This window comes from Xenopus laevis, chromosome 6L (assembly GCF_017654675.1).
Source record: "Xenopus laevis strain J_2021 chromosome 6L, Xenopus_laevis_v10.1, whole genome shotgun sequence".
Classification (NCBI taxonomy): Eukaryota; Metazoa; Chordata; class Amphibia; order Anura; family Pipidae; genus Xenopus; species Xenopus laevis.
The window spans coordinates 125,300,231-125,444,409 of NC_054381.1; the positions used below are offsets into that span (position 1 = coordinate 125,300,231).

The 144,179-nt window shown below is 39.4% G+C and overlaps 1 protein-coding gene across 4 annotated transcripts; it reads left to right on the forward strand.

The window, feature by feature from the left end:
- The first annotated feature begins 62,904 nt into the window (after window positions 1-62,904).
- clvs1.L (clavesin 1 L homeolog) lies at window positions 62,905-113,367 on the forward strand. Of its 4 annotated transcripts, none has more exons than XM_018266651.2 (6): window positions 62,905-63,101; window positions 76,404-76,962; window positions 84,231-84,405; window positions 90,181-90,291; window positions 94,327-94,562; window positions 113,009-113,367. In XM_018266651.2, exons 2-6 carry the CDS (start codon window positions 76,574-76,576, stop codon window positions 113,094-113,096), a joined length of 999 nt encoding a protein of 332 aa, XP_018122140.1. In that variant the 5' UTR covers window positions 62,905-63,101; window positions 76,404-76,573; the 3' UTR covers window positions 113,097-113,367.
- The last annotated feature ends 30,812 nt before the right edge of the window (window positions 113,368-144,179 follow it).

Here is a 144,179-nt window from a genome sequence, read left to right on the forward strand (position 1 = left end):
TTTATCAGTTGCTCTGCTACAGTCCTAAGTATTTAGAACAACAACTAGTTGCCTACACAAAATCTCCACCCAATTGGCCTTTGATGAACGTTTACTACTTTGATTCCCCCTATTGTGGTAAGCCCCATAGTTTGAGAATAGATGTCTATTATTTCTCTGGCAAGCAGTGATTAGGTGTTTCCTGAGATAACTACAGTGCAGTGCTACAGTGGATATTTCCCGGTGCATACAGGATTGGCCAGGTTTGGGTCATTTTCTTGGCTCACCTTTATTACAGTATAAGGAGTGAGTGCTGAAAACCTTATATCTCAACTGCCGTTGAGTTGAGTGGCCTAGCCAGAAATGCTGTGGTAGCATAAGCAGCAGACACTTCAATAGTACATTTTGGTACATTGGGCTTGTTGGGCTTTTCCTCTATTCCACAATTCTTTCTAAGGTCTAAAAAAACACAATTACATTCAGAGCCAGCAAATAGAAACGAGAGGTAGTAAATATTCAAGAACAGAACCATGAATGGACACCTCTGGAACTGCAACTCTGAGCCTCCATGATCTTAGAAACCTTTAATTGCAATGGAGGAAACTTTTTATGTATGGAGGAGTCTCTAATAATGAGTGCAGGTACCATAATATTAAGGAGGGGTACCAGAAGTTTTCTTAGAATCATATCACTGAACAGGTAATATAATGTGTACAGTTTGGTAAAGGTCTAGTCACTTTGAGAAGCCAATCAACTGGTAGCATTTGATGGACAGACATAATTTGGAAGTTAAGAACATATGCCTTATGTTCAAACTCTTGGTATCCATGAGTCTAGGACTGGGTTCACTGTATTTCTCCTATAAAGTCTAAACACATGAAAGGGCAATATTGTAATGGACGTGCAAAGGCAATTTGGTGATTATTAGAAGGCAACATCTGACTGACATTTCAGAACAGAGCGCCCAAAACATTGTTTGCGTCAGTTGTTAATACACACAGGCAAATCCCTTTGCAGTGCTGCCCTTTTTGCTTTATCTTTATTTGAGCATTCATGGGTCATATGTTTAAAAGTAAACATTTTAATGGTTGTTGTGGGTAAATACACAGGTAAACTTTGGGTCTTTTATTAGATTCCGCCAAAGCATCTTAGTGAACACTTAGCATTAGGGCATCCACATCAGCCGAATGTAATGTACCATACAATTTTTTATACCAGGGCTCTTTAAACTACTTGCTTGTGCCAAGTATTCACCACTGCAAACTGAGTTTCATGCTACACTATTCAAGCTACACCCCTATCTACTGCTTTGGGCCCTCCCAAGGGATGGCATTTTAAATATCAGAGGGATAAATGCAGCAGCAATTTGTCACATTTCTTTTACAACAACCTGTATTGCCCAACAATAATAGATGTTATGTACACACGTGTGTGCAAAATTTGCTACTGGTCTGGTATTCAATAGCAACCAATAAGCAGGTTGCATTTATTGGACATGTATCTGATTGGTTGCTGTGGGTTACTAGACCTGGCAAACCTTGCTCCTTTCATTACATTATTCATTTGTTGGGCTCAGAGTGTGGAATGCTTGTTGCCACTGAATACCAGTCAGGAGGATAACATGGTCCTCTGTATTGTTCATTGTTGTGAAATGAGTTATAGATAATTCCTGTTGACCTGCTTGTAATATATTTATTAACAGACACAAATTCCTCAGACTTTGGCAAGTTAACTATGCATGCAGATATCATAAACTGGTAATTATCAGTTTACATTGTTAAAGGTAGAATAAAGTATGTTCCGAGGGTTTTAATAAAATGGGCATCTTAATTGTGGTAATTCCTCAGAAATGTTTCCCCAGCTATTGCAGTCATCTATGCCATCTAGTGGCCGGATTTGCTGAACAAAACATCACTGAAAATTAGCATCTCGAGTTCTATCATAGTAGTCTTTCCTTGGCATATTTGTACCCAAATATTCAAGTGCTACAGGTAAGCCAAAAACAAATATATAGACAGAAGAAAGAAGAATAAAATAAATCAATTATTCCAATAATGTAGGAATCCATCAATTGCAGCTACAAAAACCTCGCTCAGGTGTCTCAACCTCTCGTGTTTGACATAAGTAGAGTGGTACACTGCCTCTAATCACTTTGACTTGAGTTCCAGGTTTGGGATGACCAGGCCAATGTACCATAGTGTTGAAAAGACAATTTGTCTGTTACAAATCATTTTGGGGGTTTGGGAAATACAGTTCTAGGCAAGAGACACCCCATAGGACCACGGCAGCCATCAGGGGGGACAGGGGGGAGAGTTGTAGTGGGCCCCGAGGGTAAGGGGGGCCCTGGCCATGCCACACTTACTTAATTAGCCGGGGCCCCCATCTTTCTGAGAGCTGCTGACTTCAGGAAGGCATAGACGTTTAAGGGGCCCTGGCCACCAATTTTCTTATAATGTGGGGGGGGGGCCTGGCCACCAATTTTTTTTTCTCATGTGGGGTCCTAGCCACCAATAATTTTTAATGGGGGGGCCCTGGCCACAAATGTTTTTTTTACGGGGGGCCCTGACCACCATTATCTTTTTATTTTTTATTAACATGTGGGAACCCTAGCCTCCAATATTTTTTTTGTTTTTTTACTGTGTGGTGGGGGGCGGACCTGTAGGTAGGGCTTGCGGTGGGCGCAGCCCAGGGGGCAATTGTTGTCGTATGGGGCCCTGTGATTTCTGATGGCGGTCCTGCATAGGACACATAAAATGCATGGGAAAGTTTCTTCTGTTCATCTCCTACAGAAGAAGTGATTGGTGGCACTAGATATGTGCCCAAGAATTATCTGGATGCTGTTTATTGGGAAGATTAAATAATAATCTACATATATACATATGTATGTACATAATATACAGTATAGCAAGATCTGCTTTTGGGAGTTTACTTGAATTAAATTTCCATTTTCTGCTGTGTCTAGAAAGTGCTTTAAAAACCTCAAAATAGGTTTTCATTTGGGAAAAATCAGGAAAAGGTTCAGTTTCAAATCAATGGCAAAACTGAAATGTCAAGCAAAAAGTGTCACTATTCGTTAATTCAGTTATTTCAAAGAGTATTGTGTGTCGTTCATTTCAGCTAAGAGTCTTGCTGTGTGTGAGCACCCATTGTAATAGTGTTTTTGCTCTGAGGCTGAATATAGTCAAATCTGCAGTGGCTGCACCTAGAACCAACTTTTTGTATTAGATCACATTTCCTAATCCTCCTTGACCTAATCTGCATTTTATGATTAACCAGGCTCTCCTGATGCAAGTTCTGCATTCGCTAGGTATCCGTAACCAGGCTGCATCTTGGCTCTCTTCTTACCTTTCTAACTTATCATTCACTGTCTCTTATGCTAACAAAGCCTCATCTTCAGTTCCACTTAACGTAGGGGTGTCCCAAGGCTCTGTACTTTGTCCGTCGTTGTTCTCCCTGTACACTCTGTCTTTGGGAGATCTCATCCTCTCATTTGGCTTTAATTATCAACTCTCTGCTGATGATACCCAAATACAGTATATTTATCAATTTTGTATTTTACAATTTTCATTAACAGCTGAAACTGAGACTGAAACTTCTAACTGCCTCCTGGCAATCTCCAACTGGGTGACCCACCACAACCTCAAACTCAACCTAACAAAACCTGAACTAATAATTTTTCCAGTTTTTACCAAAGCCTTGTCCATTTACTAGTTGTATTGATGGCATGCTCATTAACCCTTTCAACTCAGCATGCTGCAGGGCTTAATATTTGACTCCTCTCTCTCCTTCTCTGACCATATAAAGACCACTGTCAAAACATGTCGCTTTTCTTTATGCAATATTGCCAAAATCTGTCCATTTTTTTTCACTTGCTACATCTCAGATGCTCATGCATCCAGCAGGAGGGCAAGCACTGGCCGGATATTAATTATATTATTGGGCCAGTTCCTTCACTGTTGCTTGGTTACTTAATCTGATGCACCTATAAAGATGTTTTATATACACAATAAACCAGGATATAGCATTACCCATGCCACCATCTTCTGTCTTGTTCCAGGGATCCCTTTTGGCTGCTCGAGACCATTCATATATGCACTAGAGTTAAATTGGAACTTTTAGAGTAAAATCCAAACTTTTACTTTGCTGACCATTAGTAAAGCCAAGGACAATTACCAAGGCATCCTGGGAACAAGATGGCAACTCAACACTCAGTAGAACAATATGCCAGGCTGGTGTGTTTTTCAGTGAAAAGGAGCACCGGCCCAATTTAACTGGAAAATGTATAGAGTAAACAAGCCATGTACATTTTGTGAGTACTCAGTAGCACAACTGAAACCTCATAGGGGCAAGATGCTAAAAGCATGTGTGCCTGTCCAGAAATAATTAACGTGGCCTATTCACTGATGAAATCAATCCTGTAAATACCGTTCACTCAGTAAGGTCTCAAGGACCTGTATGATAAATATTCCCAGGCTAACTCTTAAAAAATATTGAAAGTTTTCATTTTATCTCTTACAAGGGAAAAGTCTGATAAATCAGTTGTTAATCTTTGTGCATCTTGCTGAAATACTTGTCAACAAAGGAAACCAGCCGAACATCGCTTTATTAATGCACCCTCATGAGACAACTGCAAAGAATGGCGCCCTCACATTCTTCAAGCTGTAATAAATGGTTACCACTCACATGATACGATAAGTTAGTTCTTCAATATTTGGTGCCGCTCATGGCCTAGATTTCAGTAAAGGTCAAAACGCATGTTACACTCAAGCTCTTAAATCACCAGCTCTAAGATGGATCGAGTCAACTCTCTCAAACCTGAATTTCAATGATATTTGTTCATTCAAGTTTCATAATCTTCTTATTACAGTTGTCCAAGATTACTGCTTTGGTGCAACTACAACAGGAAACATGGGTGGCATCAACCACAATAACAGCCTTAGGCAGTATATGAACTGTCCCTGTCCAATTTTGTAGTCCATTAGTGAACAAAAATGTGTTTGTGTGAAATCCATTAAAGGGGCAGTTTACCTTTTAGTCACTTCTTAATATGTTATAGAATGGCCCAATTCTTAGCAATTTTTCAGTTGGTGTTTATATTTATTTTGTATAGTTTTGGAATTATTTGCCTCCTTCTGATAACTCTTGCCAGAGGATCAATGACCTTGGCTGCCAAAAAATGATTGTTATTGTTTTTATTACTTATTTATCGATTCTTATTCAAACCACTGACTAGGTTCTAGAATAATTTAGACCCTAGCTGAACTTCCAAACTGGAGAGTTGAACAGGAAGTTAAATCATTCAAATACCACAACTAATAAGAACAATTGCAAATTTTCTCAGCATATCACTCTCTATATCAGCAATCCTGGACCAGTGGCTTGGGTGCAACATATTGCTCCCCAACCGCTTGGATGTTGCTCCCAGTGGCCTCAAAGCAGGTGCTTATTTTTTGAATTCCAGGCTTGAACGCACGTTTTGGTTGCATAAAAACTAGGTGTACTGCCAAACAGAGCCTCCTGTAGGCTGCCAGTTCTCAATCACAGCCATTATTTGGTACCCCCAGGAACATTTTCCATGCACGTAATGCTCCTTAACTCTGTTTACATTTGAACGTGGCTCATGGGTAAAAAAAAGTTTGGGGACACCTGGTCTACATCTTACTAAAAGTTAATTTTAAAGTGAACAACCGTTTTAATGACAGCTATGTCAGTGTTAGCACAATCTAGTTCATGACAGATGTACTGTAACTAATTGGTTGGGTCAATCAATACAAGTGTTTCTTAAAGGGATACTGTCATGGGAAAAAAACATTTTTTCAAAATGAATCAGTTAATAGTGCTGCTCCAGCAGAATTCTGCACTGAAATCCATTTCTCAAAATAGCAAACAGATTTTTTTATATTCAATTTTGAAATCTGACATGGGGCTAGACATTTTGTCAATTTCCCAGCTGCCCCTGGTCATGTGACTTGTGCCTGCACTTTAGGAGTGCTTTTTGGCAGGCTGCTGTTTTTCCTTCTCAATGTAACTGAATGTGTCTCAGTGGGACACGGGTTTTTACTATTAAGTGTTGTTCTTAGATCTACCAGACAGCTGTTATCTTGTGTTAGGGAGCTGTTATCTGGTTACCTCCCCATTGTTCTTTTGTTTGGCTGCTGGGGGAAAAAGGGAGGGGGGTGATATCACTCCAACTTGCAGTACAGCAGTAAAGAGAGACTGAAGTTTATCAGAGCACAAGTCACATGACTTGGGGCAGCTGGGAAATTGACAATATGTCTAGCCCTGTGTCAGATTTCAAAATTGAATATAAAAAATTCTGTTTGCTTTTTTGAGAAATGGATTTCAGTGCAGAATTCTGCTGGATCAGCACTATTAACTGATTCATTTTGAAAAAAATGTTTTTTCCCATGACAGTATCCCTTTAAGTAAGAGCTACTTCTCAAGAACAAGAACCAGTTTGTGTTACAGGTTCCACCTCCCCACCACATGCATTTTAGCTTGTAAAGAAAGGTAGGAGTGCAGAGCATAAAGCCCTGAATGCACCTCAACATGCCTTCCCTATGCTGAAGACAAAAACATAGAAAAGGGTAGTTACTGAGCAAAGACATGTCACGGCCACTGGTCTTAGTCATAATAGTCATCCGCCCTGGTACTCAAGCCACTGATTATGTCTTAAACTTTTATTGCCGCTAAGAATTGAAATAGATCACTTTGATGAAATCTTCAAAATGTAACAGTTTATACGATAACAAAATCTGAGAAAATATTCCTCAAGCAAAACATGCCATGGTAACCACAAATCCTCCATTTCTTCTCCGACTCTTGACAACCCCCAAGGACTAGACTGTGCTTTGAAATGTTTGCACACTTTCCTCCCTGCTTCACAGCCAAGAGATGCGAAGAGCTGCACTTATATTAACAAGACAGAGGAGCCCATATGTGCTGCGAGAAGACAATTTGCAGATTTCGACATAAAACATATTTTCTGTGTTACAGTCAAGTGAAATCTGCTAGATTTGCCCTCCGCTCTCCCCCTTTTTGTATTCAACACATGTTCTCTTTTAACACATGCTATAGACTGTGCTTCTGCTCACTGGCTATAACAATATGTCTAGATATGTTTGTGTATGTTTTTTATTGCTTTATTACTCTGTAACCCACACTTCGTTGACATGTTGATTGTTCTTTGAAATATGGTCACGCTTGTTTTACTTATAAAGCAATAGGCAGAGAAATTGCCTCCCGGAACAGAATAAACACACGAAAAATCATCTTGGCTCCCGATCTTTTTATGCTTGTGACGTGCTCTAAATAGTGAGCTTCTTTCTACATTCAGAAGTGTGTACTGAATCTGTCAGGTAATGTTTCTTCCTGTCACAAAGTCTTTATCCCTTTTATCAGGCAGAATTTTACTCTTTTCAATTATGTGAAATTCATTAAAAAGTAATAAATGTATATAAGCTGTTTTTTTATTTCCACACTAGCCCCATGGCAGTTCTGTTTTCCTGGTTGCTTTTCATGGCCACACGGGGGGACAAGGGTATTGGGATTTTCACCGGAAAACAAACTTTTTGTACAGTGTAGACAATGATATTTCTTTGTCATTTTTGAGTTGTTTCATTTTTTCATTCAAGTTAAAATTTAAACTGGTATCTGGGTTCTAAGGCTTCCACTGACCCCTGCATCTGGGAATAAGAGATTGTATAGTTTTATCAGATGCCATGAATAAAAAGGTAATCAAAGTAATAAAAAATAATCAATATGACATATCTTGGAGCCACCGACCCCGGCAACCAGAATTTTAAATTTCAGTTGAGAAAGGCAGAATAGAAAGGCAAATGATTGATAGAAGCACAACAAAGCAGTGCATATGGGGAAAAGTACAGGGGTTAAAGTAGGTCCAAGAGTTCAAAAAGGCTCATCCTAAGAAACATTTTTTATTCAAGTAAAAAGTCTGAAAAATACCTCTATAAAGGCTTCACCAGATGCAAGGTACATGCTCATTATCATAAAGTTTACTTCTCTTCTTATTACAGTAACATTGCAATACAAATATTATATCTTCTAAATATGTCATTGTATATATCCTATGAGCACATGCTAGTACTATACCATACCTCCCAACTGTCCCCTTTTTTGCGGGACAGTCGCGATTTTGACAGCTCAACCCACTGTCCTGGATTGTTACTGAAATGCCCTGACTTTCCCTTTGATCTGCTGCACTGAACAACCAGAAAAAGATACAAAGTTTCAAAAACTTAATTGGCTTTTGGCAGAGAGCCCAGAATATGTGGCAGGTGCACTTAGATACTTTTGTAACAATTTAAGATAAGCAGGTCTCTTGGGGAAACAGTGCAGCTTAAAGGACAATTCACCTTCATTAGCAAAACTGTAATAACACATAAAAACCACAGAAATGTGCTCAAGCTTTTATAACCTGACAAATTTTGAACATGGTAATTAGGGGGTGTGGCCACAAAAATGGCGTGGCCAAAAATGGTCCCTCTTTCTATTTCCAAAATGTTGGGAGGTATGCAATACCATTCTTCAATAGGTAATTTCTTTTGTAGGCAACTAACAGGCTAACATTTGTACTTTTATGATGAATTACTCTTTAAATTGAATAATTATAACAGTATTAAAGTGTGATGAAACAATCAATAGAAGAAGAGTAAAATTGAGTCTTTGAGAATGTTGGTTGGGGAAAGGAAAGTCAGTGAAGCTGCTGGTACTTTGGTGAAGACAATCTATCCAGGCTCAAATAGTTTACAGTCCAAAAAATGGAAAATGATCTGAAAAGTAAAATAAAGGCTGCTAAAAAAAAAGTCCGAAAGGCAGCTTTTGTGAAAGGCCACAAAAAGAAGGCAACGGCAGAGATAAACATACAAATAAGCCTAGTGAAATTCCACAGTCAACACAAAGGAAGAGTCTCCTGGAGACCATTTCTCTGATATGTTTGTGGGTGCTGCATGGACACTAACATTGATGGAGAAGTAACAGCAATGGAGGCTGGAACAGAAAAATCCCATCCTGGCAACATCTCTTTCTTGGATAGGCTAAATATGCACTTGCCAAAGAGATATGATGCCCCGTAATAAAAGGGAAATAAATGAAATTCCATTAATTTATTATAGCCCATTATTAAATCGTAGAAAAAAACCAAAGGTAACAAGGAGCAGTGACTCAAGCAGGGGAATGTAATTAAAGTCGCAAGGAGCAAAACATTTCGCACCAATAAGACTAAAAATCCACATCTCTATATTAAATTCGCACAAAGCAAAATTTGTTCGCGCAAAGGCATAACTTTTCGCATTGCAAATAGTTTTTCCATTAGCAACTTTTATTACATTCCCCCGAAGGTGTTTTAAACTGAAAGGGAAACCCCTTATGTAATTATAAAGAGAATAAATACACAAAGGAAATCGGTAAAACACAAAAAGCACTCGGGAGACTTTTAAAGGGAAATAAGAAACTTTCTGCCGTGTAATTATAATCAATTACAAATTCTGTACCATTTTGGTAATAGAGGTTTAATTTAACAGGTGTAGACTCTTAGGGGATATGGAATGCAATGGCTTTTTTCTTCCATTTGACACTTGACACTTTTTCTTTATTCTCAGCCACTGAAATTTCTGTCTTCCTTAACACATATCCTCCTTGGTCAGTCCATGTGTTCAAAGGGATATTGTTCCTGGTTCATGATCTAGGAGTAAAGCATTTCATAATGTCATCCATGAATTACTGGAACCATGTTTTATTCTATTTATGTATTCCCTACAACCATGTGCTACTTGACCAATGATCCCCAGACAGGCGTATGTTTTAATGAAGGCAACATTACAGCACAGAGGCTGACAGCAATCAGCATTTTGTCCTTAAGGCATCTGCACTAAAATAGAGCTGTCAAAGCGCATGGACATGAGCCATCAGCATGTCTCAAGTTTTGTCTTAAGTATCCTCAAGTTTTGTATCCATATATACTTTTCACTTATCTTCCTTTGCAGAAGTGCTGAGTAGATCATATTTCTGCAAAAATATTCCTTCCCCAATCAAATGCACACACATCAAAGCATGAAAAGAGAATAGGACTGTACAAGGACCAATAATGCACAAAGACAACTTTTAAGTTTAAAAATCTGAAACTTAAGGATCATGTGCAACCTTAAGGACACTGTTCAAAGTTCAATACAGGATTCAGTTTGCAACGTTTTTGACCCACAGGGCAGCATTTTTCCTGTAATTCAAACATAATTGGAGCAGGGAGGGGAAGTTGTGTTTGACACAATTGCATCCAATGTGTTAAAACTCATGCAAAGACAACATAATTGAATGGACACTTTTTCAAGATGGAACAGAGTCTGCTGCATGTGTCAAAATTACATCTGTAAAGGAGAACTAAACCCCCTTGCTAATAAAAACCCCTACCCCTATCCTCCATCGCCCCCCCTCCCTGCTCCCCCCCACACACAGGTGTGCACACAAGTAAATGCCCCTAAACTAGTAATTACCCCTCATTGCAATGTCAGCGCAGTGTAGCTCACAGGCGCCATCTTTAGCACTTCGGGAATGTTCAGTAAGTAAGCGGTGTATCAGCGCATGCGCAACAATACTCCTGTCCCAAGCAACTGCGCATGCACCGCAAGCCAAGGAAATTGCTAAAGGGATCCGAAGATTACCAAAGCGCCGAAAATGGTGTCTGTGAGCTCCACAATGAGGGGTAATTACCAGCTAAGGGGCATTTACTTGTGTGAACACCTGTGTGGGGTGGGGGGGGTGGGAGCAGGGAGGGTAGGGGGTAATAGTTTTTATTAGCAAGGGGGTTTAGTTCTCCCTTAAGCCCAAACTATTGATGCCGCCTGCTATGAGAACATGGCGGTAGCTCCATGGTTCCCCAGCATCAATAGGTACACTTGTGAGAACACTTTAAATGGACGGAGTAAATCTGTGCCATGGCTAGTTTACTGCAACCAAAATTACAGTTGTGGACATACAAGGTCCCTCTCATGTGCAAAGAACCTTTACTAGCAGAAACGATTCTTAATCGAATTACCAGGGTAACAAAGGTCACAACTCATATGTCACTGGGGTTCATTTATGAACACTGGGCAAATCTGGCTTGATAAAGGGCTGGAATAGTCCTAAACGTTGCCGTTGTTTGTTGCACGAATAAAAAGTTTTTTCAAACATCGGAGTGCTGCTGCAATTGTTTAATCCATTTATAGGGTTTAGTTCTCCTTTAAAGAAACCTAGAGTTAACCAGGATTGGGACAAAGAATCATATTATATGCTAGTGGCAAAACTAAACGTTTGTAAGTACCCATTACCTTACACAGGAGGTGGCCACATATATTATTAAAAAGTCACGGATAAAGGGCACTTGAATCCCTTGGTGGAAGACGTCAAACCACACTATATAGTAATTGCACGAAGGGGTGCAAATTTTAATCGAAAATACTACACTATATTTTATTTTTGTTTCTTTTGGTGTCTATCCCTAAGCTTTTAGCGCTGGTATATCTTCGTATGAAGGAAAGGTTTTTTACACTGGGTAAATCTGTGCCTGGGCAGTAACCAGTCATTGGTAAGATTTTTTAACCAGCTGAAAGTAGAACAGTGAAAGCAAAAATGTGTTGTTTGCCATCGGGTACAAAATTTCCCAGTGTTCATACATGAGCGATGCTATGTTTAAGGTAATTATAGTCTGGAAGTTGATTCACGTACCTATTCACCTATAATGTCAGTCTAATGACCAGCTATAGAAGTCTACCTTGTGATAATGAATTATCATCACATGAAACATGCAGGTAATGGGGTGATAGGGGAAATACTGGAAAAAAATGGAAACTAGTGATCCCTTTTTCTCTCAGTAATGAACAGAATAAAGCTGTATAGATGCAAGGAGTACAGTCAGGAATAAAACATACTGAGAGTGCCTGTTAAACAATGTAATCATTGTGGGGTCTTGCAGTGTTGTCACTGTCAGTTTCCATATAGAGTACTCATTAGGGTTGTTCAGTAAATATACAGTTGGGTATTATTGGTCTGCAGCCTACTAGCTTTGGCACATTAATCCTTTATTACACAGTATTAGATTGCAGCACTTGAGCACCAAGTCTGCCAGCAATGTGCCTAACAGTGGGGATCTTAACTAAATATGTATTTAAAATATACTGCAATGTTGTACAGGTATGAGACCTGTTATTCAGAATGCTCTGGACCTGGGGTGTTCTGGATAAGGGATCTTTCCGTAGTTTCAAGTCTACTTGAAAATAATTTGAACAATCGTTACATCCAGTAGCACAGTTTTGTCTCCAATAAGTATTAATTATATCTTAGTTGATACAAGGTATTTTTTTTTTATCATTAAAGAGAAAAAAGGAAATCAATTTTTAAAAAAAGGGATTATTATATTAAAATGAAGTCTATGGGAGATGGCCTTCCCGTAATTTGGAGATTTTGGGATAATGGGTTTCTGGTAGTGACGTGTGGGCTGCCGCATCAAATTTTTGGGTTGCGGGCTGGTTCGGGTTGAGCAGTTTCCTCCATTTATATGTTCGCACCTGCCCCGCCCTGCTTAATTAGTGACGTCACTGGTGGGTCCTAAAAATCTGGACCCGCATATCATTAGTTTCTGGATAATGGATCCCATAGCTATATAATGATACCAAGATAAGATGAATCAGTGCAGACTGTAATGTGTAATGCCCGACAAATAAGAGGAACCTTTGCCTATTATTCAGTCCATTTGGTCTATTATTTGGTCACACACACCGGCACACAATCACTGCACATGGAGTTAGTTTTTCCAAGTATTATTTTAAAAAATGGTTTTGAAATCTCTGTGCTCGTAAGTATCACGAATCTCCTGATATTTTGTGCACAATGTTAGAATATTGGCATATTATGCAGGAAAGCTGATACCATCTGTTTCATTGTTCTCCTTTTACAAGTCACATAGCTGGGCTGACAACAACAATACCATCTCTACAGTAAAAAATATACACAATAAATGGTCTAAAAATGAATGCTTTTTTTATATATATATATTCCAAAGGATTCTAGACTGCGGTAGGCATCTATCTTTATTAATGCCCAAATGATTTAATCAGAAGAACACTGTTTGCATAGGATATTCAGAAAGTCCTGCTTTCATTACTGAATGCCAATCTTCTGCTGGAAATGGCAGTGGACATGAACAAACAAACATCAGCAGGTGGATTTCATTTCAAAATCAATCACATTCTCCCTTTCCATTCTTACTTCTGTATCTTAAACAGCCAGAAAAATAATAGCACTCATTTTCATAGCCCTTTTGCTGTAGGAATACTATTAAAATATCTGGCTGTGTATTTAAAAACTACGTTTAAGTGTTGTGAGTAAAACTTGCAAATTAGATTTTTTTTTCTTGTACTGTATATGGAAAAATGGCCAAAAACCAGGAAAATCATAAGTTACTTAGAACATTGAGGGATTACTGGTCTAACCTGATCCCAGTGGTTCAACCTTATTTAACAATGCCTACTTAAATGATGGGGTATTTGCCAGTGACCCCTTTTTTATACATGGCACAGATACAAATGATTGTTTGTCAACTCTATGAAGCCCATTTTCAAATTCTCGTTTTTGTTGTTTCAGAGGGTTTAGAAACCAAAATTATTCTCTAAAACCACAAATGCCATTTCGTTAAAAGCATGAACGAATAAAAATGTGGAATGAATCCGAATACTAATACAAAAACCTCGGAATCCTCTAATTTTTCATGCAATTACAAACTAAATAAACCTGAAAACCTCTAAGGCAGGACTAGACGAAGCGATTAGAGCGCGCTGCGTTTTCATCCGACAGTCGGATCAATGTAGTTGTTACCTGCGATTTCTCCTTCACTTCCGTTTTCATTAAAACATCCGACGCGTCGCATGTGTTTAGTCGCATTGCGACGTGTCGGCTCCAATCGCTGTGTCTAGTCCTGCCATTAAAGCCTGAATTAAAGAAAGATTTTACAATTGCAAAAGGACAAATCCCACTGACTTACTACTTGGCCTCAACAGCTTTTAGATGGCAAAATCCATTATCCAGAAAGCTCAAATTACAGGAAGGCCTTTTCCCACAGACTCCATTTACCCAAATAATCCACATTTTTAAAATGATTTCCCTTTTCTATGTAATAATAAAACAGTACCTTGTACTTGATCCAAACTAAGATATAATAAATCCTTATTGGAAGCAAAACCAGCCTATTGGGTTTATTTAATGTTTACATGATTTTCTAGTAGACTTAAGATCCAAATTATGAAAAGATCCATTATCCAGAAAATGCCAGGTCCTGAGCATTCTGCATAACAGGTCCCATACCTATAAACACATATTATTGTTTTTCATACTTTTTGTGTTTAATAAATTACAAATTTTATTTGGTTTAAAGTAATTAGTATACTCCACAATTGTTAGTGCTAAAAAAATACAATTCGAGGAAGTGAACAAAATACGACTGTTAGCAAATGGGCCCCTATCAATAAGAACAGTCCGAGAATCCCAGCACCCACTGTGTCCTGACTGTGAAGAACCCCCTACACTGATTCAAATGAAAGTTCTTTTCTTCTAGTCTGAAGGGGTGGCCTCTGGTGCGGTGATTCTCTTTATGGATAAAAAGGTCTAGACCTGATTAAGCCTACTGAACTCTAAGGGACAAATTCGGGAAATGAATAATTTTTCTGCCCTAAAAAGTTGAATAAAATACACTTTTACACAACTTTCTTTTCTAATGTAACACCTTTGTATGTGAAATTTTACCCTTGGCTGCACATTAACATAAATTCATTACACATTTTTTTTTTTTTTTTAATAACTTTGATTATAAATGGCATAATGGGGTGATACAAGTTGAAGAAGAGAAGATAATCTGCCTTCATTCTATCTATTCTCAGTATTGTCCTTTTACAGTTAAATTAATTGTAAATTAACCAACTAAAGGCATACATTTCATAACAGGTTTCTCTGTTTCAGACTGATTCTGTATTATTGACCTGCACATTCCAACCTCAGACTTTGAGGGGAGGGGAAAGGAAAGATTTTCAAAGATTCTCTTATTTTAAGAAGTAAAATAATAAGAGACATCTGCCATGAAGTCTGAAAAGGGAAACAGAGGTGACATTTAAAAGCAGAGTATGAAGGTTTATGGCAGAATGTCAGATGATAATGCATCAGAATACATCTGAAAAAGAAGAGCATGCAGAGACAGAGAAATATGATAGAAAAAAGACCAAGAGGGCCATCTAGTCTGCCAAACTACAGTACAGTTACTATCATTATTGTTCTTATTGGTTATTTGTACACCTTCATCCTTATCCCATCTAATTTCAGCATTTCTGCTCCTTCTCATGGTGAGTTCCAAGCATGCGCTATCCTTTATATGAAGCTGCACCTCCATATATATCTGCTGGTCTTGAGACCTGAAACCCTTGGGACATACACAAAGCAATAACCCACAAAGCCATTTAATGCCAAAATAACCGCTGGAAGTAATAAAGCTAAACTGGCCTGTTGATTTGTTCAGTTCTGTGTAAGCCTATGCTCAGAAAGACAGGGGCCAATGCTCATTCTAAGTTTTGGTCTTTAAATACAGAAATGCAGAGAAATACTAATCCAATTAATAACAAACAAGTCTCTCATTAGTACATACCCTAAGAGGCGCACAGCCATTCAAGCTACTGGAAAAATGGAGAAAAGACACAGGTTACATAGCACATTGATTAAACACCATTGTATTGGACAGGGCTTATTTGTTATGTGCAATATATCCTGGGACTTTTCTCCTTTTTTCTAGCTTCAATGGCTGCCCCCATGGCTACACAGCAGCTTGTTTATATAAACTATAGCAGTATTTCTGAAGCAAACACACCAGTTTTACCAGTGCATGCTAACAGTATATTAGATGTTCATTACTTTAAAACACTTTCAATTTTTGGTGTAACTGTTCCTTTAATATATAATGTATTTTACATGTTGTTTGAAAGAAGTTATGTACACAACACACAAGGCATTTTATCACTGCCAAAGCTCAAAGACATAAAGCCTAGCCTTTGTTAATTCTAAAAGCAAAAGCAATTGAAAAACCTAAAACAACTTATATATTAATTGAACCTAGCATATAGCCTTAGAACATCTGTTACAAATGAACTAAATTATTGTTCTTTGAAACAGAATTGCTTCACTTCTGGGATCTGATTTGAACCTCCTGTCAAAATGCAGCTCAGGGCACCCAGCCTTTAGAAAAGAAACACAACAGATCTGTCTCAGGTCTCACAATGCGGGTGTGGTCCACCAGTTGGACAACACTGCTAGGAGGTATTATATAATCTATCATAGAAAAAACTCTTTAAATAAATTATAATTAACATGCCCTTTGGGTCAGTTACCCACTACTAGTGCCATGCAGGTCCGGACTGAAAATTAAAACAGGCCCTGGCATTTCAGGTACACAGAGGCCCAATCAGCCCACACAGAGGCCCAAACAGCCCCCACCAGCCCACTAAATAGTGAGTGTCTATGGCACCTTATAGCAGCCCCTCTGGCATTTGCCAGAACCCACAGATTGCCAGTCCGGGCCTGGTGCCATGGGCACATGGAGCATTGGCTCCACTGCTCTCAGGATGAGAGAAGTAAATCCGATCTCTTCCGCAGCTCCTGAAAAGTACAGCTTCCACTTGAGTGCAGGTTTATGGAGTGGAGATCAGCTTGAAAAACATGAAAGCAGATATTTGGGCTGATCTCCACTCCGCATACCTGCACTCAAGCAGAAGCTATACTTTTCAGTGCAGATAAATGGAGCTGCGAAAGAGAGGATCTGTTTTTTTCAGCTTACAGAAGAAATGGCTCAGTGTACACTTGGCCTAAGTCCCTTGATATCGGAATAGATATCGGCCCCTGCATGAGCACAAAGTGACCCAATAGTCTGATCAGAATGTAGTTTTTTTTGATGATCAGGTTTACCTGTATGTATGCTGTCCGAGAATGAACAGACTGCAAGGGACCTCCAGTATTCCTTTCATTCAACTGACTGCTGACCAGATCTGTTGGACACTTCTTTCCATTTGTGTCACAAAATTGTCCATGGTTAGTCATGTGGCTACAGGGTCAAAAAGGCAAGCCTGCATGGCCAGAGAAGTGAGAAGTAATCATTAAAAACTGACCAGTTTTTAATGATTACTAGTTTTAAGCAATTTCTTTTTAAGTTGTGTGCTCTGGGATACAGTACTGAGATGAACACATTTGATACATAATAATTACTTGTGTGACTATGGTATTCAAGGACAGAATTATTCACAATGTGGCCTCCAGAGCCTATAAGCAGTAGGGTTCATCTGGCCTCCTGTTAAGGTAAAATTCACTTCTTCTGATGTATTGAAGAGAAAGAGAGACAAGGCTTAAATGATTGCTTTGTTCTCCAATGTCTAATTTTTGCCCTGAAAGTTTTGTTATTGTGGAGAAAGAGAATTGCAGCCTAGCGGTATGTTAAAACAATATGTAAATGCAAACATGTTTTTGTGAATGAGTTCTAACAAAGATGAAACCAGGAATATTTAGTTGACAACTATTTAGAGGTTTCCAACTAATGACATTTCTAATGCTATCTACTGTTCACATATTTCATCGTAACAGTTTTAGACTACAGATGGAATTATATAGCCACAGGGTTCTTTCAATTGCTATGCAACATATGGCAAATTTAAAATACAAGCTGCTTGCAAGGGTGGGGACACGATGCTATTATCCAAATGCTACATAAAACTGGCACAGAATAGCAGCATCTGGATCTCAGCCAAATAAATGCCATTTGACTTTCTTAATAGTACTTGACCACAGCTGTAGTTTTCCTTTTTTTCCAGAGACCCTTACTCAAAAAGATGAGAGCATGGAGGATTGGATTACACAACAAACCCTATGTGATTGACATAACGTGCAGCAGATCTGCCCAAGTAAGTGACCCAAAGCTAAATCTAAATCTAAATCTTCATATTGACTTCTGCAGCCTACAGTATCTTTTCTTTCTTTTGCAAGGAAACCATCTGTGCATTAGAAGACAAAGGAGGAAAAACAGCACATGCAAAGTATAGGGTGAGAAGGAAGGTGGGGTTGCACAGTGTTAACGTGAAACTGACGCTAAAAAACTACTTTTTAAAATATGAATGTACATTAAAAGTTACCTATAGGTCATGTTGATGATTTTTTGCTCAGAGGTCTGTTTTTGTAAATAATTTTTAGTTGAAGTTCCTAAACCTGACTGTTTTGCCAATCTGACTGTCCCATCTCAGCCTGTCAGTTAGAGTTTCTAGTGGTTTAAAATATTTTATTCGAGTTTTCACGATAAACCATAAAGACAATATGACAACAAGTAGAATGCAGAAAAAGAAAATGCGTTAGAGTTTTTAATGCTGACGGACTTCTGCTGCACAAATATGGCAGCCCCCTCATACAGGAGCACGGCGAGTCCGATGGGTAATGTAAAAGCTTTGAGCAAATACTAAATGGCAAAATTACAAGTAGCAGACAAAGCCAATACTATGATAGATGAAAAAAAAATGGTTTCATTACTGGAGTCAGTATCTCTTTAAGATGAGATCATAGAAAAGGGTCTCTGGAAATATGTCCATTGATATTAGTGAGAATGCTAAGATTACAGAAAGGTTCCATACTGTGTATTTTTAATATACTGTGTATTTGATAGTATTTGTGAATCTCAGGTATGGCACCTGTTATCCAGAATGCTTGGGCCTGTGGATTTCCAATAGGGATGCACCGAATCCACTATTTTGGATTCGGCCCAATCCCCGAATCCTTCTCTAAAGATTCGGCCGAATACCGAACCGAATCCGAATCCTAATTTGCATATGTAAATTAGGGGTGAGAAAGGGAAAACATTTTTTACTTCCTTATTTTGTGACAAAAAGTCACGCGATTTTCCTCCACGTCCCTAATTTGCACTTGCAAGTTCGGTTTCGGCTCGGCCGGGCAGAAGGATTCGCCCGAATCCGAATCCTGCTGAAATGGCCGAATCCTGAACCGAATCCTGGATTCGGTGCATCCCTAATTTCCAAATAATGGATCGTTCTGTAATTTTGTTTTCCATGCCTTAAGTCTACTAGAAAATATGTAAACATTAAAAAAAAAAATAGGCTGGTTTTGCCTCCAGTAAGGATTAATTATATTTTAGTAAGTATCAAGTACATGGTACTGTTTTATTATTACAGGGAAAAAATTTGGATTATTTCAATAAAATTTTTATAATTCTGAATAACGGGTTTCCAACTAATGGAACCCATACCTGTACAAAGACAAGCAGTATCACACATCAAAACGTTTACTTGGTGCACAAAACAATAATAAATGCATCCAAAAATTCATACAATAACAAAAGGGACAGAGATGCCTGCCTATAAATTGTATTAATCTGTTGTTCACTCAGGGTCTAGGGTCAGGCAGACAGAAAAGGTACATGCCAAGAACAACCCCCCCACAGAGTTGGACCCTTGGTACATGCCTTTTCTCCCTAGTTCCAGCAATGGGCATTGTTCCCTTTACTGGACAAACAATTGATCAGTGTGTCATATTCCTGAGAGTGTCAGGGCAGTAATATGCATGTAATGGATGCAGTGGATATAAATGTATGTGAGCCATATTATTACTGTGTGTCTAAGAAGCAATATGCAACACTATATAGTAAGTCAACAGGGACCATACTTCACTCTGCAATGTAGCCCTAGAGAGCCAATTAGATTTCTATGTGTGGCGCTGGTTGGCGTTTTTTTGAAGAACAAATGGCGGCATAATGTCACATACAGTGCAAATCTATGCATCCTTGCATGTATTCACTAACGCTTTCTCATCTTCATAAGCAGGTTTCTACAGCACGAACATGGAAAAGTAAAATAAGATTTTAAAAACTCTACACAGAATTAATATGTGCTGTTAAATATAATCTAAAACAGCAGTCTGATAATTTAATACTTTTTTCCAATAACTGAAAAATAGCTGGCTTTTTCCCCATTTCCTTTCGTATGCTAATGTAATTTTACTCAATTTCCTTTGCTGCTAAGTAAAAATGTCTGTCTTTCCCTCAGTAGCAGCTGGAAGAATTACTTTCATTCTTATTTTCGAATAATTGCCCAGTGTCAGCACCCAACACATATTTTCTTCAGTTCACATTTCATCAGAAGAACTTTCCATTGTCCAGAATTACTTTTTTTTTCCAATTAGGAACCTTACACCTGTTCTGTTTGTCATTTCCACTGAATCTGCCTTTGGTTGTTTACCCACAAGCATAATAATCTGAGAGCTTCATTAACAGTACTAGATTATCACTATTTAAACCAGATTTATCAAGCCTACAGTAGTACAACTCCCAGCAACCCATATTATTTCCCTAATACAGACCTAGCACATACCTAAATGATTTGTTTTTTTCTCAATTATGTGTTTATTAAAGGAGAAGGAAAGGTTAAATCTAAGTAAGCCTTATCAGAAAGGTCCACCTAAATACACCAGTAAACCCTCAAAGTAATGCTGCTCTGAGTTCTCTGTCAAAAGAAACACTGCATTTCTTTCCTTCTATTGTGTACTCATGGGCTTCTGTATCAGACCTGCCTTCAGCTTAATCCTCCTTGCCCTGGGCATGAGCATGCTCAGTTCGGCCAGGCACAAGGATTCGGCCGAATCCAAATCCTGCTGAAAAAGGCCGAATCCTGGCCGAATCCTGGATTCGGTGCATCCCTAGAAATAAGGTAAGTAATTCTATTGACGGATCGTGTCGCAGCATTGATGCGAAGTGACACGACTGTCGGATGCACGCTGCGTCTGCATCTGATGGTCATGTAGCGTTGCATCAATAATGCAACACGATCCGATAATAGAATTACTTACCTTATTTCCGTCGCATCCGGCGAGACGCCTGCGTTTTTGAGCAGCTATTTGGATCGCGCTGGAATCGTCTGTGGAGTCCTGCCCGTAGTGTCAGCCGGTAGTTATTGGGAGTTGATAAAATGCTCACACCAAAGTTACTGCAGCCGAAGACACAGAAGGCAATAGTGAGGAGTTGTGTTGTATAGAAGAGATATCCAAACTTCTATCCTCCAGCCAAATCTTCAAATTTTCAAACGCACACCACTTCATATTCTTCAGTGCTGGCAATTTAACACACTTTTTCTCCAGAATTGTTTTTCTACAGAATTGCATTTATGCTGGTGTTACAGGCCCACAGTGAGGCCGCGCCAACAGTGATTCTGTTAAAGAAAATGAGTAGAGACACAGAGCCAAAGTTACTGGTTTGCCGCTTCTTACAATACACTGTTTATTAAAGAGGTAATTCATCTTCCAACACTTTTTTCAGTCCAGTTGGTTTCAGATAGATCACCAGAAATAAAGACTTTTTCCAATGACTTTCTATGGGTGACTGTTTTTTCAATATTGAAGTATAAAGCATCATTTTTCACTAGCTCAGGGAGGGGGGGTCGCCGAACCTGTAAACATTTCTAATTATATACATTTAGTTGATACATTTCTTATATTTGTCCCTGCTGAGCAGAATCTCTGGGTTTCATTACAGGCAGCTGTTAGACTTGATACAATTGTTGCTAATACTCCAGAGATGCTGCTGAGAAATGGATCAACTCAATGTTGCAAAATTGTAACAGTTACGAATCTGCAAAAGACCTGCCAGACTCAAACACCAGAGACAGGGACATTAAACTTTAAACTTAAGGTGGCCTACACGGAGAGATCCGCGACCCGATATACCCACTTTGAGGTGGGCAATATCGGGCTGATCCGATCGTGGGCCCTAGGGCCCAACGATCGGATCCTAACTATGGCTAACGGCTGGTCGGATCATGGGACTGCATCAATGAACAGATGCGGCCGCGATCCGACGGGATTTTTAGTCCCGTCCGATCGACATCTTGCCGACTTTCTGCCAGATATCGATCGGGAAGCCCGTCGGAGGGCCCCATACACAGGCCAATAAGATGCCGACTCTGTCTGTCTGCAGCTTTTATCGGCCCGTGTATGGCCACCTTTAGATTTTGGAAAAATGGCTAAAAAAATTAAAAAAAGTCTTTATTTCTGGAGAACAATCTGAAAACAATCGAACTGAAAAAGTGTTTGCAAGTGTCCAAACTTTTTGCAACGAGGGCCAGATTTGGCGAGGTGAAAATGTGAGGGGGCCGACCAATCAGTTTGACATTCTTTGAACCATTAACATCATTTAACTCATTTAAACAAGGAATCACGTAGCTGTAACAGTAATATGGGTGTTAGTAATAGACACGTATTGGCAGCTTTGTTTGTCAGCTCTCATGACAGACAAACCTTATTTTTTTCTTGATGATGTGACAACCCCTAAGATTAACTTCACAACAGCTGCTCAGAGCCCACTGAGTGTGTGTCACTGAAACAGAATCCAAGATGGGAAACTTTGAAGGCCTTTTTCATTATTACTGTATAGATGCTGAACCTTTAGGCTGGTTCAGTAAGTTCAATATATAACATATGGCATTTCTAGCCATATAAGTTTAGGGTTTAGTTCTCCTTTGATGAATTGGAGCAGTGCACTTTGCATATTCTCCAGCCTTCTTACATAAAATTTTTGCAGAGGATTGCCAAATAAGGCCTATGGTAGGCTATTTGGTAGCCCAGTATGAACTACCAGCCTGCAGAAAGCTCTGTTTGGTAGTAAAATTGTGTCTTTATGCCTCCAAAATTCTAAGCTTAAATAGGGAGTAGAGCCATGCCAGAGGAAGAGAAATGTAAGACATGACTGAATGGTGGACTGTAACTTCAGATAAAAAGGGCCCTGGGAAGTGGTACAGGGCCCTGTGCTCTATTACAGGTATGGGACCAGTTATCCGGAATGCTTTGGACCTGTTTTTTTCTGGATAGCGTGTTTTTCCGTAATTTGGATCTTCATACCTTAAGTCTACTAGAAGATCATGTAAACATTAAATAAACCCAATAAGGATTAATTATATCATAGTTTGGATCAAGTACAAGGTACTGTTTTATTATTACAGACAAAAAGGAAGTTTTTTAAAAAATTTGGATTATTTGGATAAAATGAAATCTATGGGAGACGGCCTTTCCGTAATTCTGAACTTTCTGGGTAATGGGTTTCTGGATAACGGATGCCATACCTGTACTATATCAATAAATCTTTATTAACTTTTATTGCCCTTTAACTGAATATTTTGCAACAGCACAAGTAAAATTATTTTAAAAAATGTATGACCAGTTCCAATATTTTGTCATAGCAATGCAAACATCAGATTCCTTTGGAAGTACACCAAGGGGCAAATTTACTTATGGTCAAATACCGAGGGTTAATTAACCCTCGATATTTGACTGCCAAATTGAAATCCTTCAACTTCAAATATCGAAGTCAAAGGATTTACCACTATTCCTACGATCGAATGACCGAAGGAATAATCGTTCGATCGAATGTTTAAAGCCTTCGAATCGAACGATTCGATGGATTTTAATCCATCGATCTAAGGATTTTCCTTCGATCAGAAAATTGTTAGGAAGCCTATGGGGACCTTTCCCCATAGGCTAACTTTGGCCTTGGTAGGTTTTAGGAGGTGAAGTAGGGGGTCGAAGTTTGTTTTAAAGAGACAGTACTTCGACTATCGAATGGTCGAATAGTCGAACGATTTTTACTTTGAATCATTCGATTCGAAGTCGTAGTCGTAGTCGAAGGTCAAAGTAGCCTATTCGATGGTCGAAGTAGCCATATTCGACCATTTGAAATTCTAAGTATTTTTTCTTCTAATCCTTCACTCGAGTAAATGGGCCCCCAAATGTTCTATTTATACTACCACCTACTCTATTTGGACTTATACACAATGAGAAGAAAGCATTACCACAGTGACTATCGAACATATGGAATTTTGTTTCAATAGTTAAGCCTACTACACACAAATGTGAAACAGCAGATAAAAAGCTCTCGGTCTTTATCATCTACTCACTCATGAGCTGAAATTGCTCATACAACTTATTTCATTATCTATATGGCCTTTTATACATTACAGGAATTCATAAATGAATTTGTTGAATATTCCATTCCAGCTATAACGGGAGTTCGCTTTCAGAGACATAAATTAAATCTGAACTCAGTGTTTTGGGAAATACCTAAATAGCTATAAAAGCATTCATTAAATCTGACAGTACGGTGGAATCAATAACAGTACAGTGAAATGATCTGTACTTTAGTTCTGATACATTAAACGTTACCGGATCATGTGATAAATCAGTAAATACTTTGAACTTCATTCATAAATAACTTGAAGAATCAAAAGTAGTTTTTTTATCAGGCTTAAGCTGCTGATATATGCGCCATTAAAGCTGTAGAAAAAAGCTTGGAAAAGCAAAAAGCTTGGTCTGTCTGGAACAAGCCATCAGCTTATTGGCCTACGTGTGGCTAATATTGTGCATGGACAATATCTGGCTGAAAATTGATAATCCTGCCAGATGAGGACATCATTGGCTTGTTGATGTGGTCATTTCCCGACAGGTTGCTATAGGCTCTCTTTATGATTGTGTCCAAAATATAAAGAGTCCCAATTGTGCTCACAATCTTTATCTGCCTCGCACTTGTATCCCTTCAAGCCCAAATCACAATAAAAAAAAAAAGCGCCAAAGCCACAGGAACAGACAAAGATATATAGGGTAATGTTGCTTTAAGAATAGCACCACTTTTTGTGCTCAAAAAAAGATTGATTAACTCCACCACTTATGTGTTAATCCGTTGTTGTTCTCACCGCCACCATAGGCAATGTAAAGAAAGAAACTTTTTAACTTTTGTCATTAAGTCTTGGCCCCTTCATCCAGGTCTGGACTAGGATTCAATATAGGCCCTGGCATTTCAAGTACACAGAGACCCAAACAGCACCTCCACTAATCCAATAAATAGTGGCATCTTACAGCAGCCCCTCTAGCATTTGCCAGAACCCACAGATTTACAGTCCGGGCCTGCCTTCATCCACTACTTTTGGTTCTCCCTTTTAAAGAATGTTGTGTACAATTTCCTCTTAAAGGGAAACCTTTTAACCTTTAAGTTAACTTTTAGTATGTTATTGAAAGGCTAATTCTAAGTTTTCAACTGGTCTTTTCTTTTTCCTTCTTTTTCTGGTCTCCATGGTGGAGGGCAAGCCAGCACTGACCACTCCCCTTTCTCAAGCATAGGGCAGAGTATTTCACATACTGGGAGCACAGAGCAGGCAGAATATGGCACACACAGGGAGAATAGAGCAGGCAGAGTATGGCACATACAAGGAGCATATGGAAGGCAGGAGATCGGGAAACCTATCAGGGCCACACTAAGATGAACCCAGTGCAACATACAGTCACACAATGCTGGTGTGCCTCCAATAGTCTGCTTGAGGTGTGAACAGTTAATTATCTGGGCAGTTCCAGTCTAGGTCTGAGGTGTGAACAGTACAGGCTTTAGGGATGAGAACAATAGAGGTGTCACAGGTGTGAACAATTATAGTCTGAATTTGAGAAGTAAACAATCCAGGGGCCAGTCAGTACAGATACATTTTAAATCTTACACAAGATAAGCAGTCACAGCAAGCAGACTTGGGGGGCCACACAAGGGGAAGGATCGCCAGTTGGACAGCACTGGCTTAAACCACTCCATCAACCCTATGCTATGACTCAGTTGTCAAATTAAAACAATATTTGCTTTCCTACTCTTCCGAAAGGTATTATTGAAAGTATTTAAAGCCCTGCACAATCATGCTATGTGTGTGACTATTAGGCATACTCCAGGTTGAATGGCTCTATTTCACAATAAACTTCTCAGCCTATATACTAGCAATGTGGGCAATCTACAAGGCTGTTATACAAGAGTTACAAAGGCCTTTGCTCAGCTGTCATATTTGGATAAATGTACTGTAGATGCTCTTCCTCATATTTTGACTATAAACATGAATACCCCGTGTCATTATACACGTTATAGGCACTGTGTCTTGTATAGAATTAGAAGGAACTTTGCATAATATTCTGTCAGTGATGAGACATTAGGCATCAGGCACGACAGTATCTTAAACACATCGTATATGAACAGGCAGCCAGTCTGGTTGTAATCAGTATTTAAACAACCATCTTCACGATTCATTATCATTAAAAAAAAAACCTAAATCATTAGACAGAGAACAGAAGCATTATTATTACTAGTGTATGGACACAAACTGATGTGTATTAGAAGTAATATAAAAACAGAGCCATTATAAATAATGGGAAGTAATTAGAGTAGGATAAATAATGAGCTTCCATATTATGAGCCATGTTGACAATTATCCATACGCAGACACTTTGACCTCAAGTATTGAGTAGCAGGCGTTGTATATGGGGTACATGTTATGACTATCATTTAACTGAGGGTTTGCCCTAATTATCCGTGAATAAAGTGGCACAAGGCATTAGTGTATATATAATCATTATCACAGATAAATATAGCTTTGTGACCATATGTTGCTGAACAAAGGGAATCATTAAGACATTGCACTGTTGCAGCTCATTACATGGCTTCTTTCTCTCTCTTGTCTTGATATTCAGCACTACTAATTATATCCATCACTCTGCACAGGAGCTTTAATAGCAATTATTATTAAATAGGTGGAGTTCCCCTTTAAATTGCCTGTCTGAGGTCCTGAAAAGGGTCTCTGTAAGTCTAATCTTGAGTCCCCATTTATCCTGCATACACGTGCAATTAATTTGGTAAATATTTTCCCTATTGTCTCATGTATCTAATGCATCATTTGCCCTAATTTTTCAGAACCTCCACCTGAGCTCCGATGGCCATCGTGTAGTCACTGAAGCACCATAACCCTATACCAACTTACAGCAGCCCCTCTGGCAGTGCCAGAACTAACAAATTGCCAGTCTGGGTCTGGCGGTGAGGGGTCAATGCTCCTGGTACTGTTGGAAAATTGTAATTTCCGGCACTCGGCTTCTAAATGATATCTGTCCTTGATTCATTAGCTGCAAGCATGCTGTGTTAATTGATGCAGGGTTCCCCAGCATCAATAGACTGGTGAATAAATAGTGCAGATACATGCAATGTTTATGGCATAACTTGTGTGCATAACTGGGATTACACTACACTCCATATTATGCCTTTGTACTAATATTACTCATAGCCAATATTCTGGTCAGACATTCTGCCAAGACCAAAAGGGCTGATTTAATACAGGTAATAATGCAAGTGCAATACCACTAAAGGGCACATAATTGCACACATCACTTTGCACCTTTTGCCAGATTAAAATTTCTGTGCAGGTTGCGGAGTGTAGAGCTATCACTAACAATACAGCGCTGTACCTAATGCCTGCCATAGGCCTTGTTTGTATAAATGATGAAAGTATTAGGATGCGATATAGAGGATGCCCAAGGCAAACAGCAATGAATAATGGGGGGAAGTGCAGGTCTTTGCTCTCGATTCTGAAAAGCAAAGACCTGCACCTAAGGGTCATTCTTCCAATTAACAAACAATGGTACGGCCCTATCTAGAATATGCTGTGCAGACTTGGTCATTAATGCTCGAACGGGAAATAGGTGGCGCAAAAACCCTCCTCCCCTCCCGTGTGTTGCCCACCCTCCCTCCTCCCCCCTGGCCTACCCCTCCCGCTGGGCAAATGCCCCTAACTTGTTACTTACCCTTCTGCGCAGGTCCAGTCCAGCGAGTTCACAGACGACATCTTCTTCCAAGCGATCTTCTTCCTGCTTTGAACGGCGCATGCGCAGTAGGATCATTTCGCCAGTACGATCTACTGCGCATGCGCGTGACTTTTGGCGAAAGGCTCCTACTGCGCATGCGCCAAAACGCCGTTCACAGCAGGAAGAAGATCGCGTGGAAGAAGATGTCGTCTGTGAACTCCCTGGACTGGACCTGCGCAGAAGGGTAAGTGACAAGTTAGGGGCATTTGCCCAGCGGGACGGGTAGGCCAGGGGGAGGAGGGAGGGTGGGCAACAAACGGGAGGGGGGGTGGGGGGTTTGCGCCGACAAGGTTTCCTTCCCCTTTAAGGAGTGATTTGATAACTATGTATAAATATATAAGGGGATCATATAATAATCTCCAGGGACTGGTCTGATTGCCATTTTGGAGTCAGGAAGGATTTTTTCCCCCTCTGAGGAGGAGAGGCTTCGTAGGGATTTTTTGCCTTGCTCTGGATGAACAAGCAGTTAGGCAGGTTATATATAGACATAAAAGGTTGAATGGATGAAGGATGCGTGTCTTTTCAACCTTACTATGTTACTGTGGTTTTGTGACAAGTTTCCTTCTAAGCCATTATCCACAATCACTATTAATGTTATAATTGAAAACTACACCATAGTCAGCTTCTCTGTACAATGACTGATGGAGAACACACATCCAACAAACCAAGGCAAAACCAAAACAAAAATGAAGGAATCATCATAAATGGAAACACGAGGACCTGCCAAGAGAGCTTTCCCCCTGCCCCTGTGAGCGCCACAACTTGTGTCATTGGCTGGGGCCTGGCAATATGTCTGTCTGCTGAGCATTTCTGTGCAGAATAGCAGGTTATTCACAACCTCCAAACACCCAGAGCAGCATTAAGTCATTTCTAACGTGCTCTCCAACACTTCCCTGCACCTGTACATTATCAGGCCATTACAGCTGCTCGGAATATAATGACCTAAATGATTCATCTGGAAATGGCACATCCTTCCCATGACAGCACTATGATGCCTACAAGCGAGAGCAGGAAGATGCTGGCAATCCCTTTCTGTTATACTATTGGCTTAGGACTGAGGCTGCCAGCACTTCCCAAGGTCAGTAAGTGTATTAGAGCCCAAGCTCACTGGGATTTATTCTGCTGTTTGTGTTTTGTGTCGTTTCCAGCCTTCTCAACTGAAAGCCATCCAGGCACAATGTACCAGCTGCTGGGAAGAGTGTGACTTTGCCTTCAGAATGCAGATCGAGAGAACCATTGCAAGACTCGCAGTAACTGGCTGGATATTTATCTCTTTTTATATGCATGTGCTTTAGGCTTCAGTCTGTTTCAGTTTTTAGACGGTGTAGAGGAGATTAAAATATAATTCCGTTAAGGATATGATGTAATATGCCATCTGCTCCTGGCTCTCTTATTTATAGAAGCTGTGAGAAGAGTGTAAGCGGGATATCAGGGCATCTCCAGCTGCACCGCCCTGTAACTGACTCTTCTTCACACAGGAACACAGTGTGAAGCATTTAGTTCCTATGCTTGTATTTCTATATGACTTTGTAGGGATGAAGTTAACATTGCTGCCTTGTAGAGCTCAGGCCCGTGGTTCCATTCCAGACAGGCATTGTGTGGTCTTGATCAGTGGTGTAACTGGACTGAGGTGGATCTCCCCCCAAAAAAATCTTAAGGGGGGCCTAATGTATAGCTACTTCAATCCGCCCCCCGCCCCACCCAATAAGCAGGCCCTCAGAAAAGACAGCAGCTTGGGAAGGGGGATATATTTTACAACTATAGATGAGGCAGAATTATCCCATGGGTTAAAAGTCTTTTGTATGAAGACCATTGGCTTAACTATAGTGGAAAGAGACCCTGCTGTTGTGGGTGGGCAGAGGGGTCTGGAACTCATAGTCTACTTCCTTTATAGTTACATCAGTGATCTTCATACAATGCACTTTTATCCATGGTATAATTCCATGGTAAGAATACAGGTTTTGGATTACGACAGACCACAGACTCAAATAAGACCCTTATCCTCAGCACACAAATGTAAATAGCCGTATAACATAATGTAACCCAAAGAATCTCCTCCCTGCAAGCAGCTTGATAAATCTTAAATTCAAATTTAAACTCGAATCCGGTTTGGATAATTCACAATTTGAATTTGAGAGTTTTGACCATAAAAAAAATGTGAAAATTCAAATTTTCAATTGGACCCTTAATAATTCTGCCCCTTAATGTCCATATAAGTTTCCATTAGTAATTTTGTAACAGGTCTAGTTTTCTAATATTAGAGTCCTTTACAGAATGATAAGATTTGACTTTATTGTACTGCCCCTAAAGGTCTACATTGGATCCTCAAGTCAAAATCTGCAAATAAAGAAGAGCCATTAGCATTTCAAGAAGCAGCTAAGGCTCCAATAAGCTTTCATCCCACTGGATACAGTGAGCCTCATTTTAAAGGAGAAGGAAAGCTACCGAAGCAGTTTATTGCCAATAGATTAGCCACAATAGTGCAAGCTATAACACTATATTTATTCTGCATAATGCTTTACCATACCTGAGTAATCAGCTCTAAAAGCTGTCTGTTTGTTTTGGATAGCAGCGGCCATATTGGCTTGGTGTGACATCACTTCCTGCCTGAGTCTCTCCCTGCTCACTCATAGCTCTGGGCTCAGATTACAGGAGGGAGGGAGGGAGGGAGAGAGGAGCAAACTGAGCATGCTCAAGCCCTAGCCCTGGAGGTTTAAGATGAAAACAGGAAGTCTGATACAGAAACCCATGAGTACACAATAAAAGGAAACAAATGCTGTGTTTCTTTTGACAGAGGACTCAGAGCAGCATTACTTTGAGGGTTTACTGGTGTATTTATATAGACCTTTCTGAAAAAGCTTACTTAATTTTAACCTTTCCTTCCCCTTTAAAAGTGCAGGGCACAGTGCAAAACATGGGTTCAAAGACTGTCCTGTTTTTTTTAACTTTGTGCACTTTGAACACATAAGTGTTGGTATTCTAACACTTGCATCTGGGGCATATGTGATATTTATCCAGATAGCATCACTATTACCACCCCTAGAAGGCAAGAGAGATACTTGTGCCAAATGTGCTCTTCTAACTTCCATTTAGCTTGGCACACTCAGTCGTTCCTGCCTCCCGTTCCAAATCAAGTGCTGCTGTGCCTATTTACGTAGGGGAATACCTATGTATCTTTACTACCCTAATACAATCCAGTTCATTGTGTGGATTTATGACTCCATCTGCATGCAGTAGTATCTGCTCATGAGTGTGGTGTGTGATTTACCAGTGCAGAATCTAATTTGTCTTTACATTATAATTGTTTCAATGTGGCTTAGAATTGTGACAGTTTTAAAGCCCCCACTCAGTGATTTAGTCACTTACTTCTGACTTCTGGCCCAGCCCAGGGGACTTTTTCTCTCATAGTCGTGCCACCATATTTCTCCTGTGTCCCAGGAATCCCCTGTACTTGTGCATAGGCAGTACAATACTCAGAGAAGGATTTTTGTTCTGCTCATGCACTCACCCAGGGCAGGGGATGCTGAGAAACTGAAACAATATGCATGAGTGGTAATAAAATAAATGGCCTTTTAGCTTTGAGTACAAAATGTTTCCATGTCCTTTAATATATAAATATAGAAGCAGCGGATCTATTTTTCTCATTACTTATCTGCATACCTGTGATCCCTGTGGCATAATTACCAGTCCTAATTAGAAAGAAGCTGTAATGAAGTGATATAATTCAGAACAGGAAATAGTAATTTCCTATAAGCCTGCTGCGATTATGACTAGCTGCTACATCAGAAGACGTCCACAATGCAAACGCATTTATATTTAGCCTCTGAACCCCCATTCCCGTTCAATTCAATGCCAGGGTTCCAAAATGGGAATCATAAATGCACGCCTGTGGTAGTGATATTTATTACACTCCCTCCTGTGAACAATTCCATTCTGCGAAGTTCACACAACAAAGCTAATGGTTTGTAAGGGATTCCATCTAGCGCAGACAATTACGGCTGAATGTGTGACTGGTTTTTACATAACACATCCAACAGTTATTAAACAGAATCCTGGGAATGTAGGGAAGTGTTTGTAAGTGAAAAAATCAGCAGGAACCGTGCGTCATCCCACCCAAACTGCATCTGTGTGAAAACACGAGAGACCTTGATCAGTAAGAAAAGCTGCTACGTGCTTTAATGGCAACATATGATTGCCTTCTGTATGTTTATTTGCACATATATTTATTTGCACATGTAACAGAGACCACTAAACAAAACCTTGTTCTGCTGTGTGTGTGTGTTGTATCCAGCCTATCTGCCCTGGGCCACTGGTTTCCCCTACTTAACGGTGACATCATCACATCACAAGTGTCAGCATCAGGCGACAGTTAGGGAACTTGTCTGTGATTTAGAGGATGCTTCGAACTGCACATACTGGCTGGGGAAGAGGATTTTCATGGCACCTTAATAGACTTGAAATGGTATAGCAAAAAAGAAAGAAAGTTGTGCTCACCATTACATTATAAACAATTAAGCGGGGGAGCAATGAGGCTGTGACCACTAAATTCATACAAAGACAAAACACTATCTGTACTCAACTCATTACCAAAATATAAAGGACATGAAGACATTTTGTGCACCAAAAAATGTAAATGTCTGTCTGTGCATTGGAATAGTTGCAACATGCTCAATATCCATACCTCTATAACTAATTCTTTATTTCACACAGGGCCATGAAGCCAAGAAACCTCAGATTTTGGCACTTTGCTGAAGCTGCAAATGGGGATAAGGCAGTAATGACTCTGCGACACCAAACTGTAAATTTCAATACTCATCTGAAGTATTGTAGAGAATTTTTGTGCCCACTGCCATTCTTAAGGTACAAAACTAAATGACCTCCTGAGGAAAATGTTTCCCCAAAAATATCTGCATTTGTACAAATAACCTGCTGTTTTCACATGTGCCAAACAGAACAGTTATACGCTGACATATTAGCAGCTTGCACTGGAGCAGGTCTTGAAAATAGCAGGAAGAACATTTTTGCATGGGTTTTAGTTTTACACTGGATCATCTAGGTATGGAGCAATATTTTGAACTTGGGCATGTCCTCTTTATTTATGCTCAGCTACTATGTGCAGTATGCAAGGTAAATATAAGGTTTTGATTGGATACAACCACTGAGCGTTCTGTTTAAAGCTTGACATTAGTAATGCTCACCACTTCAATGTGCTTCACTGATTTCTGTCACTGCTGGAAATAAATAAATATCAAACTTTCTCTTTGTTGGAGGAGAGTAGTTAAAAGGGTAGTATGCACCTACATAGATCTGAGCAAAATAATGAGAACTTTGTTGAAAATATATTTTGCCTATTCTTATTCATTTGTAAAAAGGAGTATACTGTCTCTTAAGGTGGTGGTTCACCTTTAAGTTAACTTTTAGTATGTAAAGCAGCTTTTTAATTGGTATTAATTATTTATTTTATATAGTTTTTAAATTATTTGCTGTCTTCTGTCTTCTGGAGATACCACCACCTCCAATCCAGGGTTCCCATAGCACTGTGCGTAAAAAAGGCAGCTTATTTGCATCTTAAGAATCCGCTACACACATCACTTTTACATCAAATACCTGAAATTACAACAACCGGACTATGAAAGCATAATTGCATTTGATTTACAGCAAAGTGCAAGAGCAGCTGCATTACTTTTGACTGATACGCCACAATTTGCGTCTGGCAAAATGCAATTACTGCAGGCACAACACCCCCTTGTGAGCATAATAACGCAGGCAGGGCCCCATACGACAAAATTTTCTGGGCCCCCTGGGCTGCAGCCACCGCAAGCCCCACCTACAGGTTCGCCCTCCCCATCCCCACAGGTCCGCCCCCCACCACACAGTAAAAAAACAAAAAAAATATTGGTGGCTAGGGTTCCCACATGTTAATAAAAAATAAAAAGATATTGGTGGTCAGGGCCCCCCATAAAAAAACATTTGTGGCCAGGGCCCCCCATTTAAAAATATTGGTGGCTAGGACCCCAAATGAGAAAAGAAAAATTGGTGGCCAGGCCCCCCCCCCACATTATGAGAAAATTGGTGGCCTGGGCCCCTTAAACATCCATGCCTTCCCGAAGTCAGCGGGGCCCAGCTAATCAAGTAAGTGTGGCGTGGCAGGGCCCCCCTTACCCTCGGGGCCCCCTACAACTCTCCCCCGTGTCCCCCCCTGATGGCGGCCCTGAACACAGGCATTCTGGGAAAAGACACTGCAATATGGGAAAAAATGGAAAGCGCACTAAAACTTTGACTCAAAACCTGCAGCGACATTTGGCCAATCATTGTTAGTTAGGGCTGGGTGTGGGTCAGACTGGGCAAGTACACTCCACTGCTCCCGAAGATTCCATGTCTTTGAACCAGAGGCGCGAACAAGAGTAGCATACAAAGTGAGATGACACGGGTACGGGTAGGGTGTGGGTCCCATAATGGCAACATTTTACAGGTTAGGGTCGGGTGTGAGGTAAGGTTTTTCAGGTTAGGGTAAGGTTTTGCTGTTTTCTTCCTGACCCGCACATCACTAGTGTAAATGAACCCTTCTGTCTTTTGAGTTCAAATTAATTTGTATCTGGACTCGGTTCTGTTCTGTTCTTGTATTGCTGCATTCTGTGTATAAGTATATCAGGAGACTGATTTCTAGCGAGAGAAGCACCCTATAAAACCCTAAATTAGTGGCCTAGTGCAAGGTTTAGATAATAACATTCAGCCATAGAGGGGGGGATCATTCAAAGTCTGTACTGGTGGGGATTCTTTGTTCTCCAAAGTGTCCAAGACCATTCTCAAGTGCAGTCATCTTATATACTGTACCCCAAACAAAGGAGGGGTCACCATACCATTTGGGTAGCCCATGCATCTGTACAAGGGACCCATAGGACCTTGGTAAAGTCACCCATTGTTATTACTCTTATTATTCTTTTATTTTTATAGGGCTGACATATTCCACAGTGCTTTATAGAAATTTTACATCAGTTTCATATCAAACAAAAATATTTTATCAGGAGACAAGCTTCCTGTATGTTTTTGGACTATAGTGGGAAACTGTACCCAGAAGAAACCCATTCAAGCATGACAATTATTTTTAGTAAAGAAGCCTAAGCATTAATTTAGCACAGAGGCCCTATACTTTATATGCCCAATACTGCTTACAAATAATAAACACTTAACTTTTTTTGTTGCCCATTGTTTGAAAATCAGCATACCAGTGTAAGCCCATCTGTCATTTCATCATGTGAAATACTGCATTCAATCAGTCATAATCTTTCTCAAATAAACATAACTGAATTTGCCAAACAGGATAAATAGATTGAGCTAGGCAGAGATTCAACTTCCTAGTGTTGTTCTGTAAAACTTGTTTATCATTGTGTTTAATAGAATTTTGTGTGAGATAAACAAGCTCCATGGTCAGCTCTTAGGAATGGATGAGATGATTGCCGATTAGAGCGAGCAGATCATATGATAAATGCCCATCTATACATCTCCAATACGATGTACTTCAAATTATAATCAGAAATCTGATTTGACTAAAAACCGCAATTAATATAAGTGAAAACTGTAAGCAAGACATAGTACTTCTGCTGCCACCTACTGCTTAAAGAAATAATTCTCAGTTGACCACCACAATTTTTTGGAATTACAAATTTTCCCATTACTTTTGTATTGAGTGCCTCCAACCTGATGCTCACTTCTTGAATGTTATTCCTATTTAATTTCTACTTATAACGTGACTTCATGTGAGTGAATCGGTGCCAAAGTTTACAGAATATAAAGGGTTCAATTCCAAATAAATTGGAAGTTTTAATATGGAAGCTCTAGTTCCTGTTGCACAAAGACCAACATATCACCTATTAAAGCTCTTTAGACCATCGGCACCACTGGATTTGTTCAACCTGGAGGAACAACAAGATGAAGGATTGCAGTACAGCCTGACTGTGACTTAATTACATATGGACTATCTGTGAGACACTCAGTCTAGGTAAAGCCTGCCAAATAGTGGGACTGTTATCAGCCTATTGGGAAAAGCTGGCTGCCTGTATATTAAATTTTTGAGGGAAATTAGCTGTGGTAGGCCATTAAGCACAGGATAAGGAGCATAAAGACAGGGACATTTAGGCAAACTTTACCCAACATAAAGTCACTGGAACACAGTTCATTAACATTTTAACAGCACACATGTCAACAACATGTCAAATGAAACTCCTCTTTTAGGCAATGAGGGAACTTGGTTTGAAGAGCCCAAAATCCAATAAGACTCCTTTTTTCATTTAAATTTTTCCAGTATCTCCCAATGTAATTGTGACACCCTAAGCCCATTCTCAGAAAAATGTCTAGCCAGACTAGACTATCACCATCAGTCCCTGGTACCTTTTTGTTCTTTCTTCCTCCTTGGGTGGTTTGATGGATGAGCTGGAGACTATTGCTGCTCAGTCCTTACCTAGGCAATTCACAATTTCATCACCGCACATTTGGTGCCTTTCTAAGTATGTCCTTTGCGGATATCGCACTCATTACAGACCAGATAGGATATCCAGATAGGACAAATGGATGCAGAGTGTAAACGCATACTGAACGCTACCCAAGAGTCTACCATTACCTGCGGTAACAACAGATCATGACACTTTTCGCAAATATGAACAGCTGAAACCAGGGCTGCCATCAGAAATCACAGGGCCCCGTACGACAAAATTTCCTGGGCCCCCTGGGCTGCACCCACCCGTAGGCCCCACCCACAGGTCCATTCCCTACCACACAGTAAAAAAAAAACATTCATGGCTAGGGTCCCCACATGTTATTAAACTAATATTTGTGGCCAGGGCCCCCCCACATTATAAAAACATTGGTGGCTAGGGCCCCCCTTAAACGTCCATGTAAAAAAATGCCCCCCTAGAAGTTTAAAAAAATATTTGGTGCCCAGGCCCCCCCCACACACAACAGGCACCAAAAAAGGGTTACTTTTAGGGGGGCCCTGCCATGTTACACTTACTTCATTAGTGTTGCGCACCTGCTGTCAGTGAGCTGCCAACTTCAGAAGGGAGGAGGGGAGCACAGGTGGCTGCATCTTCTTCCAGGGACAGCATTTTCTTCCCTCATTGGTCACAGAATTTCAAGTTCCGGTAAAGCTGCAAGGTGGTTGGATGAGCTGGAGGGGAATTTCAAACCCCAGCTATCCAATCCCTGAGCAGCTCACCCTGGACTTAAACTCTGTGACCAATAAGGGAAAGGAATGGACAGAAGACACCTCCCCCTGTGCTCCCGCCCTGCCTTCCTGAAGTTGGCAGCTCTCAGAAAGCAGGGGGGCCCGACTAATCAAGTAAGTGCGTCACGGCCAGGCACCCCTTACCCTCTGGGCCCCCTACAACTCTCCCCCCTGTCCCCCCCTGATGGCGGCCCTGGCTGAAACGGCCCAACCCATACCTTGCGTATGTCCATGTATCTCTACGTCCAGAGCTATTTAAAGAGGACCTAGACTTTGTAAGCAATTGGAATGGTATCCTAAATTGATGCAGTCTGGACCTCATGACACTTATGGTGCAACAGCTGCAGGTTGGGCTCAAGGACATGAGACAAGCAACGGAGGAACCGCTCAAGGCCCAAGAAAGCAGCAAAATTACCGCAGACCTAAAGGAGCTGGACTACAGAATTGAGAAACTTCAACAGGATCTCCTGCAAATGAAGACGTTCCAATGAGATATGAGGGACTACGAGAAAGGCTAGGTATAAATGTGGAAGAAGGCATGCCAACAACTTCACGGGCGCACACAGTCGGCCAACACCACACAGATTTCATCCACACACCACGCAACAGATGCAGAAAACTTTTCTCCGGCTTCCTCACAAGCTTCAGCTGCATTTTTTTTTACAGCTAGGCCAATGCCAAACAAAAAGAAAACAAGATATGGAAACAAATAATCCAGGCCGTTGGACCAGCAAGGGGCAAGGAAACTAAGGTAAATAATGTATTCAATCTATCTTCCTACTCGCCCTCTACCATAGAACTACCATAGAACTATTGGTATTAAACATTGGACTTAACTTTGTACCTGTACAAAGCAATTCATTGTTAAATTTCACTATTGACATGTTTAAATTTATTCGCTCCCTAAAACTAAAAGTTTATATCTCTGATAAAGGGCCCATGCTCACTAAGAATCCGGTAATGGCATCCATAAAGCAGACACTGAATGTAAAAAGCAAGTTCAATCTCCCTGGCAATTTCTCTTCTGTATATGTATCTGTATACCTATATTTTTTCCAACAATGAATATGGAAGTTGTATACAAAATGACATATGTTAATGCAAAGTTATCTCAGTTTTTGGGTTATTTTACCAGTGTGCACCCTACTATTAAATTTACCTTGGAGGCACATAATCAATGTTTACACTTTTTAGATGTTAACATCAACCACACTATGGGGCAAATTCACCAACCTGCGGAGTTGCGCTAGCGCAGGCTTCGCCACGCTTCGCAGCACTTTGCCAGGCAAAGTTTCGCCAGGGCGCTGCTAATTCACTAGATCCGAAGTTGCGCTCAGGGAGGCGAAAGGTAGCGAAGTTGCGCTAGTATTAATTCGTCAAGGAAAGCGCAGTTACGCTAGTGATGCCTAATTTGCATACAGCGCCAAGTTAAAGTACAATGGACGTATATGTAGCAGCAAATACATTACACTACACAAGTCTGCGACTTGTGGGATTTAGAAAAAATTTCAACTTTTTTTGAAGCAATCCCTATCTACTCTATTGCACTTCGCCTGGTCTGAGGTGATGAAGGCACATCTGGCGGCAAGAGGTAACGTTCAGTAAAATGCGCAAGTTAGTGAATTAACGTAGTTACGTCCCTTCGGCATAGTGCAACTTCGTGTGGCATAAGGGTGCGATGTAGCGCTAGAGTAGGTCCACTTCGCTAGCGAATTTACGACCAGCACTCGTTAGTAAATTGGCGAAGTAACGAAATGACGTCACGCTGGCGAATTTGCACTAGCGTTAGGTGCTTCGCACTTTACTGAATTTGCCCCTATGTCAGGTCTCACTACTTCCATTTACAGTAAACCAACTAATAACAACAATTTACTTCAGGCTACTAGTCTGCACCCTGCAGGATTGTTTAGGGGCCTACTCAAAAGCCAATTTATTAGAGCATGATGTATAACATCTAATAATGACTTGTATGATCAAGAGTCCACTAAGATGGCTATATTGGGGCTATATGTAAGGCTATATTGAGAATGAGCTCCTAAAAATGAGAGAGGAGGTTAAGCAGATTCTGTGATAGAAATTGTAAAGAAAAATGTTAGAGCAGTTGTGAGGGCACTATATATTTAATTTATTACATATGATATTATTACATGTGATATTAACTCTAGAACGGTAAAAAGCATAGTATTGCGGCATATTAATGCTGCACCCTAACTTTTCAGTGAGTCTCCATTGTTTTCTTATCGGTGGTTTATTTGTTAAAGGCTGTTAATGTTAAAAATACCGTGGGTGGATGAACTGGCAGGCTAAAAAGTACACACCCATGTCTTGTTGTGGTCATTGTAATGGAATCAACTCAGGTGAAAGCGTGACTCATCCATTTAAAGGTTCCAAACTTTTAATGCGTAGGTGTTTTACTTGTGACAGTTCTGATGTTACATATTGTATTAAGTGTCCGTCTGGATTAGCCTACGTAGCACAGACAAGTAAACCCATAAAGATATGCCTGAATGAACATGAATCTAATATTTCTAATTACCAACTACCCAAAGAGGAAGAAAGAACAAAAAGGTACTAGGGGCCGGATAACATTGATAGAAAAAGAAAAGAAAATACTCTGGGTAAACATTTTTCTGAGAATGGGCATAGGGTGTCACAATTACATTGGCAGATACTGGAAAAAATGAAATGAAAACAGGACAGGATAAGAAAAAACTTTATTACAACATAAATCTTATTGGATTTGGGCTCTTCAAACCAAGGTCCATTGTGGCCTTTTATTTGTAACTGATGTATATGTATCATTTGTTATATTCACTAATTCCACTTCTTTTGTCCACACAATTGAATATTGATTTGAATATACCAGGGACAGGTTCTCCACCTCCCAACTGGCAGGGTAAAACAGATTTTTTTTGCATGTACTTTTTTGTACTAATAATTGTTGCAACATTGTTTCATAAAAACATGGAAGTTTTAGTTTGATACTTTTGTTTCCATTTGAGGTAAACCAACTAATAGGGACTTTGGACTGCTGAAATCAATTTTCTCTACAATTTCTATCAATTTAATCTGCAAATTGACCTCATGATGTCATTGTGACCACCCTTTAGATTTTGCACTGCCTCACTTTTGAGCGCACTAAATAAACACACAGGGTTCATCCTGCTTGCAATGTCTGTTGTTGTCTGTCTCCATATTAATACTATGGCTTGAGTAGACCTGTTCCACTGCCTCAAGAATAAGTAACATCTGTGCTGGGCTGCATGGTACCACTGTTTGGCCAAGATCTGTGCCCATGGTTACAAATATTGGAACTTGACTGCTTTGGAGATGGCCCATAGCAAGAGTGATGAAAAAAATACTTATGTTAAAGGACCAAAGGCCTAGAAAAAATGAAGATATGGACTGATAATTGAGTAACATATTCACTGAATGTAAAACCTACAGTGCACTATATGAAGGGAGTTCAGCAACAGTTAGAAGGAATGGTGGCTGCTCCCTAAAGATCTAGTAGTTGAATGGAACATTTTTTTAATTGTAGAACTGGGTTATATTTTCGAGACTCAAGGCCTAGGCAGTGCTACAAAGGCATATGGCAATATTGATAATGAACACTTAGCACTTGTTCAGCCACATACTCTCTTTGGACAGCAGAGGTCACCACAGAATAAGAATTGGGCTGTTGTTATGTTATTCGGCTGATTTGTAATGTAATTCAATATGATTAACAAACATTTTTATGCACTTACCATAATTATAAACCCTGTATTTTGCAGTACTACGCAGTTGATGGAAAATATATACACAGTGTATACACAAATTTAGTGTGGTAGAAAAGTAAAGTGCTGTGCTTGTGAGAGTGAATGGAAGGGATAGTTCAGTCAGTACAGGTATGGCACTCATATCCAGAATGCTCGGGACCTGGGGTTTTCCAGATTAGGGGTTTTGGGGAGTCCAACCCTGAACCTCATAGGGTTGTTTTGCCTCCTATAATGATCAATTATATCTTAGTTTTGATCAAGCACAAGGTACAAGGTACTGTTTTATCATAACAGAGAAAGCTGAAAACATTTTTAAAAATGTGAATTATTTGATTAAAACGTCTACGGGAGACGGTCTTCCCATACTGCAGAGCTTTCTGGGTAAAATATTTCCAGATAATGGATTCTATAACCATACTAGCTTTCCTTTAATGGGAATTTGTAAACCTGAGCATTGCTTCCCTCTATAATAATATATCACAAAAAACACGAAAGTGTTTTCGTGAAATATATTTGCAAGATACATTTTTCTGATAGCTTCTGCCTTAAGCCCTTATAGTTTGGCGTAGTAGAGTCTGTCTCTCTGGCTTACATGTGCCATCATTCTCACACACAAACCAAGGGCACAATCACTGCAAAGTTTGAAAATCTTGTCGTACTGGCAATTTGGTAAATTGTCAATGAGGTGATGTTCTTTTCTTCTTGACATAGTTGTTCTGAGTTCCAGTGCAACTGCCCTGTGTGCTTAATTGAATAGTGCCCCCTGGAATTACACGTGACATGGTGGTAATTTGCACACTGGGTTTGCAGCAATAACTAACTTGTACCTCGTGAATTTTTTGACTCCATGAACATCGGCGTTCTGGAAGTGACACAATCTCCACTGCAAATGTCAGCAACTAATTTCATCCAAAGGCCTAAAACATGCACTGGCAATAGCGTTCGTTTTGATGCATCACTCGCAATTGTAGAAGCTGCAACTTGGCGCACAGGCACAATTACACTGGATATCTTGGGGAAAAAAACATTGCAATGTGGGAAATACACATGGTGATTTGTGCACACAAGTTGCACTTTACACCCTGTACCACAGTCATATATGAGACTTTGAATATTTCTGGTGCAGTGTACAAAGTGCAATTTGGATGTAAGTCACCATATTTTATAACCAAAGTACAGCATTTTTTTCCCAGAACTGTTGCAGGTCACTGTGAGAATTTACCCTTCTACCTCCACACTAAAAATTAGGTGGAAAACATACCTCCCAACATTCTGGAAGTAAAAAGAGGGACAAAATTTTTTTCCCGCACGTAGCGCAGCAATTTTTGACCACACCCCTTTCTGCGGCCACACCCCCTAATTACCATGTTTGTTTTACAGAATTTGGCAGGTTATGAAAGTTTGAAAATATTTCTCCTCATCTAAACTGTGTTTTTGTGTCTCAAAATTGTTACAAAGTATCTTATTTGCACCTGTTAGCTGTTCTGGGCTCTCTGCTAAAAGCCAATTAAGTGAGAAACTTTGTTTCTTTTTCTGGCTGTTCAGTGCATAGAAAAGAGGAACTTTCCAGTACAAATGAGGGACTGCGGGTTGAGCTGTCAAAAGAGGGACTGTCCCTCTGAAAAAGGGACAGTTGGGAGGAATGGGAAAAGGCAGCAACTTACTTTATCATTAAAACCATATCGTCATCTGCCTGTTGAGTCTGTAGTCGCAGTCCTGCCCCTCCCAAAAAACACCTGCCTTTTCATCTATTCTAAGCTTTTTGGATAAATCCCGGGGAGAACAACCTCACCACCAGAGCTACAACTAATGTGACAGACCAGGAGGGTGGGCTGCTGTATTAATTCCTGCTGTCCACTTCCTCCACCTATTTATCACACCTCCACCTAGTTAGCCTCTCCGGTCCTTATTCAATTCCCCTGTTGCTCCATCTGTCTCTGTCTCGCTCATTAGGATCACTGCAGCCACTGGTAGGTTTCCCCAGCATCAATAGCCGCGCTTGAGAAACCTTTTGGAACAAGAGGCAGGAAGGAAGAATTGACACCAACAAAACAATGTGAGATTGCAAAGCGCATCTTCAGTCTTTAGGTACAATTACCTTTGCCCATTGATTGGATACCATTGATTTGTGCAAAGTCTGATTCCATTCTCGAGGGGCGTAAATGAGTCCTTCTGTTTTCTATGCGCAATGTTTATACACGAGTTCTCATGCATCTGTTGTTTGGAGGATAATAGCCACTAGGTGTCACTCATTCTCCAAGAGCTGATGTTTGTTGAGGCATATACAATAACTACCACTCTGTTGCTATCTTTCCCTGCATGTGTATTTAGGCTCTAAATGAGATGTCCATAGGCCTCAGGCTAATGGCACATGGGTAATTTAATGAAAAATTAAAAGCCAATCTGCCACTTGTTTCTCCCTGTATGTGTGTTTGCACTGGCAGGCATGGGATCAATCACACACAATGGATTTTGTCAAAAATGTACTAAAGTATGCATTATCACTCTAAAATACTATGTATGTGTATGCGATCTGCCATGCCTGTTATCACACACAGATTTAGGGAGAGGCAGGCAGTGGCTATTCGTTCTCCCAAGTGCAAACTATAAAATTCACAATCTTTTTTTTTACTGGCAGAAGGGGTCTCTAAATAGTTTATGGGTTTTCAAGAATTACAGTAAATCTGCTCAAAGGAAAAATTAGCGCAAAGATCTTTTTTTTTCTGAAGACTTTGGTTCCTTTCCCCAATAATATTTTAAATTGATGCACTGAAATGTCCCGACTTTCTCTTTGATCTCCTGTACTGAACAGCCAGAAAAAGATACAATGTTTCTAACTTTAATAAAAGAAAAAAGGTTTTGCGCTGAACTCAAATCCAAATGGAGGCAGCTCTCAGTAGTGTAGAATCCTCGGCTTCATACACACCAACCTATAAATGCTTAAAAAGAAAAAGAGAGCGCACAAGGGAAAACTCCCATAGTGTATCACCAATATTATAGTTGCAAGGTTTTAAAATCCTGATACCACTTAGCAGGGAATGTGAGTAATATGTATCAGGTAGAGTCAATATTGTGCCCATGAGTATATAGGCGGGAGGGGGAACACTGTGATGGACCTTTACCTGATACATATTACTCACATTCCCTGCTAAGTGGTAACAGGATATTGAAACCTTGCAACTATAATATTGGTGATACACTATGGGAGTTTTCCCTTGTGCGCTCTCTTTTTCTTTTTAAATGTTTCTAACTTAATCGGCTTTTGGCAAAGAGCCCAGAATACGTGGCAGGTGCATTTAGATACATTTGTTACAATTTAAGATAAGCAAATATTCAATTGTAACAATTTAAGATAAGCAGGTCTCTTGGGGAAACGGTGACTTGCAGCTTAAAAGGCAATTCACCTTTATTAGCAAAACTGTAAAAACACCTAAAAAACACTGAAATGTGTTCAACCTTTTATAACCTGCCACATTTTGTAAAATGGACATGGTAATTAGGGGGTGTGGCCACAAAAATGGATGTAACAGGAAAAATAAAAAAAACCATAATGAACAAACAGCTGATACGTGGCAGTTGGTCTCTTGTGGGGCAAGTAAACAAGAGAGAGTTGGGGAGAAGCAACAAAAGTTGAGCACAGGGCAGATAGCAAATGGGAAAAAATAATGCTGGAAAAGCTGCTGTAAGTCTGAATTGTAGAGGGGAACTGTTGGTTACTGGTTACTCTCACCGACAACAATTCTAAAGAAATAAAGATATATATATCCATATATTATTGACATTATGGGCATTAAATAGGATAAGTGATCTTTATCAGCACTGCCATTGGAACTAACATAGTTTACTGATAGGCAGCAACATGAATGTGATGAGAGAGAAGCAGCAAGAAGAACTGTGTGTGTCAGGGCTTTGACACCACTTCCATGTTGCTGTTACCTTTGCTACAGTATTGGCGCTAGTGAGGTGCGGGCCAACCCGATCCCCGCAGGACCCGCGGGTGGTGGGCGGGTGTGGGTTGAGCTCTTCTCCTGCTCTCCCCGCCCACCACCTTCAAATGCCGGCATCCGAGTTCCGGTTTTATAGTATCGTGTCTGCTCTCCCCGCCTCTTTTGTGACGTCATTGTGACATCATCGGCGGGGCGGGTCGCGCGGGTCTATAAAAGGACCCCCAGAAGCGGGTGCGGGCGGGCGCGGGTATTAGCAGGGCGGGTTAGGGTCGGGCGCGGGTCAGGGAAACCCTGACCCGCACATCACTAATCGGCGACCTTCCCTGCCAGCTCAAATCTAATAGCCTTAGCAAACACAGTAAGGGGTACAGTTACATGACGATCAAAATCAATGCAATTGGCAAATGTGTTCATTTTATACTGTATGACATGAAACCCTCAACATTCTAAACATTATTTTTTTACAATGCTCCTGAATCCACACGTTGCTTTGCACAGTTATTTGTTCTCACACGGTGTCCCCTTAGAGCTTACAATTTAATGTTGTCCCCTTAGTAGGGAGCAATAAAGTGATTTCCCCAAAGTCATAATGAACTGACGTGGGAAATCAAATGTAGGATCAAAGTCCTGTGTGATTACTTGGTGCTGCAGCAGCTGAGCCACTCTTTTTCTCAGTTCCTGAAATTACTTGGAACAACAAGACTCCAGGGGACACAGCAACAGACACAGACCCCTCAAGAAAGGCCATGGGAGAGTCTTGCTTACCAAACCTATGCAGGTAACACTTCAATGTCCCATAAATCAGCCTGAATGCATTCAGTGTACGTTTTGCAGAACTGCTTTAGATGAAGCTAAACTCATGGAGAATCTGGTGCCAAATGGCCTTACAAGAACATGTCAACTGCAGATATATTTTTGTAGGCTTCCAACATATTTTTATAATTCTGACTGCCCATACCCTCCACACAAAGTTGTTTATACTTATTTACAATTAGGCCCTGGAATATTGTAGGACAACGTGTTAAGCAGTGTGGCCACTGTATAATTTTCACATCTGCTTCTGCGCCATTGGAGCTTACAGTTGCAGGTCCCTACTATGCACACACACACATACTAGTGTCAATTTGTTTTTGGAGTGTGGGGGGGGGGACATGAGTACACAGAGGGGAACCCAACAGAAGGAGAACATACAAACTATTTGTGCAGATTTTAACAGGGGCCTCATTTACTGATCACATGGGGGAAATTCTGGAGCCCAAAGAGGTAAAATATTTGTAACATCCATGGAGCAGCACTTGTGGGATTTGCTGCTCTCTGCACCTTGTGCACAATTATGCAGCTACCAGATTGCTGACTTTGCAAAACGGAGAGCTGCTGAATAAAAGTCAAAATAATTCAAAAATCACAAATGGTAAGAAATGAAAACCAATTACAAATTGTCTCAGAATAGAACTCTCTATATCATACTAAAAGTTCATTCAAAGGTGAAGAATCCCTTTTTAACAGATATTTAACAGCGTTGTACAATAAATAAGTGTATACATTAAACATGCAAGAATACATACAAAAACAACCAATAACCAATACAAGAGGTAAAGAAAACCCTGTCCAAAAGAGCTTACAATCTAAAATGCATTTAGTATGAACTTTCCAACACATTCAGGGAGAGAAAATGTTTCATTAAATGTGCTTGACATTTTGCAATCAACTGACCACTGGCTGACCATCTCACCAACAGCATGGCAGATATTTCCATTATGTGGGACACAATGAGTAATGAGCTCCCTAGTAAATACAGCATCTAGTTTTGTTTATTAGAAGCAGATGGAAGTGCCTCTTGACAGAGCCAGTGACAAAGGGGAGGTATCTCATAAGAAAGGCACAGAGCTGTCTGTCAAATGAATAACTCAACAAATGGGCACAGATGTGTGGCCTCTGCATTTGACAGGTCTACTTTGACATTATTCAGATGTGACAAGTCATTGATTAGGAACCCCCCATTTTAACATATTGGCTTATGTGATTCTGCATGCTGAACAGAAACACAAATGCACAGCAGAAAAACAACAAAGTAACTCACCCCACGTATGTTTGCTTTATATCAGTTATTGCTGAATTTAGTTGGAAATATATGTTTCAGAGCAAGTTTATAGATGTTAACTTAGATAAATGGGGGAATGTAATAAAAGTCGCAAGAGCAAAACAGTTTGCGTAAATAAGAATAAAAATTTGCACCTGGCAATGTAATACTCTTCCTTAAACTGTTATTGCATTGCAAATATTAATTGCGCATTGCGAATTTTAATTGCGCATTGGCAAGTTTTAGGAAGTGCTTGAAGGTGTCATAATCTTTTGGAGCAAACATAACAACTTTCCAGTAAGAAGTTTTATTACATTCACTGCGCACTATAAAATTTCCCTTCTCGGAAGTGGTCGCTAAACATTTTCCGGGTTCGCAAAAGCTATATTAAATTCGCACAAAGGCAAATTTGTTCGCACAAAGGCATAATTTATCAGATTGCCTCTTCTTCAGGCGGCTAATCTCCCCTAAATGCCTTCCCACCGTCTAGAATGTAAATCGCCGGCGGGATCGCTTTGGTTTTCCGAAGTCAGGGTCAGACTGGGGGGCCCAGGGCCCACAGGTTCTTCTGCCTTAGGGCCCCCCTCCTGACCCTGAGGGCAGGCCAGCGTCACCACTGCATGCGTGTGCATCTGCGTCAGCTCGCGCACTCGCTCATTCTCGTCAGCGATCGCACTCCCACTGGACTCGGCAGGAAGAAAACCAGGGTGTGGATCTGGGCCAGAGAGGCCCACTAGAGCCAGGGGCCATCGGGTTTTTTCCCGGTGTCCCGCCCAGTCTGATCCTGTCCGAAGTCGTCCGTAGTTTTTCCTCGTGAGGCAACTTCAGGCGACTTCGGAAAATGAAGCGTTCCTAGTGCCATTCCGCCGACGATTTACATTCTAGCCGGCGGTAAGGCATTTAGGGGAGATTGCCCTTACCGACTTTTATTACATTCTCCCAATAGACTCTACAACACTGACAGAAGTGACTGCCATATGCCCCTCATATATCCATGGAGAAGCATATCCAAGGCTATTGTGATACTAAAATCTACAATTAGTATAGATATCGGTCTATATAGTTATGTGAGTGTATGGAGGGTCGGTGTGAGTGTGTATAGATGCTGGGTTTTATTTGGAGGGGTTGAACTTGATGGACTTTTGGTCTTTTTCAACCCAATTTAACTATGTAACTATGTAGGCTTGTACACTTTTAGGCTAATGGCAATACTCAACTGGTAACTGACAATGGCTCTCGAACTCTGACACAAGTATGGTGATAAATACAACGTCATACACATTACTACACACAATCACAGGCATGGTCACAGTTTTATGTGCACAGTCTTGCAGAGCAGCCATGGACTCACACACTCAAACATTGATGCAAAACACACATGCACTTATTCTTGCTCTCTTTCACATCTACATTTTCATATACATTCACTCATTGATCATTAAAGGAATTATTCAGTATAAAAATAAAAACTGGGATATGGTGAAGTAACCGCCCATCCATGACAGGTAATAGTCTGTATAAAGGGACTAATAATAAAATATAAAATGTCAATTGCCCCCCCAATTCCCCAATACACAGAAAATGACATAAGCCAGATGGGTGATGGAATATTTAATGATGGTCTAATAAAATAATATAAAACTGTGCTCATATAATGTCAAGGCCCTGCTGCCAGAGGCCAAAGAGTTAACATCAGTTGGGACACGAGATGGAATTATAGCTACAGAACTGCACATATACACCCTGTCTGCAGCTGGAAGATATAGACTACAAGGCTTGCAACATTTGTGCCTAGGAAACCATATGATTGGGAAATATGTATTCCAGCAACTGTGCACTCACCTTTACAAGAAGTGTTTTACCATTTATGGAAATCCATGTACCCCCTTTTTACGGTAAATGCCCTGTAAAAGGTATAAAATCGTGGACAAATAGACGTGACATTTCAAGCTGTCCGTGTCATACTTGCTAAGTGTAACATTGTGACAAGCTTCCCAAGATTCCAATGTTTTGTCTAATAAATAATTTAGTTATTCTAAAGAACCTTCCTTGTCTTGGAGTCTTGTTTAATAATAAGGTTCTGGTAAGCAAAGTAGCAACAATAGATAAGATGTGAAATGTAAAAAATGTTTCAAATATAGTTAGGAAAAAATGTAATACAGTATATAAAGGCTGGAGTGACTGGATGTGTAACATAATAGCCAGAACACAACTTCCTGCTGTGCAGCTCTCTTGGTTTCCACTGATTGGTTACCAGTAACCAATCATAACCATTTGCTTTTGAATCTGAGCTGCATGCTAAGGATCAATTGCAAGGTCACTGAACAGTTATGTCCCATGTGGCCCCCCTTAAAGTCACTGACTAACTCAGAGTTAGAGAGTTGCAAAGCAGGAAGTAGTGTTCTGGCTATTTTGTTAGAAATCCAGTTAGTCCTGCCTCTATACATACCTCCCAACTGTGCCATTTTTTAGCGGGATAGTCTCGATTTTAACAGCTCAGCCCGCGATCCCAGGTTTGTTACTGAAATGTATCGACTTTCTCTTTGATCTCCTGCACTGAACAGCCAGGAAAATATACAAAGTTTCTAACATAATTGGCTTGAATAGATACTTAGATACTTTTGTAACAATTTACGATAAACAGGTGTCTTGGGGAAACTGCAATTTGAAGGTTAAAGGGCAATTGTGTAATAACACATAAAAACCACATAAATGAGTTTAAACTTTTATAACCTGCCAAATTTTGTAAAATGGTCATGGTAATTAGAGGTTGTGGCCACAAAAATGGACATGGCCAAAAAATGTGCCCTATTCTCTTGTGATTATATTCTACTTACATGCAGGCAATATCCTAGTACAGAAAAAAATGTATTTAAATCCTTAGTGAAAAATCCAAGCCTATCTCCCAGCAAACAAAAAAATTGTATAGTTTATATTGTATATGTGCAACACGCACACACATGTGTTTATATATCTACATATAGCATTAACTTAATAATGCATAGTGACTTTAGGTTAAAAGTCTACCTTTGTCTACCTTTATGCTGATTGTGAGATATTTGTGGAGACATGTGGGTTACCTGAAGCTTGATATCCTTCTCCTGATATTACTTGTGCAGAAAGAACCAACAAAACAGAGAAGAAACTCGCCAAATCATCACATTAAACACAATAATGATGTGCTATTCCTTCAGTCTCTGTCTGCAGTTAAAAATAAATAAGAGCCTGCAGCAATTACAATATTTAGCCTGTGATTTGTAAAAGAAAAATTACTTTTGTCCCCACCATCATAATGAAAACACCCCTGGGGGTGCCTTAAATATGGCTTCCAGGCAAAGTTTATAACAAAGCAATAGTGTGGGCCGATCAGTTATTCTGTCTTAATCATACAGGCTTTGCCCTGGTTTTAGCACCAATTAACACAGTAGGGAAGGCAACTAGAGGGAAAGGGTGGCAAACGTATCATTTTTCAATTGTGTACAATTAAAAGAGATTCATATGCAGCTAAAACCATGCTTGGCTGTACAACAGCAGAGTGAAAAGTGCTCTGTTGCATTATGTTCACCAAAGAGTTAAACATAACTTAATGTCACGCTGTGGATTTGTGTTTCTGCACCGTGACTCATCCCAATTAGCAGCCTCTAGATGTTATGGACAATGAGAGAAATACCAGCACAAGCTCAACCAGCCAGTGTCTAGTGTTATACTTGTGCCAGGTCAAAACATTTTGGATCCCACATAAAGAAGTACATGTATGGAATCTGTTATCCAGAATGTGACTTGGAGTTTTCCAAATAAGGGATCTTTCTGTATTTTGTACCTCCATACCAAAAATCTACAAACATTAACCAAACCCAATAGGGTTGTTTTGCCTCCAATAAGGATGGACTATATCTTAGTTTGGATCAGGTACAAGGTACTGTTTTTTTATTATTACAGAGAAAAAGGAAATAATTTTTAAAAATGTGAATTTGATTAAAATGGAGCTGTGGAGATGTCCTTCCTGTAATTTGGAACTTTCTGGATAATGGTTTTCTGGATAATAGATCCTAAGCCTGTACTTGTTATATTTTCCCCATGCAGCTGTCTCTTACTTTTGTAAGGGACATATTAGCCTTATTATCACAGTAGAAGGATTAAAGATTGGGGTGAGAGCAGCCATCAGCTGATATCCAGCATCAGGGCCTGAACTAGGGGTAGCCAGAAGAGGCAGCTGCCTAGGGCACAGTATTAGAGAGGCGCTTTTAGAGGGTTTTCCTGATAAGTGATCTTTCCTTAATTTTGATCTCCATACATTAAGTCTGCTAAAAAAAAGTATTCAATCAGGATTACTTATCCCTTAGTTTGGATCAAGTGCAAGGTATGGCAGGAGTCCCCAGCCACCGGGCTGCGGCCCAGAACTGGGCCACGGACAGCCCTGAACTGGGCTGCCAAGCCTAGCCCGCAATTAACACTGGTGCGCCTGAATTGGACGCGCAGTTGCTGCTGTCCCCCCGACCCCACCACCCGGTTCTTTCAAAAAAAAATTCATTAACACCGGCCCCTGGGCCAAAAAAAGGTTGGGGACCGCTGAGGTATGGTCTTCTTATTAGGAAAAAAATTTGAAAGATGTTGAATTATTTTATTAAAATTGAGTCAATGTGAGATAACCTTTCTGTAATTTAGAGCTTTCTGGATAACAGGTTTCCGGATAACGGATCCCGTACCCATACTTAATCCAAACATGCATCTTCCACTGCTTCTTAGTTGTGGTGACCATTATTGTATCGGTTCTGACGTTTTCGAACATATTGACACTAGGGAACCCTGGACCTACCTCCACATGGCAGTAGGTTTAGGGTTCCCGCTGTGGGCTTTATCAACAGGCTCAACAGATTTTGGGCAAAAGAATCCCACACTAATGGGCTTTTAATGCCACTCTTCAGAAAGGATATAAGCCACACTTTGAAACCAGCTTGGTGTAGGGTTTCAATTTATGCAGGGAAACATTGCATTGTGGAAAAAATCATAACTGCACTTGCACACTACACCAGGTAAGTAAATGCCCCTGGCTCTTTGATGGCAGTGAGTTTTACAGCTGCAGCTTGGCTTAATCATAGACCATTTGCAGGTTCCTCCATAATTTTATGTACTTATTGCCATTTACAAGGTAGGGGAGCAAATAAGCTTGTGTTATTATGAAAATCAAGAGCATGAATATGTTAAATATATTAAAAGAACACAGCTGTAATCAGTTTTAAACTGGGTCATTTGGAATTCAATACAGTATATATATATATATATATATATATATATATATATATATATATATATATATATATATATATATATATATATATATATACTGTATATATATATATATATATATATATATATATATATATAACATTTTTATTTACAAAACATGTTTACCTTTGTATCAGTATCACACAAAATTGAGCTCAACGATGACTAATAAATATAAGATTAAGTTAATGTCATATTTTACAGACAATGGGCCTGCAAAGCTGACGTATCTGACCTTTGATTGGGTGTCTGGGATTCATCTCTGAGCAATAAATCACAGTAGGCTATCATTAGTCACACCCTTCTAGATCAAATTCTTCCCCTTTCCTCATCATAGGATAAAACCATGGAGTCTGCTGCAACTCTGTATCTTTCCATCATCAGTAACTGGTGTTGTCTATGCGACAATACTGGGGATCATTTAGTAACACTGGGCAAATTTGCACCTCTCAGTAGCCGTTCAGTGGCTTTTTTCAGCCAGCTGCAAAGTAAACAATGAAAGCAAAAATCATATTGCCATAATATGCAAATGTTCCCAGTGCTACTAAAGAAGCTCCAGTTGTCTTTTAGAGCTGGTAGAGTTGACAACTGTCCATAACTGCAATGATACCTGTGCCAACCAAGAGCAGCAATTGTCTTTACTGCAAATTCAAATCAGTGGTATAATAACTAGAAGTTATAGGGCGCCACAGCAAAATAATTTTAGCCCCCTAAGCTAAAATAAAAATTTTCATGAAAATGAAGTCACATTGACACACCAATGTGGTCCTCACCAATGGGATTTTCAAAACTACCCAATAGATTTCTGCCGTATAGATTTTCTGAAGAGAACAGGGCAGTTTAAGTATGCACGGTTCCCTCCCCTCATCTCCAGGGGGAATAAATACAGCCCTAGTGGTGTAAAGGTTGGATGTAAGGTTCCATTGTGCCTTTAACAGAGGAACCCCTGCCTTAAGCTGTCCAAAAGTCCCAAAATTGGCTGCCAACCATGGCTTTTGCAACTTATTGGCCCATGTGAGGATGAAGCAACAACCTGCTGACTGATATTTGAGTGGAGCTTGGTCAGATATTGATATGGAAGGCTGGTATAACTCCATAGGATGAGCACAATGTAGCATGATCTGATCAGCCCATTTGGGTAACCAAATCATAAAAGACCTGCTGGGATTTCCATATATGGCCATCTTTATTCCCTTCAGCCTGATAGCTGTTACTATGTGTTAGAATACCAATCTTTAATTCTATATCATACTAAAAGTTTATTTTAAAGTGAACTACCTCTTTATTGATTTACTCTTACCAACAAAACAAAGAAAAGCATGGTGATTGGGGATCTAAGCAGTAGCGATCCTAGAGGGGGCGGGACCTGGTGCGTGACGCACAGCCGGGCCCGCCCCCTCCGTACGGCCGCATTTGGCCACATTTTCAGCGGCGACCGGGGGGCCCGCTCGCACCCCCTGCTCCCCCCGGTAGTTCCGCCACTGGATCTAAGAAGGATTTACAACTGGTTAATAATAGAAATGATAATATAATAATCAAAATAGTACCAATTCTGAAAATAAAATAGAATTTTCCGTTTAGCCAGGTTATTTCTTCACACCTGGATGTTCCAGCAGAGAGGATTGTGCCCCTTTTATTAATGCCACCAACAATCAACGTTTCGGGGGGAACACAGCCTCCCTTCTTCAGGATAAATTCACAAAGTGCACAGTGCCATATTTTTATACCCTTAACTCCTCCCATCTCATCTGTGTGACATCTCATTAGTGTCATTTATGCAATTAACTCTTTAAGTTCATTCAAGTCCAATGCATATGAGTATACATCATGTTTTAAATGTGTTACAAATAACCATATATCTCTTCATTTAATAAAAAAAAATATTTTTACTCACTGCCCCTGGTTGCGTTTACTTTAGTTCAAATATTTGGAATATAACACCTCTCATGTGTAATAGGGCTATCATGATACTTCATATGTGAAGGAAAAAGGGTGATTATATAAATTATTAAATAGTGTATAAATATCTAAAACCTACAAAACCACATATATTACAAAAAGCATGTCAAATTAAAATCTTCATTGAGGCCTTTAGGCGAAAGTGTTTTCAAACGCCAGATCCAATATGCTTCTCTCCTCAATAGCGATTTTTTAAAATCAACACCTGCAACTGCAACATTGGTGTGTGCGGACCGTTTTTTGAAATTGCATAGCAGTAAGGAGACCGGGCTTGGTCAACGGAGGACCAGCACCACCACGCAGAAAAGTGGAAGGAGGTGTGCGGTAATAAAATATTTCATTCCAGCAGAGAGGAGCACATGTGTATGTATTAATTAAGGTGAGCACAGATCTGCCGCAAATCTGTTGGGAATCTTTGTCCTGGGTCCTTGGAGATCAGAATTTGCATGTTTATATTGTTATTATATATAATTATATATTATAAGGATAATAAACCAAAGATAGAACCATGTACATGATATTAATGGGGCAGGACAGGAAATCAATTCTTTCACTGTTTTTAAGCAGACTTAATAGTTCACCACTAGTGATGAGCAAAATCGCAAAACACATTGAAGTCAATGGGCATTTTTTCACCGCAACATCTTTGCATGCAGAATACAATGATGGCAATGGGCTTTTTGTGCTTTACTTTTTTCAAACAAAATACATTGGGGTTAATGGACACTTTTCCCTGCAAGGAGTTTCACTGCTGCAACTATTGATGCAGGGGACACTGGAGCTACCGCCACCTCCTAACCAGGAAGCAGTTGCAGGTTTTCCACAGCACTCTGAATAAATTGCCGCAGCAAGTTGCACCAAAATAATAGGGCACACACGTTACTTGCATTCAGAAAACCAGAAATGACAGGCTGTGAGACAGACTTATTTGAAATATTCAGTGCAACTGCACCCAATTTCTGATGAAGTACCGACACAATTGCGTTTATTTTGACAAATCGACACAATTGTCCTGGGAGCAGCACAATAAATGAGCCCTCATATCTGCAATACATACTAATGATGAAGGGTAAAGCACTCTCGATAAATGGTTTAAATTGCCTGGGTGCAGTATCAAAATTCAGATATATACCAAACAAGAAGAGGATCCGCACTCACAGGTCTTAAATAAAAATAAAAAGTTTTATTGTAAGATGCGAGAGGCCTTTCTCAAAGTGTCTAATTGTTTGTAAGAATGCAATAAATACAAAGATTTGGCAGGAAACAAGACAAATGGGAACTGACGTATTGATAACATCACCGACACAAAACTGCTAATTTGAATATCACTAATAACATCTCAAAAAATGTGTTAAAAATTACATAATATATATATTTATGGTATTTTGTTAATAGTCTCCATGATTAAATAATATAACAACTCGGCTGCTAAAATAATACCATATAAAGTAACACTGTTTCAATATATTACTTAACCTGTCACATTTCACTTCATTGTCATAGTGTTAAACATTATTGCAAAAAATCAACACAGTTGACAGGCCTGCTCTGAAGCTCTATCCATCGTATATATTAATTAATGTGTCAAGTCTAAAAACTACCACTCATGATGCCAAGTTCTGAATCCGGGCCCTGCTAATGTAACACATTTTTTGAGATGTTATTAGTGATATTCAAATTAGCAGTTTTGTTTCGGTGATGTTATCAATACGTTAGTTCCCATTTGTCTAGTTCCCCTGCCCATAAACCACAGTCTTCAGGTTCTATAGTGAATATGCCTAGGGTTGACAACTGTATGGTTTTGAACTGGACAGCCTGTTTTTTCAAAAGACTTTCTGGTGCAAGTCTTCCTGTATGGGTTTCAATGTCATAAAACCTGGAGGAAAAATTGTGTGACATCATAGCCCTCTGACATTAGAACTCTGCCCACAAACATAACTGGCTGGCTTTTGTATGGGGTGCTGTTAGTCCCAGGCACATTCTGTATAAAAAAACTATCCTTAATACACAGAATGAATGTCTCTCATGGTATATACTGTACATTATGGGGAATGTTCTGCATTGTGGTTAAAAAACATGGCAATTGCGGTCATAAATGAACCGTAAAGTCTATGTAGTGCAATGTACAGGGGACATTGTATAATTAATACTGCCAAATCTCAACTAAGCAGTTCCTTGCCCAGTGGCAATCCAGGTGCGTATCATATAATAAATATAATTAGAAAAACAGTCTTTTTCTTAGAGTGAGTTAGGAATTTTGCAACAAGACTGGGCTGCTCCATCTGCCAGTGGGTCACGCAGCTGCCTTACTGAGCCACATATACCTGATTAATCCTTATGGGAGAAATTCAACCTTGGGTAGGCTTACTATAAAGAACGTGTGTGCACAGGATCAGTCACACTTCTCTGGCTAAACCTATTATGTAGTCGTTGAACTACAGCTAACTTTGAGACTACTCATAAGACCCACTCATCATACTATACAGAATATGTGTGCACATGATGAGACCCACATCTCTGGCTAAACCTATTATGTAGCAGTTAAACTGTAGTTAAGCACATTATTAAGAGACTGCTAAAAATTAACTGGTGCAAGATTACAGCTAGGAGGAGACATTGGAGTCTTAACAATCATATACAAAACTTGTAACTGACTCTGAGAGTTTGTCAGAGTTTGTCAGACTTTATTGAAGGGATATTAGACCTATTATAATGATGGGTTAGGCTGCAAGATAATAAGTGTGATAAACTGGCTGGTAGTGGAGTAAATAATTCTGCTGTGTTAGTTCAGGTGAAGCAACCAGACAAAAACAGTAACTTGTGGTACATTTTTTACAACATGCCAGGTAGGTGTGGCCTGTCCCATTATTGCTCTTAGTTTAGAGAGGAAGAGGGAAACAGGAATATGAATCATAAGACAATGGCAAAACAGCAGGAATGCCCTTAACCAAAATGGCCACACAAGCAGGTTACTACAATAAGAATAGCCATATCACCTGAAAGTATCATATTTATGTTTAGCATACTTTATTTCTCTGCAATCATTATTAGTGCAGCATTATATTTTTCAGCCATTTGTAAGAACTTCCAATCATGAACCTGTAGTGTTTAACAGCAGCCCTTTTAGGAAAGGTTTGTTCATGTTTATTACTATGCAGCAGAGGGGACATTAGAGGGTGCCCTCTATAGCAGGTCAGATAGTATCATATGCCTCAGGGATGATGCAGCCATGTGGAGCAGAGCTGGCAACTTCTCATCTTGTTTGTATATGGCAACAAGCTTTGTTTTTATTGGTTCAGGAATGTGACTGACAGTTTTGCTTCACAGAATGGTTATTTTATCTGTTTTGTGAAGCTGAGCTTTCATTTTGTTGAAAGAATTAATCCTGTAGTATAAAATCTCGCTTTCTGTCACAAATATCTTTTTTTTCATTCTAGCTTGGCATGCACTAGTTAGTTACACTATTATATACTCTGTACTAGTGATGGGCGAATTTGTGCCGCTTCGCTTCATCGAAAAATTCACAAATTTCACGCGGAATTCGCGAAACAGCGAAAAATTTGCAAAACGGCGCGTCCATTTTTTTGACGCCGGAGTCCATTTTTTTTGACGCTGGCAAATGTTCGCCTGTGAATTTTTGCGGGCTTTTTGCGAATTTATTCGCTGGCGGCGAATCGCGTAAATTCGCCGTGAATTCACGCCTGGTAAATCTGTACATGTTTTTTTATTGACATAATTCATTCTGTAAGTAGCTTTGCACATAAGTGCTTCCGTTACATGGAGGTTATACATTTGTGAGACAGATTGCTTGTTAAACTGTACAGAATGGAGTTTGTAACATAATGACATCCTTTTGTGCACTAACCAGATTTTGTTCTCGTTCTTTAATAGAAATAAGTCTTTTGTTTATTTTTTTAACTTTGTGTATGGTCACAAATACTTATATAACATGAAAGACATTCATTCTCTGTGCAGGGATAATTTTGTATACAGAATGTATTTGGGATAAACGGCACCCCATAGCTTTTGATTTATTGTTCTGCCACCAACGTCATCCCTCTACCCCCATCCCCCAATGAATTCATCCTGTCATTCTAGACCTGCCATTATCAGACTATTGCTTCATGCAGAATCTGGTATGAATTGGGGACTTAAACAGCCATTTGTGTGTTTGAGGTCTATAAGAAAACATAACACAGTCTAGGATATTGTGTACAAAGGTACACAATTTTTTGAACGGGTTATAGACCCGTTATTCATTTTGAACCAATAGCGTTTGAATCTGATTGCTCAAACTCATTCACTATTATTGGGTCCAAGCTGTTGGCATCTAACATTGAACCCTCCATGTCATATAACACACTCTAGAGTCATGTATACTACCTGATTCGGAGCACTACTAGAGTTCCAGTGTATAAATGCTTTCCATTAACATAAGCTTCATTGTATTGAAATAAGAAACTTTCAAAATACAATCAATTAAAAATTCTGCATTATTTCTGAAATAATCAAGTTTATAAATAATCAAGTTTATCTTCATTATCCCTCTATCAGCTTCTGTTTCTTTTCGTTCTCTCTTCTTGCAGGAGTTGAGTGTCAGATTGACATTTAGAGCCAATACATCTTATAGGGGGGCTCATTTCCTAGCAGATGATTAGAGCTCACTCAAATAACTGATTCCAGTACAAACAAAATCTAACAAAATAACTGTCTTTTGCGAAATTCTGCATGTAGAGAGACAGGATTTCTGGTGATTTTAATACAGTGAGCTCTAATACATCTTCTAGGCAAAAGGAGCTTCCCCATAAGATATATTGGATCTAACTGTCAATAAATATCTGACACCCAACTCTTGCATGAAGAGAGAATGAAGAGAAACAGATGCTGAGAGAGGAATAGTGAAGATAAACTTGATTATTTCAGAAACGGTACAGAATTTTTAGTTGACTATATTTATAAAATGTCTTATTTCAGTGTGCTGAAGCTTATATTAAATTTTCATTTTAGAGATAATTCCCCTTTAAGGGAAGGCACAAACAGTGGTGTAACTATGGGTGCCTAGGCCCCGTATATATGTTTTCCCTGGGCCTACATACCTAGGGCTCCACTCTGTCTAGTCTTTTTAATTTTGGGGGTAAGACCCCCAGACCTTAGGCAGGATGTTATTGTTCACTCACATATGTTGCAGTTGCTTGTTGTAGACATTCTTGGATGGAGGAGAGCTGCCTAATTCAACTGCAACATTGTTTTTATGGTACATGTTATCAAGACCAGCAGTACAGGAAGAATAGAAAGGGAATCACTGATACTGGTCTTTATAGCAATTACATTTACATATAACAAAAGGGAACAAACCTCCCCCCCCCAACATCAAGCTCCCTCTCTGCACCATTGGTTAGTCTCAAATGTCTCTCTCTGCACACCCTGATTAAAAATGTAGAGTTGTGCAGCATGGGTGGCATTTGCGATCTTGCAACACTTTGGGTCCTCTTTTGTTCAACCCATGACACGAAGCATATGCAGTTGTAGCCAGGTTCAGAACGGCTTCTACTGCACATGCTCCTCCAGCAATCTCCAGTTGTATTACATTCACCTTTAAAATCATTGACATAATAATTAAGAATAATGTAAAGTTGTTTAGAATGAAATGTACTTTCACTGTGCGTTATATATATTATATTTGGATTGCATGGAAGTAGCATGGAAATTCGATGATCCGACCAAAAGTAGCTATTTCGAGATTGGCAACATGACATTTAACGGTAAGCATGAAAAACCACATGTTTAGCCTAAATTACCATATTTCCCCCCTATTATTTTGTTGAGCTGTGGAAATGTGCAGCTGTGCAAATGTGTACTGTACTCTGTATATCTTGTTTATACACAGGATCATTATAGGCAGCAGTGGGATATCTTCTGTGTGTTTGTTATGTGTAGTCCTGCACAGGTCCAGTTGAGCAGAATTGTTCCACTTACTTGCAGCCCAATATGCCTTCCCCATACCTGCTACCTGGTCCTACCTGCACTACCTGCACCTTTAACCAACCAAGTGACCCGCAAAACCGGAAATGACGTTGAAGGTGGAGCAACCAGGTCAGTGGGGGGGGGGGGGTTAAAAGCTTTCAATTTTGGGAGATGGGGGAATGTGAGTCTGCAATCAAAGTGGGTACCACCCAGACAGGTTACCTGTAGACTATATATGGTCAGGGAATTGAAATGACCACTTTGTGTAGTGACAAATACCCAATCCCATTTCAGCACCATTTTAAGGTGGCCATAGACGTGCAGATTACCTGCAATATTGGGCGAACAAACGGACGTCCCCATCTCCCAATCTGCCACTAACCTTCAGTTTAAATAAAGTAGTAAAAGAACAGATCAGACAATGTTCTGCCCCTGACAGCAATCATAGTTTATGTCCGACAAAAGCTTGTGACAGTCTCCCACTGAAAATCATCAGATCGGCAAAACATGCAGAGATATCATCGGCAGCCGACAGAAATTTTCTAGACTGTCCGATCAACTGAACGACCCATCGCACGAAAAATGACGGGACACGCAACACACTGTCCGAAAATTGTGCGAATCGTACGATTATATCTGTACATCTATGGCCAGCTTTCCACTCTAGTCACTGGAAATGCGTGCAGATAACCCTGTATTTAATACCATGGCAATGGCAACAAGGTACCCCATTGTATACACACCAGTACAGGGTCGGACTGGGGGGACCGGGGTCCACCGGGACTGCTGGTCCAGGGCCCCCCGCCCCCCTACTGCGCCGCACGAACGCCGCCATGCGCATGCGCGTGCGCACTTCTCGGCGCGCATGCGCAAGCGGTGATGCGATGTGCATCGCCGGAAACTTTTTAAAATTTTTTATACTATTAGAGGGGGTCTGGCCCGGCGGGGGCCCACGAGAAATAAATTTCAGAAAACTAACAAGAAAGACATTAGATCAGTCACAACTCTGTAAGAGTGATGGCAAACAGGTATTTGTCGCATGTTGTAAATGCACTGCCGTGAGTGACAAATCTTCAGTAAATACATTAGCACTGACAATGAGCAGTTGTAAAACATATGCACTGAATTACTACTAGAAACTGCATTTTCCAGTAGTTACACATTTCTTTTGCTTTAACACCTGTGATTCACACTGACACCAATGTTAATGTATTTTATGGAGCTGGTAGCGCAGACTTCTCTGGGCGACAAATAACCTTATCTGTCATTACCCCAAGAGAAATAACAACATAAGTCAGAGTTTATATCTTTCACAGCAGCAGTAGAGCAATCAGTTCAATGAAGTCAATACTGACATCATCTGTGTATTATTTTGTGGCATGAATTTATTCTCATGGACAGTTTTAGTTTACTGTTTGCTAAATGATTTCCACAGCTCATTGTTGAGTGTGCAGTTCTGCCCATTATGCATGTCCAGATACATAGACGACATTAGATATTGGTCCCCATGTTTACCAACCTTTATATCTCCTCCTTTGTTGAACTACAATTCCCAGCATTCCTGTCAGTCTGGGGAATTGTGGTTTCAGGTTTATGATTGGACTAATACAAAATGTGCTTTCTACCAAACCTTCCGTCTAGAACATAAAACTCTGCCTGCGACCACTGTTTTTCTATGAGGTTCTTGTATTGTTCTCTCCACCATCTGTCATGCCCCAACAGCTTGTGTTTCCCAGACAGATCCTGTTAACACATTTAACCTTTACTTGTAAAACAAAATGTCAGTACACTAATCATAAACACTATGTCTAGTTCCCCTTCTTTACCCATTTCAATTTAAAGTACTTAAATCATAAAGGAAATATTATTGCATGTTTTTACTTATTGTGCAACAGAGTGTATGTCTGGGTATTTAGTGTGTCTATATCAACATATATATGGGATCTGTTAAGGTATGGGATCTGTTATCCAGAAAACAATTATTCAGAAAGCTCCAAATTACAGAAAGGTCTTCTCCTACAGACTCCATTTCATCCAAATAATGCAAATTTTTAAAAAGGATTTAATTTTTCTCTGTAATAATAAAACAGTACCTTGTACTTGATCCAAACTAAGATATAATTAATCCTTATTGGAAGCAAAACCAGCCTATTGGGTTTATTTAATGTTTACATGACTTTCTAGTAGACTTAAGATATGAAGATCCAAATTATTAAAAGATCTGTTAACCGGAAAACACCAGGTCCTGAGCATTCTGGATTACAGGTCCCACATCTATATATAGGGTTAGACTGCTGGCCGAAAAGTTACTCTCCCAGTAATAAACTTAAATATATATTTTTTTGACCTGAGTGTGCAGACTTCTTTTGCAATTGAATAACGCTGCTGTAACTACATTTTTTTGAGAGTGCTGGCATCCCTATGGACTATGTATACAGTATATTATAATAAAACAGTGCCTTGTACTTGATTCAAGCTAAAATATAATATAATATTAATCCTTATAGAAGGAAAACATTCACAATGTTTAAGTATTTTTTAGTAGACAAAATATGGTGATCAAAAAGACCTCTTATCCAGAAAACCCGAGGTCCTGAGCATATACTGTATTTCTATAACAGATCCCACAATTGTATACATGTTTATTTTATCTAGAATTATGCACTGAAGGGAATATAAGTTCTTCAGGACAGAGTTCGCCCTCCAGTTGTTTCATGTCTAAGTTAAAATATGAAAAACAAATCTGACCATAACCATAAATAACTGGCAGCATTGCTGTCTGCATTCATATTGACACATTGCAATACCCGGCACAAGCTACTTGTAGAAATTAGCTGCATATTAAACAAATGGTGACGTTTGTAGTGATCCGTAGCATCCAGGGAACAGCTGGCTTGAACTTCTGCTACACCATCACAAGCAAACCAATCAGGATTGTGAGGTGGGGTTTACATTATAAGCAGGATTCAAGACAGTTTCTGCTTGGAAGACCCTTTCACTGCCTTTTCTTTAGAAAACGTCTCCTGGCTATTGCACCTCTCCCACAGAGCCAAATGCTGCTCACCAGAGCTTCTGCTCAGCTGCTCAGCCAGACAGATCTGATAATAGCAGGCAAGATGGAAGCTTTTCATGTGTAACAGGTATGTGTTCCTTACTGAATGTCATTTGGACCTATGTGTGCATTATCCCTGGGGTGTGTATGAGCTGCAGCATTTCAGCACTCTAGCGCAAGGACAGCTCCCATCTGCATTGCTTCCCCTTCACTCCATCACCTGCCAGGGCTCCCAGCAGACTCCCAGCAATGTGCCGAATGTTCTAACACACACATTGCTGTACTGCTGCTGGTTAAGGAACATGGAACAGCAGGGGACGGAGAGAGTTGAGGACCGGGGTATGTATGTATGTATATTTAACTGAGTCTGCATTTGTGTGCAACATATATCATGCCCTGCTGGAGCCAGAATGGTATGTAATCACCAAATTATATTGTATGGAACCTTACTGCTTGTTTCATACATTTCTGTTTATTATTTATAAGTTGATAGCAATAACGGGACCACGAAATGGAAACAGGCCCCCCCAGCCTTGGTGTAGTTCCCAGAATCAATGCTGTTGAAGGGATTCTGGGAGCTTTAGTCCACAGCACCTGGAGGGTAGTCATTTTCTATCCCTAGCCTAGCTGATGATGTTTGGTTGTTTGGTGCTAGAAAAAGCTTCCACTTGCAAATGTAATTCTGGTTTGTATATATATATATATATATATATATATATATATATATATATATATATATATATATATCCTTATGATATATCGTTATGATAGCTTAGGATAGCTGTACACTGTTAGAAAATGCAAATGCATATTCCACATAAAGAAATGCTTTTTTCTGTTGAAAAAAAATATGCTAATAGGCAAATGTGATTTTCTTACGCTACCAGTCATGCAGTGTTATTGGTTCAATATAATTACTACTTTTTTTCAAGTCTTACTGTGTAAGGAGGGATAAAACAGGAACCATTGCCTTGTGCAGAGTTTTATTGTAAATAGGAAGGTAGGGGTAGAGGGATCATTTAGTCAAAGCTTTATTCTTCAAAGAAAAAAAAGCAAAACCTTAACACTTGCCTATGCAGATAAGCTGCTGGAGAATTACACATGGCAGAGATAACAATACAAGAACCTCGTAGAAAACCATTAGTCCCAGCGACAGACAGAAAATAAGGTACATATTATTTTGCATTGATGTGATCATAAACTTGATCCATCAGTCCTTGATTTGTCATTCAACTACAATTACTAGCATTCCTGGAATGCTAGGATATGTGATTCAACAAAAATGGAGAGACAAAGGTTGGTAATTGTGGTGTATTTAACATGACGTGCCCCTTATGTGTATTTTTTTTTATATAAAACATATAAATAGATTAAAAAAAAAGCAAGATAGATTAACCACATAAATGTTGCGCACAGTAAGATGTCATGATTTGGGGAAGCCATTTTGGAAACAGTATGTTATTGGAGCTGATTTCACAAATTAATACACAGACAATGTTGGGGTCCAGCTGTTGGAACTGAAGTACCTCAGTGCTGTTAGGAAGGATATAAACTCAGGGATATGAAGTTACCTCGCCAATGGAGTTGCAACTACCTACTATCTTTTTTTCCCTAAAACTTAGCGAAACGTATATAATGGGATACTGAAACTCATTTACAGGCCTATCCGCAAACCTTGCACCTTATAAGTAAAGCTCAGAACAGCAGCCCACAGTCACATCCCATTGCTGCCCTTAATGTTCTTGTGTATAAATAAGGTGTCCAGAGTGATTTATACATTTGTACAGGTACACAAAACAACATCCCTATCATACAATGGGGGGAAAAGGTAGGAATAAGCAGTTACAATTTTTGGCCAGATCAGTAGTTATACTGCCCCTTTACTTCCTTTGTAATGTTGACTACTGGTGCCATTTAGTCAATATACAAATTGCAGGGCTTTGAGTTGTGCTAATAGATCTGTAAACTTCCCAGCCATTTGTATTGACTTGCGCCTGGATTTAATCCAAGTATAGTGAATAGTAATTTCAATCATATGACAGACTCCTCACAGCAATGAACACAAATGTGATCATATTAGCTTTGCTAAAGGAAATATTACCTAAAGAAGGGACCTTTAAATTCTAAAAGCTTACAGCATCATCTTAATCATCAGCCATTATGGGCATCCTATTCAGTTCCATATGCCATTTAAGTGCTAAAGTACTATCTGCCCATCTTTAAAGGGCAAGAACGGCATCTTTTCCAGCACAGTAAATATAGATTGATTGTGCACTGGTTGTGTCTTTTTCTGCTGTAAGGCCATTTGTTTTTCAAGAAACAATCTATTTGGCAGATTGTTCATTGGCATTTAGAGCTCATAGCAAATACTATTATGCATTGCATTTATTGCATTATTAATCAGCTCAACCTTTACTGGGAAAATGTTGCAATCGGAGTGTTATTTCCAGTTTTTTGCACTTTTTCAATATCAACTTTCTCCAAGCGAAAGCAACTTAACACTTAATATGATCATATAAAGCACACATACCTCATTTCCAACAAGGCAAAAAGAATATAGTCATTTGTTATATTTCAGATAGTTAGGGTTGTTGTTGATCCTCAAGCTACTGCCAGTAAACAAGTTGGGCATAATAGTGCCTTACTAATACTAATTAATGTGCTTTTATTGATCAAGTTGCATAAACAGCATTCATAGTTTCTGATTTTCTCAAGCTGTGGTAAATAGGTAGCACTCACAACACCCTGCTTTTAATTAGGGAATGAAGAGCTACAGGAGTCATGTATGACAGATAGCACAGTTGAGGTCTGGCTAATTCCTCCACAGATTTTAATCCTGTTCATTAAAGTCACATGTGTCAGAAGGCACTATATAGTTGTCCAGGGACGGAACTAGGGGTGGGCAGAAGAGCCTGAGAACGCAATGGGGGCAGCCATATACCTCTTCTGCACACCTAGTCAGATCCTTTGTCCCGCCATTGCCTGCTCCATTATTTGGCGCACCCACGTCAGCCATTAGCGTGCACGTGGGAGTACATGTGTACATGCACATTTACAGAAGGCAAGGTTGAGTGAAGAGGCCGCTTGGATGCATAGAGTGCCTGGCTGGCTTTGCCCAGTGCTGCAGTTAACGCTCAGTCTTTTCTTCCTCCTGTTCTGAATCAAGGCCCAGCTGCACCTTTTGACCAGGGGAACCCTGGAGCTACTGCTACCAAACAGGGTTTCCACAAGGGCCTACATCAATCACCATACCGTAGTTGTACCAAAAGAACATGCTGTAAATTATTCCAGCCGGATTTGGAAGATTCTCAATGCACTTGCATCTGATTCATGTCAAAGTGCAAGTTCACTGCAATTGCATCAGGCATATTTCCCCCCTGGTAACCAAAATGAAGATGGAATTCTGGGAAAACTTGTTGCATTGTGGGAAAAAAAACCATTGAGATTGAACTTTGATCGCTGCACTTGCGGTCTTATGTTTTTGCATCATCCACTACTCAGCTGGGTGGACGGCATTGTGGGCCTATAATTAGGGATGGGCTGACCTGCCAGAATACCAGAGGAACTCCTGGTGGGCCCAAGCCCTAGTGGGCTTCTACCAAGGACAATTCTCATCAGTCCTTTTTATTTCAACATATATGATGCCTATTATATTTTGAACTGTCTACATGTAATTGTTGTGTGAGTGGGACCCCAGTATCAGGTTTTCTGGTGGGTGCTAGGAGATCCAGTTCAACACTGAGCATAATTATAAATAAAATGCCATCACCTGCACAGGGAACAATGTAATTACTTCTGTTGGTGCCCCCATGTCAGACACAGAGACATAACTTTAAGGTGCTGTAGTGGTGTGTCAGCAATACTTGATTTGCCCCTTTACTATATGAACCACAGACAGGCCTGGACTCAGAATCAATCTAGGCCCTTGCATTTTAGGTACACAGAAGCCCAAACAGCCCCTCATCAACCCAATAAATAGTATTGCCTACGGCAACTTACAGCAGCCCCTCTGGCATTTGCCAGAACCCACAGATTGACAATCCGGGCAGATGCAGAACAGTTGAAACCAAATGCTTATTTTCTATTCATGCAAATGTACTGAGCTGGATGGTCCCAAAGGGAAAGTTCCAAAATAGACTACTATCTGATCATTGTTGAAGAGATAAACCTGGAAAGGATTTTCCTATTGATTCATGAAAATGTTCTCCTGGGTGACAGATGGCAGTAAGCAAAATGTATGAATCTACTAGATTGGGGGAGAAGGAATGCAAATGGGAAATGCACCACAGAACTAATTAGTGAACACAGATATCTCATTCGTCATGTAGAGGAAGATGAAACAGATGAGTAATCTTGTAGTGTTCCTCACTTTAGAGTGTACCTCCCTTGTTTGACATGTTCATTGTCAGCTGAACGAATGGCAGCGTATGTAAGAAGGTTAATGGCTCTCGCTGGCGCCCTTCCAGCAATCAGTGTGAGTAGTGTTATAACAAGCAGGGGAAATTAATGGGAACAGGAATGTATTGAATATCTGGCCGCTGCTTTGACGTGAATTACAACGTAAAGCTACAACATCATCGCAGAGGAACGTCAGTTGTTCTGAACTGAAGCACCGGGCAGATTTGTACCTCGGCAGTAACCCTTAGCAACCAATCATTGATTAGATGTTTTCAGCCTGCTGTAAGTAGAGCACAAATCAAAAATTTGATTGGTTGCTATGGGTTACTATCTAGGTGCACATTTACCCACTGTTAATAAATGAGCCCCATCTGAGTTGTATTTCCCAGTACCCAGAGAGATAAAAACAGACCATCCTATTTTAACCAGAAATACATATAACAGCATTGCAACATCATTCCCTCACAAAGCAGGAGGATTGTATGTATTGAATACATCATTTAAAAATTTGGACTCTTACATGTGGTAAGATTTACATTTAAAGTCAGTCCCATTCATTAAAGGTACTTGTGTCAACGTGCGCTCCTTGTACTTTCTTATAGTTGCACATTTCTCACAGTTTCACCTATTGGTACAGAGGAACCCTGGCGCTACTGATGCCTCTGGATTCTTTGCCGCGTAAATCTCTGCACTGCAGTTGTGCCAAAAACATAGGACATGCACATCACTCTCATGGTGAATGCCAGAAACAGGGCTGGAACTAGGGGTAGGCAGAAGAGGCATTTGCTTAGGATGCAACAATGGGGTGGGTGCCAGGTACTTACCTCTTCTTTCTCCTACCCCTGGACCGGGCCCTCTGTGTGTCCAGAGAGTGTTGTCACAGCAGGAGCACCTTTGTGCATGTGCAGGAGAGTGGGCAAGGTGGCAGGCCAGGTTTCTAAGGGCCAGGGGCATAACTACAAAGGTAGTGCAACCTGCAGCTGCACAGGGATTCAATAGGTATAGGGCCCCATGAGGCCCTAATTCATATACAATTTTAATAAACATTATTAAAAGTGGTCAACCTCTATACATTTTTGGAGCCTGAAATATAATTTGCAATATATCTATTTGCAATAATATCTAGTTAGCCAATGCCAAGGGCGCATGGCCGGATTGGCCTGGGTCTGCCCAGAAATTCTGACAAATATACTTATCTTTAGTGCAATGGTATTCGATTTGCCGCATGCAGTTTGATGCACCAACAGCAAATTATGCCAGGCACATCTCCCCCTGGAGACCACAATCATGCTAGAATTATGAAAAAACTGCTGAATTGTGGCTGGAAAAAGATGGAGACTGCTCTCGAAATTGCACTTAGCCCACTAACCTTACAGTTTTAAATAACCCCCTATTGCATTTATATGGTACTTCCATTGTTAATAATGGCTCAAAATAAACCAGTTAAAATTCCTTCTTTTTAAGTTTTGATTATTTAAATTTGCTTTCTTATAAGTTTGATATACATATTTTGGTTCAAAGTATATTCCTCTTGTGCAGATTTGCTATTATAATGTACGTGTAACGTATGAACCAATGACAGGAGAGTACTAAGGAGCAGTAAACCAGCTATTTGACCACCAAGTAGCTCTGTTTTATGGAACTGAATGGATTCAGTCTGTTGGATGATAATGGTTTTAAAAGTCTATTTATACTGATAACTTTAGTGTGCTCAGCTGAATGCTGCCTTTAGTAATAGATACAACTTACAAACTTGCATAAAAATTGCTGAGCCAAATGGGATGTAAAAAGCCACAGATTAAAGGAAAGTGTTTCTCAGGCCAATTTTCCATTAAATTGTCAGCTACAACATCTATATTTTAAAAATATAGCAATCGATGAAGGGGTATGTTGAGTCCAGCCAAGTTTTCTTGCCTGGAACAAGCAGAATGGTCAGAGGTTATTGTGTTTGATGTGTGAGCATATTTGCAGTTGCGTTATCATTCCCTACAGAAAGGCATCTGCTAGATCAGATACAGGCACTGAGCCTTTTCATTTGGACTTTTGCACTGCAAACTATTCTGTGCTTGGGGGCTGGTAATTACACCATAATCCTATCTATTTCTATAATGGAAAGACAGAAAGATATAATGTTGTTCTGAATTTCCCTAGATTTCGTTATTTCCTTGCAGAAGAAACATTTTAAACTCAGCATTTTTTTCATTAAAAGCTGATGAGAATCAGTTTTACAACATTTACCCTGTGGCTAGCGCTGGGTGCAGCTGCCGCTGTTTATTTACAGGGGGAATTCATCTGAATAAGCAGTGAATGCCTTGCAGACTGAAGATACGCATTTATAAATACGAATACTCTTGTGGTCATCAGACCTTCCCTTGAATGCAGGATGTAGATGAAAAATTTATTCTGCTGATCTACAATGAAGCAGAGCAACTTCTATTTATCCTAGGCATCCTGCATGATGAGGGGATCTGCTAAGCTGGCTTCCTATTATTTGTACAGAGACAGCAGGGGCTCGGCGTAACCAAACACAGTCACCGTTCAGTCACCAATAGCATAGTTGTTGTTCTGGTAAACCCTCGATATGTTAGATATTCCCTAATAGAAACCTTTGAAATTAAATCACAAGTAAATAAAAATAAATAAAAATCACAAGAAAAGATTTTACTAATCAGATGGCCATTTTGGAGTCAGGAAGGAGAGGCTTCAGACGGGTTTTTTTTGCCGTCCTCTGGATCAACTAGCAGTTAGGCAGGTTAAAAAAAAGTTAAAAGGTTGAACTTGATGGACGTGTATCTTTTTTCAACCTAACTTACTATGTTACTATGAATTTATTGTGTTGTAGATTTTTTGTGGTGGGACATATTTTCCTTTCTGTTCTGCCTCTTTTTAAAATAAGACTTAAAACACGGTCTAGGTGCCAGGTTCAATGACCCCAGATCCCTGAATGGTTGATTGGTGGCTAAATTGTTTTATTGATTTGTTATTCGTACTGCTTTTCATTCTGTGTGATCACTCTAGCAGTCCAAACTCTATACTGGAGAGCTGCAGTTAAATCATTTGAAATAATCAAAATTATTCAGAATGGACATTCCAAAAATACTGAAGATGTTTTTTGCACTTTGCACCTTTCCTTCATGGAATTTGATCCTTGCACCCACAGACGCAACTCTTTAGTAGTGATGGGCGAATTTATTCGCCAGGCGCGAATTCGCGGCGAATTTGCGCGATTCGCCGCCAGCGAATAAATTCGCGAAACTCCCGCGAAAATTCGCGGAAAAAATTCGCCGGCGCCGTTTCGCGAATTTTTCGCCGTTTCGCGAATTTCGCGCGAAATTCGCGAATTTTTCGGCGAAGCGAAACGGCGCAAATTCGCCCATCACTACTCTTTAGCTACCAGAATGGAGGTCAAAGGGTTGGGTCTTTCTCTGTATGTGACACTACCTATTGTATATTTGACAGTTTTTTATATGTATAGTCCAAATTGCTGCTACACACTGACAAAGTGAATCAACTCTTTAGTTGTGCAATTTTATTTGTTCAAACAATGTAGACAAGGCAACATTTTGGACCTCACGGGGCCCTTTATCAATGTCACGATCGCCGCCCGGAGCAGTTCCAGGAGCTCCAGGCGGCGTGTCCTCCCCTGCCGGCGTCGCTCCCAAAATGGCGGCGCCCATGGCTGCCACGTGGGTAGCGGCGCTGACGCGATGACGTCAGCGCGTCGACGTCGGCGCAAGGATGCCGATGATGTCACTATGGCGCCAAATTCAAATATAAAAGCCCTACCAAGACGCCAGAATGGTGCCCAAGTATAGGATTTGTTTCTGTGTGTTTCCTGGGTTTCCTGTCTGCTATTTTGAGACTAATCTTGTTCCTGTTTGTTGCCGACCTCTTGCCTGGACTTTGCTGATTATTCTGCCTGCCCTTGAACCCTTGCCTGGACTCTGATTAATCTTCTGGTTTACCCCTTTTTGGACACCGCGACCTTGACTCCCTTGTGGGCTTCCTCCTTGATCCTGACAACCTCCCTGGTGGGAGCATCCCGGCTCCCTGACAATCAAGTCTCTTGATAAGGCTTGATAAAGGGCCCTGTGAGGTCCGAAACGTTGCCTTGTCTACATTGTTTGAGCCAATAAAATTGCACAACTAAAGAGTTGATTCACTTTGTCAGTGTGCAGCAGCAATTTGGACTATATGTGACTTACCAACCCGTGGCAGGGCTAGCACTTGATCCAAAAGGAAGTAATACAGGGGTAGAGCACTTCAACCTGAGAGGAATGGAGTTCTTTATATGTACATGAAATATATTTCTCACTTCACCCTTGGAGTTATGGAGTGTAGGAGCACTGAGTGCTCCAAAATCATAGCCATTAGTACTGGGTGCAAAAAGTGCTTGTGTCCAGCATGCTTTCTGCACTGGTGCCAGATTAAAATGCAAAGTGCTGTGTCTTTTAGCGCAAAATGCCATTTCCCTGGGGACAAGGGGTGTTTATTTACCAACTACCCACAAAGTGTCAAATTAATATTATACGCTTCTCTTCCCAAGTACCAATGTGAGGACCTCCTATGTCTCTCCTTTGAACCCTGCTAACCCCTGGTTAGTGTTGCCATGAGTTTACTCCTCTGATGGACCATACACTCCCAGAGCCATGATCAGTCTTGTACAGTCAGTGTCATTTATGAGGCAGTTCCTGTATCTGAAGTGCTCGTACAAACCCTGATCAGAATCCTGATTTTACATTCTGCTGGGGCCCGGGAAAAAAATAAATGTTAAATCTAGGATCTCGTAAAATGGTGGTACTTAAACTCAGGGCTATCCTGTAAAAAGGGTGTAAACTGTAAGAAAAACACTTAAAATGCAGGAAAACTAATATTCACAAGTTGTAAAAGAAAATACATTTTAAGATGTAAAATGTGGGAAAACTGACGGGAAATGTTCCCATTGAAATGCATTAGAACATGAAGGGACTGTAAAAAATTAATATAAAATAGAGGAAAACGTAAAATCGGGGGACGTAAAATTCTGGTTTGACTGTAATGTACAGTTTTTGTGATGTTGTGGGGCACAGATGGGCTCAGTTGGTATCCTTACAGCTATAGGCCTCCCATGTATATAAGCCCAGAACAATTGTATTTTATTTGCACTGCGATCAAATATGTAACATACATAGTAACATAGTAACATAGTAACATAACATAGTAAGTAAGGTTGAAAAAAGACACATGTCCATCGAATTCAACCTTTTTTTTTTTTTTAACTACCAATCTGCCAGTTGATCCAGAGGAAGGCAAAAAAAAACCCATCTGAAGCCTCTCCAATTTGCCTTAGAGAGGGAAAAATTCCTTCCTCACTCCAAAATGGCAATCGGACTAGTCCCTGGATTGTTATTTCAATCACAAATAAAAGAGAGGTTGGAACACGTTATGAAAGGACCTGCGTGGCCAGACAAATGTGGGCTCTACAATTATATTATTGCATCAGGATCTATCACCCGTCCCCATGTGTACTATTATAACTTTATTACACTACATTGACCTATTATGACATAACGTATATTGCAAGGCATGTTTTTAAAATGATCTATATATGGGTACCCAAAAAAGTTTTTGGGGTGCACTGATCTGAAAAATTGAATGTGCTGGTGTCTACCAACTCTATTTATTTAAGTGTTTGGCCTATGAGGATTTCAATAAACTCAACATGAATCAGACTGTGAATTTTCCCTTTAGGTTTCAGCAGTGAAATCTGCAAAAAACTATTTAAAATGAATGCACTTGTCCAAAACATATGAATTTTTTAAATCAAGATAAAGTTCACAGAGTAGGATATTTCTCCTGCTGGTGCTCCTGGTAGTGTTTAAATTATTCTGATATATGGCTCTGTTAAAATAGCTGTCTAACGTGTTCACACCCTTTTATTTCTACCAACAGATAATGGAAGCCCCTACAGGCACTTATTTCTTATTCACATAGAAAAACAGGACATATATCCCAAGACCAGAGGAATAACAAAGAAGCATAAATGCATTGATAGTTATAAATTCCCATACCCAGTGTAGAAAAATATAAAGGCAATGGCATATGTAGTTACTGCAGGCATTTTGGCAGGTCGCAAAGCTCGGCATTGCTCCTTATAGATGCTCATCCAATTGCCTGGAATCAGGGCTCAGCTTCAGGCTTAAAGGGGTTGTTCACCTTTGAGTTAACTTTTAGTATGATGTAGAGAGTGATATTCTAAGTTAAGGTGGCCATACACGGCCGATAAAAGCTGCCGACAGACCGAGACGGCAGCTTATTTGCCCGTGTATGGGGCCCCCAACGGGCTTCTCCGATCGAGATCTGGCCGAAAGGATGGGACTAATCTGTTCGTTGATGCAGTCCCGTGATCCGACCGCCCGTTCCCATTCGTTATTTATGGTTTTTGAGTTATTTAGCTTCTTATTCAGCAGCTCTCTCCAGTTTGCAATTTCAGGAGCCTGATTGCTATGGTCCATATTACCCTAGGAACCATGCATTGCTTTGAATAGGAGCCTGGAATATGAATAATAGAGGACCTGAATAGAAAGCAGAGTAATGAAAAGTAGCAACATCAATACATTTATAGCCTTACAGAGCATTTTGTTTTTTAGATGGGGTCATTCACCCCATTTGAAAGTTGGAAAAAGTCAGAAGAAAAAGGCAAATAATTCAAAAAGTATAAAAAAATAAATAATGAAGACCAATTGAAAAGTGGCTTAGAATTAACCATACAAAAAGTTATTGTAAATGTGAACCACCCTTTTAATCTCTCAGAACCACAGCAGTCAATGAGGGAGGGGGGGGTGATTCTAAGTTTGCTGTCACCTCATCGTGACAGCAGCAAAAAAAAGAAAAAAAAGGCATTGCAAATAAACATGGAGAAATATTAATTGCCAACTGAAATACTAAATAGAGTGCCCTGACTAATAATTTTTGGGTACTTCGACCATCGAATAGGCCAAATTCGACTTCGACTCGAATTGAAAAACCTTCGAAAATTCGACCACTTGAAAATCGAAGTACTGTCTCTTTAAAAAACTTCGACTTCGAGACCTCGCCACCTTAAACCTGCCGAATTGCTGTTTAGCCTATGGGGGACCTCCTAGAACCTGAGGCTTTTGGGCAAGTTTTGAGAAGTCAAAGTTTTTTTTTTGAAAAAGGGTTAAATCATTCGATCTTATGATTTTACTTCAATCGTACTTCGATCGAATACGGCCGCTTTCGCTGGAAAAAATAACTTCGACTACAGAAGTACTCAAATTCGATGTTCGAATTTTGAAGTTTTTTTACTTCGAAATTCGATCCTTGATAAATATGCCCCATAGTGTTATTTTACCGATACTACAGTATATGTTTTATTTCGTTTTTTTCTCCCTATTTTAATGTAGACATAAGAGACTTAACTTTCAGCATTAGCATTGCCTAAGCTTCCATTATCTCTATGGCTGACTACCCTATCCTTATACCCTAGCATTGCCTATAAAACCTTTATCAGAACTCAGTAGGGACCATAACCGTGCAACTCAAATGATAAGGGTATGGTCAGATGAATGGGGCTGTAAATAACATGACATAGAAAGGACAGTTCTCTAGATTTTATTTTAACCTGCCCAGCGAGATACCATAAATCATTGGCAGCACTGGCATTGCCTAAGCACTATTTAGCATCTAAGGGCACACAAAGGGTAGATTTACAGACCTAAACGGACATTTAAGTTATATGTTGCTGAGCAAGAGGTGAACAAAATTTGACCTGTCTGTTTTTATCAGCTGCCTATACATTATGGCTGACTGGACCCAATTCCCAAACCGCAAATTTGACATCAGTTATTCCCCCTGCATATATATAATTATAATGGAACCTGCCAGCAACAGTACAGCAGTTGAGCTTTAAACTTCACACAAGGCTGAGGCAAGAATACAAGCACTAAAATGTGAGAGCAATAAAAAGTGAGAGCAGAAATAAAAGTGGGAAAGGGCTATAGAAAAATAAGGGCAAGAAATGACAGGGCACATTTCACAGTAGAGAGATAACAGTACATGCATGAGGGAAAGAATGACCATCACATAGAGAGGTGGGGGTGCGTTTTTATAACAGAATTGGAGAAAAGGCTTTTTCTTTTTATGTAATAAAATTAGGACTATAATTTATAATGATTGAGCAACAAATATTTAAGATATACAAAAGTTAACTACAAACTACAAGGTGTAGCTTTTTCTGCAAATATAATATAATAATAATAATAGAGATGTTTTTCAGACACTGTTGGTTTTATATAGTGAATAAAGTGAATAACGTTTCCATATTTAAGGAAAATATAAGGATATTTAAGGATTATTATTATTAAGTTACCAAGGAGCTCCATGGAACTTCGAGTTGTTGAATTTTGCAACAGGGGGTACATTATTTATAATACAGAAATGACATCACTTAGCTCCAATTATAACCAATGACATCACTAAGCACCGTTTATAAGGATATAATTTATAGGAAATTCATGGCTCTGATGCATTATATTGGGATCTATTATGCATCACACTTGGGACCTAGGGTTTTCTTCATAAGGGGTATTTCTGTAAAGTAGAACATCATTCTTTAAGATTTATTCTTAGGGAACCATCAAGTACACGACACTGTTTTCTTGCTCTTCAAAAATTTTGGAGGGTTCCCTCTAACTGGATATTTGTACAGTAAACTGAGGATAGGCTAAATTTGATGGGCAAGGTCTTTTTTCTCCCATCTTGTGATTTAAAATACATTGTATGTGCATCTCGGTTAGCTGTATACACAGTCGCATGCAATAGAATCAAATAAACATAAGTAATTAGATATAAAAGCCTTTGCCTCCTCACAGTTAAAAAATAACCGACATATAAGAAGAAGGTAAAGAATGGCTGGCTCATTTTTACGTTGCTATTTACAAATATTGTCATCATTGAAAAATTAATTACAATTTATTGTTTCCTTTCTAAGATCTGGCTCCTTCCAAAGGACATCATTCCTGCATCCTACTGTAAATGAGAGTTGATCTGTTTCTGGCCTATGTCTACAAAGTTCCTGGCATCCTGTAGGACATTCTCTGAAATTTCATTGGATGGATCAGCATTTATAATACATAAGTACAACCTTTAAAGGCTTTAAAGATGACTCACCTGCATGCTGGACTTAACCCAGAGACGATAGAGAAAGGGCGTTTGGAGCTAAATGAAAATCCGGACACGTTACATCAAGATATCCAACAAGTACGGGACATGATAATCACCAGACCAGATATTGGATTTTTAAGGACCGATGACGCCTTCATTTTACGATTTCTTCGAGCTAGAAAGTTCAATCAAATGGAAGCTTTTAGACTTCTTGCCCAGTATTTCCAATATCGCCAACTTAATTTGGACATGTTTAAAAATCTCAAAGCAGATGATCCAGGGATTAAACGTGCTCTTATGGACGGATTTCCTGGGGTGCTTGAAAATCGTGACCACTATGGGCGAAAGATCCTCCTGCTGTTTGCAGCCAACTGGGATCAGAGTAGGTAAATGTAGATAGAATCTTTTTTTACTACAATTTAACTGACAATTGTGATCTTTTGTGTGCCAGTCTGAGCGCTGACTGCTTTGCTGGTACAGGTACGGGATCAGTTATCCAGAAACCCATTATCCAGAAAGTTCCAAATTATGGGAAGTCTATCTCCCTTAGACTCCATTATAATCAAATAATTCTAATTTTTAAAAATTATTTCCTTTTTCTTTGTAATAATAAAAGAGTACTCGATTCTAATACTCTATATAATAAATCCTTATGAGAGGCAAAACAATTCAATAGGGTATTTTTTAGTAGACTTAAATTGTGGATATCCAAAATATAGAACAATCCCTTATCCGGAAAACCCCAGGTCTTGTGCATTCTGGATAACGGCTCCCTTACCTGTACACAATGAGTCTACTGCATGCCAGAAATTATCTTTTCCAGCTAATATGCAACAAAGCAATTTGTGCTGTGTGGTAAATGTGTGAAGTGCAGAAAGCAGTTACAGAGTCTGCTCAGATAAGTAACGGAGGGTAAGATTGCCCATGCCACCCTAATTTTTACTGTCCTTGCATGTTTCTACTAAACCAATGAGATTAATTTTTTCACTAATCCTAAAGCGGGTGGTTCACCTTTGAGTGAGCATTAAGTATGTTATAGAATGGCTAATGCTAAGCAACTTTACAAATGGCCTTCATTTTTTCTTTTTTAAATTTTTTGAATTAAAACAAAGAAATGCTCTTTAAAGGAAAACTATACCCCCAAAATGAATACTTAAACAACAGATAGTTTATATCAAATTAAGTGCCATATTAAAGGATCTTATCAAACTGGTATATATAGTTAAGTAAATATTGTCCTTCCACATCTCTTGCCTTGAACCCCCATTTGGTGATGGTCTGTGTGCTGTCTCAGAGATCACCTGACCAGAAGCAAAAGACAGAACTCTGTCTGTTAATTGGCTCATGTGACCTAAAAAGTAAGGTTTGTTTGTGTGCACGGTGAATCCTAGGATCCCAGGGGCTGCCCTTATATTTTAAAATGGAAATTTTCTATTTATGATTACCCAATGGTACATACTACCAAAAAAGTATATTATTATAAAAATAGTTTATTTACACGAAGCATGGTTTTATATCTGAGCTGTTTTATGCAATATATTTTTATAGAGACCTACATTGTTCAAGGGGTATAATTTTCCTTTAAGGCTACATATGTATTGTTATTACTACTTTTTATTACTCATCTTATTGAGGCCCTCTCCTATTCATTCAAGTCTTTTATTGAAATAAATGTATGGTTGCTAGGGTAATTTTTACCCTAGCAACAGAAAACTGGAGAGCTTCTGGACAAAAAGTTAAATAACTCAAAAAACCACAAATAATAAAAAATGAAACCCAATTGCAATTGTCAAAATATCACTGTCTACATACTAAAGGTTACTTTAAAAGTGAACAAGCCCTTCAAAATGCTCTTAACAGTACAGCAGTGTAGAGAAATGCAGCCCCAGGACTCCCCCAAACAGAACTGCATATGCGTGATTCTATCAGGAAACCAGTTTTTTTTTGGACCCAACACATTGAATTCATTACTGTCAACTGTGCAGTCCCCTGGCTCACCTACTGGTACAAACTCACGCTTGGCTAATCTGTAGCTAAATCAGGTAGGACTGTATGACTTGACTTACAGGGGCGGAAAAAACTGCCTTGCCTTCCTCAGCAGCTTATTTGACCCTTGAAAGGATCTGCTTGACCGTTATCTGTCCAGATATCAGTGCTGTATGATGTGATTGTTGGCCGTAGGTCAGTCTAGTTTGGTACTGGGCATGGGTAGCCAAATATCCGCAAAGATCCTTCCTTTTGGTAACCTGGCCATTCAATGTGACCTTATCCTAATGATTTTTCAACTTCCTTTACTAATTTATTGTGATCAACAAAGGGGGAAAAGCAAGATAGTGGATATCAGCTGTCTGAGTAAAGAATGATGAATACAAGGGTACATTGTGCTGAAATATAAGGTTTTTCACCCAAACATTACTATATATGTGGGGGCAATGGAGACCTGTTGAATGTATAATGGTATTGGTACTTGTAAGGTATTTGAGTTCCATTTTATAACACTTTGACCTATGGAACACTAGTTGTGTTGACTACCAATGCTCTCCTGTCAAAACCTGTTATATTGCTGCAATGTATGAGAAATGCTCTGCTTTGAGTTTGTGTCTGGAGGTTGCTTGTTAGTATTCTTGCTAGTAATGGGCAGAGTGTAATTTGCTGTGGAACAGTGACAGTTCAGTTTAGGAATTTTGCTCACTGCTATTCTCCACAACAGCACAGCAGCAGTCCAAACGCCTCGTGTGCTCCACTGATGTTTAGTTTCCTTTGTACAAGTATCAGCTGTAATTATACTCAAAGGCAGTACAAGCAGAAAATTAAGTGCAATTATTTCCCGTGAATTAACTGTTCTCATTCTATTCTGTTAGACCATAGGAGTCATTTGCATTGCACATCGTAGTGTGCAAAGTGCAAAAAAAGTAAGCCATCAGCCATGTTTTGCACTTTGCAAAATAAAAATCACAAGATCCATGCTAACAACCACTGTATTTCACTCTCTATTTCTGTGTTAGGCAGCACTCTATCCAAGAGGGGCTAGGGGAATAAGTACGTAGGTATCCCCTCTCCTACCCCCTACCTATCCCCTAACTTGAGTGTGCACAGGTGAGCCCTGTCCTTACTGTTAGCCGTAGGGTAGGAAGTAACAACTCCTGGCGATGTACTTCATGTTGGACTGGGATGTCAAGGGCTCAGCAGAAAACTTCAGACCACAGGCCCACTCTCCAAGCTATTTTCCCTTCTCTCATCATTCCCTTTCTTTATTCTCTTAATTGCTTCATCTTACATACAATTGTCTATCCTTTCCTCTATTTCTTCTCTTTGTTCTCATATAGAATGGTCATGTCATAGGCACACAAGGCAAATGATTGGATGAGCAGGAGGGCCCACCAGTTTTCCCGGTATCCTGGTGGGCCAGATGATACAGACTCTACTCCTTGCAGTGGATTTTCATCTGCTTGCATATTCAACTTGTGAAGTTCGAAACAGTGATATTTTAGTACCTATGTTGCTTTGTTGACATAGTTAAATGATATACACAAGGAAAATTTTTCGGGTTTGGATTTAGGATTAGGAGTACATGTACTCAACTGGTCAGTTGTCGTCCTGGATGCTAGGCAGCAGTCTGTAGGCAGATGGGAGTCGTGCCAGCTATGGAGCAACATGGAAGTTCATTAAAACTGGATATAATTAGATCAAAATATTATTTTAGCTATTTGTTGACACACACAGGCCCGGATTTGTGGAAAGGCCACCCAGGCCCGGGCCTAGGGTGGCAGGATTTTAGGGGGGCGGCATGCTGCCCAACCACACCCACATTGCTTCAAGAACACTGGGGATGTGCTGGAGATACAATCATTTCTTAAATTCCCAGTACTCCAATCCCCATTACTCTGGTCCCGATAATGAGAATTTGCACAAATAAAGGGGAGGGGACAGGGGAGACGGACGATAGTGGGCCTAGGGGTGCCCACTATGTAAATCCGGCCCTGGACACACACAACTTCCAAGTGATTGGTAAGAGCTGCTAGAAAGATACTGGCAGTTAGATTTACAAGTGAAATCCCCCTTATACCCATGTGCCTTTCCCTCTGGGTTCTATGACTTGTATGCTACCAGTGTGACAATCCCAGAAGAACACAAGTCTCATTTTCCAGATCTGTGTATTTGTTTATTTCCAAGCAGCTATGATTTCTTCCCTGTGGTAAAATATCAGGCTCAACATAGTATTATACAGGGACTTCTGTCCAATAAATCTTAGGCATGTTGAGTTTGCTTGCCTTCAGATCACAATATGTGTAATTTATTGTTGTGTCAGTTATCACTGAGCAGAGCATGGAATGTATTATGCAGGTTAGAATAAACACTATACAGACACAGCCAAAACATAAATGCATATTTCACCCCTGACTTAATGGCTTTCCTGCTGTGTGTGAATTCTTACCTTGATATTCATTTGAGAATAAACCCAGGGCTGTACTTCATTGTTTCCCACAATCTGACAGAATGACCTTGGATTTATTGGATACAGTTTCTATTATAAAGAGAGCCATGCCAACCTACTCAATACATTAAATACATATTTGCCATTGTTGCTACAGCTATTTGTTTTTTCCATGTACATAACTTGTGAAACTAAAGACTTAGACTTGAAGGAAAATTATATGTTCTGCATGAAACAGATCATTTATATTCTAATAAGTGGCCTTACCAAATCAGCACATACATACTAGTAAATACTGGCCTTTTACGTCTATTCCCTTGAGCCACCATTTTGTGATTTCTATTGCGCCACTCACTGATCACCTGACAGGAAATAACGTAGCTCTGACTGTAACAGGAAGAAGTGAAAGTGGGAGTGAAAGACACAACTTTTAAAAGTAGAGTGAAGCATTACCAGTGATGATGTCCAGAGCAACCAATCAGCAATTAGATTTCAAACAAAAGCAAAGATCTCATTGGTTGCTATGAGCAACATCACGGGTAATTGTTTTCACTCCACTTTTTACACAGCATGATAAATAGATCCCTAGTGCGCCCTTGGTTTGTGGGTGAGCATGGGGACTCATTGGGCTCATCAAAACGCCAAAGTTTTGTATGTGGCGTATAAAGTGTTTTACATATGGGCCATTTGTAGGGTTGCGACATTGCCAGTATTTTACTGGCCTAACATCAAGCCCAGGGCCTGTATTATATATTAACAGGCAATGTACCCTCTCCTTTCTGTCCCAGGCACGACCTTAAAGGAACAGTAACGTCAAAAAATAAAAGTGTTTTAAAGTAATGAAAATATAATGCAGTGTTGCCCTGCACTGGTAAAACTGCTGTGTTTGCTTCAGAAACACTACTATTGTACTATTGTTTATATAAATAAGCTGCTGTGTAGCAATGGGGGCAGCCATTCAAATGAGAAAAGGCTCAGGTTACACATCAGATAGCAAATAAGCTCTGTCTGTCTAATGGTGTTATCTTTTATCCATTAGTTATCCTGTGCCATTTAGCCGTTTTTCAATTTCCGCCATTGCTCCCCAGCAGCTTGTTTATATGAACTATATTAGTGTTTTTGAGGCAAACAGATCAGTTTTACTAGTGCAGGACAACACTACATGATATTTTCATTACTTTAAAACACTGTAATTTTTTGGTGTTACTGTTCCTTTAATTCCTGTTTAAATTTACCTTCTTTGGCCCTTCCAACGACACAGTCCTGCCCCTTCACATCTTTGGCCTGCCCCCTTGCATCATTGACCGGCCCCTCCTCAAGTCATCTGCCTGCCCCTGCCGGTATTTATAACTTTATATAAGGTGGCAATTCTAGCTGTCAGGAGTGTCAGGTGGCACATTGCTTGTTTTTTTGAGCCAAAATGATGGTGCACATGGCTGTAAAGTCATTACTTTGCAATGCAGCATGAGCATGTGGTGCATGACATCAGAGTGCCAAAACTTGACCCCAGATTAAAAAATGAATAAACGCTGAGGACCCAGGTTTAATGCAATAGACTTTACCTTGTCATTTCCTAGGGGTGCTGTTTATTCCTATTAATGGCTAATTATCTGGTCCCTGGCCCTCTTCTTCCCAGATACTGACCTGTCTGATTGCTGCCAGTCCCTGGCTAAAAGTCCATGGAGCCTATAAGAGATATAAGTGAGGTCACTTTATTCTGGGAGCTACTAATAGCAATGTAGTGCGGCAGAGTTAGGTGTCACAACACATTATTTGGGCACCCAGGGATGTGAAAATGCAAAGGTGTCTCATCTGCTCTCAGTGGTTTCTGATGCAGAAACCACCACTGCCACCTTTTCTGGAAAAAAATGCAGGCCTTCCTATATTTTCACCTTTCTGCCTTATTAATAGAGTTAGCATCAAGCATCATTGCACACCCTATGACTAGTAAACCCTACCTGTGAGCCAGAACAGGTGCAGTAGAGATATCTGGCAGCATAAAACTATACTAAGCATTGCAATTCTGTAACAATGAAAGGCTTCCTGGGGGTAAATTTAATTATTAATAAGCGGCGAAAATTCGCCATCGACGGCATCGCACCCATCGCAACACTTCGCCAGGCGAAAATTCACTGGGACAATGCTAATTTACTAAAATGCGAAGTTTCGTCCTGGTCAACGGACGCTTTGTGATAGCGTTACTTTGGCAATGGGAGCAAATCAAAGCAAAGATGCACTAGCTTTCATTGTTGCATAGTGCAAATTCGATAAAGGTCTTGCGCTCAAGTTAATTTGCATACAGCGGGAATTTAAAGTTAAATGGACGTCTTTATATTATATGTTGCAGCAAATACATTACATTTTGACTGTTAATTACACAAGTGCAGGGAACCTTAATAAAGAAAATAGAGTTTTTATAATGCCCTACATATGAGCCCACTGTATGTTAGAAAATGTATGGGGGAAACCAGTTACCCAAAAAAAAATTTTGAGGACTTTTGCTGGCAATCACTCTGAAAAAAGGAAAAGATGCCAGCGTTTTTTGAACTTAGATGCTTTTTCCACTCAGAATATGAAGTAAGTAACTGAAGATTGAGGAAGATCTATGCACTCCATTGCACTCCACCTGGTCTGAGCTGGTGAAGGCAAGTCTGGCTAAAGAGGTAACGTTCAGTAAAATCCACATTTTAGTGATTTGCAGAGTAACATTCATTCGACACAGCGAAAAGTCGCCTAGCGATAGAGTGCAAATCACCATTAGTGTCTGTCTCTTTCGCTAGCAAAGTGAAGCCAGCGCCTGTTAGTAAATCAGCAAAGTCCCTGCGGGCAGTAAAACGGGCAAATCGTCGCCAGCGTTAGTCACTTTACCCTTTAGTAAATCTTCCTACTGGAGTCCTAAGGTAGAAAGATGTCACACAGGCTGATGGGAAATCCTCAGTCCAGATCCCCTGTACACACTACGTAACCCCTAGAGAGCTGACGTCCTAACAACCGATACATGAATACCAAGGACAGTTAAACTAGTGTCATTGACTATGGTGGCTAAATAGGATAGCTATCTCCTTGAGCTCTGACTATGGAGGTTCCTATTATATACTTGATCACAGTAGTGCATGGTAGTACTGATGCAGAATTCATAATCAGGGAGACATTCCCCCATTAATTAACACAAATAACAAAATGCATCCAATTAAAACTAATGTATGTTTTCATTTGAAGGAATTCCTTTGTGGACATCTTGCGAGCTATCCTCTTATCTCTGGAAGTTCTCATTGAAGATCAGGAACTACAGATCAATGGATTTATTTTAATTATAGACTGGAGCAATTTTTCTTTCAAGCAAGCTTCCAAACTTACCCCGTCAATCCTCCGACTAGCCATAGAAGGTTTGCAGGTAAGCGTAATTAGTGTATTTTGGGTTAATGAGATGGCATGCCATTATGCATGGCCACTCTGTGGAATGACCACTTTTCTCTTGATTTAGGTTCAGATGTTTTTTGAACTTGCAGCAAACTTCCTCATTCTGATTCACAAAGACATTTCTAAAATCTATGGCAACAAATATTTTGAACTCATAGGTAGAGTTGCTGGTTGGCTGCTAGAAATTATACCTGATGTCAATGTTATCAATAGGGAAGAAATGTTAGTAATTTTCATTATTTCATTATTTCTTTCCATAAAATATGGTAACCCTACTAATAGGCTTACGGTAAATCTACATAACCATATAGGCAGTACTGATACCATTACTTTTTGCTTATTCAGTTTAAAAGCATAGCATGTTTCCTCTCCATATTGGTGTCAAGTAGTTAGGTCCCACCTAGTGATTCTAGTTGCTTATCTCCTACATAACTCCCAGGCCATTGCACTCTTTGTTTTCTGGGTACTTTTCCTGGGTGTACTGTACTGCCATTATCTTTTAATGTCCTAAGCATCCTCTGCACCTAATAAAGCCAGTGTCGGACTGGATACCAGGGCCAAGGTGCCAGTGGGCCCTCATGTTTCTTACCATTTGGCCTATTTCATGGTCATTCCCTATTTATTTAAGGGGCTTAATAATGGAAGAATAGATTATAGTAAGTAGAGATAAAAGACTAGGAGAATAAAGAGTTTGAGTGAAGAGGAATAAGAGTTTGGAAAGTGGGCCCACGGTCTTAGGTTATCTGGTGGGCCCTTGACATCCCAGTCCAACACTGAATAAAGCTGAGTGCAGCGAAATCGGGCAAGAAGATTTATACTGTGCAGGCTGTCACCCCGGCTGGTACATATAGCAGCATGGCCCTCACAAGACATTTTTGCATTTTTTGAGAAAGAGAAACACTCGTGTGGGGTAGGATGTAAGTGAATCAGGGAGGTGCTAACAGATTTAGTACCCTCCCCCAGTTATTCTACATTGTATTGTCCTTTAAGGATAATATGACCTAATGATAAGCCACTAAACTGTAGTTGATGTTGAGCAAATTTGTTGCAGGTGTAACCCTCTGTAACTGCAATTGTGTGCATTGCCTCCCCCATTGTATATATATATATATATATATATATATATATATATATATATATATATATATATATATATATATTATAGAATATACCAAACATTTGTTGCCTCTTAGAAACATCTCATGTATGCTGTATGCCCCTGAGTCATAGCAGGAGGCATTATATGCATTCATTTGATGGTTTTTGCGAGCCTCTGGATGACAAGAGAAATACCTGCCTTGAATCCTTCACAAAGCCTCATGACCATTGTACAGTTGCCTATTTTTCAGCCATTGCTCCATACTCAGTGCTGCTATGGCTTGATTACTATATTAAGCACTTTGAGTAAGTGTCACAGGTGTAATGAACCCTTCCTGTGTTCAGTGTCTCATATGTAAAAATAACAAAATATGGAATTGTCAACTTAAAAACATTAATCTATGCAGAATACATTTTCAAACCCTGCTTATGTTGGCCTAGATGAATATTATTACAACAGAGCAGCAGTATTAGAGAAATTAAAAGGCAAAAACTAAAAACACTATTTTTTATTAAGGGGCCGATTCACTAACTTCGAGTGAAGGATTCGAAGTTAAAAAACTTTGGGCTACTTCGACCATCGAATGGGCTACTTCGACCTTTGACTACGACTATCGAAGGATTCGAAGTAAAAATCGTTCGACTATTCGACCATTCGATAGTCGAAGTACTGTCTCTTTAAAAAAAACTTCAACCCCCCTAGTTCGCCATCTAAAAGATACCAAAGTCAATGTTAGCCTATGAGGAAGGTCCCCATAGGCTTGGCTAACTTTCTTTGATCGAAGGATATTCCTTCGATCGTTGGATTTAAATCCTTCGAATCGTTCGATTCGAAGGATTTAATCGTTCGATCGAAGGAATTATCCTATCTGCGCTAAATCCTTCGACTTCGATATTCGAAGTCGAAGGATTTTAGTTCCTAGTCGAACATCGAGGGTTAATTAACCCTCGATATTCGACCCTTAGTGAATCGGCCCCTAAGTGTATCATTTTTTTATTGATTTGTTTAGATTAAGGGATTGATTAATCGAAAGTCAAATTGGGGATCCCTGGCATTTTCCCTCATTCAATTTGACTATTCAGTTAACAGAAGTCAAATCTCATTTATTCCTATGGGCTGTCATGTTGCCAGGCAGTGCAGAATTCTACCTACTCACTAATTTGTAAAACCACAGAAGAAGAAGAAGGATCATTGTGTTCATATTAAGGCAGTACAAGCCTATGGCAATTTTATTTATTGCTAATATTCATTCCAGTTACTTAATGACACCAGCAAAAGAATTACCAAACAGGACTGGGTGGTATTTTGTTTACTGCCCTTAAAAATGAAAGGATAGGAGATAAATCTGCCCCTAAGAATCTTCTCTATAAATAGAGTATTTACCGCTGGAACATCGTGTCAGATAGAACAGTGCTTACATTTTACACACTGCTGTTTTATACTGCCTCAGATTTGCATTTTACGGGCATCGTTTTGCTTAACAGATCTCCACGTAGTTACCAGTATAATGATTGGTGGGTTGCTGGCTGGGGTTTATTTCTTGTTTTTTTGGTTCACTCATACAGAACATTGTTGTGCTGTTAAGTTCTTGCTGATATAATGTGCTAACGTTTCAGTAGAAGAAACAAACAGCAGGCGCAGTTGGAAGGAGCAGAAAGAATAATTGCTAACAAACTTATTTCACAAAACATGATTATTGTATCTCATAAACAGACCTGCCCGTAACTAACAGCATCAGTATTATAATGTACAAGTATCCAGGGGCCTGCATAGAAAGAAGAGTAATACAAAGTAGCAATAACAATACATTTGTAGAGTTTACAGATCATTTGTTTTTTAGTTGGAATCAGTGACCCTCATTTGAAAGCTGGGAGGATACAGAAGAAGGCAAATAATTCAAAAACTATAAAAAAAAAAGAAAACTGAAGGCTATTTGAAAAGTTGCTTAGAATCAGCCATTCTATAATATACTAAAAGTATTTTACATGTGTATTACAGAATAGTGTTGCCATTAAATCCTTTATAGAAAATTATAGCCAAATCTAGTTTACACGGACAGTACAAATTCAATAGTGGCATCAGTTGATGAAATTGTAAAATGTGATGGCAGAGCTATGTTCTCTGACTGATCACTGCATATTTGCATTTATGTGTGACAGGGAGCTGCCCTAGTGCAGACATGAGACCTCCAAGTTGAAAGTAGATCTGCCTCTTGATATGTATAGAAATGATCGGGGCAAAGTAAGCAGTACTGCACATACAGGCATGGGACCTGTTATGTACAATGCTCGGGACCTGGGGTTTTCCAGGTAAGGGATCTTTCTGTAATTTGGATCTCCATAGCTACTAAAAAATCACTGAATCATTAAGTAAACCCTATAGAATTGTGTTGCATCCGATAAGGATGAATTATATCTTAGTTGGGACCAAGTAGAAGGTACTTTTTGAAAATTACAGAGAAAAAGGAAATTATTTTTCAAAAATGTAATTATTTGATTAAAATTGAGTCTATGTGGTTATTTGGAGCTTTCTGGATAATAGTTAGAGTTCATTTTATCATAAATTCTTTTAACTCTGTGTTCAACATAGAGGGGGCATGGGGTAGCTGAGAATTAGAAGCCATTGCAGTTTCCACAAGAAAAGCAGATCCAAATATTGTAGCTGAATAGTGGGGAAATTGGTCCCTGGGCCCACTGATTTTTTTATATTTAATTTTGAAATCTGACATGGGGCTAGATATATTGTCAGTTTTCCAGGAGACCACAGTGACACGACTTGTGCTCTGATAAACTTCAGTCACTTTTTACTGCTGCACTACAAGTTGGAGTGATATCACCCCCCTCCCTTCCCCTCCCCCCCCATCAGCCCATCAGCAGAACAATGGGAAGTTAACCAGATAGCAGCTCCCTAACACAAGATAACAGCTCCCTGGTAGATCTAAGAACAACACTCAACAGTAAAAATCCAGGTCCTTCTGTGACACATTCAGTTACATTGAGTAGGAGAAACAACAGCCTGCCAGAAAGCAGTTCCACAGTGCAGCCCTGGCTCTTTCTGAAAACACATGACCAGGCAAAATGACCTGAGATGGCTGCCTACACACCAATATTAAATTTTACATGTCAGGGTGAATTATTTGCAGTGTAAACAGTGTAATTCAGAAATAAAATTACACCATAAAAATCATGACAGAATCCCTTTAACGTTTAAATATAAGCAATAACACAGGCACTTTGTGCAATCACCATTGGTGATGTAGGGATTGTTGAATAATTTAGAAGATTGACCTGTTTGGGGAGGCAGCTGCACTAGTGGGTGGGCAAGATTGGTGGGGAATGGCCTCAACCCACTCAGCACTATATACACCACCAGCGTAACTATGACAACGTGCCCTTTTATGTATAAGGACATATGCATTTTGGCTTCTCTTTTCCTTTAAACTGTGTGCGGATGAAATTAAGCAGGAAGCTTCTAATGAAAGACAATGAATAAAACTGGTTCCAGCATTTGCCTGTTCAGTGTGAATTATTGAAGACTAGACATCCCTGCACCGCTGACTCTTATGGGCTTTATCTGGAGACAGCCCACTCCTGTTCAGCACAGCCACAAGGGAAAGCTGACAATGAACACAGAGCAGATGGCTCCCTTCATCTTGTTTTGTTTCCGTAAAGTGCCTGACAAAGAGTGCCTCACTGGGCTCAACCTCGCTCCATCCGAGCTGTAGGAATATTTAGCAATAGGTCAGGGATCGGAAACATGTGATTCTCCAGAAATCAAAGGCTGTCAGAGAATGCTTCTGAATAGGAACCTTAATCTATTTGCACCTGCATACTGCAGAATGCAACATAATGCTTTATAGAACCACGTTGCATTTGCAAATTGCAATATATAATATTTATAAGGCAATTAAAGCTAAAAATACTGGGGGTGTCTATTTGTTAGGCAATTCCCAGTGACCAAAATGTCTTAAAGGAAAACTTTACCCCCAAAATGAATATTTAAGCAACAGATAGTTTATATCATATTAAGTGACATATTAAAGAATCTTACCAAACTGGTATATATATTTAAGTAAATCTTGCCCTTTTACATCTCTTGCCTTGAACCACCATTTCGTGACTCTATCTGTGCTGCCTCAGAGATCACCTGACCAGAAATACTACAACTCTAACTGTAACAGGAAGAAGTGTGACAGCAAAAGACAGAACTGTGTCTTTTAATTGGCTCATGTGACCTAACATGTATGGTTTGTTTGTGTGCACCGTGAATCCTATGTTCCCGGGGGGCGGCCCTTATTTTTTAAAATGTCAGTTTTCTGTTAAGGATTACCCAATAGCAGAGGGGTCCCCAACTCTTTACCCGTGAACCACATTCAAAAATAAAAAGAGTTGGTGAGCAATACAGGCATGCAAAAACTTCCTGGGATGCCAAATAAGGGCTCTGATTGGCTACATGGACTGATAGCCTACAGGAGGCTCTGTTTGGCAGTACACCTGGTTTTTATGCAACCAAAACTTGCCTGCTGGTAACAGAGGAAATATGGCACCGCCGCTCAGTCCACTGGGACATTAATTTTATATAGAAAAGGAACTATGACTGTACTGTTCCCCACTTGCCTTTCTAACAGTTGTGTTTTTCTCCAACCCACAGGACAGCTTCCCAGCTCGTTTTGGAGGAGTTCACTTTGTCAATCAGCCCTGGTACATCCATGCTCTGTACACTATAATTAAACCATTCCTTAAAGACAAGACAAGGAAGCGGGTAAGACAAATAAGCCAAGACAATTTTTGTTTGTTGAACATATTGCATGATGGTAATGGTTATGTACTCTGGATAGTCTCCCATTATAAGGTTTCTGCACCTCGCTGTGACCTTTGAGATTAAATCTACAGCGGGGGGGGCCCAGCTGTGCTTTGTACATTGTCTCTTTGTGATTAATAATGCCGCACAACCGGATTATTTCACTGCAAATCTCTGTGAATTTCTTTGGAGATCGCAGGGGCTGGCAGGATGCAATGAAATTTGTGAGATGGTAAATGGAAATGATCTTCTGTATGAGAATACTAAGAGCAGTAATTACATATGTCATACAAAAATCTCAACTGCAATATTTCATGGATCTCATCTTAAAATCGGAAATAACAATTTCATTTCCTCCCGGTGTTATCTATGACGGCCGGTAACATTTTCCCATGTTTTTCATATGAGCTACTGCTTAAGTGATCTTTATTTCGTTTTCTTTTAAGACTTTATTGTAAATTTGATGTTTTTAAAAAATGACCGAGGGGTTTCCATGACAATATAAATGCATTAGGATGCAGTGCGTGCCTTTCTACAGAATCAAGCCCTAAGGTGATTTTCATTATTTTCATATTTTACAGGGTTTGTTAACCTTTAAATTTACGTTTAGTATGATATATGATAGTGATATTCTGAGACAGCTTGCAATTGTTTTTTTATTATTATTGTGTCTTTTGAGATATTTTTGCTTTTTATTCAACAGCTCTCCAGTTTGCAAATTACCCTAGCAACCATACATTGATTTGAATAAGAGACTGCAACATGATTAGGAGAGGCCTGAACAGAATTAGTAATAAAAAGTAGCGATAATAATACGTTTGTAGCCTTGCAGAGCATTTGTTTTTTAAATGGCGTCAGTGACTCCCCGCCCCATTTCAAAACTAGAAATAGCTCATGTGTATTAAGAGGCGCATTATCAGTGTAAAACCACCATCTTTAAAGGGGAACTAAACCCTAAGAGTCTGGCCACACGAGCAGATTTGTGGCCCCAGCGACAAATCTCCTCTTCTTCGTTTTCCGAAGTCGCCTGAAGTTGCCTCACGAGGAAGAAGAAAGTAGAAGAAAGTGCAGCTCTCCTTTTCAAAACTAAACTGTTAATTGGCTTTTGTAGAACATAGGTGTGTATTACTCCTATAAAAGGATACACCTTAAAAATCACCTGGATACCGATGACATCCAGATATATTAATATCAACCCCTTCACTAAACACTGACATTCAGACCCAGACAGCAAACTGCCTACTGGTTATCTCCTCCTGGATGAACCAAAGTCACCTCAAACTCAACTTGGCTAAAACTGAACTCATGGTCTTTCCAACCAAATCTACTGTAGCCCATCTCTTCCTTTCCCCATTACTATTGATGGCATGACCATTAACCCTGTTAATGCAGCATGCTGCTTGTGGGTCATCTTTGACCCGTCTCTCTCCTTCTCTGATCATATTAATAATACTGCCAAAACCTGCCGTTTCTTCCTGTTCAATATAGCCAAGATGCGCCCATTTCTTTCAGAAACAACAGTCAATACATTAATCCATGCCCGTATCCTATTCCATTTAGACTATTGCAATCTCCTAATAACTGGTCTTCCTGACTCCCATCTCTCTCCCCTCCAATCAATCTTAAACTCTGCTACCAGAATCCTTCTGCTCTCTCCTAAAGGGGAACCTGCTGAACCCCAACTAAAATCCTCAGCAGGGTCCCTGTTAAGCAAAGCGTAGCATATACAATCCTTCTACTAACATTTAAAGCCCTTCACTCCTCTGCTCCTCTCATCATTTCTTCTCTTGTATCACTGTACATTTCTGTCTGTCTTCCCTATTCCTCTCAGAGCCATTTTCTTTTTACACCATCCCCATCCACTGCCACCTCTCGTCTCAAACCTTTCTATCTTGCTGCTCCTTACCTCTGGAATTCCATCCCTGAATTCCTTCATAAGGAGTGCTCTTTCAATCTCCTTAACAAAGTAAGAGTCTACCTTTTGGAGCACTAGAACATTAGTCTAGTCCTGTACCTATTGGAAAATGCCTTTATACCTTGTGCACTTTCCCCCTACAAATTGTGCCTGTATGTTAACCACCAACCCACTTAGACTGTAAGCTCTACGGGGCAGGGACCATCTTCCTACTGTGTCTCTTACCACATGGCACTCTGTGTACTGTGTATATTTATTTATTGTCTGACTTGTCCTCCCTGTGTGTACTTTTAGATATTGTACTTTTATTTATATTGTACTTTTATGCCTGGTACAGTGTTTTACAAATAGGAAGGTTAATTGCCTTTTATAAACAGAATCTATTTGCATTTAACGTCTACAACATATCGTTCCTTACGGGTAATTTTTATAGATTTTGGTTCCACACCTCTAAAGTTTATTGAGATGTTAATATCTATGGAGAAAGATCATTGAAGTGTTTTATTATTTTGTGAGCTGTACCTGCTTTCCTCATGATCTGCAATATATTGTCATTTGCATTTGAATTGGCTCGGTATTCACTTCTCTTCATGGCCATTTAGCTAAATAGACCGCTTTACCCATTTCCAGGAGATTTTACCTGTTATAGGGTTTTGCTGCTACAGAATTTTATAGCATCACTAAAAGCACTGGCAGAAACACACCAAGATGAATTGAAAAAGTAAAATATTTCATATATTAAAATGTCTATGGTTCTTAAGGATGCATAGTAAATAACTATATTAGAATATATTGTACTCAGCTAAATCACTGTTTTTAATGTATCAAGCACAATATAACTGTATCTATGGAAACAACTTAATCTTTAAATGGTTCAATATTTTCATTTTTCATAAAAGCAGCTTGACTTTAAGTGCTCCGTTCATAATTTCCAGCATCGCAGATGCTTTACCCAGAATGTTACTCAGTGGCAATGAGCCCTGTGCCATTATTTTATGCATGGTACAGTGCTTTACAAATCAATTTATTAATATAGTACATACAAGGACGGTTAATCGCCTTTTATGAACAGAATCCAGATGGGTATTGGGACTCATGATCTAAATTTGAAATGGGTATAGACTTAAACATACAGTATGGGTTCCTCCACAAGTGCAGTGAGCAAAGTGCAGTAGAGTGCAATCACCATGTTTTTTCCCATAATACAGCATTTTACCCACAATTCCGGCATCTGTGCGGTTGCAAAGAGGCAACTCTCTTGATATAATTGTGTTGTGCCTACTGCATTTGTCCTGATTTGCTAAAATAAACACAACTGCACATGTGCTGTGTCACCACTGTATCTGCACTGTTGTTCTATTACTATTGACTGTTAAAGGGGTGGTTCCCCTATAGGTTAACTTTTAGCAAGTTATAAAATGCTAATTCTATGCAACTTTTCAATTGGTTTTTATTATTTATTTTTTATAGTTTTTTTTATATTCTTTTTTCTTCTGACTCTTTCCAGCTTTCAAATGTGGGTCACTGACCCCATCTAAAAAACAAACAATCTGTAAGTCTACAATTGTATTGTTATTGTTACTTTTTATTACTCATCTTTCTATTCCGGCCTCTCCTATTCATATTTCAGTCTTCTATTTTTATCAATGCATGGTTGTCAGGGTAATTTGGACCCTAGCATCTAGATTTCTGAAATTTCAAATTGGAGACCTGCTGAATAAAAAGCTGAATAACTCAAAAACCACAAATGATGTCTCAGAATATCACTTTTTACATCATATTTGACATTAACTCAAAGGTGCACAACCCCTTCAACCTGGGAAGTCATCATTTATTTCTGCCTTTTGGGGAAAAGTAGATTACAAGAATTGAAACCCCATTTCTAAATCCATATAGACATCTCAGTAGGATCAATAAGCACCTGTATTTTATGCACCAGAAGATCAGTTTGTGAATAAGATCTGTATGTGTCTGGTTTTAATCCAAGTCATTTATAAATACCGTCCCTCATATTATCCAGATAAAATAGAACCATTTACATGATTATAGAGGTGTAAGAATTTCTATAATTTCTCTTGCAGATCTTTCTACACGGTAACAACCTGAATAGCCTTCACCAGCTGATTCACCCTGATTGTTTACCTTCTGAATTTGGAGGCACACTTCCACCTTATGACATGGGCACCTGGGCGAGGACATTGCTTGGCCCTGATTATAATGATGAAAACGAATATACCCACAGTTCTTACAATGTTATCCACGTGAAGCATGTGCCTGCTATTGTAGAAGGAGAAGACTCACCCAAGTATATGAAAAGGTATTTATTTACTAGCACATGGAGTGAGGAGCATTCCCACAGAATACCTCCCACGGTCTAAGAGTGCACTAGAATGTTTTGGTTCTGTTTTCAAAACACAGTATGTCCTTAGCTCAAACAGGGACCTTTAGAGCTGATCCCTGTACAGTTATTTGCAAACAACCATTAACAGGGGCACCCAGAGTCGTTTTCCTAACTTTACCTAACCTCATTGGCGCAGAGTTCCTTAGAGCACTATCGTTAAAGGGGAACTAAAGGCTGGAAAATAATCTAAGTAAACATGTAGAAAGTGCCCTCCTGAGCACACCTCACCTTAAAGGAAAACTATACCTCCAAAATGAACACTTAAGCAACAGATAGTTCATATCATATTAAGTGGCATATTAAAGAATCTTATCAAACTGGAATATATATTTAAGTAAATATTGCCATTTTACATCTCTTGCCTTGAGCCACCATTTCGTGATGGTCTCTGTGCTGTCTCAGAGATCACCTGACCAGAAATACTTCAACTCTAACTGTAACAGGAAGAAGTGTGGAAGCAAAAGACACAACTCTGTCTGTTAATTGGCTCATGTGACCTAACATGTATGGTTTGTTGGTATGTTTGTGAGTACAGTGAATCCTACGATCCCAGGGGGCGGCCCTTATTTTTTAAAATGGCAATTTTCTATTTATGATTACCCAATGGCACATACTACTAGAAAAGTATATTATTATGAAAATGGTTTATTTACATGAAGCAGGATTTTACATATGAGCTGTTTTATGCAATATCTTTCTATAGAGACCTACATTGTTTGGGGGGTATAGTTTTCCTGATATATATTCCCAAATATTGCTGAAAGGAGGCCAGTTGGGTGGTTAATTCCCTATTCAGTTAAATATCTGCTTATTTGAAGATCCTGTGTCAGCTCACAGCTCTGGAATGACAAAAGAGCAACCCCCAAGCCTATTTTGACAGATGCTGCAAAGATCTACTGTGTGGGGCTCATCTGTAAACACTGGGGAAATATTCACCTGGGCAGTAACCCATGGCAACCAAATAATTTTAGCTTTCGCTGTTCTAAATTCAGCTGACTGAATAGGTAATCACTAATTGGTTGCTATGGGTTACATAGCTTTAAAAGGGGAACTAAACCCTAAAATGAATGTGGGACAGAAATGCCATTTTATATATATATTGAATTTATTGGACCAGCCTAAAGGTTCAGCATATCTATAGTAGTACAGTTCCAGGCCTTCACAGGAGTTCCCCATTTTGGATTTTTGTTAGGAGTGTCTTTTACACGCATATGCAGCTGTTGAGAAGATAAGCTTAGAAGTTGTGGGAAATCTTGAAGCAGAAAATGAGGTTTGCCTGTCATACAAGCTGATGCTACAGGACTGATTTTAATTGTCTGGTTTTTGATCTGCCTATACCAATAATTATTTACTAATCATCCTTATATTGTGACTTTTCTATACTGTATATACAGTATATTGTGAGTGGGTCCCTAAGCTCAGTAAGTGACAGCAGCACAGAGCATGTGCAGTGAATCAGCAGAAAAAAAGATGGGGAGCTACTGGGGCATCTTTGGACACACAGATCTTCCCTGCTAAAGGGTTGTGTTTCCCTTGACCTAGTACAGAAGCCCAAAATATAATGTACAACATTTTTACCCTACTTATACAAACAAGGGAAAGTTGTGCTCACCACTAATTTTTAAAACCATTAGGCGGGGGTGCAATGACGCTGTGACCACAAAATACATATAGACAAATACAAGAGGTCCTCTGCACTCAACCCATTATCAATATATTTAAGACAGAGACATTTTGTGCATACTGCTACTGAAAAATGCCTTACCCTTTAAACAACACAGGGATTGTTTGTCCATATATTGCAATATATTTAAGCTGGCCAACTACGTCAAAGTCATCCCATATCTGGCCAGTCCTATGCTCAATTTTCATCTGATTCATTAAGAATTCTATTGCTTCATTATACATTTTACAAAAGGGACTAAGTTTTACCTGCAACATACTTGCTGCTTTCAAAATAAAACTCCCAAACTTGGCTGCCCTTTTATTAGACACCAGTGGGATCACCTGACTATAGCTGGGAATAGGGATGTAGCGAACCGCCGATAATGTGTTCGCGAACGCCGTTCGCGAACACCGGCAAAAAATGCGAACAGTTCGAGAACAGTTCGCGAACTTCGAACATCCGAAAATCGTTCGATTCGAACGATCGAAGGATTTTAATCGTTCGATCGAACGATTTTCGTTCGAATCGAACGAAAATCGTTCGATTTTAGCGACCGAATGGTCGAATGGACGAACGATTTTGACGCGAACGCCTATTGGCGAACGTCGTGCGACGTTCGCGAACTTGCGGCGGACGCGAACAGCCGATGTTCGCGCGAACAAGTTCGCCGCAGAACAGTCCGCGACATCCCTAGCTGGGAAGGGTGGGAGCTACATTTTGATAATGGGTTGAGTGCCGAGGACTCTTGTATTTGTCTATTTTTACCCTACTTGTTTAGTTAAGCCTTAGATCTCCTTTAAAGCAATGGATTGTAAGTAACATGTCCCTCAAACAGAGGTACAGTTAGGGTAGCCACCTAGCCAGTAAAAATTCTGCTTCATGTCAGAGACCTGTGTGATGGGTGTGCGGCAGCTGTGAAAACACAGCATTGGGGTTAAGAATGCTATTCTCCCCTCTCTGGCAACATTCCTGATCTGCAATCACACACAGAGGAAAGGTTGATGGGTTTATTTGCAGGGCACTCTCCCTTTAAATAACCATGATACAGATAGCCTGCCATTCAGGATCAACTTTACATAATATATCAGATGGTTTTATTTCTGAGCTGCTGGGGGACTCCAACTTATGTGGCAGTTTGAGAAGGACTCCCTTTGGCTTTCTGTGCCCTGAGAAGAGTGTGCTTTGCTATTCAGAGCCCTGACAAGGACCCCCTTCCTTCCATACCCTAAATATAGTGCACTTTTCTGCCACTGGGGTTCCCTACTCTCATTTCACCCACAAAACCTTGCAGCACCTTGCTTTCATTCTGCTGCTTCTCTCTCCCAGCAGCACTTCCTGTGTAGCACTTCCCTCCTTGCACAGAACAACACAGAGGGGAGACAAGTATACACAGCTCCCCTACATATATTTGATATTTTTTACATGTAAGCATTAAGGGCAGAATCAAGAAAGTGACATTCATATGTTTTTATATTTTACCATAATAGTGAAATATTGCAGACATTAATTATTAATAATGTCTATTATTCAAATTTTTTGCTGACTATACAAGTACAGGTCTGGTTTAAATATGAGTAATTTGTCAGCCAAGAGCATTATGAAAAATAATTAGTGTCACAATAATTATGATACACGAGGAGCTTAATTTTATACCTCAGTCAAAAGCAGCAGAAAAAAAATAATTTCTTTGGCACTGGAAATTAGGGATGAAATAATAATTATCCTTATCTTGCTTCCAATGTGATTGCATGCCTTATTAGATACAGAAAACCAGGTAATCTGTGCAGCCCAGAGGCATGTTCATAAAGAGGCATTCATCATTTTGATTTAATGGAAGCCCAACGTTGGGTCGGAGCAGCCAAAAGGAATACAAACACACATTACAAGGCTCATTTACAAGGTGCAGTGCTAGGAGCAAATATTGGAGTGGGCCTTGCACCTTGTGCTGATATGCTGGTGTAGCGAGTAAACCCTCTCAACGGTGTGGAGGCAGGGTGTAGTGTAACTGTAACTTGATACATTCTGCAATAATTGGGCGCCAGTGGTTCTTATAACTTAGCCATTGAACATATTTATTGAACAATACAATACTGAATGGAGTGTACATATAGAGCAAGCAGGATCATACATCAACAGCGGATAGGCATATACTCACAGGCAACAGTGGTCGGTATCAATCTCCACAGGGAAGAGAACATACACAGCAGCAATGAAGGTACACCCAGTTTTTAGCCTTTTCCCTAAGTGGAACCTAGTAGGATCACTACATCCCTAAGTCTGTACACACTGCCTACTTCTGGGCAATTAGTACCCGGGATCTTAATCCCTCTGACTCTCCTCGTCGGAGCCTTGAGCTGCTCAGCTAAATAGTCTGTCTATCTGTCACTCCTAGAGTGACCTCTTAAGGTGAGTAGCCTATCCTTACTAGACCTGACCTGTCTAGGTTCCACTTGAGCTCTGCCTGCCTGCTCAGGCTAGAGCCAGCACAAGATGGACACTGAACGCATGGCTACAAAGGGTTTTATACTTTAGCACAGTACCATCTACTGGTCACTATTGAGAACACCAAGTACATAGTTCAAGGCAGAATAATGAAATAGGTCCCCTGTTAGGACCCATTTAGGCGTCTATACCACTGGGGATCTGCCTGCCAATATTATTAGGGGTGGCTAATTTACCAGACCCCTACACTGGTTAAACGTGCAAGAGGGAAAACACTTTGGTTCTATGGAGCCCTGTGCTTGAGTAGCAGGTAATTCCAGGGATCCATTGTGTTTTGTGCCAGTGGCACTCCTAATTGTGCCATAGTTGTTCACTTACAGATATTCTATTTTACAGCACTTTGACACCCATGCCGCGGCAGCTGGCTTCACATTCATATTTACAAATCTGACACACGTTGTATCTTAAAAGGGATAGTTCAGCTTTGAAGTAACTTTTAGTATGTTATAGACTGTCCAATTCCTAGCAACGTTGCAATTTCTCTTCATTATTTATATTTATAGTTTTTTAGTTCTTTGCCTTTTTAGACCTGAGAGCATACACATCACAATAATAATGCTCCATATATCCCCAGAATTACTTTAAATAATTGCTTAAAGCGGTTGTTCACCTTTAGATAAACTTTTAGTATGATACAGAGAGTGATAGTTTGAGACAATTTGCAGTTGGTTTTCATTTTTTATTACAGTATTTGTGTTTTTAGCTTTTTTTTCAGCAGCTCTCCACTTTGCAATTTCAGCAATCTGGTTGTTACAGCAAATGATACAAAACTATAAAAAAGAAAAAACGAAGACCAAGTGAAAAGTCAGCCAATCTGTAACATACCTAAGGTGAACCACCCCTTAAACATACCCCTTTTGCACCCCATTCATTTGCTTTGTTTTGTTTATTTTACCAAAAGTAAAGATATGGTAAAAAAGACATCCCTGCAAAGTGAGTGCCCTTAATGAGTAGAACATAATACTTCAAAGGTAGGAAAGTGGTACACATAGATCTTATCTATCGGGGTATTTCAGCTTGATACCCTTTTGTGTGTCAGGGGAGTCATTCATTAAGCTTCTTTCAGTCTTTTTGACCCCCCACTGTTCGCTGGGTGGAGATGGGTATCTAGAGTCAAAGTGGTGTACTGGCAGTCCAAAAAGGGGACCCCATGAATGAACACTTATTAGTGCCCAGCAACAAGTACATTTGGGTACAACTGTTACTAGTAGCATAATTATATTTTACATTCTGAATAATAAGACCTGGGAATAGACCATACACTCCTCTTGTTGCTTGTTTTCATCCCCTTAATTGTCGGCACATTCAATCCAGAGACCAATATTTCCTGTTTTACATCAGCGCATATATTTGCTCCTTGCTGCTGCAGCAAACCATCAAACAGTACCTACTGAGATGTCTAAAAGATAATGTTCTGTTATAAAAATATATTCCAACTAAAACACGGCAGCAGACAAGTCATAAATTATCCAGTGATTCTCCGATACCACGCAGAGAGCAGATAACACACAAGCAGAGCCATTAGAAGCAGCAGAAGCAGCTGTGAACTGCAGTCAGATTAATGACATTGACCGAGACCAAGGACATGCTCACAATTAAAATGGTACATTCGTTGGATACCCTGCCACTCATTTTAAAATAATCTAAATTCAAGGCACAGCTAGAGAGATTTGTTGTTTATATTTTATTTATTGAGCAACTGGCAGTCACTAAAGCAGTATCCTTGATCAAACATGTGTAGTATAGGTCTATACAAGTATGTGTATATATATGTGTATTTGAAGGGGTTGAACTTGATGGACTTTGGTCTTTTTTCAACCCAGCTCAACTATATAACCTCTTTCTTGTTTTACTGAGTTTTATCATTTTAAATTTATTTTATTAGCTTTTTTCCCTGCAAATATTATGTTTATAAATAAATTGGGATTGATTTATTGATAAAGTAATAAGTAACCGTTTATAAAACTGGTGCTGTTGCCATTTTAATAATTAATCAATAGTTAATAGACCAGGCAGTCCATTATAACCAAGACACTGTATGATTCTCAGGATACTTTTAAATGAGGAGTGGCAGGACAAAGCAGAATTTCTGCAAAGCACAGTTTATTAATGTCACTGCTTTGGGCCTCACTGTCCCTTTATAAACAAACACAATGCAATATTTTTTATACAAACGCAATGCAATATTTAAACCAACATCCCAGGAAATGAAGCCATAGACCCCACCCATCACCCAAGTCCTTGTTCTGATTGGTGAAGAGAGTCCATTTCTTGTGCTAGTGTAAATGAATTGATCCATTACTGAATTGTCCATTGATATGTGCAGTATGTGTGTGTTTTAGTGTAAGGCTATAGTAAAATGAGTGGCACCATTGCTCTATCTGTGAGCTTAACAGTTAACATTAAACCCCAACATTATTCTCAGAGCCCTCTGCAGCTCTCTGTATGCAATGCACAATAATTGGGCACCAGTGGTTCTTGCAACTTAACCATAAAACTTATTCATTAAAGAACAGCATCCACAAATGAGATCAGTTATAGATAAGCAGGAACATAGAACAACAGTGGATAGGCATAGACTCACTAGCACCAATGGTCAGCACAGACCCCGCAGAGGTAAGATGAGAGAGAATATACAGAATACATAAAAGTACTCTAGTTTTCAGCCTTTTGCCTAAGTGGAGATCCAAAGGGCACCTCTCCGGACCCTGCTCTGACACTTAGTCCTTACTCTGGGTAATTTGTACCTGGGATCCTAGTCCCACTCAACACTCCTCGGCGGAGCCTGTGCTGCTCAGCTAAGTAGCCTGTCTATCACTCCTAGGGGGTTATTATTTCCAATAACCGAATGCCAAAAACTCAAAAATGTTTAAGTTTTTTTTCACTATAAATCCGAATTTTTAGTGGAAACATTTTTTTCGTGATTTATTATTCCCCAAGGCTGCTAAAAGTTTGAATCCGAAATACTCCATCTCTAAGCTGTCGGGGTCCTGTAGAAGTCAAAGGCAAAGGTCGCATTTCAAATTTGAAGAGATCTTGGTCTGCGCTGAGTTTCCGCCAAAAATCAGAAAAAACGAGGGTTTCGGGTGATTTACAAAAGATTTTGAGAGTTTCGGGCATAAAACCAGAATTTTCTTTTTCGGAGTTTCGACTTTTTTCCAAACCGATTTTACCGAGTTTTTTCAATGATAAATAAGGTCAAATCATGGATTCTAGTTTGGTCGGATTTTTTTTCCATAATCAAAATCAGATTTTGATAAATAATCTCCCTAGAGTGGTCTATGAAATTGAGTAGCATATCCTTACTAGACCTGACCTTGTCTAGGCTCCACTTCACCCTTCCTGCCTGCTTAGGTAAGTGGACTAACAAAATGGACCCTGAGCACAAGTGGGTACTTCCAACAGGCCTACCAAGTGTCATTGTGGAGGCAAAACATTTTAGCTAGAGATAGTGACAACATGATACTAAACCACATATAGGATAACTATTGCTATTTTATTTAGTTACTGCTCTGAAAACACCACAGCGGTGTAATAGAAGTGTCCCTAACACAGAACCTTTGCACATATGGCTTGCACTTTATTCAAAGGAACTAACCCATTATTGAAAGCCTGTTTGGCACACACTGAAACCTGTCATCAGTGCCTACATTTGGGTAGTGGTCCCACACTGTTGTGAGACACTGTCAGATTTCACCTGATCTAACTGCCTGATTGCAGCATGTCAGCAATTTGCAATGTATTACCGACAGCAGCAGGAAAAACATTTGGCTGTATGTCTATAAACTCATTTATATGAGTTTATGGATATACTTTAAGGTCCTTCTTAATGTCTGCTGGGCGCATTAGCAATCTTTACAGTGTTTCATCATCAAGTCCCCAAGTCAGTTTAGCACAGAGCCAGTGATCCATGGGTGACCTGATATCACCAGTAGCTTTTTTGTGGTTTCATGAACCCAAATCTATTTCAATCCTGTGATCGCCCAGAGTATTTTGTGAACCACTTTCTGCCCTTTTCCATAAAGCAAAATGTAATTATGCAGAAAATGTTCATCTGCTGCTCCAGCAGCTTATTTAGCCCAAATCCGTTCTGATTAAGAGCTTCTCTCTAGTGACGGCAGAGCAGTTACACGTCCTTCTGCAAATGCTGCTGTTTATGAAAGATGGAAAATGTGGGGCAGCAGTGGGCTCTCTATGATACTGGAAGGCTTTCTACTAGTAAAATCAAACAAATATATTCATGTATCTCATTTTAATAGAGCAACAAAGTGCTGTAAAATATAGTTCCTATACATTCCCAGAACTGTAACTTAAACACAAATATACAATGTTTCTTACACTTTATGTGAAGAATATTTACAGCAAAGGCAATAAAGATATGGATTTCTTTTTCAAGGGAGATTGTGATTTCAGACTGTAGTTGCCTTCAAGAGTTCTTTGGTCTCTTTATAACACAAAGGCTTATAGAATAAGATACTAAACTGACGGGATGGGAACCCTATGTGATCTCAAGACCATTGAATGGTGTCCCAGCCTACAGATATAGGGTAACCATATATTTGCTGCCCTATTTATTTAAAGGAGAACTAAAGCCTAACTAAAGAAGTAGGTTAGAAATGTTGTACATTATGTTTTGTGCTTCTGTACCAGCCCAATGTAACCACAGCCCTTTAGCAGGGAAAATCTGTGTCTCCAAAGATGCCCCAGTAGCTCCCCATCTTCTTTTCTGCTGATTCACTGCACATGCTCTGTGCTGCTGTCACTTACTGAGCTTAGGGACCCACTCACAATATACAGTAACCATAGAATAGAAATGTCACAATATAAGGCTGATTACTAATTAATACAGATAATTACTACATGACAGCACATAAACCAGTGCAATTAGCATCAGAATTGAATAATCAGCCCTGTAGCATCAGCTTATATTACAGGCCAAGATCATTTTCTGCTTGATAATGTTCAACAACCCCTAAGCTTAGCTTCTCAACAGCTGCTCAGAGCCCACTGAGCAAGTTAGTGTCGCAGACACTTTCCAAGATGGTGACCCCCTGTGACAAATTTGAAGTCCCGGATAATTGCTGCTATTGAGAAGCTGAAACTTTAGGCTGGTGCAATAAATTCATTATATAAAATATGACATTTTTAGCCACATTCAATTTTAGGGTTTAGTTCTCCTTTAAGCCCAGCCTGAAAGCGATTTTAAAGTCTTAGATATTGCTCGGACTCATACAATCGTTTCTAGAACCCCTCGCCAAAAAATACACATATGGGGGAATGTAATATGTTTCGATATCGCAAAAAACGTTCGCAAAGACCAATGCGAATGTTAACGACCATGTTTGCTTTCTTTTTGACCGATTACAGATTTAGCCGACTTCCTCGCAAAGTTTGTGACCAAATGCCTTTCTTCTCACTTCCCCTCTGCAGCATACAATAACTAATTAATGATTGGTCTGATAAATAATTTGACAATTAAAGGGGTGGCTCACCTTTATGTTAACTTTTAGGGGCAGATTTATCAAAGGTCGAAGTGAATTTTTGAATTTAAAAATTTTGAATTTCGAGCTATTTTTTGTGTACTTTTGTGAAAAAAATTCAAAAATTTGAATATCAAAATTTATCATGTACTGTCTCTTCGAACTCGACTTCGACCATTCGCCATCTAAAACCTGCTGGATTGCTGTTTTAACCAATGGGGGACATCCTAGAACCCATTTGGAGTCAATTGGCGGACTTTGAAAAAAGTTTTTTTTTTGGAAAAACGTTGAATTGAATTCGATCGAATGCGTTATTCCTTCAATTCGTATGATTTGAATTCAGCCAAATTCTGACATATTCGATCGAAAACGGACCTATTTTCGAATTCGAATTTCGAAGTTTTTTCAATTCGAAACTCAACCCTTGATAAATATGCTCCTATGTATGTTATATAATGGCTAATTCTAAGCCACTTTTTAATTGGTCTTCATTGTTTATTTTATATAGTGTTTTATATTTGTCTTCTCCTTCTGACTCTTTCCAGCTTTCAAATGGGGGTCAATGACCCCATCTAAGGAACAAATTCTCTGTTAGGCTACAAATTGTATTGTTATTGCTACTTTTTATTAAAAATCTTTCTATTCAGACCTCTCCTATTCATATTCCAGTTTCTTTTTAATATCTTTGGTTGCTATGGTCCAAATTACCCTAGCATGCAGATTGCTGAAATCACAAACTGGAGAGCTGCTGAATAAAAAGCTAAATAACTCATAAACCACAAATAATAAAACATGAAAAGTAATTGCAAATAGTCTCAGAATATCCCTCTCTACGTCATACATAAAGATACACTACCACATCCAGACTGGCAGTAATGGATGATACATAATTGCAGTATAAATGGTGAGAGCAGGCTGGGTTGGCACGTGGTCATTACACACAAGTACAAATGCAAGAGAATTTATGGGCTCATGTACCTTTTCTGAATGGTGTTAATGGGCTGGAAGTTTTGCACATTTACATTCCTATATGAATCATCTTGTTCTTGCTGAGGTCTCCCTATGACTTCCCACACTAGCAGATGGCAATTTTTATTTTTACAAAGAAATGTCATATATAAAACAGAATATTTCTATGAAACAGCAAATGTTGAGGGAGATGGTGTCCCTCTGCACTGCACTAGTTACAGCGGCACATCACAAAGCAAAGGGCTGAATAAGGAACAGTCGTAACATTTTCTATCAGCTTTTCCACCTGCCTTTCTACCTAAACGCTTTTATCACTGCAAGACACACGCTGGTCATTAGCTCGGCACTTCTTTTCTTATGGCCATTGTGATGTTATAAAGTACTTGTTAGAGATCTGAGAAGCCACGTACAGTATGTGCCGTCTCCATCTGTGTGACTCCACTTCAGAGCAGAACTAGAACACACCATATGTAACATTCTATTTTAGGAATCAGAGGCTGTCACACTGACACTTTCTGCACAGCACCCTTTTATATTCTCATCATACATTAAATATTCCAAAGCAATGTATATTTCATGGGAAAATAAAGGATAAATACATTCCCCTCTTCCCTACATTGCCCCTAAACAAATAAGGCATATCGTTCATTTTGTGGATAGAACATTCTTACTCTGTAATGGGAACTGCCATTCCACTATCCATAAGTAAATCATTTTCTATAGCCATCGCTAACTGCTACATCAGTCTATAGAGAAACAATCTGCTCACACACACTGTATGGGAACTACAGGTATGGGATCCGGCATACGGAAACCAGTTATCCAGAAAGCTCCAAATTACAGGAAGGTCATCTCCCATTTTATCCAGAGAAAAATATTCACCTTTTCTCTATGATAATAAAATAGTTCCTTGTACTTGGTCCAAGCTAAGATATTATTATTTTTTCTTTTATTATTATTTTTATTTATTATGCCCCGAGTTGCAAAAAGCTCGAATTCGAAAATATTCCAGCTAAAACCTGTCGAGATATTGTAGAAGTCAATGGCAGAGACCCCTTGAACCATTTGAAGATGGGTTTTAGCCGTCATGATTTTTGTTTTTTTTTCAATGGTTTGCGCTCAAAACTCGATCAGTTTGATTTAGTCAAATCTTTTTTCGTTGATAATTTAATAAATTCTAGTATTCGAGTTTTTCCCCCCAATTGCATTGATTCAAGTTTTTTACATTCAGGTTTTTTTTTATAAATAAGCAAACATTCAAGTTGTGAGTTTATTTGAGGTAGAAAAAAGATCACGACCCTCGCAAACTCAACCTTTTGATAAATAAACCCCATTAATATTTAAATGATTTTCTAGAAGACATATGGTACAAGTATAGGATCCGTTATCAGGAAACCCATTATCCAAAAAGTTCCAGATTACGGAAAGACTGTCTCCCATAGACTCCATTTTATCCAAATAATCCAAAATTTAAAAAATTATTTCCTTTTTCTCTGTAATAATAAAACAGTAGCTTGTACTTGATCCAAACTAAGATATAATTAATCCTTATTGGAAGCAAAACCAGCCTATTGGGTTTATTTAATGTTTACATGATTTTCTAGTAGACTTAAGGTATGAAGATCCAAATTATGGAAAAATCCGTTATTCGGAAAACCCCAGGTCCTAAACATTCTATATAACAGGTCCCATACCTGTATAGGATCCGTTATCTGGAAACCCATTATCCAGAAAGGTCTGAATTACAGAAAGGCCATCTCCCATTTTATCCAAATAATACAGCTTTTTATAAATGATTTCCTTTTTCTCTGTAATAATAAAACAGTAAAAAATTACAGAAAGAGCCATTATCCAGAAAACCCCAGGCCCCAAGCATTCTGGATAACAGGTTCCATACCTGTATCATATTAAACGTTTATTAATTGTTACAGAAAGCAGTATGTAAATGTTGAAACCTATATTGAAAGCTGAAGCAAGAACCTTGTGTTGATGGGTATATGCCCCTATACATCCCACAGTTATGGGAAGACCTATTTCTCAAAATTCAGAATAGTGTCATTTTAGAGGGTTTTTTTACTTTACAAAAATTTAAAAAAAAAGCAAATGTTTAAAAATTAACAATGAATGTAAAATAAAACCATGAAAAATATATACGAATAAAATGTATATTTTATTCATCATTTTTAATGGGCCAACAAGCTAGAAAGAAACTGGAATTGAATAAATAGTTCACATTTTGCCTAGGGCAGCTCCCACTGACTTCTAAATGACCTCACAAGCTCTCAGTTTTACATTAGAGTTTTTTGCATTTTTTTTTTTTTTGCTTAATAAACATTGAAAATTCATGTTTTTTAAATCATTATTCAAATTCATAATTTAGCACTAAACATTCGCAATGTGGACAAAAAAATACAATGTTGATAAATAACCCCCCCTTAGAATGATATGGCCTAATGTGTCAGGAGTGGATAATGTGGAGAGAAAAAGAGAGAGAGAATATTCCATAACTGCTTCTCCATACATCGCCCGTGTTTTTATGCTTCAGAATTTATTTACTCACACAACACAAAAATTCATTGTTGCACATCAGAAGCCTGACTTAAAATGTCTTTTCTGAGAGCCCTGTTTCCCCACCTGAGCGGCACCAGTTTGCCTCCCAAAATCTGCTCTGAATTTTCTCCTGCAACTGACTGCAAACATGTAGCATGCGCAGCTGAAACAAAATCTTGTGTCAATCACACACAGGACAGAAACTAGGGGGCAGATTCACTAACGGACGAATTGTTGCCAGTGACCGATTCGCACACATCGCACCACTTCGCCAGGTGCAAATTCGCTACCACTACACTAATTCACTAGTATGCGAACTTGTGCCCTGAGGGCCGAACGCTGGCGACTTTTCACTAGCGTTACTCCGGCAGTGCGAGCACTTTATATCGAAGATGCACTAGCGTTCATTTGTGCCTTGTGAAAATTCGCTAGTGATCTTGCGCTTATGTCACATTTGCGTAGGGCGGTAATTTGTATGGACGTCTTTAGTATAAATGTTGCTGCAAATGCTTGAAGTTACCACTTTTTCTTACTCATGTCCAAGGAACCTTAATAAAGACAAGAGAGTTAATATAATCCCTACACATGAGCCCACTGTAAAATTAATGTTCCATATGTTATGAAATGTCTGGAGAAAACGATTACCCCAAAAAAAGTTTGTCAGGACTTTTGCAGGCAATTCGGCTTCAAAATCGGCACACAGGATAGGATGTAAGTGACAGAAGATTGAGGAAGATGTAGCTTCTTTTAAGCACTTCACTGGTCTGAGGTGGCGAAGTCAACTCTGGCGAAAGAGGTAACGTTCAGTAAAATCCGCACTTTACTGAATTTGCAGAGTAACAACCTTTCGCCAGAGCGAAAAGTCGCCTGGAGATACAGTGCGAATGAACGCTAGTGACGGTCTCTTTCGATAGTAATTTGCCATCTGCGCCTGTTAGTGAATTTGCAATGTTGCTGGCGAAAAATCGCTAGCGTTAGCCACTTTTGCCTTTAGTGAATCTGCCCCTTGGAGTAGGTAGAAGAAACACATGCCTAGAGGAAGTGGCGTAACTAGATATTACTGGGCTCCAAAGCAAATTATTTTTCAGGCCCCCAAAATGTCTGGAGATTGATCAGTTTTACCAATGTTTATCGAAAATTGTATATGAATTAGGGTCTCATTTGGACCCTATACCTCCTAGGCCCCCCTGCAAATGTAGGGTCTGCTTCCTCTGTAGTTACACCCCTGTCTAGAGGTGCAACCGTTTGGGGGAGCTAGGATCCTAGACACGTACCCCTTCTATTGCCTATGTACCCCTAGCTCCGGCTCTGTGAATAAGTATGTTTCACCTTCTTTTCCTGCTACCTGGATGCATGGGGGAGGAGGTGGGGGAGCTGGGAGAGAGCAACAAATAACCGGTGGGGTCCAAGAAGTGGGTGTTTGTTGCTATATGGGTATGGGGTACTGCTTAGTAGCATTGCCCTGGGGACAAATACTACTCTGATCACACAAGCTCAGTGTCAGTGATCACATGTGAGAGAAGGTTGGCAGTGCAAGATGGCGCCCATCAATCCTGCTGTGCTCCTCTGCTTCTTATCAACGTGTAAGGAAAACAGAGCAGATTGTTGTAGTTCAGAAAGGAGGAGGGTTCTCAGCCAATTCATTTTATGCAGGGCTTTTGTTCTCCTTTAGAGAAGATTAGATGCAGTAAAGGATCAAGTTGGCTACTAAATATTTCTCTTTTATTAAACCTTTCGAGCCTTGGCTAGAAGATGGAAAGATTTAAGACACAGTTTGAGGCCTCGCCATGTTATCTTGGTAGACAGAATCCTGAAAGCCCCGGATATTTGTCTCGCACCAGAATAATATTAAGCAATGTGCATGGCCTGGAAAATCCCATCAGGATTTATAAAGTAGCTATGCTTTAGTAATGGCTGCCCACGGGGACATTGCATAATTGATACCAAGATTGCTGTTAACTTACAGCCATGCCTGCGAGCAACGCTACTCACAATGCCTTCAATCCTCCCACATCACAGCGGGACGTAGACTCACAACAATCGTTCACCTTTCTGCACTCACATTACATCCCAACAAAATCACCAGCTCAACAAAGGATTTCAATTTTATTCTTCTAGTCTATTCATAAAGGTCAGGCATGTTGTGAAGCCCCGCAGAAGCCTCTTCTTTACATACAGTCACTTATAGAAACTGCGAGTCCTACTTATTAATGCAAATGTGGTTTTCTGGGGGATTGCTTATTTGTAAATCCACTCCACCCCCCCCCCCCCACATATTGTGAACTCTCTAATGTGAAGTAATGAGTTGGAAGGCTAATGGATTCTCCTTTCCCTCTACTAAAAACACAGCCGTTGTATTGAGAGCTGCATATGAAGATTTTATTTTTAAATTAAGATAAGTATCGGATAATAGGATCAGATTCAAATGTAGGTGACAAAAGCAAAAGTAAAATTGTTGCCCAAAATAATATTCCGCTATGATATTCATATATTATACACTCATTATGTAAGCTCAGACATTTACTCACATTACCTACGTGAACAGACTGCAATATTTTTTACAGTATAATCCAAACAGATTTATCATTGAGATTCAAAAGAAAACATTTGTCCCAAATTCTATATTTATATTGTATCTCTATATATTCTGTATGTTCCTCATCCTCCGTAACAATTGAATTGACTTTATGAAACTGGCGCCCTGATTTTTAAGGTGGCCATATACGGGTGTCTGCCAGGCCCGGACTGGCCATCTGTGGGTTCTGGCAAATGCCAGAGGGGCTGCTGTAAAATGCCATAGAAAGTGACTATTAAGTGGGCTGGTGGGGGCTGTTTGGGCCCAGGCCCGGAGTGGCAATCTGTGGGTTCTGGCAAATGCCAGAGGGGCTGCTATAAGGTCCCATAGAAAGTCACTATTTAGTGGGCTGGTGGGAGCTGTTTCAGCTTCTATGTGGGTTGATTTGGCCTCTGTGTACCTGAAATGCCAGGGCCTATTTTAATTCTCAGTCCGGAGCTGTTTGGGCCTCTGTGTACTGGGAACGCCAGGGCCTATTTTGAATCCCAGTCCAGATTGTCTGCCCACAGGCTGAATGGACAGACACTGTACAACTGCCATGCATTTAAATTGTCACATTCTCCTATTTGCGGACACCCATGGACAGAATGTGGGTGGGCATTGGCACACCCCTTCTTCTCTATCATTCATGACATGCTAAGGAAGGAGGTGCTAGATGCTCTGGGGTCCTGAAATATAGACTAATTTGTCACCGAATATGTTTCCGCCAGTTTACTAACCTTCGGTAAATATAAATTTGAGAATATTTCGCCAGTTATCGCATTTGCTGAAAATAACGCTACGTACACATTAATGCCTGGTTTACGAAAGACAAAATTAACGCCAGAATTTTACCGCCATCTATTTAGTGGTGTTAATTTATTTTTTTGCCAGAAAATTCTCAAGGAGACAGGAAATATCCCATAACACCTTGTTTTACCCATCATTCTGTTCCTGTTGCCATTCCTGACAGGAGAAGAGAGAAGTGACAGGATAATCAAAGATGTTTTGGATTTTTCTTTTGTCTGCTGATACAGCAGCTTTTTCAGCTGAAATAAGATTTATTATGGCTAGGAGGGACCAAAGGCTTTGTCAGCCTACATTAAACTACATTCATATGATGCACACAGATTTATTGGTAAAACTTGTTTATGAATTTATTTAAATGATTCTATTGGCAGGGAGTAAGTCATGTGACTGGATGTATTGAAATGTGGATTTATATGATGCATACATGTTTGATTGGGTGAAATCTATTTACTGTGTTGTTGATAATATCTATAAAGTTTAGTAGTTTTGAAGATACATATCTGGCCATGAATCATGCCATAATAAAACAAGACTATTTTATAGCATAAATATTCGCAAACTTAATTTGACGCAAGGAAATTCGCAACCCGCTAAAATGACCACTAACGTAAGCTGGTTTGTCATCGTAGTTACCGCAAGTGATCGTAATGACTTCTGTTTTATAAACGTAGTCGCTGCGAATATTTGGTTGGAAAAATATTCACAGCGATAACATGCAGAAACATGTCGTCAAATTTACCGCGCTTTAGTAAAAGGACCCCCAGTGGTTAGTTAGCGTATGTCTGGCTATTGGCAGTAAGTATGCCCTAATTTGTTTTCTGCCTCACTCTGTACAAGCCAATATGTAGGTCCAGATTACACTGATTTGAATAAGAGATTGGAATATGAATAGGAGAGGACCTGAAAAGAAAGAAGAGTAATAAAGAGTAACAGTACCGATAAATGTGTAGCTTTGCAAAGCATTCATTTTTTTCATTTAGGGGTCAGTGATTTCTATTTGAAAGCTGGAAAGAAGGGAAATAATTCAAAAGCTATAAAAATAAATAATGAAGACCAATTGAAAAGTTGTTTACAATTGGTCATTCTATAAAATACTAAAAGTTAACTTAAAGGTGAACCACCCATTTAAAAGCTGCAAGGCAAATTCAAGGAAATAGCACTAATCTACTTGCATTATACTTTTATAAGACAAAAGCCATGAATATCCTGTAAATTATATCCTTATGAAGGTGCTTCGTGATGTCATTGGTTACAATCGGAGCTTAGTGACGTCATTTCTGTCACATGACTCACTGAAACGTGTGTATTATAATAAAATACCGCCAGTTGCAAATTATGAGGATATTAGAAGTCACCTCGGCGTTCCATGGCCTGTATAAAAACACTGCATGTGCTTTTATATGGTCATGAAACTCCTCGGTAACTTATAATATCCTTATATTTTACAATGGGGGTACTTTATTCACTATATAACATTATAATACACAAAAGCCATGAATATCTTGTAAATTATATCCTTATAAACGGGGAGTTCTGATGTCATCAGTTATAAACGGTCAGTAGTGATGTCATTTCTGTCACATGACTCACTGAAATGTGTGTCTTATAATAAATAAAGTACCTCCAGTTGCTAAATATCAGGGTATTAGAAGTCACCTCGGAGTTCCATGACCTGGTCAGGAAACTCCTCAGTAACTTATAATATCCTTATATTTTACAAGAGCGCGTACTTTATTCACTATATAATTCTGCTTTGACATAGTCCGGATGAATCTCGGCTGAGTACCAGGATTCTCGAAAATGCTGACAATAACATTTTCTCCTTTTTTAGGTCTCACTCAGTGGTAGAACCGGGCACTCTGCGGCACGAGGAAGAGCGAGAGAATGAGAACACCCAGCCGCTGCTTGCTCTCGACTGATCTCACCCACTTCACTACAAACCCATCACACTTCACTACGGCCTCTCTCTCTCACTGCAAACTACTCACCAGCTACTCGCACACTCGATGTGCTACAACACGCTCATTGCCTTAGTGCCATAGAAGGGACAGAAGCCTCGTTCTCAACAACTGTGAAGAAGATTCTGTTAGTGCCAAAAAAAATTAAAAAACAAGCATATCGAGTGCATTATAGCCATTTGTGTTGGACTGTATTTGCTATGCATTGCCAAATAAATGCATTGTAGGTCAATTCCGGCCCATAACGGGGTTGATAGTATTTTTATACTGTAACACGATCAAGCAGAAAGGAGGATTGCTGGGTATCATTTTTATACCTCTCCAAACGATCAACAGAAAGCCGAATTATTACGCGTATTATTGTCACCATTTAAAGCTGTAACTATCACATGCAGTATTGAGAATTTAAGACTATGATTCCTGATACAAGAGAGATGAATGAATTTACTTTAGTTGTATGTAGGAACCTTTGTTTTATGTAGGCCTCCACTTCAGACTTTTTATGTTTCATTGAGTTGCAGGCATTCTTGGCTCTGATTGGCTACAGGTTGGTGAACTGTATAATGCTAAAGGCTGACTGTAACTTTGTCTGTTTCAAAGATCGATACATCTCACAGAGCAAATATTTCATTACAATAGGCATTCGCACCCCATTGAAACAATTTTAAAGGAGAACTAAAGTTTGACAAAGAATTAGGCTAGAAATGTTGTACATAATGTTTGGGGCTTCTGTACCAGCCCAAGGCAACCACATCCCTTTAGCAGTAAAGATCTGTGTCTCCAAAGATGCCCCAGTAGCTCCCCATCTTTTTTTCTGCTGATTAACTGCACATGCTCTGTGCTGCTGTCACTTACACTATACTGAATATATATCATGTATTTTCACAGTAAAAAGCTGATTGCTAATTAATTCGGATTCTCAAAAACAAGTGCAATTTGCATCAGAATTCAATAATTATCCTTGTAGCATCTAGGGATGCACCGAATCCAGGATTCAGTTTGGGATGCAGCCAGGATTCATCCTTTTTTAGCAGGATTCGGCTGAATTCTTGTGCCTGGCCAAACCAAATCCGAATTTGCATATGTATATTAGGGGCCGGAAGGGAAAACACATGACTTTTTATTCCAAAACAAGGAAGTAAAGTTTTTGTCCCACTTTTGTTTGGTATTTGGCCAAATCTTTCATGAAAGATTCAGCCGGATCCCAAATAGTGAATTTGGCGCATCCCTAGTAGCATCAGCTATGACAATTAAACCATATTTTCTACTTGATGATTTGTAACAACCCATAAACATAACTTCTCAAAAACTGCCCTGAGCACACTGAGCATGTGCAGTTTCACTGGATCTCTTAACAGAATCCAAGATGGTCACCCCCCTGTAAAATACTTTGAAAGCCTGGATCATTAGTGATGGGCGAATTTATTTGCCAGGCGTGAATTCGCAGTGAATTTGCGCGATTCGTCGCCAGCGAATAAATTCACGAAACGAAAAAATTTGCCGGCGTCAACATAAATTTTTTCGTCAAAAAAGGGCAGGTGCAGTTTCGCGAATTTTTCACCGTTTCGCGAATTTCACGCAAAATTCGCGAATTTTTGGGCGAAGCGAAACGGCGCAAATTTGCCCATCACTATGGATCATTCATGTTGCTGCTGCTGACCCATTTTTAAGGTTTAGTTCTCCTTTGAAAAAGAGGACTATTTCTAGGCCTTGCCCCAGTCAACCTACTAAAATATTTCCAATATCCTACTGTGAGTTTGCTTAGGTTTATCAGTTCAGTTACGTAAAAATAGGGAAACTTGAATTTAAATAGTTTCTGCTTTGTCTCCCAAATCTCCTAAGATATGTACAAATATATTTATTTATTTATTTTGCTTTTTTTTAACTTTATAGGTATAGATAAACTATATCAAATCTCCGGAGCCATTACATTAATTTACACTGATATATACACATATGGCTAAATTGTAGGTAATTGCATTAGGGATACAGCCCTGATCAGCTTATTACTGAACCATAGAAATGATATTTGGAGGCATGAAACTACTGCACAGTGCAGCCCAGGGAAAGCCATCAAGCTGCTTCTTTAGAAATGAACCAGCAAATGTGATATTAAAGTCATTTATCATCAGCTCTGTCAAACCAGTAAGCAGGAATACCAAGAAAAATATATATATTTTATAAATATTGGTGTTTTTGACAAAAAATAGCTAACCCATCCCCCCCACCAAATAAAATTAACTGGCGGGGAGAGGGTGATTCAACAGTATTCATTGGTGAGAAGTCAACACTAGCAATTGGATAGATTTATTGGTAAATATTTATTTGTATTAGAAAACCTTAGTAAATAGGAATTAGCAATTACTTTCAGAACAGTTTCTCAGCATTTGTCAGTACGGTGTCCCAGCTGTCCAACTCCCCCATCATTTTATTCAAGTGGCCCCAGTTCATGTGTGCTAAACGTATAAACAACCCCCCCCCGTGCAATAAATGGGGAGGCTAAAGGAAAGCCCTTGTGTGGGCTGATTTGAGTTTATGGCATTTGAGTTAATGAGATGCAAATCAAGGTGCTAATGATTTGCAATTCATTTGCATGTCATAAGTCAGAAAAATTCGAAACCAATAAAAAAGAAAATTTACTCAACCAGGTCTTTTTTTCTTAATTGTTAGAGAATCGCTAGAGAATTATAGTCCTTACCTTGAGGCCGAGGGAATGATTGGCACTTTCCAGCTAATCCAATGGAAAATAAAGCTAATGTCACACTGGGAAGTAATTACCTGTTCTACAAGTAGCTTTCACTGGCTTCTATAGGGGATTTACACAGACCCTAAAGCTGGCCATAGACTCAAAGATCCGCTCGTTTGGCGGCATCACCAAACGAGCAGATCTTTCCCCGATATGCCACTAACGGCATGGCTATATTGGGGGTAATCCGAACGGATTACGATACGCCAAGGGGCACCGACGGGTCGGTCGTTTAAAAACCAAACCTTCCCGATAGATATCGTGGCCAGATATCAATCGGGAAACCCGTCGGAAGCCCCCATACACGCGCAGATAAGATGTCAAATTGGTCGAAACGACTGATATCGCCAGCTTTATCTGCTTGTGTATGGCCACCTTAACCCTAATACTGTACCTTGTACAGCTTACAGTCTACACCAGGGGTCCCCAACCTTTGAGCATGAGCCACATTCAAATGTAAACAGAGCTGGGGAGCAACACAAGCATGAAACATGTTCATGGGGGGGGGGGTGTAACAAATAGGGCTGTGATTGGCTAATTGGTATGTGGACTGGCAGCCTCCTGTTTTGCAGTGCACCTGGTTTTTATACAACCAAAACTTGCCTTCAAGCCTGGAATTGAAAAATAAGCACCTGCTTTAAGGCCACTAGGAGCAACATCTAAGGGGTTGGTGAGAAACATGTTGCTCACAAGCTACTGGTTGGGGATCACTGATCTACACCTTATAGAAATAAGTAGAAATAAATGCAGATGAAAAACATTAATTGCTATAAATGTGGTTTTAGCTAAGGGAGGTAAGCAGGGGGTCTCTCTTCTATGTTGTTTGTGTAGATCACAGAATGGCAGGTATGAGCAAACTGGAATCATAGACCCATAATAAAATAAACATGGATAATAAAATGGATACATGTGCCTCTTGTTTTTGCTACAGTCAACACTGTAAAGTCCCATATGGATCACAAGAATTGGAGGAAGGCATTACCCCCTACATATGTCAGAGCTGGAAACCTGATTTGGAGGTGGTTTGCTTTGATCCATTAAATCTTAAGGTGGCCATAGACGTAAAGATCCATTCGTTTGGCGATGTTGCCAAACAAGCGGATCTCTCCCTGATATGCCCACATTGAAGTGGGCGATATTGTGCTGATCCGATCATGGGCCCTAGGGCTCAACGATCGAATCATAACGGATCTGATACGGGTAGTCGGATTGCGGGATCGCATAAACACACAGATGCGACCACAATGCAACAGGATATATAACCTGCCTGATCGTGATCTGGCCGAAAGAAGCCTGTCAGATGGCCCCACACACAGGCCAATAAGCTGCCGACTTGGTCTGCCGGCAGCTTTTATCGGCCTGTGTATGGGGGCCCCATGGGTAGATACTGTTTGTAGTGTTTGAGATTAATCGTTGATTAAAAGTTACATTTTAATTCTCATCTTTTTGACATTATCTGCTATTCCCAATTAGATCTGGTGGCGGTGGTTTGGGGGTTATTTATCAAGTCTTACAAAAAGAAATGTTACCGTTTCAACTTGTGCTGGTTTGCTTATTGCTTACACGTTCAATTACTTCTGGCCAACCAGGAGATTTCTTTGGAATCAGTCAACTCTTGGACACTAGCTTATAAATATAGCATATAATGTCATATGTCTGTAGGATCTGCAGTGATTAGCATTCTCTCCTTCTTCACTAACCCAAGGTGTGAATTTCAATCTTTAAATTCATTGGAAGCCTCACTGAGATCAATATACACACCTTTTATCTTTTTGTTTTACTGCAGCTTTATTTGGACTAGTAGGGAAGGAGGAAATACCTTTTGTAAATCTTGAACCTCATTTCTAGTCTAAAGAATAAATCTGGAGCAGGCACTCAAATGAAGGCAGTCTTCCGCCAGAGAAAAGTAAAGATTTATTGTGTCCTACGCCTTACGCGTTCCGTTAGAGCCTATGATTAAAGGAGAAGGAAAGCTACGGAGGCATTTTATTGCCAATAGATTAGCTGCAATAGTGCAAGCTAGAATGCTATATTTATCCTGTAGCATGTTTTACCATACCTGAGTAAAAAGCTCTAGAAACTCTGTTTGTTTAGGATAGGAGCTGCAGTATTAACATGGTGTGACATCACTTCCTGCCTGAGTCTCTCCCTGTTCTGTGCTCAGATTACAGTAGAGAAGGGAGGGGGGAGGAAGAGGAGCAAACTGAGCATGCTCATGCCCGGGGCAAGGAGGTTTAAGCTGAAAACAGGAAGTCTGATACAGAAGCCCATGTGTACACAATAGAAGGAAAGAAATGCTGTGTTTCTTTTGATAAGGGACTCAGAGCAACATTACTTTGGGGATTTACTGGTATATTTAGATGGAGCTTTCTGATAAGGCTTACTTAGTTTTAACCTTTCCTTCTCCTTTAAGTGTTGAAGACACAAAGCACGTAAGGCGTAGGACACAATAAATCTTTACTTTGCTTTGACTGGTGGAAAACTGTCTTCATTTAATTGCCTGCTCCAGATTTATCCTTTCGGTTGTCCACTCCATATGCTGAGAGCTCAGTGTAGTGCACCTGGGCCACTTCAATAATCATTTTACTGTGTGGAGACCCCCTCTATGTTTTATTTCTCATTTCTATACTGGCAGTTTTATCAGATTGCTATGGTTCCTCCTATGAGGGATGCAATGTGACAGCCTTTCATGTGAAGGGTAAATGCAGTATTTTAAGTGGTCACTACTGCTACGCTGGTACAGGTATGGCACCTGTTATCCAAAATGCTCGGGACCTGGGGTTTTCCAGATAATGGATCTTTCTGTAATTTGGATCTCCATACCTTAAAGGAGTTGTTCACCTTCAAATCCTTTTTTTTAGTTCAATTGTTTTCAGATTGTTCCCCAGAAATAAAGACTTTTTTCCAATTACTTTACAGTTTTTTACCATTTTTTCAAAATCTAAGTTTAAAGTTTAGTCTCTGGTGTTTGAGTCTGGCAGCTCAGTAATTCAGGTGCAGACTCTAAACTGTTACAATTTTGCTGCATTAGTTGATACATTTTTCAGCAACATCTCTGGAGTATTAGCAACTACTGTTAGAGTCCTGCGCGGGTCCATTTATTGGAACCCATACCCGCAACCTGGACCCGCTTACCATCAAGAATCAGGAAGTGCAGTCATTGTAAACCCGGAAGTGACATCATCGGAAGTAAGCATGATCAGAAAACAGGAGTAAAAATCGCTATTGAGAAGACCCGCGGCGCGACCTGCGACCAGCAAACCTGCAGAACCGCCAACCGACGTCTATGCCCGCACCTGGAACTTCTACCCACAACCCGCAGGGTACAGTACGTTTTTTCTGGGTAACCGACCTGCTGCAGGACTCTAACTACTGTATCAATTCATTCAGCAGCTGCCTTTAATGAAATTCAGGGATTCTGCTCAGCAGGGACATGAATGAACTAAATGTATCAATTAAGAACAGTTTACAGGGTCGGCGACCCCTCCTCCCAGAGCAGTTTGGAAAGGTGAAAATTTTATTTACATTTCAATATTAAAAAAACATTCACACATAGAAAATAAAAAGTAATTGGAAAACACCTTTATTTCTGGTGAACTATCTGAAACACACTAAACAACTAAAAAAAGTGTTGGAAGGTGAACAACCCCAAGTCTACTAGAAAATGACATACACATTAAATAAACCCAATAGGCTGGTTTTGCTTCCAATAAGGATTAATTATATCTTATACAAGTACAAGGGACTGTTTTATTATTACAGAGAAAAGAGAAATCATTTTATTTGGATAAAATGGAGTCTATGGGAGACAGCCTTTAATTCTGAGCTTTTTGGATAACATGATTCCAGATAACGGATCTTATACATGTATCACTGATACCTGCCTACATGTATCAGTGTCTGCCCTATACATCATGTTCCCTATACTAATAGACATGGGTTAACAGCTGCTATTTGGATCATCACAAGTTACTTGCCCTATAATACAAGCCCAGAACTGCAATGAATCCTGTGCACATTATATGATACCCTGGCTGCATTGTCCAAGCCACTATTAATTTAATTAAAATGTTAAGAATAAGGACACATATCATTAACAGTGAGGAAAATAACAGTTTTAATTATTAAGCGTCCATGTAAGTGTGAGAAACAGAAAAACACAAAGCATTTCCAAAAATATTTCACTTCAATTCGGCAGAAAGTATTTATCATTTCTATTTTTGATTTTCAGAGATCCTAGGCCTGGCTTGGAATGAATGGCTCCAGAATGCAAATGTTCTGGAGACTTTGACCAGGTATGAGGAGATCTGAATTAGTCTGTCAATAACACGCTATACATGGAATAGAAAGCACAATTACAGTAAGAAACAACACAAATCAAAACTCACAGTATATAAGGTAGATGCATGTGTGTAGTGTAGGGATTTACCATTAAACATTTATTACACATAGAAAAACCAATGTATTTTTTTTTTATAAAGCACATAAATATATATTAGCAAAGTTCCGATAGGAAAACGAATACAATGTTCATATATTTTGGAAGCTTCTGTACAATGCCCAGTGCAGCTGTGATAGAATATAAGCTAATAAGTCCGACTTCTATCCCAAAACAAACACAATAAAGAGGAAGAGAGCAGCATATAAACCCGCGCCAGCCATTTCTAAAGTAAACAAGACAAAACTGAAGGTAAATAGCAAGTAACAAGCTGCAGTGCGACAATGTGAGCTTCAGGTTTCCACTAATAGAAATGACTGTGCTCTCTACTGACATTCCGATATTACATTTCTCCAAAGTCCTCAAATCTACTAGCTACCCCCAGGCACACGTTCCACACATCCAGACACATCCAGACACATCCAGAGACAGAAAGCTGAATTCTCGGATATCAAAATGATTTCTCTCTCTGGTGGAAGCCGGAGCCGTGCAATTGCAATGCCACAAACTCACAGCTGATTTTAACGGGGTGTTTCACCTTTAAATTAACTTTTAGTATGTTATAGAATTTTGAGCAACTTTTCAATTGGCCTTCATTTTTTTATAGTTTTTGCCTTCTTCTGATCCTTTCCAGCTTTCAAATGAGGGTCACTAACCCCATCTAAAAACAGATGCTCTGTAAGGCTACAAATGTATTGTTATTGCTACTTGTTATTTCTCAACTTTCCATGCCTCTCCTATTCATATTCTAGTCTCTTATTCAAATCAATACATGGTTGCTGGGATAATTTGCAACCTGGCAACCAGATGGCTGAAATTGCAAACTGGAGAGCTGCTGCATAAAAAGCGAAGTAACTCAAAAACCACAAATAATAAAAAATGAAAAGCAATTGCAAATAGTCTCAGAATATCAGTCTCTACATCATACTAAAAGTTGATTCAAAGGTGAACAACCCCTTTAATGAATGATACATATCAATTGATTTGAACCAATTCAAATACAAGACTGGTTATACACAGGTAGATGTGATCATTAGGTCGAGGCAAACAAACAGATCTTTGCCCAATATGGACACCTATACCCTCGGGCCAATGGGAGAAAATTTGGGCTATTGAGAGCTGATTCAGTCCAGGGATTTTTATATACAGTATATCTGACTGATATCATGGTCTTAAAGGGCTGAACTGTCAGCTTTAATCTTCCTGTGTATGGCCAGATTAGGCTAGGGCCACGTGTAGTAGAGAATATGCTCCTCCGCTGCTGCTCTGCTGACACCCCAATACATTGGCTCAGCTTGGGTGCAGGCAGACATGGAAGAATCTTACATTTCCGGGCTCAAATCCGCCACGTTTGTCTGCACCAGAGGAAATATTTTCGAGTGCAGGCTCATCTAATAGTGGAGGAGAGGCAGAGAAGTGGGTTCTCGGCCTGCGTTTCTCCGCAGGTTAAGATCTGATACATTTAGCCTTAGCTTTAAGTATACTTTCACAATCATGATTTAAATACAATTTAATACAAAATGTAACATTTAATTTTACCTACAAAACATCCGGCATCATGACTCTAAGCAGTATTTCATACTAGTGAGTAGTGATGTGCAGGTCTGAAAAACTCAGCACGCAACCCTAACCCCCAAAACCCTTATCTGCACCTGACCCTAACCCCAAAACCTTATCTGCACCCAACCCTAACCCCCAAAACCTTATTTGCACCTGACCCAAACCCCAAAACCTTATCTGCACCCTATCCTAACCTGTAGCCATTGTATGAGCCGTACCTAGGTTTTCTGGCTCCATACACAACTTCTGCACGTGCCTCTTGTTCCAAGACAAGAGATATTTGAGGGCAGAGGAGGAGTGTACTTCCCCAGTATGACCCACACTCACTGCTTCTAATTACAATTACATTTACAAATAAAACCAGTGAAAATCTGCAATGAATGAATATTGCTTAGAATCACTTCCCTTTAAAGTTAACTTTTAACCTTTAAGGGGTTTTCCATCTTGCTGATTTGGCCGCCCAAACATTGGGCTTGGATTATATTGAGGACTTATAGATGTTCTGAGCATTGCACAAATGTAAGTGATCAGAATCAGTGTATGATCAGAATTAGGCCAATACTGTATATCACATCATGTAGCAGAGTTAGAAGTGAAAGCTGGTAAATTTGCACCGTGAGTTCAATGTACGGCACAAAGTCTGGACAATGGGATTTTAGCAATTTATCCATCAACTTGAACAACCAGCTCATTTCTACTTGTTGGAGGATCCTGACAAATGGCTGGGCTGAATACTGGGAATGCATAACTATAACAAATGTATAGGCAGCTTTAGCATGAAACAAATATATATACTGTACATATATTTACTGACAGAATCCCTGCTCTTGTATCTGAATTTTACAAAAAATGAGGCAGAGCTGCGCAAAGAGGTGCTGGCGCCCAAGGCAGGTACCAGTAGTGCCCAGTCACACTCGTCACCTTCCCTTTCTTGCCACAATACATTTCTCACTTTGTTTACCTGCGAGCAGAGTGAATTACATGATCAATATTTTGGGGGAGAATAGAGGATTGTGCCCTCAACCCCTGAGCCTCTTCTGCCTACCCCTATCATTTGATACCCCAATACATTTTATCAGGACCAACATTGTACAGATTTAGGGAGCCAGATCTAGGTACTGGCAGAAGAGAATAAAAAAACGAACCTCAAAGGGGAACTTTTGCAAAAATGAAAATTTAATATAAGCCTCCTCATACTGAAATGAGAAACTTTCTAAATTCAATCAATTAAATATTCTGTATTGTTTCTGAAATAAAGAACTTTATCTTCACTATCCCCCTCTCAGCATCTGTGTCTCTTCATTCTGTCTTCATGCAGCAGTTGGGTGTCAGATCTTCATTGACAGTAAAGCTTTCATAGACGCAAAGATTTGATCGTACGCATCTCCGTTTCGTAACTCATTCCAGTACAAACAAAATGTAACAAAATAACTGCCTTTTGAACAAATCCTGCATGTAGAGAGACAGGATTTCTGGTGATTTTAATAGAGTGAGCTCTAATACATCTTCTAGGCAAAAGGAGCCCCCCTATAAGATATATTGGATCTAACGACTTCTGCATGAAGACAGAATGAAGAGAAACAGATGCTGAGAGAGGGACAGTGAAGATAAACTTGATTATTTCAGAAACAGAACAGAATTTTTAATTGATTGTATTTAGAAAGTTTCTTATTTCAGTATGATGAAGCTTATATTAAATTTTCATGATAGTTTCCCTTCAAACATTATACGTTGCTGGTAAGCATGGTGCCACAATTTTTCTTCTGTTCCTAGTCGTTCCATGAGTGAGAATGGGTTGGGCAGTAAAGCAATTTTTGGAAGAAATATCTGTGAGCAGAATTTAACATTACATCCAGAGCAAAGTACCTCGGCCTTGGGTAAAAGGTTAGCAATGCTGCTCATTAGGGACTGGCTTACAAACTGGCACCCCCATTGATTTTTTATGCCCTTGTCCTTTAACAGCATGTAGCAATGGAGCAAAATGCTGCCTTCACTAATGAATGCCTTAAGTTAAATACTTGCTTGTAATCAGCACAATCTAGATCAAGGGAACCTTTATTTAATATCTGGTGAATAGGGTTGAAATTGCAGCACAATGTTATTTGCTCCAGCTGATACAAAGAGACCCGGGAGCAACCCAAACAGTACAGTAAATAACCATCGGCAGCAGCAATTCAGGCTAAAATGAAAATATAAACGACTAATATATATTTCTATTAGAAAAAAAACAGTGGTTTGTAAATTATTTGTTCGTTTACAAAAATAATTTTTACAGTTATTGTTCTTTTAAAATACTCTAGCTATTTTCTTATTATAAAGTATTTCACAAATATGTTAACATACAACTAATTTGCATATATTATAAAAAATAGTATTCAGTACACAGGCAGTCCCGGGCATTTCTGGCACCATACAGAATGATAGCGCCACAATAATGGAAACAATCTCACCATGCATTTTGTAACATTACAATTCCTTCATGTGTTTTGACTTGGTATAAAAGTGCAGGCAGAACATATTCTTATATGGCTGGAAGTGTCCGTCTTTGGTATGGGGTGAGTTCTGGGTGCCAGACGTCCACAATAAATATAAGGCGGTAACTGCTGGCCTCCTGCCACACTTCATGTTCAAAGGAATCATCGAATATCAGCACTTTGCCTTCTTCCCAGGACCTGCAAAATAGCAAAGCTTGTTTGGACCATCACAACAAGAGAACATAGGGAATAAAATAACTATTTTGGTAGAGACTGGGATTGCGTTGTTGAGTAGAAGTTGTTATTTAAAGATCAGCAGCTACTAAATTACAGCAATAAATTGTGATCAGAAGTGGTTTAAGAAGGTCTACCATCACTAAAAAGCAGTGGTACCCAAAACATAAGGCTTCCTCACCCTTCCCTAGCAGGGTTCTTATTAGTGTCTGTTTTAGGGGAACAAACCTCGTTTTGGGACCTTGGTCCCAAGAGAGGGCCTTGTTTGTATTCTTTAAGTGTGCAAGTGGAGAATTGTTTTGGGCTACTTGTATGCAGGTGCCTTTGAGTTTTATGATCCTGAATTAATTATAACATATTGTACTGCGTTATGCTATATTAAAGAGCCCTCCGTTAAACTATGTTCTCCAAGGGAGAAGTTTCCTTGTGCAAAAGTCCCACCTGCAGCTATTGGCTCATAAACATACCTGCTTTTTTGGCTCACCTACCCATGAGTGCTCTGTGGGATAGCTGCTTTTGCATGACATGCTAAAATATTTATCATCTGTTTATTGACCATAGTGTCTGGCTGCTACTCAACCTGGACTTGCAGGATTATGCATGTTTCATTTATTCTGATCAACATATTTGGATCTTCGGTTGTAGCTCTTTTCAGTGGTTTAGATAGATGGATAATAGATAGATAGCTAATAGATATATACAGAGAGAGAGATAGAATATAGATAGATGATAGATAGACAGACAGAGATAGATGAGAGACATCTATAGATAGCTAGATGATAGATAATATATAGCTAAATAGATGATAGATAGATAGAAAGATAGATAGATAGATAGATGATATATAGATAGAAAGATAGATAGATAGATAGAATAAATGTGATGATAGATAGATAGATGATAGCTAGATAGCTGATGAATAGATAGATGTTAGATAATAGGTAAAAGATAGATAGATAGATAGATAGATAGATGATATATAGATAGAAAGATAGATAGATAGATAGATAGATAGATAGATAGATAGATGATATATAGATAGAAAGATAGATAGATAGAATAAATGTGATGATAGATAGATAGATGATAGCTAGATAGCTGATGAATAGATAGATGTTAGATAATAGGTAAAAGATAGATAGATAGATAGATAGATGATATATAGATAGAAAGATAGATAGATAGATAGATAGACAGAATAAATGTGGTGATAGATAGATAGATAGATGATAGATAGATAGATAGATGATAGCTAGATAAGATAAGCGAGAGAGATAGTATTTGCCAGGTAATGATCAGGATGCTTGAAGGTACACACAATACACAGAGCTAGATTGTGGGTTGTTAATAAAACCTTCCACAAACTGTAGCTAAACACATTCCCAGATGTAGACTCATACATATAAAATACAGTAAAATTAAGAGAAAAAGAATGTTACAAACAGATCAATACAGTTTTTTTAGAACAGAAAATCAGCAGAGAGAAAGCTCAGCTTCTATGAAAAGGATTATCTCAACAAGATCTCAGCTTAATGCAAATCCTTGGAGACAGCCTTGGTGTTGTTATATGTAATGATTTATTTACAGCAAACACAAATGCTAAAATGAACTGCAATGGTGCTGCTGAGCAAGAAACTGTATGAGAAGGGGATGTCATTTGGAGCTTTTATTTGCCACTGTGCAGCTGGGAGCAGCTGAGAAAATGTAGTATTTTCTACAATATAAAGTAACCCTTCTGAAGGATACATTTTGTACAGTGTCCAAACACAAAACATCTAGATGAGGGTTGGACACATGAACAGTGGGGTGTGGAGACTTCTTCTGTCTTGGCCCAAATATGTGACCAGTGACAACCTGGTGGTGGCAAAATCTGACTGTTTAACAAGGTGTTAAATCACATAAGGTCCAAGCTAGTGCAGAGTCCTCAGCCTTATGCAGAAATATGTGAAGGGGGTTTCCACACGTCCACGTCAATATTTAAATAAGCCCCAATCGGATATCAATCAGGTGGCAACCTGGGCTCCAATATGAACTAATAGGCTGCCCCCATATATATGTGCAACATAAATCCTCCTGGCTTACTGACAGGCAGAACAGAGTTTAGGGACAGCAAGGACAAAGCTTAAAGACAGGAAGGAAAATGATTAGGGACAGGAAGGAAAATGATTAGGGACAGGAAGGAAAATGATTAGGGACAGGAAGGAAAATGATTAGGGAAAGCAAGGACAAGGCTTAGGGACAGGAAGCACAAGGCTTTGGGACAGGAAGCACAAGCCTTTGGGACAGGAAGGAAATGCTTAGGGACAGGAAGGACAAGGTGTAGGGACAGGAAGGACACTGCTTAGGGACAGGAAGGAAATTGCTTAGGGACAGGAAGGACAAGTTTTAGGGACAGTAAGGAAAAGTATTAACGACAGGAAGGAAAAGGCTTAGGTACAGGAAGGACAAAGTTTAGGACAGGAAGCACAAGGCTTAGGGACAGGAAGCACAAGGCTTAACGACAAGAAGGAAAAGGATTAGGCAAAGAAAGAATAAGGTTTAGGGAAAGGAAGGAAAAGGTTTAGGGACAGGAAGGACAGGGTTTAGGGACAGACAGGACAAGGCTTAGAGAAAGGCAGATAACCCTTAGGGACAGGAAGGATAAGGTGCTGCAATTCTCTTTCGCATTGAATGGGGTGGGATCAAATCTGTAGTATTTTGTCCCACTCCCTTGGAGTGGTAAATCACCAGGGAGACAAAATCCTTAAGAACCTCACTAAGTACTATATCTTTGACACAGTCCTATGGAAAGAATAAACAATACAATTTAGCAGAGCAGGTATTTTCTTTGAGTGTGGTACATTCCCACTTCATTGAGTTCTGTCCTTGTTGCCATGGAGCAAGGCTGCCTGCAAGGACAAGTGGCATATTATACATCCAGTGTATAGTGCATGTGGCAAAACAACAGCAGAATCACAGTACAGAAAATATGAGAGATAATTAAAGCTGAACAAAATTATCCTCTGCACTCATCCATTTCAATATATTAAAGAAAAACTATACCCAATGTGGGTCCCTATAAAAGATATACTGCATAAAACCACTCATGTGTAATACCCTGCTTCATCTAAATAAATCTATTTCTTAAAAGTATCGTTTTTTAGTACTCTGTGTACACTGTGGTATGTGCCATCCTAAATAGAAAATTGCCACTCCCTAGGATCATATGATTCACAGTGCCCACAAATAAACCAACATGTTAGGTTACATCAGGCAGTTAATGGACAGAGTTCTGTCTTTTATTCTCACACTTCTTCCTGATAACGTTAGAGCTGCAGTATTTCTCGTTAGATGATCTGTGAGGGAGCACACAGACCATTTCAAAATGGAGGCTGAAGGTAAAATATGGCTAAAATATCTAAATATACAATATTTACGGACATTATGATATAAACTATTTGGTGGTATAATAATAATATAATAATATAATATAATAATATAATAATATAATAGTGGCTGGCCAGCCATCCACGAAAACTCTCTTGTATGACCCATAAACTGTAGTTCCAGTGGCCACATAATTCTCTGCTTCCAGTGAACTGCAGCACATTTTCATGGTTTATACTCTCTACTTAAAGAGCCCCTTAGTTATACAATTATGTACGATGTGCCTGACTTTATGGGCAAAGATTGATTTTCTACAAACTCTGCACCTAGTTATTGTATACCAAATAGATCTCGGAAACAGGAGAATAAATATTGCCAGGGACAGAACAAAACCTTCTCTATTACCTGAATTATAACCCAAAGGCACCAGACAGTGAGAGACATGAATTCTAATGTGGAAACACGGCTATCTTTAATCATAAAGTGAGTTTCAGCTATGCAGGAGGAGCCAGACAAGCAGTATGGGAGCACCAGTAATACTAGGCAATGCTTTTAATCTATCCATTTTCTGCAGTGATCTCCCTCGTATATTTGGGATTTTTTGCAGTGTTCTTACTGGCATGTCTGCATGTATACATGTATGTGCTTATAATGCATTTCTGCAGTGATTTTACTGGCATATAGGGGTAAAGGGCATGGGTATGGCAAAGCACAGCACATTGTTTTGGGGAGGGGGCTTTCCCAGGCTTCAGTTTCACCTTAGGTGTCCTATTTTGTCAAGACAGCCTTGCTTATCCCTGTACATAGAGGGAAACGGGGGGCAGCAAACGCTTTAAGGGATGGTACTTTAAGGCATGTTTGTTTCTGTACAGGTTTCTGTCACAATGTCTTAAATATATTGATAATGGGTTTAGTGCAGAGGACTCTTGTATATATCTATATGTATTTTGTGGTCACAGCCTCATTGCACCCCCTCCTAATGGTAAATCAGTAGTGAGCACAACTTTCCCTTGTTTGTTTCTGTACATGAGCCATTAAGGTTAATGTAGTGGTTGCATACTATTTGGTTAAGGCTATAATAATTAAAGAAGGTTCTAAAGGATTCAAACCTGGTGTCATTGGCACATCTTATTCTACACCCTTCTTTTGGAATAACCAATCCCAGGTGCATTCTCAGCCTGCAGTTTGTTGGTCCAGTGTGAGGCCAGACGTGAGTTCCAGGGTGCATAACAGAATATTTTATCTAAAAAAAATAATAACAAAAACATTGATTAGAGATATGTGGGCAGATATACATCGGGCAGGTTTGATTCTCCCATTGGGGGAAGGACCAGATCGTGCCTTTATGTGCTCCTCTACCCCACAGCCTGCTTTGGCAATAATTATGATCCAATCATTGGCCTGAGGGAGGAAGCATCTATAGAATAGAGAGAGGAGGCGCACACCCTCTAAATAAAATACAGGGTGCTGTTCCATAGGAGACTCCCCATAAGGGTCTCCAAAAACCATTCAAGATAAAATCATTGGCCTGAGGGATCAGCCCAAAGACCTGCTCATTTGGCGACCTCGCTAAACAAACAATTTCTTACATGTATGGACACCTTAACTTGTACCAGACTATTTAAAATCGAATTGCTAGTCAGTTGCTACTGGCAGCCACAAGCACCTATGTTAGTAAATCAGCCCTTTATCCTCTATGATGCTCTAACACAGTGATCCCCAACCAGTAGCTCGTGAGCAACACGTTGCTCTCCAACCCCTTGTATGTTGCTCTCAGGGTCCTCAAAGAAGGGGCTTATTTTTGAATTTCAAGCTTGAAATGAAGTTTCAATTGCATAAAAACTAATTATAGTCCCAAGCAGAGCCTCTTGTAGGCTGCCAGTAGCCAATCATAGCCCTTATTTGCCACCCCAAGGGACTTTTTCATGCTTTTGTTGCTCCCCAACTCTTTTTACATTTGAATGTGGCTCACGGATTAAAAAGGTTGGGGACCCCTGCTCTAACAGCACCAACTGTGCAAGGTTTCTAACTTCAGATGTATTAATTCATCTATGACATCTGATTTACAGTGATTTCTTGAAAGCCATTCAATGCCTGTGTAGATGAGAGGGACTTTTGGTCAATATTATGCTTTGTACTTATTATGCCCTTGATATAATTGAGATGCATTTGTATTTATAGCCTGTTTTATATCTATTTTATGCATTGCTATTAGGATTTTAAAATGTCTATTGATTTCTCTCTTGTTGTGTAAGAAGAACGCACATAAAATTTTGCCTCTGAGCTTCTGCATTTTTTTTTAAACTTGAATTTCACAAAAGCAAAACAATTCAAAAGAAGCTTGTTCCCTGCAGATCTTACTGCAAAAACTAGAGCCTTTGGGAAGGATTCACTGACCTCCCTCCATGGCCACCAGTTGGATATAAATAAAGGCTCTGACTGATCCCTCTTACATTATTACATTACATTTTTCTACCATATCGAGTAGAAATGACCTACATAGATTTACTGTTTTTATCTGAAGATTGTTAAAGGAAAACTATACCCCTCAAACAATGTAGGTCGCTATAAAAATATATTGCATAAAACAGCTCATGTGTAAAACCCTGCTTCATGTAAATATAGTATGTGCCATTAGGAGATGCTATCTTGTGTCAGGGAGCTGCTACCTTTCCATTGTTCTGTTGTTAGGCTGCTGGGGGGGAGGGGTGGTATCCAACTTGCAGTGCAGAAGTAAAGAGTGACTGAAGTTGATCAGAGCACAAATCATGTAACTGGGGGAACCTGGGAAACTGGCAACATGTCAACAACATGATTTTAAAATTAAATATTAAAAAATCCATTTGCTCTTTTGAAAAATGTATTCAGTGCAGATGTCTGCTGCAGCAGCAATATTAACTTATGCATTTTAAAAATTAAAAATTAAAAAATCCATTTGCTCTTTTGAAAAATGTACAGTATTCAGTGCAGATGTCTGCTGGAGCAGCAATATTAACTTATGCATTTTGGAAAAAAACATGTTTTCTTATGACAGTAGCCCTTTAAGAATTCTGTACCTGCCCTCTGCGGCATCCAGTCGACTCAGGAAACCTCTCTAATAAAGCACACGTCTTGGGGGCAGCGGCACACGACTTCTCATTTTTTCTGCCTGGGAATAAAATACAAATTGATGCAGGGAACAAACAAATGGAATGAAGACAACTATCAGAGAATCAAGCAGATCTGAATATATCGAAACTATCTATCTATCTACTCTATCTATAAGTTTGTGTGTGTGTGTATATATATATATATATATACACACACACACACACACACACACACACACACACACACACACATATATACACACACACTAGGGCTGCACCAAATCCACTATTTTGGATTCGGCCGAACCCCTGAATCCTTTCTGAAACATTCAGCCAAATACCGAACCAAATCCGAATTTGCATATGCAAAATAGGGGTGGGAAGTGTAAAACATACTTCCTTGTTTTTTGACAAAAAGTCGCCCCTAATTTGCATATGCAAATTAGGATTCGGATTTGGTTCGGCCTAGCAGAAGGAGTCGGCTGAATCCTGATCCTGCTGAAAAAGGCTGAATCCTGGCTGAATCCCGAACCGAATCCTGGATTCGGTGCATCCCTAATATATACATATACTGCTGAACATTTGTTTAGAAGGAAATAATAGGTTATAAAATATAATGGTCCTGACTATTGGTCACTTTTTTGTGATTATTGATCTTAGCTTCTATATTTATTATTTAACTTACTAACACAAAAAGCCAGAAAGTTGTTACAAAATGACATTTATGTACCCCTGAAGTGCCTCCTAGCATTCCCTTTACTTCCAGAGAATACTGCTGGCAGCATTGCCTTAAAGTCACTCACAAGATACTTAGAGGTGAGAAGTCCTGATGTTTACTGTCTATTGACAGAGACATTAGTGATTGATTGCAATGCAATACTATGAATACAGGTATGGGACCTGTTATTCAGAATGCATGGGACTTTGGGTTTTCCATATAGGGGATCTTTCTGTAATTTGCTTTAACTAAATCTACTAAAAAAACAGTTAAACAAGAAATACACCCAATAGGATTGTTTTCTGCCACTTTGGATTATTTATATCTAAGTTAGGATTTATTATTTTATTATTACAGAGAAAAAGCAAATACATTTGAAAAATGCTAATTATTTGATTAAAATGGAATCTATGGGAGATGGCCGTTCTGTAATTTGGAGCTTTCTGGAAAACAAATCCCATACCTGTATTATACATCAAACATTCTAACAATATCTGCAAAAGTATAATGTCATATTTTCCCCTTTAGAAAACGGTCACCGGATAACTATATGTAAAACAGTAACATGTATTTACCTTGTTGCCATAAAGTATATTGGCTCCAATCACCCTTTTCTCTGAGATTTTCATCTTCAGGAACAAAGAGACCTTTCACTTCATCCATCACAGCAAGGCCTTCATCCCGAACTACTTTCCAATTTGCCTCTAAAGTCTTCAGAATAAACCCAGATATGAATATTACTACTTTATTCCATGAAATAGATACCATACTTTTCTTGTTTCAGAGTTAAAAGTCAGATCATCTGACACAATCATCTGGAGGTTTAGTGTTCTTTTGTTTGAGTGTCCAAGGTAAAGACATGGGTATACACAGTCACTTGGATACGTAGTAGCCTCTTATTACTTAAGTCAGGGAAGGGTATACATTTTTAACAGCAGAGCAGGGGGTCTGCAACTAGGGATGCACCAAATCCAGGATTCGGTTCGGAAATTCTGACAGGATTCTGCCTTTTCCAGCAGGATTCAGATTTGGTCGAATCCTTCTGCCAGGCCGAACCAAATCCTAATTTGCATAGGGGCGGGGAGGGAAATTGTGTGACTTTTTGTCACAAAACAAGATTTAAAAGAAGTCTCCCTTCCCATCGCTAATTTGCATACGCAAATTAGGATTCAAATTCGGTTCGGTATTTGGGCGAATCATTGCGAAGGATTCAGGGGTTCAGCCGAGTCCCCTATCTGCAACAGATTCCAAATGCCAAGAGACATACTTTGATGATGTTTATCCTAAATATGGGTTTGCTCATACTTTTTTAGCTAGCTTGTGGCTTTAAAGGGGTTGTTCACCTTTGCGTTAACATTTAGGGGCAGATTTAGCAAGGGTCAAATTTAGAGTTCATGGGAGTTGGTAAAAACTCCCATAAACTCCCATGAACTGGAAATTCAAAAGAAACCCTGACCAATAGAAATTTATCAAAAAATTTAAGTTTTTCAAACTCGGGTCAATGGGATCGACCCGAAAAAACCTTGATTTCAGGAAGGCTGCAAACAACTCCAAATTGATCCCAGGACTTCCCCATAGGCTAAAACTGCAATTTGGCAGGTTTAAGGTGGCATTTACTCTAATATAAATTCTTAAAGGACCAATTTTTTAAAAACTCGAATCGAATTTTAACTATTCCTTAGCTGAATTCCACTAAAAAAACTAAAAAATTCTAATTTCCACTCCCTTTATTTATCTGCCCCTTAGTTTGATATAGAGAGTGAGACTATTTGCAATTGGCTTTCATTTTTTATTATATGCGGTTTGGAAATTTTTTTAGCTTTTTATTCAGCAGCTCTCCGGTTTGCAGTTCCAGTAGTCTGGTTTCTAGGGTCCAAATTACCTTAGCAACCATGTATTGATTTGAATAAGAGACTGGGATCTGGGATATGAATAGGAGAGGACCTGAATAGAAAGATGAGTAATAAAAAGTAGCAATAACAATACATTTGTAGAATTACAGAGTTTTTAAGTTTGGGTCAGTGACCCCCCCCCATTTGAAAGCTGGAAAGAGGCAAATAATTAAAACCCCTTTAACATTACATTTTTCCTCTGCTTACAAGTGCATAATTCTGGGGAATACCATTTTTATTATATGTTGTTCCCCCTTTTCCTACTACTGTAGGTATCTGGAAAGATGACCATATAATGGGATGTTGTGTGTTGTACAATACATTTTTTCTCAGCCTCAAGAAAATAGACTCATTGAAGAATAATGGCAGACAATTCTGAGCTAAATTGGTGGATAATCAAAAAATAAGTATTTATTCAAGAGTGAGTTGTGTTCAGAAATACCAATAACAAATAATGAATGGCAGAAATAGAACTGGTTCCTGAACTGGATACATCAAGTGATGCACATGCCTAACAACCATCGCTGGTTACACCACCTGCAGTGCTGCGCGACTGTCTCAGCATCACATATTGTAGAATTAGAATGAAATGTGAAAAGCTCAACCCTAAGGCTAAAATGCCAGGATCTCTCTCGCTCTTTACCCTGTGGAACTAAAATAGTACCAAATATAGATTAACCTCAGCATATACTTAAGATCTACAAATGGATTTCTTTTAGTCCTACATAAACTGTAGTCTTCATTGCTATTGGGTCAATGAATGCAGCAACAGTGACAGGTACTAGAGGGCAAACCCAGAGGCTGGCACACATGTACATACAATTCCCAGCATTCTGCATACACAATATCCAATACAATAATGTGACGTGACACTTAAAAGACGCCTGATGCACAAGACTACAGAGCACTATTGCCAGTGTCACACAAATAAAGCTCAACACATTCATATGTAAGCAGCACATTAGAATAAAGTAATTTACTGACTTTTGACTATTTGCTTTTATGTTTTTCCTAGGCATGCACAATAGCCAAGAGATAAGAACTTATTGCTCATGCAATACAGCCCATCCAAAATCTCACTGTGTAATTGTGCGAGTGCTACACTTAAAGGAAAACTTTACCCCCGAACACTGTAGGTCTCTATAAAAAGATATTGCATAAAACAGCTCATATGTAAAACTTTGCTTCATGTAAATAAACCATTTTCATAATAATATACTTTTCTAGTAGTATGTGCCATTGGGTAATCATAAATAGAAAATTGCCATTTTAAAAAATAAGGGCCGCCCCTTGGGATCCTACGATTCACTGTGCACACAGACATACCAAACAAACCATACATGTTAGGTCACATGAGCCAATTACTGGACAGAGTTCTGTCTTTTGCTTCCACATTTCTTCCTGTTACAGTTAGAGCTGCAGTATTTCTGGTCAGGTGATCTCTAAGACAGCACACAGACCATCACCAAATGGTGATTCAAGTCAAAGGGCAATATTTACTTAAATATATATATCAGTTTTGTAAGATTCTTTAATATGCCACCTCATTTGATATAAACTGTTGCTCAAGTATTCATTTTGGGGGTATAGTTTTCCTTTAAGGGCAGATTTATCAAGGGTCTAAGTGAAAATTCGAATTTCGAGCTATTTTTATGTTCTTTGACTATCAAATAGGCCAAAATTGAATACGAATTTGAAAAATTTATGAAATTTATCGTGTACTGTCTCTTTAAAACTTTGAAAAAATCTAAGTTTTTCTAGGCTAATACTTCAATTCGAATTAGATCGAATATGATAAAACTTAGATTCGAACGATTCGAATACAGCTTATTAACCAGTTTTTTTTTTTTTAATAAATTTTGATTGGTCTTTTTTTGTTCGAATTTCAAAGAATTTGAAGATTCGACCCTTGATTAACCTGCCCCTTAGAGGCACATTTATCAAGGGTCGAATTTCGAATTCATGTTAGTTTTTTAAAACTCCCCCAAACTCCCATAAATTCGAAATTTGATTTACATGTATTTTTAAAATAGAATTTTTCCAACTCGGATGAATTTTAACAAACCGAAAACTCGAATCAAATTTGATCGAACTCGATTTGAGTTTTTTCTCTGAAAAAAAACTTGAATGTCAGGAAGGCTGCAAACATCTCCAAATTGATCGCTGGACCTCTGACTTAAACAGCAATTCAGCAGGTATTAGGTTGCAAAGTCGAATTTGAATTCTTAAAGGGCCAGAGCATGTTAAATGGAATTTAATTTTTTTCTAAAAAATTCGAATCAAATTTGGATGACTCCCTAGTCGAATTTGAACCATAAAAAATGAGAAAGTTCTATTTGGAATATGATTTTTCAATAAACTGCCCCATAATGTGAAAAGCACTGCCTGAAGGATAACATGTTAATGATACAAGGTGCATGGCTAATTTATATGAAGGCATGGCACGATACTGTATCTCTAAATTGGTTAACAAGACAGTTGTGATGACCAAAATAAAACATCATATCCATATTAAATGTGTGAAGTGAGAGGCTCTCATAGTTGTATGTATAAGATATGTACAGGCAGTAGCCCTGCAGTCAATGTCAGTTACTTGTTCTGCAGGCAGAGACCTTATGATGGGTGAGTTAGACAAATAAAAGCATCGGCATCAGAGCAGGGATACTTACCCGCACTAGGTCAGTGAAACCGGTTTCCCTTGCAGTCCACCATGGCTGAGCTTTCAGTCCATTGACATTGTACAAAGATCTCTGCCAGACGGACGCAAAGTGGCCTTTCTTGTGACCAACCTCATACCACGTGTATGCCTGCAAACAAGGTTATTCCAGGGAGGCGTTACATCTTTAAGGTAATGACATATTTCTCAATGACAAAAATTGTGTCTGTTTTACAACTAGAAATTTTTAGTTTTTTTTTTTTCTTTGATGTAAAAGAAACCTATCTCCAATATAATTTAATTAAAAAATGTGTACCGTTTTTATAAGAAACCTGAGAAACCAGTGAAATTCTCCCTTCATTTACTGCTGTGTATAGGAATTGTTAGACGGTACTTAACTGCTGTGCAGGGAAACAATCATACTTATGAACAGCAGGGGGAGCCCCCGCCTTACTTCCCAGTCATACAGAACTCAAGCAGTTTTGTTTGTTTCCCTGTCGAGCAGTCGGTGACTGTGTAGATATTTGTATTGGATTATTTTTGCATTTATATCCCCTTTACTGTTTCCAACTCCAGCTGCAGGGACAAATATCATGGAGCCAGATTTAAACAGATGAACTGGGATTCTATTTGGAGGATCATTTTGCTGCAGCCACGGTTCTGGGTTCTGAGTTGGAGAACGTTATATTAAACAATACAAAAACTATAAAATCCACATTAGATTACATGACAACACAGGATCCAGTGCAGTCTGCATATTCTGATTATTTTTTAGTCTTGCTGTATCGGCTTCTGGCAGATATTATTTGACTTGTGCTTTTTTGTTAATTTATGAAGATCTCTACGCAGCTCAGATCACACTGAGCATGTGCACAGTCTTGGTCTTGCAAAGATGTTTAACAAAGTTACAAGATGGTGACCCCCCTGTGGCCAACTTTGAAAACATAAATCTTTGTTTGATTAGGCTTGTGGTGCAGTCAGTTCATGTTTATGTTTAGTATACAAAATACAGCATTTCTAGCCTTATTCTATTTTAGACTTTACTTCAATAAGTAAATGTACATATGTTTCAACTTACATACAAATTCAACTTAAGAACAAACCTACAGACCCTATCTCGTACGTAACTCGGGGACTGCCTGTACAGTACTTTTATATAACAGTATAGACATCTAACAGATACAAGTGTAAAGCAACTAGAGTGCCTTATAAATACCAAGAAAAAGAGGCTTATTTTTATATAACAGTCACCAGGAAAGGAATCTCTTTTTACAAAAATACAATTAGTTTTAACCAACTGAGTGAAATAATCATCACTGACTTTCATTCGAAAATAGACATTTTGGGGGTCATCTACTAAAATCGAGTGAAAAGCTAAATCACTCAAATTTCTCTGGCTTTTTGCTAAATTTTTTGAGTTTTTGCCCGAAAACCTAGGAAGAAGTCGGATTTTTGGGGTACACCTAGCACAGACCACAAAATCAAATTGAGATAGGTGCCTCTCCCTTTGACTTATACAGGACCTGAAAAGTTCTGAGATGGCAGATTTTTGGATTCTGGCTTTTTGCAGCATCAGAGTATAATAAATCTCTGAAAATTTTAGTTTTTGCCCCAAAAAGCCAACCAGATAAATTCAAGGTTTAGTAAATAACCCCCTAAATCTGTGCTGGGTTTAAGGAAAAGCTAGCAAACAATTACTTCTAAGGCAGTATTTACAAGTCAGCATAACCAAATTATGTCTCTTCAATGGCCCATTACACAAGGCCTACTTACGAATACATACCAGCCGTGTGTAGACGGCCTTTATCATATGGAAATAAAACACATTTTAAAGTTAGAGAAAGAAAATAAAAATGGAAATAATGGCAAATAATAATGTATCTGCAGTAGCCCAAGCTGGAGTAGCTGTTGCAGCACCTATTGCTGATTAACACACATTTAGAAAACTGTGCCTTAGCGGATACATTTATTCAACACCTTTGTATTTATAAGCCGTGTATCAGCTTATAATGTGGGTCAGTATTCAAGGCCATTTAATAAAGAGGCAACTCATGAAAGAAGAAACCAGATCCCAGGATATATAATAATGGTGCTTAATGCAATCAAACCTCAAAAGAGTTCGAACTCAATTGACAGATACGAGGGAGATGGCTAAATCCTACAGTATATCCACTTGAGATATTGCCATCAATTGATTTAGAAATCTCTTTTGGTTTGATTGCATCAAGCAATTGACTGAAGTATTGATGAAACACATGACATTAGGCATCACTCCTTTGTATCTAATGTGATGTGTTTTATCAATAGGTCAGTAATAAAAAAAGACAGCTAAAGCCAATATTATGTGTCTCATTGGGAAGAAAAACTGGAATAAAATTGCTGTAAAAGAGCCTGTCCAAGTTTAAACAAACATCCAAAAGCATCATTGATTTGGGAATTCAGACTGTACTGAGATCAGTTCATAAATTGCTTGAAATAATATACCTCTTGGCTTCCCATTCTTTGCAATGCATCCCCCAGGTGGAAATAGAAACGACCATCATCTGTTCCAGGTTCTCCTGACTCCAAGCCTTCCTAGAAGAAGGAACAGGTTCGTTAGAACAAAACAATTCAACATATATAAATGATACTAACCATAATATCAGAACTAGCATGAAGAGTAAAATGTAAAACACAGAATTATCCAGAATGCTCGAATAAGGGGTCTTTCCGTAATTTGGATCACCATACCTTAAGTTAGAGTCCTGCGCGGAACTGCGACCCGCATATTTACCCACTTTGATCCGCTACCTGACCCAGACCTGCAACTGCCTTATCCGCAACCGACCCACAACCCGCCAACTACCATCAAACCAGAAGTGACATCATCAGAAGTGGCCGAGAGGGAGAGGGACAGAAGTGCGCCATGTGATGTAAGAGAGCTGTGCCTGAAGTCAGATGTGAGAGGGAGACGAGTGGAGGGAAAGTGCAGCATGAAGAGACCCGCAGACTCGCGACCCCGCATCTATACCCACACCTGAAAAGCCTACCCTTATTCCGTAAGGTACCCACTTTGTTTGCGGGTAACCCGTGGGTACCCGACCCGCTGCAGGACTCTACCTTAAGTCTACAAAAAAATAATTTAAATATTAAATAAAAAAAAACCCCAAAGGGATTGTTTTGCTTTCAATAAACATTGATTATATCTCCATTATCTTCAAGTACAAGGTACTGTTTTATTATTACAGAAAAACTAAATCATTTTGAAAAATGTTAATTATTTCAAAATAATGTCTATGGAAGATGGCCTTTCATTAATTTCAAACTCTCTGAATACTCGGTTTCCGGATAATGGATCTCATACCTGTAGTTGTTCAGAAATGGATGAGCATGGCAGGGCAGTGCATGGCTCAACGCGTTTCATGACTATAATGGTCACTTCGTCAGAGCTCTGAAGAAGTGACCATTATAGTCACGAAACGCGTAGAGCCATGCACTCCCCTGCCTCGCTCATTCATTTCTGAATTTTCATATGTTTTTAAATGATTTAATAAATGTATATTTTACTTCTACTTTACTACTGGTGCATATCTACCCTACCATTGAGCCAGCGATTGAATTGTTTGTTATTCCAGTTCTTTTACTCAGGTCCTGGAACTCTGCGGTGACTTCATAGATTTTTTAGAATACAAGGTGACATCACTGATTAGCACCAGCCATTTAGAAGTATGTGTTTTGCGGTTTATCCAGCGACTCTTGCATATTATATCATTTTATTAATCAGATAAGATGAGTTTTGATAAGGGCAGAGAAAGACGAGAAGATTCGGGGAGATTAGTCGTCTGTAGACAAATCGCCTCTTTTATTCGCCACAAGGAAACTTCGGAAAATGAAGCTCTCCGATTGGCATCCCGCCGGCAATTTAGATTCTAGCTGGTGGGGAGGCAGTTTGGGGAGATTAGTCGCCCAAAGAAGAGGCGATTTGTCGCCGGCCGACTAAATCTCCCCGAATCTTCTCGTCTGTCTCTGCCGTTAGAATTCGGAAATGAGTGGAGATTCATTGTTCTGAAAAAGCATTCAGGCTTCTGCGCTACCTCTGCGGGCCACCCCTGCCTTGTCTGAACCCAATCGCTTTTGAGAAATTGCAGTGGTGTTTATACACATCAAACAACAGATAAATCCACTGGCAGAATATTAAAATAACATTGACAGTTTCCCAAACACAAAGCACCTTTACACACAAAACAGTTTTCTGAATCAATTAACTGCTACTAGCTGCGCATTATTTCACCCACATACCTTTAAGTAAGGAATACTTTCCGCAATGTTATTCTCGGATTTAAGGATAAATCCATAATGCACTTTAGCAAAGCCGTCACTGGGAGCCATGGCTAAAACCTAGGAAAATTCAAGCAGACACACTAAATAAAATCTATTCCTTGCACTCTTGTACCTGGCAAAAAATAACTGATTACATCTATCCAGCATTATCGTTGAACACCTCTTTAGTTTCTGTGCTCACTGACCTTAGAAAACACATGGCACTTTTAATGCCAGGACAGATATACTGTAGGAAGAATTTAAAGCTAAATAATTAAACAAACATCTAAATAAATATATACATGCATTAAAGGAATGGTTCTCCTTTATGTTAAGTTTTAGTATGCTAAAGAATGTCCCATTTTTAGCAACTTTTCAGTTGGTACTCATTTTATTCATTATAGTTTTTGAATTATTTGCCTTTTTTCTTGCTCTTTTCAAATGTCAGTTGGGGGTCACCAGCTGCCAAAAACTCTTGCTCTACTATGAGGCTACATTTTATTATTTATCTATTCAGAAACTCTCCTATTCACATTCTAGACTCTCATGTAAACCACTGCCGGGTTTCTAGGGTAATTTGGACCCTAGCAACCACAGACCTGCTAAATGTGTCAGAATAACAAGCTCTACATTATACTAAAAACTCATTTTAGGTGGAACCCCCCTTTAAGACCAAATGCATAGCAGAGAGAGGGACAATACTAGCCATTATGTGCAGAAATTTTGCGTAATGAATTCTTAACTTTACTGAATCTAATTCAATGCTATATATTTGTTCTGCATATGCACAAAATCAGTATAAGTCAAATCGAGTAACACTGGGAAAAAACAAAGAAGTATATTCAGTGAATTAGCCGTAATTAATGGTAAAACTCAAGGGATCTTGGGCTATTGATCCCTTCAATTACACTGCAGTAGATGGTGACAATATTGGAGATATTTATTTATTGCATTAATGACTCACCTGCGCAAAAACAGCTTTTGCATTATTGTTATCTCCAAGCAGGAGGTAGCCAACTCCAAGGTCATTCCTGAAAGGGACATCGTCGGGAAAAAGTTGAACTAATTTATGCAGCGTAACCACACAACCCCGAATGCGACCTGAATTAAATAAAATACAACAAAAATGAGATGTGCATTCTGAGCATCAGCATACTATCTCCCACGTGTAATAAAAGGCACTGATTTTTCCCCAGAGTAATAGCCAGTAGCAACCAATAAGATATTTGCTTTTAAACATGTAACCAAATGCTTTCTGCTGATTAAGCTATGGGTTACTGCTCCTGGGCAAACTTAGGGACGTATTTATTAACACTGGCAACATAACAACCAAGTAGTAATTCGATTTCAGCAGTCACCTACAGCTCAAGAAAACAAAAGCAAATATCTGATTGGTTGCTACGGGCAACATCACCGGTGATGTTTGTCTCCAATATTAAAGGAGAAATAAAACCTAACTAAAGAAGTAGCTAGAAATATTGTACACTATGTTTTGGGCTTCTGTACCAGCCCAAGGCAACCACAGCCCTTTAGCAGTAAAGATCTGTGCCTTCAAAGTTGCCCCAGTAGCTCCCCATCTTCTTTTCTGCTGATTCACTGCACATGCTCTGTGCTGCTGTCACTTACTGAGCTTAGGGACCGATGCGCAATATACTGTAAATATATATGCTTATATTACAGGCCAACCTCATTTTCTGCTTGATAATTTGTAACAACCCTTAAACTCAGCTTTTCAACAGCTGCTCAGAGCCCACTGAGCATGTACTGGGGAAGCAGGGGGTGCGAGCAGGCCAGGGCCCGCACCCCCTCAGCCCGCGCGTCACTGAAAATGCAGGCGGTATGGAGGGGGCGGGGCCCGGCTGCGTGTCACGCACCAGGGCCCGCCCCAATCTAGTTACGCTACTGAGTGTCGCAGACACTTTCCAAGTTGGTGACCCCCCTGTGACAAGTTTGAATCCTGGATCATTGCTGCTATTGAGAAGCTGAAACTTTAGGCTGGTGCAATATACTCAGTATATAAAATATACATTTTTAGGGTTTACTTCTCCTTTAATAAATATGCCCCTTTGTGACGTTAATTACATAACACCAGTAATCTTTTAAATTAAATGGATTAAAGGAGAAGGAAAGGTTAAAACTAAGTAAGCCTTATCAGAAAGGTCCATCTAAATATACCAGTAAATCCCCAAAGTAATGTTGCTCTGAGTCCCCTGTCAAAAGAAACACTGCATTTCTTTCCTTATATTGTGTACTCGTGGGCTTCTGTATCAGACTTCCTGCCTTCATCTTAAACCTCATTGCCCTGGGCAAGAGCATGCTCAGTTTGCTCCTCTCCCCCCCTCCCCTCCCTTCTCTACTGTAATCTGAGCCCAGAGCAGGGAGAGACTCAGGCAGGAAGTGATGTCACACCACATTAATACTGCAGCTCCTATTATAAACAAACAGAGAGTTTATAGAGCTTTTTACTCAGGTATGGTAAAACATTCTACAGAATAAATATAGCATTCTAGCTTGCACTATTGCAGCTAATCTATTGGCAATAAAATGCCTCCGTAGCTTTCCTTCTCCTTTAATTGCCAGATCACTTGGGAGAAGTCGGAAACCAGATATGGCATGGGGTAATACATCACTGAAACATGGAATAATAATTGAGACTCCAAATCATCTTCTCCTACCCAATAGAATTATGTAGTACATGTATACATGTAGGAACAGTGTGCAAAGCTGTTATTGCTGCATAGGGTGGCTCTATTATTAATATTAAAGTAAATTTTCTAACATAAAACAGTATTACATTCAAACTTTAAAACTTATTTTTGTGTTTCAGCGCCTTGAAATAAATAATAATAATCACACGTCAGTGAATAATTTGTCCTTCGCTAAAATAAATTGGTCTGAAGGTCTGAATGTTACTCGGCACGAGGAGCCGTCCTATTCGAGCGGCATTGGCAACTATCAATCCATGCTCACCGTCAGACTAGGGAAGAGCTGACAAACTGCCTTTATTGTTATTCAGCTTGATATGAAAAGTTTTCAGATTCATGAATAGTGGTGGCTGAAGGTGATAATGGAATTGATTTGTCCTGGTATGACATTAATTTCCATTAGATTATCCTCTGTTATAGCAAGCGAAAAAGGCTCCGTGCGGTCTGCTGAACAATGAAGCAATGCTCTTGTGTTCATCCAGCTCTGTGCCGCTGTATACGCTTCTTCAGTCTCACGTGATTTGGTAATTGCAGACCTGATCACTGTCAGCTTCTTTTATTTTCTCACATCGAATGCAGAACAAATAAAGTCTGAATAATGCATTTTAAGCAACGGGGGGATTAGAAGCAGCTGCGTCGGGTACAAAGACGGAAGCCTTCTGTAACTTACAACAACGTACTGCTGAATATAAGAAATTGTTTTTATTTCCTGTATCTACACTTTTACTGATGATGAAAAGAGAGGGTTAGAAAGCCTGCATAATTACATTCAGAATATGTTTATATATTTTTTCACCTGTTTCTTAGCCAGGGATGACTAACGTGTGGTTATCCAGGTGCAACTTTAACATCAGGTGAGCAGGGGCA

Coding starts and splice junctions, on each gene's coding strand:
- clvs1.L (XM_018266651.2), top strand. CDS start 76,574: ATGACTCACCTGCATGCTGGACTTAACCCAGAGACGATAGAGAAAGGG. Junction 76,963..84,230: donor GCCAACTGGGATCAGAGTAG/GTAAATGTAGAT, acceptor TTTCATTTGAAG/GAATTCCTTTGTGGACATCT. Junction 90,292..94,326: donor AAGACAAGACAAGGAAGCGG/GTAAGACAAATA, acceptor TTTCTCTTGCAG/ATCTTTCTACACGGTAACAA.